Source organism: Leptodactylus fuscus, chromosome 6, assembly GCF_031893055.1.
Source record: "Leptodactylus fuscus isolate aLepFus1 chromosome 6, aLepFus1.hap2, whole genome shotgun sequence".
Classification (NCBI taxonomy): domain Eukaryota; kingdom Metazoa; phylum Chordata; class Amphibia; order Anura; family Leptodactylidae; genus Leptodactylus; species Leptodactylus fuscus.
Window position 1 is genome coordinate 131,926,469 of NC_134270.1, and position 144,179 is coordinate 132,070,647.

Genomic DNA, 144,179 nt, shown 5'->3' on the forward strand with positions numbered 1-144,179 from the left:
GGCACCCGCAGCACCCCCCCACAGCATATAGCAATAAAGAGAGTTTTTCCATACCGATGTAAAAAGTCCATAGTCCATAAATCCATGATCAGATAGGCGTTACATCATAGTCCTCATAATTCCATAAGTCCATTAGCGTTAAAGGAGTACATGGCTCTCTTTCAAAGTCCCTTGGCCGCATGGCATTCTTTGTCCCTCAGCACATGGCCTCTTTGCCCCGCCCTTCCCCCCAGCAAGGGGGGAGGGGGCCACACACAGAGCCAACTTGCTCACATGTGTCCAGATGAGAAGAACAAGAACAAGAAAAAAAAACAAGACCCGCCCCAGGTCAATCTTATATTGACCCTGGGCTCCACCCTGAAATGACATCATCAGGGCTTTCGGACCACCCTCTAGCTTGGCAATCAAATAACTATAAATGGTCATAATTCCTCATCACATGAATATACGGTCAAACAAGTGGCATGTCTTTGCTCACCGCAAGTTTCCCAGCATATTGACACCAAACATGATAACTCAATTACCCATGAGTAACGAGAACTGGGCCTGGGCTCTTCCCAGGCCCGTAGGCTTAAAGTTTTTGGGTTGAAAACGTGCGTCTCACTACTACGCACCGGAAGATATAATTGTCATAATGGTAGCATCTTTCCCTGGCGCAATATCATCATAAAACCATAACTGTTTGAAGTTTTTACGGAGTCAAGCAGTCTACTACTAGGTGTTAGAACTTTCAGAGCCAGGATGGCCCCCTGCTAAGAATCAAGGGAGTTAGCACAGATATGTTAATGCCATGCCTAGGGTGAGACAATGGCTTTTGATCTTGGCAACTGGCCACAGATAATCAGATTCACCCATTTGGGTCACTAGCCTTCACATCCTACTGAGATAACAAGATTCCTTAGCAGGATGGTGACTTAAAAATGGCAAATACAGACCAGATAAGTCATTCTCCAAGATATACAGCTGAGGGTCAGTCAACACAATACAATACATAGGTAGTTATAAATATAGCTGAGAATCATGATTGGGGTCCGATTCATCACAATAGGAAGTCCAGGACCTGCCTCAGACTTGACTGGCACAAAGGTTGTCAGTCCCACAGGTAAGCTAAGATTAACTATGTGAGGATCAGAGGGAAACAAAGGTGTAAGAGCTGGGTGGAAAATCAATTACAGAGAAGATGTAATAGAGAAGTTTCAGACAGAGCAACAAGAACCCTAAACAAGGAATCAAACTGAACACCCCTCCTGTACCGCAGCATGCGAGCAGAGGGTGGTGCAGAGACCCAAACAGGCAGAGACGTTACATGCATACAGCCCTTTAGTACCTGGAACAAATAAGTACAAGAGCTTGGCGGTACTAACTGAGCTCCCATCATGACTTATGCTAGTATATATTAACCCCTTCCCGACATGCGCCGTAATAGTACGGCGCGTGTTGGGTCTGTAACTATGGAGACCGCCCGGGAGCCGGGCGGCCGTTATAGCCGCCGGGTGTCTACTGCTTTAAGCAGTAGACAACCGGCTCTAATGCCTCCGATCGGTCCCCGGACCGATCGGAGGCATTAACCCCTCCGGCGCTGCTGTCAAAGGCGCCGGAGGCGCCATCTTCCCGGCGGCGCATGGGCGCCGCCATTTTGGCAAGGATCGCCGGCTCCTGGAGCATGCTCCAGGGCCGACCCCCCGTTGCCATGACAGCTGGGAGCCTTGTTAAGGGCTCCCAGCCAGTCTGCAAATTCTCTCTTTTGCAGGCTGGTGTATACAGCCTGCAAAAGAGATGATGATTTTTTGCAATGCATTAGCATTGTAATGCATTGCATTAGTGATCAGACCCCCTGGGGTTCAACACCCCTAGGGGGTTTAATAAATGCAAAAAATAAATAAAAAAAAAAGTAAAAAAAAATATATAAAAAATATAAAAAGTATTAAAAGTTCAAATCACCCCCCTTTCCCTAGAACACATATAAAAGTAGTTAAAAACTGTGAAACATATACATGTTAGGTATCCCCGCGTCCAAAATCGCCCGCTCTACAAATCTATAAAAATATTTTTCCTGTTCGGTAAACGCCGTAGCAGGAAAAATAGTCAAAAGTTTTTTCACTGTTTTAATTCTGATAAAAATTTGAATAAAAAGTGATCAAAGCAATAACATTTCCCGAAAATGGTAGAACTAAAAAGTACACCCGGCCCCGCAAAAAAAGACGCCCTATGCATCCCCGTACACCTATGTATAAAAAAGTTACGGCCGTCGGAATATGGCGACTTTTAGAAAAAAAATTTTTTAACACCGTTTTGGAATTTTTTTTAGGGGTCAAAATGTAAATAAAACCATATAAATTTGGTATCCCTGGAACCGTACCGAAACACAGAATATAGGGGACATGTCATTTTGGCTGCACAGTGAACGCCGTAAAACCAAAGCCCGTAAGAAAGTCGCAGAAATGCATTTTTTCTTCAAATCCACCCCATTCTGAATTTTTTCCTGCTTCCCAGTACATTATATAGAATAATTAATGGTGGCATCATGAAGAAAAAATTGTCCCGCAAAAATTAAGACCTCATATGACTCTGGGAGCGGAGAAATAAAAAAGTTATGGGGTTTAGAAGGAGGGGAGTCAAAAACGAAAAACGAAAATCAAAAAATGCCATCGGCGGGAAGGGGTTAAAGGGATCCTATCATTAAAATCACATTTTTTTTCTCGATCACACACAGGAATAGCCTTAAGAAAGGCTATTCTTCTACCTTTAGATGTCTTTTCCCCCCCGGGTTTTCATCTGTATGCAAATGAGTTCTCTCACAGCACTGGGGGCAGTCCCCAGCGCACAAACAGTACTGAGGGCGTCCCCAATGCTGCGAGAGAGATTGCCAGCGCCGCCTCCATCTTCTTCAGGAACGGCCTCTCTACGCGTTTTCTTCCGGAGCTTGGTTCAAACTTCTACGCATGCGCAATCGGCTCTGCCGTTGGGCCTCAGGCAGCGCCGACCGCGCATGCCCGCCTGGTGTAAGCGGCCGTTTTCTTGTGGTTGTTTACACAGTAAGTTGGTGTTAGCGGCCACAAAAAAATTGCCGTGCACATGTGCAGTGGGCTCTGCCCGAGCCCGACGACAGAGCCGACTGCGCATGCGTAGAAATTTGAAGTCAGCTCCAGAAGAAGACACGCAGAGAGGCCGTTCTTGAAGAAGTTGGAGGATGGATTTTAATGATAGAAACCCTTTACTATTCTCTCCCTGGGTTTATCTGATGAACCAGAACTGTGGAAGAGGGGAATTAAAGTTTACTTTAAGAATTTTAGAATAAATTCACTAAATTGACAATGCATAGTTTAGATACTTGGTCTCCTCCGTTTACATATTTTTGCTGCAATTCTTCCAATTTCTAGCCCTTTCTCTGTTCATCAGCTTCTCAGACTAATTTACACACACTGAGACGGATTCATCAAGACGTATTAAATGCCTTTCAATGCAATGGCAGAAGGTTGGACTAAATCATGATGAGACTCGGCCTCTTTCATGATTAAAACACGTTCTCTGCTGCGCTGTGCACCTGCAAAGAAGGCTATGCCAGTCAGAGGTGTAGCTGGAAACGTGTGGGTCCGATGCAAAATCTTTAATGGTGTCCCTCTTTACCCTGTTCCATTTGGTGAGTGGTATATTTTATGTCTCATGTGGCCCCTTCAGGGTCTGGAGACAGGTAGCGATTGCTACTGCTGTACCCAATACTAGGAATGGCAGGGTCCCAAGGTGAACATTTGACATGCCCCCCCTTCCCGAAGACCCCGACTGACCCCCGCCGCAGAAGTAGAAGCGCTGGTGGCCATGAGCAGGAGTGAGGATAGGTAAGTAAATAGGGCCCGTTACTTGCTGGAGTTACTCCAGCAGGTAATGGCCTATTAAAAAAAAAACATCAGGGGCTCGTCAAACCTCCTAATGTCCCTGGGTCCTTCCGCAGATGCTAACGCAGCTACCCCGATAGTTATGCCCCTGACTATACCCTGCAAGCAGCGCTTTTCTCTCTGCATGTTTCGTGTGGAAACCGAAAGGAAACCACACAGACCCCATTATCGTCTATGGGGTCCGCAGGTTATCTGAAAGTAACCGCTTTTTAATGCGTATAGGGTTCCGTTTGGGGGTCCCCAACCGGACTCCGCGAAAGGAAACCCATGCGCAGATGTGAACTGGGCCTAAGGTATAAAAAAAATAGTAGATACAATATAATCAGTTCTAGAGCTCAACCAAGACAAAGAACTGCACAATAAACTCTAGTAATCCTATGCAGTATGTAGAAGAAATGTGTGACATTCCACTCCAGGGATTGAAGACTGCACTAAACAAGTAATACCAGCTTCTACAGATCACCAGGTAATGTCCTACAGTGCCATTATTGCTGCACAAACGTAAACCTGGGATGCACATTCTGGAGCTGCAATTGCTTCATATATTCCTGGTATCAGAATAAAGAGCTGTTATATATATTGTATATGTTTTTGTTGCATCATTGTATATCCTTCTATCAAATTGCTTCCAATAGGCCGCCATCCAGAATGTTCATGAACACTGTGTGTAATATACAGAAACTGCCTAGAACAGTATAACAGAATATGGAGCCTGCACTTGTAGCATCTTCCTACATATCTGCTGGTGTAGAATATGTGACTAGCACATGCACTAGAGGTGGCCCGCCAGCAGGGGAGACTAAAGAGACACCATAAAAGAAGAAAATGCCCAATTCTATCAGAAATACAGTTTTTGTTTTTTTAAAAACATTTTATTTACTTCATATTTTTCATACAGTATTTTAAAGGTAAATTTTGGTTTAGCTGCTGTATTGTATTTTATTAGACAATTGATATTATTTTTGGGTGTATATAAATATCAGCAACATTGTGCACAGCGACCCAGCAGTGTTCTGGTATTTCTTGGCCAGAGACCTATGTAGGTCCTGTAGTTACTTGGGTGGTGCCTCATCATTCCCTTTGGTGCGGTGCTATAGTTGGAGATGTCCCAGCCTAACTTCAGCTTGATGATATGCACTGTGTCTGGTAATCTAGGGTTCATTCCATTAAAAATGTATCTTCTAGACACCACTGAGACCCCAAGAATGGGGATCCTTTCCCCTTGCTGCACATTCAGCTTAACTGCAGACTGGTGGTGGACGGTGCTTCCATTCACTTGATTGCTGTACTTCATCTATCTCTGTCGCACCCACACTAAGCCTGGCATTAATGTGGTAGGACCCCACGTTGTGGTCCCCAGTGCAAACTTTTGTCCTGGGCTCCCTACAGCAAATTCTAAATAGTAACAAGGCCCCACACAGTATAATATGCTCCACAGTGGCCCCCGGATAGTATTATACGATCGACAGTGGCCCCCACACAGTATTATATGCTCCATTGTGCACCCCCACCCAACACAGTATATATTCCATTGTGGCAGCACACACAGTATAATAAGCTCCACACAGTGGACCCCACCCAGTATTATATGCTCCCATGATGGAAGAGTGTTGGAAAGGATTCTAAGCCCAGGAGAGGTAAGTATACTGTATGTATTTATTATTTGCGGTCACCTCCCCTGGGCTGCCATCTATTGAAAAGGGGCCAGGGCACCTTTCCAATAACAGTATGTATAGTGGTCAGGGAACCAGGCTTTCCTCACCCGCTGTCATAGTGGTCCAGGGCCCCGGCCATCTCCAGCTGACCACGGGCCCCATAGCCTGCCAGGCCCAGTCGCACCTCCTGCGACCGCGATCGTTATTCCACTGCTTCTGACGATGAAGGGATGTCAGTGCCAAAGCTAACGGCATCAGTATCTCCAGCACCTGGGAGTGTACTGTCAAAGCTGACTGTGCACTGAATTCAACACATGTTTAGCTTTCTAGTGGTATGTAATACCGTCGGTGCCAAAGGATGTGAACGATCCTCTTTAAGTAAAAACCGCAGGGTTCTTCTGTCCGCTTGAGAAGTCGGACATCTTCACTTGCGGACAGGGAAGGACGGGCACGGAGTGCAAAAGAACGCACCCGATGCCCATTGAAATGAATGACAGGTGTCACGGACACAGCTAGTGTCCGCTCCTAGTGTCTGTGACAGATTTTGAGCGGACACTACCTGTCGGACACCGACAGTAGTGTGAACGCTCCCTTATTGTTGTATGCTGCAAACTGTGTTCAAAAGCAAATAATAATAATTTAATTTATAAAGTAAATCACAGATTTTTGTATTACTAATCATCTGTTATCTATAGCAACTGCTAGCCATGACCACACAATACTGGTCTCCTGACACACCCATGTGTATCATAGGAGCGACAGCTGTAGCAAGAAGCTATCTAATGCATATGCACAGCCTTAGTGCTTCTTATGGTCCAGTTCAATGTCACAGTCATTTCCAAAGTTCACCATCATCTCAAAGATTCTATCTAACCTGCTAGCTTATGTAAATTCAAGAATTTTAATAAATGCATTTCTTTAGCAATCCTTTTGCTGCTGTGAAAGATTATTCCTACCATTGTTTACACATTGTTGTCAAGGAACCTGGCCTGTTATCTGATTCAGGACAGATGTGACTCATTGCTCTCTGGAGCGGAGGGGGGCTCAGTTCTTTGGATTACATTTGCTCTCAGAACTGTTCTCTTCTGCTAATTCCAGTTTGCTGATACAGGTTCAGACAGATATATTGGCGTACTTAATGGATTTAGAGAATAACATGTCACACAATGGAGCCGAAGACCGCGTGAAATGCATCAGTTTTGTTTCTATAATCTCAAAATGTTACAAACTAGATTTACACTAGCATGTCAATAATGTAGTCTGCGAACTGCAAATTTTGCTAAATCTCTCAAAATGGTGCTCACGACAGGGCTGATGTCATTTGCTAGTCAGGTCACCTTTTTTTTTTTTTATCAATGACTGGCATACTAACAACAGTGCTCATTGTAATACATGTGGTGCATTGTGTGACTCCTCGTAGCCTTGTCACATCTCACTTAGGGAGCGTTCACACTACCGTCAGTGTCTGACAGGTAGTGTCCGCTGCTGATGTCCGTTCAAAATCTTGCACGGACATTAGCAGTGGACACTAGCTGTGTCTGTGACATTTTTAATTTAAATGGAGATTGGGTGCGTTGTTTTACACTCCGTGCCTGTCCTTAAGTGTCCGTTCCTAAAGATGTCCGACTTTTCAAGCGGACAGCAAAACCTGTCATTTAGGTTTTTTCTGTCCGCTTTAAAAGTCGGACATCTTTAGGAACGGACACTTAAGGACAGGCATGGAGTGTAAAACAACGCACCCAATCTCCATTTAAATGAATGAAAAATGTCACGGACACAGCTAGTGTCCACTGCTAATGTCCACACAAGATTTTGAACGGACATTAGAAGCGGACACTGCCTGTCGGACACTGACGGTAGTGTGATCGCCCCCTTAGTAGGCATAAAGTGTGTAAAACACATAATAAATTTGGTGCAGCCCATGGCGTCCATTTTTGGAGCCATTTGTGACTAATCTGTGACACATTGATCGTAGAGCTTTAAGCTTCTGGGCCCAAAAGCAACATTTATAATGGGGCCATAGAATTGCAGTATATTCTATGTAGCCGAGGGACCTTTGGGGTCTCCTCAGGGTCCAGGGTGGGCTAACAATGGCTACTTCTCCATACCATATAGCTATGCCTCATAGTAGGTTGCAGTTGCTACCAAGTTCCCTCTATTACCACTATTCTAAATAGCACACTGTAGATAGGGGCCACAAATTTTGCATTGAGGCCCAGGAGCTTAAAGTTGTGCCTCTGGTGGAATAATATTGTACTTGTGTGTAGTGACAGGACACCACAGTTATAGATGTGACATGGCCAGGGACCCTCATTCTCATTACTACTACAGCTCCTCCCAGGCCTCATGAACAATACAGAAGACATGGCGTCACACAGCTCTCCTCATAAACCTTCATCATGAGGCTTTTAATTACAACACCCGTCTACACGTCTGACGAGACGCCGTCATGAGCGCAATGTGAGTCATGTGACCCCGCCCTCCTCACTGCGGCATATTCCCTTCCCCCATTCCATCGGGATAAGGTGTCACGTGATAAAGAGAAGGCTGTCACCGGCGGCCATGTTATTTGTGGGCAGCGCGGTCTTCATTGCTACACACAAGTACAGTCAGCATAATGGCGGCGTAGACGTATGGGAAATAGAATCGCGTTCTTCTGTCACTGATGTAAACTTGAAGTTAGTGTGAGGAGACGCTACAGAAGCGCCATATTCCCCGAGCAGTCCGGGCGGTGACGTATAGGTGACGTCACGGGGCTGAGCTTTAGGCTGAAGGAGGAGGAAGAGGCAGTGGATGCTGAGCCCTCATCTACAAGGTACGGGAATTATGGGGGGACACAGGGGGAGGTGTGAAGAGACTGATATGGGGGTGCTGTGCTTGTGTCTGTATATGAGGGGTGTCCTAGTCTATAGCTATATATATACAGTATATAGAATAGGGGCACACCTTCACTGCTGGGAGCCTGGAGTGTATGGTGACAGATAACAATGGCTACATAGAAGCATCATACAGCTACACACTATACATTTAATGAGATAATACATTTTATTTATATTCTGCAACATTGTACAATTTGTAGGGGTCATGTACAGACATTACAGAGTAATTCACACACTGGGACTGAGGGCGCTGCTCACAAGAGCTTACAATCTATGAGGTAGAGGGGGTGACACAAGAGGTGGCAGGGGCGGCATTGCTTATACACTGGGATAAAGGATATTTCCATTACACATATAAAGATGTATGAGCCGTCACCAGTCAGTGTCCTTCTAGATACAGATCCGAGATGCCTGTATATGTATATATATATATATATATATATATATATATATATATATATGCACTGCTGTAGTAGGATATGTCATTTTCATGAACATGCGTCTTTTTATTATTTTCTCTAGAATTGAGTAGCACATCTGTTCTGATTGATAGAGCAGATCTCTATATGTAGGGGCTGCTATAGGGGATGTGGATATACATAGTAGAGCTCCCTGTATTCGGCTATCTCCATCCCGTAGAAATTACTGGTAGTGTGAATGCTTCACCGCTGCTCCCTACAAACAGAAATATGAATTTTTGTGGTTAGTGGGGATCCCAGCATTGAGATCTCCCCTGTGATAATACATATATTATCTATCTTATTATCTATTTTGAAGGTCAGGCTTTAAGAAATTGCAGCTCTGGCAGACCCGTCTATGTGATGTATAGTTGTGTATACATTTACATGGCTGCCATGTACCATGATCATCTGATCGTTGCGTCGCCTTTATTGAAATAGTAAATATATTATTGAGACGCCTTTAATGGTGGAAATTTTGACTTTTCTATATAAAACAAACGTTGCGGATCATCTGCCACGCTACAGCAATGGTTGGTTACTCTGCATGGCAGAGGTCGCGCTACATTTTTTCCAGAGGAGTATTTTTCGCCAAGGAGGACAAAATTCACAGTAATGGAAAAGAATTGACATGTTGATGTAATAATGCCAAGAAGTCATTTATTTTACTTTAAGTAGGGAAACCATTACTGGAACTGTCTTCCATGTTTAAATAGCAAATTTAGGGTTTCGTCTTTCTCTGCGTTTACTGTGTGGTAAAAACAACATCTACCTTATGTTCTTTGGGTTGGTACGATCATAGTGATACCGAATTTATTTAGTTTTAATACCTTTATAAAAATCCAAATCTTTGAAAAATGCCCCAAATTGTTATTCTAGTTGCCTTATTCTGACATCTGTGATCTTAGGCCTGCACATGACTTAATGCTTGATCTGCAGTTGTATGGACTAGATGTATGTTCTACAGGCCCAGACACACAGTTGTTGTTTTTGTGGCTGTGTGTCCAGGCTGTAGTGAAGAGCAGGTCCTTCACCTGCCCTTATTTGCCGCTCAGTCCATTCATTTCAATGTACAGGTCAGTGAAATCCATGGATGACACATTGGATACCAATCCATGTGGTATTCATGTTGTTTTTACTGACTCGGACATTGCACACCATCGTGTGCAGGAGGCTTGACTGCTTTGAGTCCACAAATTACAATGTAGGGCTAGCCTCATTGATGCTACTGGAGCAATAGGGGACGTCTCTATTATCTAGGTCTTAGGATCTAAGATAGTATGTATAGAGTGGATCCTCATACAGCGTATCATCTCATTACAAAGTTCAAGGGCTTTCTCTAAGTCTTGAGGTTAGGTCATTGATATTGGATTGTGGGATACAATTGATCCCCCATTAACCAGTTGTTTTTGCACAGTATACAGAGCTGCATACTATGTAGTGGTCACGCTGACCTATTGCAGCTCTGATTCAAGTGTTTGACAATCCCTTTAATGTGGTTATGCCATGAACAATATTTATTTGTCATCTATCCATAGGATCAGTGGAGGTCTAAGAGCTTAGGCCCATGCTGATCCTAATAATGGGGTGTGAATAAAACCACAAAAAAAGTGGCTGAACCATTTACTTCAATGGCAGTACCAGAGATTGCTGAAGTACAACACTCAGGTTACCCAAACATCACATTGCAGACTAGAGATGAGCAAGTAGGTATTTGATCGAATACTACGGTATTCAAAATACTCCTACTTGGTCGAATACCACGAGGTAAATGTGAAGGTGTTACTGCGTGGTATTCGACTGAGTACAAGTATTTCGAATGCCGTAGTATTTGATCGAATACCTACTCGATCGAGTACTACTCTCTCATCCCTATTGCAGACTGTTTTTTATTTTTTTGCACACAAAGTGAATAGACTGCTGCTGCCAAATAATGGGATCATCAGTCTTTCAATAAACACAGTAGAAGTACGGTATATACTTGTGTATTTGAGTCCTATATTGGCTATGCTAGTTTATTATTATTTATTATGCTTACCACTAGCGCCATCATATTCCGCAGCGCTTTACAGACATTGACAGTCACTGTCCCATATAGGGCTCACAATCTACATTCCCTATCAGTATGTCTTTAGTGTGTGGGAGGAAACCTGAGCACCCAGAGGAAACCCACGCAAACACGGGGAGAACATACAAACTCCTTGCAGATGTTGCCCTTGGCAGGATTCGAACCCGGGACTCCAGCGCTGCAAGGCTGTAGTGCTAACCACTGAGCCACTGTGCTGCCCTGCCATGCTAGTCTATGTATATAATGCTATATCATATGTCCTCTGCAGAGCATTAGGCTGCAGTTCTGTGGAGTTGATAGATGACAGAGCCCATGAATAATTTGTGAGCCGGGTACAGTGACAGTGGATCTAGGACACGTCTCCTGCTATTGTACTTTTTGCAGGTTTGTAAATCATTGGAGAATGGCTTGCTTTAGCTGAACCAAGTACTAACTCTCCTGTACTCGGGTCAAAGTGTACTGATATGGAAGCCATTTTTTTCTGGTTTCAGTGTGAGAAACCTCTCGTGATATTGTATTTAATAGGAAGAATGATAACCAACATTTTTCAGTTTAAGTAAAAAAAAAAAAAAAAAAAAAAAAAACCAAGCCACGTAAGCATACATTGTAGGCATTCACATCCGAGGGTCGTGTCCATTTCATTACTCATGTGCCATCTGCAGTTACTGATTTCTTGATGTGATGTCAGACGGGAAGATGTTGTATATCAGATCTTTTATCAGATCTCCAGTGTTTTTACTTAGTTTACATGCTATTTGCTGTCTGCTTTTTATTGTGGCAGTGTTGTTTGATGCCATAATATACTATATTATATTGTGTGCTGACTACCTAAATACTGTATATAGCCTCTGTTGGAAAATGTCAGGTTTTATTATTCTTCTAGAATACAAATGAAGCAGAAAAAAAATCTTCCATGTACATGTAACCTTGGGGTAGATGGCTGTACAGTATAAGCGCACAACTGTCTCCATATTATGGGTCTATGGCATGTTCTCATACCGTAGTCAGGTGTAGTATCTCTAAGGCTGGGTTTACAAATGATGACTGAGGTGAACCCACCATTCATCTAAAAATCTGCCAATTCATCTGTGCTTGGAGATCCCCATAATAGTGCAGCTTTAGCGGGTTAACTCATTGGGGGTGTATTGCAACCGAAAACCACCCCAGCTTGGGAACCCTCTAAAGTGCCTTCATTTCTAATGGCTGACCAGTGGACTGCCCCTTCACGGTGTAACTACATGGTCTTAAAATAATGGAAGTGCTTTTAGGGGCAGTCGTCTGAAACCACTCCAATCTCCATCAGTTTCCCAATGCAGCTTGGGATCCCCAATGAAGTCATGTGATGATCATGATGTTCAAGTACAGATGAATCTCAGTTGGAATTTACAAAGAGTGACTATTTGCTTCACTTTTTACCCTTGGTATGTCCTAGGCACTTGGACTTAAAGGCCTGTCAAAGAAGAATTGTAATTTTTTAAAAATATTATGTAAAATATATAAAATAAACCGCCGAGCCCAACTCCTCTATTTTTCCTCAGCCCAAATCCGACTCCAACTCCTTCAAAAATAGCTGATGGCCATGGTCAGACGGAAAAAGTAAAACTCTTCTCATTCACATAGAAAGCCAGTGATTGTCTTCTTATGAAAGTAAATATGCAGCAAACTATATATCTTACTAAGTAATTTTTGCATGTAATGCGCATGGTCTCTGATTTCCTGGGGTAGGAGACCTTGACGTTATTTGTAGCAGAGATATTGGGGTCTCCAGTGTCATTGTTGCCTTGAGTCTGTGGGCCGTCTACATGAGGTCCCATTGTTGGGCAGCTCAGCTGTCCACCGTGTACAACTAGTCAACAGCAATGCCATAAGCCACCAGGGAACATGTATTAGAAATACTCCCTGGAGTATTTCTAATATATGTTCCCTGGTGGCTTATAGCATTGCTGTTGACTAGTTGTACACGGAGCTTATCATGGGCTCTCTTTTCACCAGGGTGGGACAAAAAATGGTGGACATCTGGTGACCCGCAGCATAAAAAATAAATGTATTCTAAAGCTTTCTTTATGAGGATTAGGAGTGTATTCTTAAGGGTCAGGAACCCATTTTAAAAGCTAATCTTTTAGCAAATGCTGCACTACAGTCGGTGGCAACAGCTAAGACATGGCCTAGGTTATAAGGAAGTGGTATGTCTATAATGGTCGTATTGTTTCCTGAGGTAGCGGCTGTCTGCTGTCAGGTGCTGTCTGCAATTTTGGAGAAGTCATGAGGTTAGTAAATGACACCTATTTCTCTGAAGACTAATCCTCTATAATAACAGGTCTCATACCCTTTCCCCATGAACGCCAGATTACCTTTATATAAAATCTCTTCACAATGAATAGGACTCTGTTGACTGTATCTGACTCTTATGTATAGGATTACTTATAAGAAATTACAGTTACAATTCCCCTAGATGTTGTCTTTAATGGCTTTTGTTGCAGTTTTGCAGTTGTATTATATGGTAATGGTAACAAGGACATACGTTAAATGAAAATGTAATTTTTATAAAATATGTAAAAACAACACTACATAACAATTGGCTACTGGATGTGCTTAGATCATAGCCAACAAAAGACTGCATAAAAAATAATCATTAGAACGGTCTCACTAGGGTGAAGGATATCGCCAGGAGGTATAACCAAAGTTGGATGTCACAAGAGGCAGATGTAACTACAATCGGAGCAGTGGTTAGCACTACAGCCATGCAGCGTTGGAGTCTTGGGTTTGAATCCTGCCAAGGATAACATCTGTAAGGAGTTTGTATGTTCTCCCCGTGTTTGCGTGGCTTTCCTCCCATACTCCAAAGACATACTGATAGGGGGAAAATGTACATTGTGAGTGACTCCTCAGGGGACTATGGTATTACTGTGGATTTCACCCTTTTGTGTTCTATGTCGAATCCACAGCTAAACACATGTAAATACGGATTTTGCTGTGGATTTGTAAATGGCGTAAAATTATGCCACTTGTGAATTCACGAGTCTAACTCCCAGCGTAAATGGCAGAAAATGAGTAATTTAATGCATATTATTTCATTTACTTGTCCTCATTCACTGGAAAACTAGATTGTGTAGAAAAAAAACAAAGTTCCTGTAAAACTGCCTTGAAATCCTCATTTACATGGCTGTCCTTTATGTCTTAATGAATGGGAGCTGATCTGCATTAGCCCTACACAGCCGCTACACAGTAGATGGAGCCATTTGCTTCCGGATCTGGCCCATGTTTAATTCCGGCACCATCAGCTGCTGAGAACAGCTGGTTGTCGGGCTGGTGGTTGTCGGACCCCCATTGATCTGATATTCATGACATAGCCTAAGAATAGGACAACAATAATGAAAGCCTGGAAAACTTGTTTAACGTGGTGTGTACAGAGCCTAGGAGGCCATTGCAGTATTTGGCAGGTTATTTAGGCAGTAATAGTCTGTCAGACTATAAACCTCAGGAGCAGTGAATCGTATAATGCCTTTCCGTTTGTCTTCGAGATCAGCTGCTTACCATGTGACGTCTCCATCAGCCCAGGAGCCATCTGACTTACTCTGTTATATCCATTTTCGGTAGTCACATTATTCTCAGCTGATCCTTCTAGAGACTTGTAGAATAAACTTTCCTATTGTATTCAAACAGCCAGAACGGCTTGGGCCGTGTAGTATTTGCACAGCTGTAATAGTGTCATTGCCAGTAGTGCTGTAACACCCATGTCATAGACAGTATATGGAATATGAAATCATTTAATATAATTCAATAACAGTCCTTTTAGTCTTGCTCCTTATCATCCTAAGATACTGCCTGTCAAAGATGGAAAATAGTCTGAAACTTATTTTTAGAGGTAATGCAAGTAGCAGTTGTACAGAGCAATAAATACTATACCTATAGAAGTGGTAAAACTACTGTATGTCACTGTGCCACTGGTTCTATATACAGACATGCTGGTGATTCCTGTCCGCCCGTTTGATGACAGAGGGAGAGAAGCTGAGCTGTGAGAATATATATATATATATATATATATATATATATATATATATATATATATATATATTATAATATATGTTTATGTAATAGAGGGAGATAAGCTGAGCTCTGTGGTATATAGGTTTGTATGATTTGGAACAGGACTCCTTGGAGAGACAATGAGAGTCCTGATTCCCCCGCCCACACACAGTGAATGACAGCTCTCCCTGTACTAGCAGTGTACACAGAGGGCTGTTAATCATCCTATGTGGTCAGGGTAGTCAGGACTCCTGTCCCATTATAATCAATGTTGTTGTTGTTGTGTCCTCCATACTACAGTTTTGCTTGTTTACATCACTTCATTGTAAGCATACGCAAAATTCAGTGCATGTACAGTAGATTTATTTTACAGAAAGGAAGGATTGTAGACCTTCTGTTTTCCATTTACCTTGCAGAGTCCCTGGTATTTCTGCCCATTGGACTTGTAGCTTTTCATGTGATTTGGAAAACATAGTGCAAAATGTGATTTGCCAGCTATGGCTTAGCTTGCATTTACATTGGAGGCTATGCATCACTGTTTTTTGTCTTAGTTTGATGGACACCATAACAGAAACCCCGCAGACTAGATCTGTTGGACATTTGAGGGATCTTCTCTTCATTTTTGTCTGCATATGTTAGCCTAGACCAGTGTTTGTGAACGTTTTAGAGACCAAGTGCCCAAACTGCAACCCAAAACCCACTAAATTATTGCAAAGTGCCAACACGGCAATTTATCTTTAACACTCTGCAGATCCACAATTGTGGACAGTTACGGACCCACAAAATATAGTTGTCTGAATGTGGCTTTACAGAGCTTTCAATAATACAAACAACTTTGTTCTGCGAGGTAATAGTCTTTGCATTTGGTACTTTTGAACAATTAATGTTCACTATTTACATTGCACAGGATCTGTTTTAAAGTGATTGTGCAATGTTATTACAGCTTGTACTTTTTTCAAGTATACTATAAAACAGATAGTATGGGATATAAATAGTGAAGGCACCTCCATGCAATACAGTCTGCCCCACAGTGGCCCAAAAACTGCACCATGTGCTCCACATTGGACCCCATGCTGTACAATTTTCTGTGCAGTGTGCTTCACAGTGGCCTCCATGCAGTGTTATATGCTCCTCGGTGGCCCCCAGACAGTACAATGTGCTCAACAGAGGCCCCTATACATTATTCTATGCTCCTCAGTGGCCCCCAGACATTATTCTATGCTCCTCAGTGGCCCCCAGACATTATTCTATGCTCCACAGTGGCCCCCATGCAGTATTCTATGCTCCACAGTGGCCCCCACGCAGTATTCTATGCTCCACAGTGGCCCACACACAGTATTAGATGCTTCACAATGGCCCCACAGAGTATTAGATGCTCCACAGTGGCCCACACACAGTATTAGATGCTCCACAGTGGCCCCAACACAGTATTAGATGCTCCACAGTGGCCCACACACAGTATTAGATGCTCCACAATGGCCCCACGCAGTATTCTATGCTCCTTAATGGCACCACGCAGTATTCTATGCACCTTAATGGCACCACGCAGTATTCTATGCACCTTAATGGCACCACGCAGTATTCTATGCACCACAGTGGCCCCCACGCAGTATTAGATGCTCCGCTTTGGGCCCCTACACAGTATTATATTTACCTGCAGTCTCACAAAGAGCAGCCAGGTGTCGTCCGTCTTCTGACTCCAGGCTCTCATGACTTGCTTGCATTAGGGCAGAGGTCACGGTTTGCAGTGAGTGTAAGCCATGGACCTGTGGCCTACAATAACAGTTTTCAGTTGTGTGTGCATTTGCACATACAGCTGAGAGAAGCGCTCGTTCACCAACTAGGAATCCTGTACCAGATTCCCCCTTAGTGAGCAATCAGGGTGATGGCGTGCATGCCAACGAGTGCTGTGAGTGCCATAGGTTTGCCGACATGGGCCTAGACTACAATGGCTACAGCGCACTGTGTATTTCTCTACCCAGACCATCTTTCATGTCTATTCAGATTTCTTAGTGTTTATTTTGAGTAATACAACCCCTAGACAAGGCTGACCTAATAAACTAGTGTGAGATGGGCTTGAGGGATGTAGTCAGGTCGTGTCCTACATGGGGAGATTGTGAAATAACATCCATTGCCATCAGAAGTGTAATATTACTGATGTGAGCAGATGTTAGTAGAATTCTGTGTTAGATCTGCAGGGAATCATTTACATTAGAAAGAGTTGCTCTCTGACACATATCCAATGTATGGGTGAGGACCCCGGGTAAGGACAGTTTGTTTATGGGGCATGATATCTGATATCTAATATCAGAACATTAGTCTCACAGGGCCACGGGACAGTGTATTGTCTTCAGAGCAGTGGTACTTAACCTTGTTTGAGGTACCGAACCCACCAGTTTCATATGCACATTCACCGAACCCTTCTTTAGTGATAAATCAAATATGATTTATTTCCAAATTGAAGACATAGGTATATGTTTTTTTTACTGGTACACAAAATGAACCGTGCATAGGGCCTAGGGTTCGATCGAACCCCGGTTAAGAACCACTGCATTAGTCTATTGAGGAATCCATGAAAGTGAAAGTTAGTCGTCCTATTTTGCATGTTAAAATGAACCATCATAAAAAAGTTGTGTGAATAGTGCTATTGAAATCCATTGTATTCAAATGCAGATGTGACAGCGATTTGTCTGGTTTCGTTAACACGTGTACCCAGATTCTAAGAAGTTCTAAAAGTGCTTGATGATGATGATGATCCTATTTATATGTATTGTAAGTTGTAGGATTCTAACCTGTCTTTTTCTTTTGTCTATGTAGTTTTATTAGGATAATCATCCGTCACATCCACAAAGATGGGGGAGCTCTTCCGCAGTGAAGAGATGACTTTGGCGCAGCTCTTCCTCCAGTCTGAGGCTGCTTACTGCTGTGTCAGTGAACTGGGAGAATTGGGGAAAGTACAGTTCCGTGATGTAAGTCTACAACCACAGCGGTATATTATGTCTTTTTAAGTTCTGTATTTTATCATGAAAGCACATTTTAATGTTAAAGAGGACCTGAACAATAGTAATTGTGGAGCGTCTGAACTGTGCGGTTCCTCTGTTATATTCATTTCTCAATATACTGACAGCTGGTGGTATCAGTTGGGTGTATACCGCTAAACCCTGCTATTGTCCTAGCAGACTGTGAAGGGCACATCCTTGTGACAAGGGGAATGATATACCTTGGCATCAATTTATTCAGAAATGTTCAGGAGGAATAACAGAGGATCTGAACAACACAGAGAGTTATAAAGATGCTCCAGAATGGTTATTACATTGCCAGGAGAGATGACAGGTCCTCCTTATAGTGCTATGTAATATATCTTTATACTTTATTGCATATGGGGAAGGTAGCTTGGTAGCAGCAATGGTGCGGACCCGACCAGTCAGAGGCGGGAACACAATGTCTGGCACAAAAAGGTTTATTTGGAAAAACAGCAAAACAAATAAACCTTCACTTCAGGTACATAATAAACAAAATACAATACAGCCTTAACTTCAGGCAAAACATCACAGAAAACGCTGCTCATCTGAGCACTAACTATAAGTGTGGCTTACTACCAACCACACGAACAAACAAAATAGCACAGTATGGTCTCACCAGACTCTCTGTATTTCAGGAAAGACCCAGGCACCTTCTGTCGCTCCCAGAATCTGCCCTGAAGTGTAGATTCTGCAGCCTTTTATGGCCCAGTAACAAGTCTAGGACCCCACACCTGTGCTGAGGCCTACACAAGACACTCCCTGGACGATACATATGTCAGAAACTTTGGGGAGATATACTGTGATTCCAGCACTCTGCCTGTCCGCTTCTCACATACTGTATTACTGCATGGAGCCGGTAGCAGTCGACTCCGTGCCCTGTATAGTGACCGGACGGTGCTACTGCAGCTCAGCTCCCATTGAACTCAATAGACGCTTAAGTGCAATATCGGCGCCCGATGCAGCGTATAGTATGGACGGCTGAAGTGGCCCCATACAGCTGGCTGCAGGAAATACATTCTAAGGGTTTTAGATGTTTGTTTCTCTCTAGTCTTTCCATTGAGTGCACATTTCTCCTTGCAGAACTACCACTCTTCAGTTATGTTAGACCAGATAAGGGGTGTTTTATAGGTCACTTTAAGCTTGTATGTATTGTGAATAACTTTGTGTGGGTGTCTTTTTATAAAATATATTGAGATCTGTTTTTCGGCACTTCTAAAGAATGAGAAATGTTTGCTGAGTTGCAGCTTCAGTTCTTCAGAATAGACAATATGAGGAAATTACAAAGGGAAACTGTTTCCTGTTACTGTATTTTGCTCGGTATCATCGGGACAACCTGTCTGAATATATGTATGCGATTGAAGTTCCAATGCGGATGGACTTACATGAAAGGGAGACAGTCCAGCCTCCGATATGCAGTTATATATTGAAATATTAATGCATGTATTATCTTTCTGGGATCATGTTACATGTATTATCCTTCTGGAATTTCAGGGTATTTTCTAATTCAACGGCAGGGTTAGCTTGGGACATCTGGACCACAGATCCACTGCAATGTGGTCTAATACTTACTCTAATAAACTAGGTGAGGTTGTATATGAGGATTGTGTAGAAGGATATAGTAAAATTCTTGTAACTGTGTAACATATTTGAATGGATTCTGGAATAGATATTGCACATACACACTTAGATATATATGCCAGTCAGTCGTAATATTAATGGGTAGTCCACATGTAGTGTCCACAGCCGAGAACCCATTATCAATCTGGTATAAAACTGCATCCTCTTCTAGTGAATACAGCACACCGTTGTGGTTGTCGGCTACGTTGTAGCTGCTCTGTGTACTCGCCCTTAGGCTGCTTGAATGAGGGCTATAAAAGAACAGACCATGTCCGTCCTGGTGTTGATTCATGTCTGTTCCATATGTCACCTGCATCACTGAACAATCACTCTATGAAAAAATAGCTCTTACACAAACAATGTATTTGAATGACCAAGGCTAGTAAAAAAAAAAGGAAAAAGAATAGTCCATGAAGTAATTTTTTTCTTTATTTTCCTGACCCTTGGTTTATAAAAAAAAAAAATTAGATGTGTGAATGACTTGTGGCAGATTCTGTCCCAAAATCTGCCTAAGGGTGCATTCACACTACGGAACGCCAGCGTGTATCACAGCCGTACACGCCGGCATTACAGCAGGGCTGCCGGACACTTCCCATTCATTTCTATGGGAGCCGGCATGCGAGCGCTCCCCATAGAAATGAATGGACTGCTTTTTTCCATTCATTTTTATGGGGAGCGCTCGCATGCTGGCTCCCATAGAAATGAATGGGAAGTGTCCGGCAGCCCTGCTGTAACGCCGGCGTGTACGGCTGTGATACACGTTGGCGTTCCGTAGTGTGAATGCACCCTAAGGGTGAATTCACACTGAGTAAATGCTAGCTTATTCTGAACGTAAAACACGTTCAGAATAAGCGGCGTCTAAAGCAGCTCCATTCATTTCTATGGGAGCGGGGATACGAGCGCTCCCCATAGAAATGAATGGGCTGCTTCTTTCACTCCGTGCAGTCCCATTGAAGTGAATGGGGAGTGCCGGCGTGTACGCTCCGGCATGAGCAGAGCTTGCCGTATACGCCGGCACTCCCCATTCACTTCAATGGGACTGCACGGAGTGAAAGAAGCAGACCATTCATTTCTATGGGGAGCGCTCGTATCCCCGCTCCCATAGAAATGAATGGAGCTGCTTTAGACGCCGCTTATTCTGAACGTGTTTTACGTTCAGAATAAGCTAGCGTTTACTCAGTGTGAATGCACCCTAACATTGTTTTCATTGGGAAGAAGAGATTGGACCTGAAAAAATAAGTGTCCTGCTCGATCTTGCTGCGGATCTAGGCTCCCCACTGATTCAGATCCTGTCATCCGGGACTAGTCAGCGACAGAAAGCCGTAACGTACATCTACATCGCCATTCCACTGCGTGGAGCTGGGGTCTGTAAAATGAAGAGGAATCTGAGGTGCATGTCTGCCTCAAATGAAATTCCTCTTCATTTCCCTATGTCTGAACCAATAACTCTGATGAGGTCTTTTTCGTATGAATGTGTTAACCCTTTCATGACAACAGTATTCCCTAATACTTGTGGTCTTTCTCAGCAGAACACTGCAAAAATCAGTAATACCCTGAGGAACATAACAGAGCGTTCAGGGTGCGGTCCTGGCCTCACAATTCCTGAGATCTCACTCCAATCCAGCAAGTCTGATCTATGGAGCTCCTACCTCATAACTTACAGAACTAAAATGACCTACTGCTAACATCTTGCTGTCCTCAAATGTTTTGTCCATGGCTCAAAAAGTCCGATCTGTTTTTGGCAACATGAGGGACACCTGCACAGTATTAGGGAGATGGTTGTAAGGCCGATCACTTTGGTTACTGACTTTCTTACTTGGGCCTCACTTTTTGATTATTGATGTGTGTGAAAGTTTGTAGAGAAAGAAAAAAAAAAAAACGTCCCCTGGCTTCTAAAGTCCTAGGAGTTGTCAATCAGCGACGTACTTGTTCATTGTTCATTCATTTATTTACTTATTTTTATTTCTTTTCAGTTAAATCCTGATGTCAACGTATTCCAGAGGAAGTTTGTCAATGAGGTCAGAAGATGTGAGGAGATGGACCGTAAACTACGTAAGTATATTTTTACTATAGTTTTTGGGAACCTCATTGGTTTGACTGAGCAAGAACCATAGTAATTATAATGGGATTGGGATCAGATCAGACCTCTACAGGCCTCTTCTAATGTCAAGTTAGATTATTTTTTTATTTTTGAAAAAAATTTTTTAAGACATCTGTGGTATCATGAGCCAAAAGGCTTACTAGAAGTCTCTTGCCTTTTATCTAATGTGGCCGTACAAAGATGAAAGAATGTGATGAAAGACTTCATTTGTGTGGCCGCTGTTAATAAGCTTGTTGTATAACTTGCTTATGCTTGTACACAATAACTTACATAGAGTCTTGTAAAGGTTTTTCTTTCACTTACAGGATTTGTGGAGAAGGAGATTAAAAAAGCAAGCATCCCAATTCTTGACACAGGGGAGAACCCGGAGGTCCCTTTCCCTAGAGACATGATTGACCTGGAGGTAAAACTGGACACTGCATTTAATTTTTTGTCCTTAAGGCTATGTTCACACTTGCACCATGCGCTCACACTCACAGACCTCATATACTATAAGTTCCTTATTCAGGACTTTTCTCGCCACCGCTTTTCGGCAGAGTCTGCGACTCAGACACAAATATGAACGATGTCTTATCTGTCCATTTTCTCCTGTGTTTTGAGGTTTTCCCCCTTACACAGGATACAGTAGGCGTAGGCAACCTTCAGCACTCCATCTGTTGTAAAACTACAACTCCCAGCATGCATACTTGCTCCGCTGTTCTTGGAACTCCCATGGAAGTGAATGGAGCATGCTGGGAGTTGTAGTTTCACAGCAGCTGGAGAGCCGAAGTTTGCTGACCACTGGGATAGAGGATAGGTGTGATATCACTGGGAACTCACAAGCAATCACAAGATTGGGAGTGTTAGTTGTTGGAAAACCCTTTAATTCCACCCTACAGATAGGATTTGTTCTAGTTGGGACCTTAGGATTTTCCAGCATTGGGATTTCCCATTGTTCACTAGTGCTTTGGATAAGTGGGTTACGGGTCTGTAGGAACGCTATACAGCTGTATAGTGTGGAATTAAGGCTAGGTTCGCATGGAATATTCTGCCACTGATTTGGGAGCGGATGGCTTGTTCTTTTACTAATCATATAATGTCTCTTATTTACAGGCCAATTTTGAGAAGATTGAGAATGAATTGAAAGAGATTAATACCAACCAAGAAGCTTTAAAGAGGAACTTTCTGGAGCTGACAGAATTAAAATATATCCTGCGCAAAACCCAACAATTTTTTGATGAGGTCAGCGTTTCTTTGTCTCCTGATTTTTCAGATTTTTTTACCCTACTGGGTAATACTAGGTTTGGGGGTGTAGTTATTAGACTACTATACCTATAGTCACTTCCTGCAGTTTGTTTCCTGTTAGCCCATCATCTTCTATATATTCATTTTTATAAAGTATTATATACTACTGTGTGTGTTTTCAGATAAGGTGAATGATAGGGTATTGGATACTAGGTTGTTATTCATATGTTCTCTGTAATCTGCTCTTTATTTCTGCTGCTATATTTCTGCTTGCACATTTAACTCCGTTATTGCCGCTTTTTGCGTCATCTCACATACCTGATATACAACTTTCCATGTCTTGTCTCCTGTCTAGTTTATAATTCTCTCTTCCGGACCCCCTTCTTTGATATTTATGCCACTATTTACCATTTTCTTCTTTTCCCCACTATACAGTAAAAAAAAAAAAAATCCCCTTTTCTGTTGCCTGCTTACGCTATTTGTCCTCTTCCTGCTTCCAGCATTTTTGCCCCTTTCTTGCCATCTGTTTAACAATAGTGCTCATACCTGGTATTTGCCTGCAATGTTTGTCCCTTTCCTGCTGCCTATTTTCACTATTTCTTCTCGTCATATCTCCTGCTTACACAGTTGCACACACACTCCAATTTACCAGACTTTGCCCCTTCCTGACTCTCTTTTATGGTTGCTCCTCTTCCTGTCTCCTACTAATGCAGCTTTTCCCTTTCCTAACTACTGTTTCCACAACTAGTACCCTTCCTGAATACTGCTTAGGGCTAGTTCACACGTTGGGGGGTCCGCGCGGGTTTTGACACAGAGAGAGACGCAGTGAGCCGTGTCTATCTCTGGTCAAAACCTGCCTGCCGCGACTATCTCGGTCACGACTTTCCCCTCCTATGTCGGCTCAAATGAATGAGCCGACACAGGAGGGTGCTGCCGCTAGGTGGAAGCCGCAGCCGCACCCTCCGCCTGAAGAAAGGACATGTCGCTTCTTTTCTCTGCTAGCAGCAGCCTGCCGCTAGCGGAAAAAAGAAGCCCGGCGGTCTGCATAGACCACCATTGTAAAGGGGCGGATTTTGAAGCAAAATCCGCTGTCAAAATCCACCCCTTGGTTCACGTGTGAACTAGCCCTTACAGTCGTGTTTCCTTCTTGCTCCACTTACACAACTGTGCTTCTTCTTGACTCCTGCCTATGAGTGTGCCTATTCTTGACTCCCACTTACATGACTGTGCCTATTCTTGATTCCCACTTACACAACTGTGCCTATTCTTGACTCCCACTTACATGACTGTGCCTATTCTTGATTCCCACTTACACAACTGTGCCTATTCTTGACTCCCACTTACACGACTGTGCCTCTTCCTGACTCCTACTTATGAGTGTGCCTCTCCTTGCCTTCTGCCTATGCGTGTGCCTATTCTTGACTCCCACTTACATGACTGCCTCTTCCAGCAATGACCCTACCTGTTTCTCTCTTACATGACTGCTTCCCTTCCTAACTCCTATCAGTGTCCTTTCCCTTCCTGACTACTGTTTACACAACTGTTCCCCTTGTTGACTACCGCTTACATATCAGTGCACCCTCTTGATTTCCGCTCGCAAAGCTGCGTGCCCTTCTGACTCCCACTTTTATAGCTGTGTCCCTTCCTTTTTCATTCTTTTGCTGCATATCATAGGCAAATAACTACCAACCACCTGGAAACAACATAGAATAATTTCTGAGGCTCGTACACCCCAAATACAAACCAGAATCTCAACTTTGATGCATATAATAGTAGCGGTCAGGCTATTTTTGTAATGTGTACAGGCGGCCTCAGGCTCTCTTTTGTTTCCTGCTCGCTTCTTGTATTCTCCATCTGTTCTTGCTATCCAAGGACCTCGCCATGCTTTCCATTCTTGTACCTCTGCTTGCATTAATCACTTTATAGCTTTCACCTTGGGTTTGCTTGTCATTGACCGGTTTTACGTTTAATGCTTAATATAAGCTGCAGTTTCATGTCCAGCGCTACAGATCAGTGCAGGGCTTTAACACTTTTTTGCTTTGACGTAACAGGGAGTAACCAATTTCTGAGCAGCAGTTGCTATTAGTTGTGTTATGGGGAGGTTAAAACATAGTGGGTGTATATGTAAGGTAAGTGCAGAATGGACACCCACCCCCGTACCCCCATCTTTTGGCTTATCTGAATGCTGCTTGATGCTAGGGTAATGCTTAATTTATTTGTAACAGGTAACTCCTAGTAGGCAATGGTAAGACTGGCAACAGGCAGATGGCTATTATGATTGGTGCTCGGTCTATACCAATCAAAATAGGTTTTGTTGCTTTTAAGGAAAAGGTTATTGGCATGCAGGTGGTATCCTGGCTTCACCCTCCTTTCCACTGCCTCATCTGTCTTCTGTGTTTTGTGCCTAAATTGCCAAACCTAATAGGGAGGCTGCATCCTAACTGCACATTGACTTGCATAGCTCCTTTTATATAAAGATCTTCCTTAAGTTAGGAAAGATGGCTTTATGTCTCCATGTGGATGTAAGTGAAGCCCCTGCATTAGTAAAGTGCATCATGGTTACATGCACCTAGTTCCTGGGCTATGAGATTGTGGCTGATCTTGGTGCAGCCAGAAGCCTCTAGGACGCAGCCTTCTCATAGGATACATCCTATTTTATAGTTTGATTTTTAATTTGCTTAAAAGTAGTCATCCCTCTATTCCTTAGACTGTATCCCTTCATTGGTGATTAGAATGTATCCAAAAATCCATAAAAAAAACCACCTCTGGATTTCTCCTCCTATAATGACAGAATTTAATGGGACATTTGCAGATGGATTTTATAAACTAGACAACCCCTCTAACATAGCCCATGCCTCCATGATACTGGTTACCTATTCCAGTTGCATAGAGATTTGGACCTCTTAGGTTTTTACAGAAATTCAGCAAATTATAGACAGTTTTTGCCGCCATCACCAACTCCAACTTTTGGCGTCATTCAGTGGACCACTGCTCCACTGACTCTGACACAGTTTGTAGTCTTTTCTCTAGATCCCACCATTCCTGAGCAATCATTGCTGGTAGTTTCAGTAACCAGTATTCTAATTAGGCTCTGTACTGTCAGGTGGGCGGTACTGGGCCTTCTGCTTTGACACCAGACTCCGCCCACCTGACAGTAGAGAGCCTAATTAGCGTATCTGGTGCTGAATTGAACTGCACTGATTACTTAGGGGGCTATAGCAAAAATTCCAACTGTGCCAGAAATAAGAAGGCAACACCTCCTGAAGGATGCAAAGAGTTGGAAATGGCAGACAAGATGAAAGATCCTCTGTAAGGTGGCCATACACTTTTGGTAGTTGTCAACTCTACAACTACAGACTATTTCTCATTACTAAATGGTAAAATGATCTTGTTTCAAGTCCTAATCCGAAAGGTTAAGCCATACACATTAGATTGCCATTGGCTACGCACTTGTTTAGCAGACATCTACTTCCAGATACGTCCATACACTTGCACATGATGACGTCTGTTGAGAGTCGTGACTACCACCATAAAGATAGTAAAGCTGACTAGCCCTGACAGGATTTGGGGGCTTCGGCTAATTTCATATTTGTGCGTATTAGCCCTAGTGCACCTCTACATGTGTACCGCACCTTATACACCTGATGCCAGACATGTCTTATACGCCCATAGCCTGTAAAACGTAAAGGAGGAAAATCTGTGCCAGGTTGAGTGGCGACCTCTCTTGTTGTCTACCATCCTGCAGATGGCACAAGTTGGGATACAGCTCTAAGATATCATTTGTGGTTTCATAAGGTGGTGTTCGCCATTGATGACATTGTTGCTGTAGCGCCTTTATGTTCACTTTCTCTTCCCACTTTGCCCCCTTATGCCCTCCAAGCATTTAATATTAAGGTTTCCAGGCACATTATTTTATCCAACTTTTTCAAAATCCATTTCATGCAGATTCATAATTTTACTCCTACAGCAAGATCAGCAGCCATGCACCTTATCCCTCTATACTTATAGGCAAGCAAAGACTAAATTCTGGGCCTAGTTTTCCATTCTCGCCACCATCTTGCTTTCAGCGTGATGCTTATTTGCACTGGGCTTTGTACCTGAAGCTGAAGAGATGCTGTTCTTCTATAGATAGACACTTTACTGGAATGTGGACAGTTACATCCTGGATCCCTTAATAATTTTTTGCTTTATTGTTGTTACGTGTGCTCATTTTTGTCTTCTCCATTCTGTATTATTCAGTGTTTTTGCCCCCTCCTCCCCCCCTTTCCCAGTAATGCTTATTTTCCTTGTTTTTGCATTCAGTCTGGGTTTATGATATATTTGTGTCTTTGTTATTTTACCCCACCCTTTCTGCCCCAGAAAACTACCTTCTTCAGTGTCGTGTTGATGTTGCTTTGTGAAAATTTTTGCTTCCTTTGAAAATGCCAGTTGCTAATGCAAGATGGGTATTTACTGCCTACAGGATTCAGGGGTGCACTGGGCCTCAGAGGTGCAGCAGATAATTAGGCCTTGTTGTCCTTGGCAATTGATTCCTATTAATCTTTAGAGGGATTTCTCCGTTTGTTCCATTTTTCAGTCCACGCAGTGGACTTGCAGATCCCCATTCTCTTGCTCCCCCTATCCTGTGAAAGGGCAATAAATGTCACAATGGAACAAAGGGGTTGTCCGGGAATTGGACAAACACCTGAGGACGTTGTGGGAGGTGTAACCTAAAAAAAAAAATCAAATAAAAAATCATGCAGTCTGCTGCTGGTATTTGTTAGGTCTCACGCCATGTCCCCATCGCTGGAAGTTCTGCACCCCACCCTGCTGAGATTGCTGGAGAGGGACTGGTGACCTCTCTCACTTTTGACACCGGTCCCTTACCAATGATGGGTCTCAATGGTTATATGGGGCTTGCGATTTGTAGCTATGAGGGCATGGCACAAGATCGAACAGACACTGCGTGAGTTTTGTTTGTTCTTTGGTCATCTTATACCTCTCCCAGCCTCACCAGAGGTTTATCCAATTCCTGGACAACCCCTTTAACAAATAGGAGATGACTTCTCCTTAGTTGCTTTGGACAACAAGGCTAGATTTTCACTTTGTTAGTTTCAATAAATGAGGTCCAGTGTCTGATAGAAAAGTATACCCGAAATGTAAGCTGAACTAAAAGGGCAGATTTTTGCCTTGTACTCCAGTTTTCTGGCCTACAAGGCATAAAAAAAATTTACAATTTTATGCGAATAATTTTTTCAATCCAAGTTTTGCGATGTCTTTGGCACTTATTGTAGACAGTGATGTGACATGGGTCAGTCCACCAGCCATGCCAGGTTTATAAAGATTTTATACCAGCTTAAAGGCGTAAATGATTTGTGACATTTCAATATATAGGCGCATAGCCCAGTCTAGGGAACGCCTGATTTATGTGGAGACATACCCTCTGCCGAGGCAGGGGATACAAAGACTGGTGTTGGAAAGCGGACACAGACATGTGCCATTTACTGCTTATACGGGGCTATTATCAAATGGGTCAAAATAGCATTTACTGGATGGCTTTGGAATTCCTAATAAGGGGGCCGTCCAGAAGAAAGTCTGGCATGTAAAACATCTGACTCTCACCATTTGATCTAGTGTTCTATGCATTCACATTCGGCACTTATTTCTCCTCCTTCCCTGCCTGATTTATGAAGAGGTGTGAACCTCGCCAGGGCCACCGATAGGCCAGTACTACTGCTACTGGCGTCAGGGGCCCGGCCAAATTTTAAAATGGGGGGGGGGGGCCCGGGCCCCCTGGCGCCGGCAGCAGTCATTATATGTCCTGTTTCCTGTTTCTGAGTTGACGCGGCTGAAGCGAGGAGCTGACACAGGTCAGCTCCTCGCTTCGCCGCTGCCGCCTGTCTCGCTGACACATATGCGGCTGAAGCGAGGAGCTGACCTCTGTCAGCTCCTCACTTCGCCGCTGCCGCCTCTCTCGGTGACACATATGAGGCTGAGCCGGAACCCGGGTTCCGGCTCAGCCTCCTATATGTCACCGAGAGAGGCGGCGAAGTGAGGAGCTGACACAGGTCAGCTCCTCGCTTCAGCCGCATACATGTCAGGGAGAGAGGCGGCAGCGGCGAGGCGAGGAGCTGACCCGTGTCAGCTCCTTCCTTCAGCCGCATGTGTCAGCGAGAGAGACGCGCAGAGAGCGGCGAGGGAGCGGAGGAGAAGGTAAGTTTAATGGGGAGGTGGAACGTGAATCTGGGGGCAGATGAAAGAGAGGACGACATGACACTGTGGGGACATGAATCTGGGGGCAGATGAAAGAGAGGACGGAATGACACTGGGGCAGATGAAGGAGGGGACGGCATGACACTGTGGGGACATGAATCTGGGGGCAGAGATGGAGAGGACATGAATCTGGGGGCAGAGATGGAGGGACATGAATCTGGGGGCAGAGATGGAGCGGACATGAATCTGGGGGCAGAGATGTAGGGGGGACATGAATCTGGGGGCAGAGATGGAGGGAACATGAAACTGGGGGCAGAGATGTGGGGACATGAATCTAGGGGCAGAGATGGAAGGGGGACATGAAACTGGGGACAGATGAAGGGTGTATATGAAACTGGGGGAGAGATAGAGGGGGGACATATAATTTACGGGTGACTGTAGGAGGATTATACTGTGTGCGGGCACATGAAAAATTAACGAGTGGGCGGAGTCAACACAAAAGTGGGCGGGGCTAAATTTGCTGCGGCGCGCTAAGCGCGCCACACATTTTGTCCCTCTTTTAGTTCTTCAAAAGTTGGGAGGTATGGAGATGGGGGGACATGAATCTGGGGGCAGAGATGGAGGGACATGAATCTGTGGGCAGAAATGTGGGGACATGAATCTGGGGGCAGAGATGGAGGGGACATGAATCTGGGGGCAGATGAAGCTAGGGGAGAGACGGAGGGGGACATATAATTTACGGGTGACTGTAGGAGGATTACAGTGTGCGGGCAAATGGAAAATTAATGAGTGGGCGGAGTCAACATAACAGTGGGTGGGGCTAAATTTCCCGCGGCGCGCAAAGCAAAAATGGGAGGGGGGGGGGCCCAGACACTTAGGCTGTATGGGGCCCCAAAATTCCTGATGGCGGCCCTGAACCTCGCTGTAAATGAAGCACTACCTCAGGGGTTATGAAGACTGGTGTTTTAAAAAAACAAAATAAAAAATCTCCCCCAAAGACTTTAGAAGTAAAGAGAATTGCAAACTTCCGTACTCAACTATGTCCATCAGTCCAATGGAGAGTGAATGGAGTGGCAAAGCGCATGCCCATCACCTCTCTCAAGCAGGATGTAAGACCCAGTTTCCTGTGATCGTTGGACATGTTTTGCCTTATTTATGGATGGGTGATAGAATCCCTTTAACATCCTATAAGAACTTCCTATATATTTCTGATTCCTTTTGTAGCCATTCTTGGCTTTGGCTCAAAAGACCGCAACAAAATCTGCAACAAAAAAAGCAGCGTTTCTGCAACGTGGGGCCTCAGCCTAAAAGGGACTTTTTAGTTACTTTTCTTGCCTGATATGCTAACTAGAGTCTCTGTCAGGTGGGCCGTGTCCAGCAGGAGCAGACATGGGGTGGGATTCTGAGCTCTGGCTGCCTCTGATCATGTCCATCGCCTTTTCCTACCTGACTCCATCCATTTGACATTAGAGAATCTAGCATATCAGGCACCAAAACTAACTGCACTGACTTCACAGGAATGGTGGGAACTAGAGAGAGAATTCCATCTGTGCTGGAATCGGTGGAGCAAAACAGATTTTAAGACGTGGAGGTGGTGAAAGGTCCTCTTAAAGTAAATTATTATTTTACATTGTTTGTTCCCTGATTAAAGTCTAGCAGAATCCGCTGTCAACCATTGTAGAATACTAGAGTAAATGACTGACTGGTTTTACGTCAGCATAATAAAATCTGCCTTACATTAATGGGTATAGTTTTCACTTCACCCTAAATCCTTTGCTTACATTTATTCCTATTCTGCAACCCTTAACTTCTAACTGTCTATAAAGAGTTCCCCTTCTGAGGTCTATGTATTAATGCAAACTCTAACCTTAATTTGGTTTGACCAATAAAATATAGCCCCTAAAGGTTTTGTGGAGGAAAAGTCCAACCCTCCCCACCTTTATAGTATGCACTGTGAACGCATTTGTCGTAAGATCACTATAAAGCATTGAAATCTCCATCAATGAATGGAGCCGCTGCCTTGATACATAGACATCCGCCTTGATCTGTGTACCCCTCCCACCTGGCTCTCATGCCCCACATGGCCCCTGCATGCCACTAACTGGTTTGATTAGTTATTAATTGGTTTGTGAATTCAGGCTCAATTGCATCATCATCAGCAGATGGCGGATCCCGATCTACTGGAGGAATCCTCTTCACTGCTGGAGCCAAGCGAGATGGGGAGAGGAGCTCCACTGAGACTTGGGTAGGTTCCGTATTTGCACCTTCTTTGTATTTAATGTAGTCATTTTGTATAAACTGATGTGGAATTTTCCCATGTATGTAAGTGCTGGTATAACTTCTGCCTGGGCACGAATACTCCTTTACCAGTGGAGACTCTTGCACCTGGTAGCTAGGGTACATTCACACTACCATTATGGGCATCCATTGCTCTCAACAGTCATTGGACATTATGAAAGACGGAGCCCCTTCAGGTTGCGTCTGTGCCCATTGACTATAATGTAAACAACAATATGTACGCTTTCTTCCATCATGTTTATTTAATTCTGTAAGGGAAGAAAAGTCTTGTATGCACAACTTTCGTCAAAACATGATGGACGAAAGCTTCCATCTGCACCAGTAACTTAAAGAGGTTGTCCAGGAATTTTTTATTTTTTTGCCTGGGCAACCAAGGGATGTTAAAAGAATAAATAAAAAATAAAATAAATCATACTCTCCTGTCCGTGGTTCTCCGGTGTCCTCCCGGCGTGATCTGGTCCTTCTGCACCAGCGGCTTCCTACAGATCTCTTCCTGAGTTCCGCTGATTAGCCTCGGCAGTCATATGACCACCAAAGCCAATCAGCGGCCTCAACAGACCTCAGGAAGAAACCCATGACATCACAGATGGTGACATTGCAGACACTTCGCTGCGGCCGCTGATTGGCCTCAGCGGTCATGTGTGGCTGGGACTTCCACCACACGCCAAGAAGGCCCGGACCACGCTGGGAGGCACCAGAGCACCGTGGAAAGGCGAGTATGAATTTGTTTTATTTATTTATTTTTTTCAGTGCCCCCGTTCGATTTAAAACGTTAATCGGTTGTCTGGACATCCCCTTTAATGTCTGTCGTTCTCATCCCATGACACATGAAAGCTATAGATATTAATAACAGTAGTGTGAATCTACCCTTATTCTTGATTGAGAAATAGACTGGACCAGAGAGAGACTGTCAGTAGCAGAAGACTGGCTGCTCTTTTCCAGGATGACGGAGTGTCTTTCTATGTGATATGAAAAAACTCCTTCAACTTTGTTACATTATTAGTGTATCATTCCTGCAACTTTAGTGTTTTCCTTTTGGATAAAAAAAAATAGCAAGGAACTTTTCAGCTTCATAGGCTTGGCCATTTTCACAAGGTAGCCTGGAGCTTTCATCTCCATTGATCTAGCTGTATGGATCCAGATTTACTTCAGATTCTCAGCTATTCCAGCGAGCTTTAATGGTTGTGCATTATAACAATTATCTGGCCCTTGTTCTTGGTGTACAGACAACATGACTTTTGTCTCCATTTTTCTCTAAATGCATAGACTTTGTCATACTTATGTTAACACTCCAGTTCCCAATGGATTAGGAAATTGTCTCTAAACTCTGTATTCTACTGCTTATACTTTCAGGTTTGTGGCTGGTGTCATCAACCGTGAGAGGATTCCCACCTTTGAGAGGATGTTGTGGCGCGTTTGCCGTGGCAATGTGTTCCTACGACAGGCGGAAATTGAAAACCCCTTGGAAGATCCAGTGACGGTAAAAACACTTGTCTAGCTGTTTTTTTTTTGCTATGGTTTTTACAGGTTTAAGATGAAAGATGTATGTAGGGGGTTGTTTCAAGTTTACAAACTAGGTGATAAGTGTTTGAATAATGGGGAGCCAACCACTTGGGCCCCCACTGATCTTGAGAATGGGAGTGTCTTGTACTTCCGTCTGAACAAAGCAGTAGTGCAACTCTATTTATCTCTATGGGAGTACAGTGCTCAGATTGCTCCAGTTGTCCCAGAGAGTTAAAGGGGTTTTCTGGGCCGGTGGCTGTATTTGTACTTTTTTATTTATTTTTTTAAATTTTTCTGTAGATTGAGCCCCATAAAGGGCTCACAATTAGAGATGAGCGAACACTGTTCGGATCAGCCGATCCAAAGAGCACGCTCCCATAGAAATGAATGGAAGCACCTGGCACGCCGGCCAGTGTTCGCTCATCTCTACTCACAATGTATTTTTTTTAATTTTTTCATATCCATATGTCTTTGTAGAATGGGAGGAAATCCACGCAAACACGGGGAGAACATACAAACTCCTTGCAGATGTTGTTCCTGGCGGGATGCGAACCCAGGACTCCAGTGCTGCAAGGCTGCAGTGCTAACCACTGAGCCACCGTGTTGCCCCTCTGTATTTATACTTTTGACCTAGCTTTTCATCCTCTCGTTCAACAGTTCCTGAGAGCAGCTCTTCTTGGCTGCCTCTGATGCTGGAAACCATATATGTGGACAGAGCCCAGAAGCAGAAGGCTCCATCCACTGTATAGTGGCCATGCCATAGTACTGCACCTCTACTCCCATTTAAGTGAATAGGAGCAGAGCTGTAGTACACTGAGACGGCCGCTTTACGGTGGACTGGACTTTCTGCTTTTGGCAATAGAACCGCCTTTGAACCACTGATCAGTGTGGCATTTAGGTGTTGGACCCCAGCCGTTCTGCTACTGTACTGAGTCTGAAAAACCCCTTTTAAATAGAGCAGCTGAGTGTTTGGTGGGGGTCCCAGTGGTTGTGGGCACAATACCTTTAAAGGCTGAAACCAAGGCAGGTATGTCTAATGAAGTACAGTTCTATGTTACAAGCCTACTTTGGGCAGCAGCAAAAAGCTAGGCCGCATTACTTCTACGCTATAGTGTGAAGGTAAGGCTTCTCTCCAGTAAAGCGCGCCCCTGCTGTTTATATTCTGCATAGAAAGTGCTGGTTAAGTTTTTCTCTTGTATCTGCCTTATTAGGACAGATTGGCAAAGCTATAACATGGGTCCTCCGTGCACGTGCCCACTTTTCCAACAGAGGAGCCCTTTCTTGATTTAACCTACTAGAATTTACTTGACATAAATCTGACAGTGTTCAGCTATCGGTTGATTATTATACCAGCCTAGTCCTTTGTGTACAGTAGGTTTGTAGCTTGGCAGCTTTTCTCTGTCTTTTTCATACTCTGCATTGTACTGCCAAGGAAGTGCCTTGAGAATGAGCTCAGTCCCTACAGATTAACAGATTGACTTCCTTACCCATATCTCGATATCCAGTATACAAATACAGGAAGGTCTCCAGTCTATCTGCACTAAGACAGCTGTTCTGGAGTGTCCCCTACTTGCCTGTACTCTCCATTCTATGGCCCGTCCAGTCAACTTGTTGTTCGCTCTGATTTCAAAGCGGAAGTGTCCGTCATTGTTTTGCATGTTCTCTATATACTGCATAGTAGATGTGGATTATACTTGCTCTGTGCCCCCTCTACTGGGGAAACAAGTCATACATTAAATCTTGGAGAAACTTAAAGGGATTCTACCATTGAAATTAATTTTTTTGGCAATCACACGTCGGAATAACCTTTAGAAAGGCTATTCGTCTCTTACCTTTAGACCTGGTATCCGCCGCGCCGTTCCTTAGAAATATCGTTTTTTTACCGGTATGCAAATTAGTTCTCTTGCAGCGATGGGGGCGCCCCCACTGCTGCTCGAGAACACGCTCCAGCGACGCCTCTATCTTCGGCTGGATCCTCCCCTTCTTTCGTCGTCCTCGTTTGCGTCACATTTGACGCCTGCGCAGTTGGCTCTGCCAGTGAGACACCTGCAGAGTCGAGTGCGCATGTCGGCCGGCGACCATTTTTTGGATGCCGCTCCTGTATTGAACTACAAGAGCAAGAGCAGCCTCCCAAAAATGGCCACCGGCTGGCGTGCGCACTCGGCTCTGCGGGTGTCTCACTGGCAGAGCCAACTGCGCAGGCGTCAAAGGTGACGCAAAGGAAGACGACGAAAGAAGGGGAGGATCCAGCTGAAGATAGAGGCGTCGCTGGAACATGTTTTCGAGCAGCAGTGGGGACGCCCTCATCGCATTTTCAGCGCTGGGGCCCGCCTCCATCGCTGCAAGAGAACCAATTTGCATACCGATAACAGGTATTTCTAAGGAACGGCACAGCGGAGACCACGTCTAAAGGTAAGAGATCAATAGACTTTCTAAAGGCTATTCCGACATGTGATTGCCAAAAAAATTAATTTCAATGGTAGAATCCCTTTAAGTATTCGACGGCAAGATATTTGGATTTTCAGAATTGATACGGTGTTGGGTTTTAAGGTGTTCGTGTATGTAACAACAACATCTAAACCCACCTATTACATGCGCGTAAACGTGAGAAATTGGCACCAACAGCATTGTTCTTGAGCAATGATTTCTGTTAGTTGTAGTACCCAATATAATAAGTATGCTCTCTATTGTTAGATGAGCGGTCCTTGGATGAAGCAGATGCCGGGGGGGTAGCAGGGGTAGCAGAGCAGGGGTAGGGAACCTTCGGCTCTCCAGCTGCTGTGAAACTACAACTCCCAGCATGCTCCATTCACTTCCATGGGAGTTCCAAGAACAGCAGAGCAAGTATGCATTCTGGGAGTTGTAGTTTTTTAACAGCTGGAGAGCAAAGGTTCCCTACCCCTGGTATAGAGACTAGTTACCATATTGGCACTGAAAATAACACAAATAATGTTCGGGAATGGTGTGTGCTGGAGAAGCAATTCCAAAAGGTGGAGGTGGGTAAAGGTTCTCTTTAATAAATGCCATCCTAGATCTGCCAGGAGGCCCCTGTACAAAACCATAGGGTTCAGATGTTCAGCTTTAAGCCTTCCAGCTCACCCCTTATTGCAGACATTGATAGAAATATAGAAGATCCGACTACATCCACCACTAAGCCAAGTTGAATGTGTATCGTCGGTGTAAGTGGGCAAGATGACTGTATATAACAGGTTTAGTTTTGCAGATCGGAGCTAGCTCTCATAGCAGTATAGTCAGTATTAAGCAGTGAACCTCTTGGCCTGGCAAGGAAGACGAATGTTCTGTGCATGAGTCATTGTAATTAGACTTATCTGCACAGAACATTGGATGGGCAGTGCCCCTTAGCCAGTGCCAGATCAAAGCTCTCTGCTACGTCCTGCCACAGAAGATAAGATGGTTAGTGGCAGTATGCCAGGGTACCTTGCTTAGCTAGTTCATACATATGCATGCTGATGTCATCTAACGGTCTCCATTAGGTCATTTTGGGGAGCAATGTGATGTGGAAACACAGTCCAGCCAGGAGAACGTCCTGGTAGAGTTTTTGCAGGAGCTGTTTCACACACTTCTCAGGAGATCTACTGAAAGTTCAGAACGTGAGGAAATGACAGTCACAGATGTTGTTACAATGAGAGCCGAGTACAAAGTGTCATTGTGATTTTAGCCTCATAGCATCTTAGAGAAGTCAATTTCCTATTGGACTGCTAAGCGAGAAGACTGTGGTTAGCACAAACATTACAAAAAAACCACTCTGCATTTTGCACTAATGTTAGTAAAACCATTGACACAGATCTAATCTCATAGAACCACTATCCTAAAACTAGCACTATAGGTCATTTTAGAGCAATACTGACTTGTACTGATGTGAATGAAGCCCTAAGTAGAATCTTCCCATTTAGCTATTTACAGTCTTTTCTGTGTCTTGGTCTGTCCTCTCACAGTGGTCCTGCTCACCCCTACCCTACCTTCCCTATTGTGAGCTGCAGTATTATACCTCTGAGGGGACGTTCACACCTGCGCTGGGGGGGGGGTTAAATAGGAGTAATAGGAGTTACGGAAACAGCATAGCTTGGAGGTCACAGCGAGTTAAGTAGCTAGGTATGGAGGTTAGGGGGCTTATTTTAGAGATGGAGGTGGTCCTGCAACTCTCAGTCATTTATGGCATTTCCGTAGGAAATTACTTCTAAGTTTCTTTTGTTTGTTTGTTTTTTGTAAATAATAATAATAAAAAAATCCTACTCCTCTGTCCCCGGTGCTCCGGTGTCCTCCCGATGTGGTTCGGTACTTCTGCACCCGGCGTCTTTTTACGGGTCTCTTCCCAAGTTCCACTGAAGCCGCTGATTGGCCTTAGCAGTCAGGTGACCACTGAGACCAGTTAGAGGCTCAGGAAGAGACCCATGATATCAAAGGTAATGACAATCAGCGGTCACATGTGGCTGGGACTTCTGCCGCACATCAGCAGGGGGGCCAACAAGATCGTAAAGGTGCCTGGATAACCCCTTTTAACCTTTCCCTACCATTCACTTATGTGTTTGTACTTTGCAGGGTGACAGTGTTCACAAGTCTGTGTTCATCATATTCTTCCAAGGAGACCAGTTGAAGAACAGAGTGAAGAAAATCTGTGAGGGGTAGGAGAGAATTATTAAATAAAAAATAAGAATTTTGTCATTCTGGTCCAACTAGTAGACCATTACATTTTGTGTTTTTGTGATGTTCAATGCACAAAATGATTTTAACAAACCAAGAATAGAATTTTTTTTTTTTTTTTTTTTTTTTGGGGGGGGGGGGTGTTAAAAAAAAGAATAGCAAAAAAGGCTCTGTTCTTTTTCTAAGATCCTCGTGCTTGAGCTGCATCTGGTATTGATCCATTATGATTAAATGGTCACCAGGCCAGCTTCATTTGAACAAGGGGATGTGATGCCGATACAATTTCTGGCTTCATTCTCTCTTTACACTCTTTGCAGCTTCCATTAGACAAATGAATCCAGACTAGCGCCTGGGCTGTCACTGCTATGCAGATACTGCCCAACTATACATATCTTTCAAGCTCAGAGTCAGTGACCCATCTCTAGTCATAGGTTTATGCTAAAACTGATCTACAAGACTGGATGAATGCCAGCTGGCTACAAGGGAACCTGGACAAAACTGGTTCTCATGGTTGATAGCAAATTGGCAACCTGAGCAGTCACCACCACTATCCATAGGAAACCCAACCCTTCAAGTTCAGACCATGTTCAAAATTTGGGTGTATTCGTTGATGGGAAACCAGATACCTTCCATTAACAAATCTTTGTTCTTCCACCTGAGAAATATTACACAATTATTTACCTTATTCCATCAGAAGATCTGTCCACACTGGTCCGTGGCTTGATAACTTCACCTCTGGACTACTGTATTGTCCTATGTATAGGCCTTTCTGATAAAGAAATACATCACCCTCACCTAGTCCAAAATGTCCAAGCGAGGTTAATAACTAAACAACCCCGACATGCTCCCATAACCCCCTTCCCCCCCTCCTCCTCTGCTCACTGCACTGGCTGCCTGTAAAGTGGAGAATAACTGTTCAATTTTGCTTTATGACCTTAAAGGAGCTTCTGCAGTCCCATAATCCTTGTCGACCCCTAGGATCGGCAGAGAGAAATAAACTGTCCACCCTCAGGATCCACCTTAAACAAATTGGAGCCAGAGCCTTCCATGCAGCCCCCACTCGCTAGAATACATTGCCCCAACAGATCAGAGATCTCATCCTCGGACACTTTCTGATAAACACATAAACGGCATCTCTTCAGCTTAGCAATTGAAGACAACTGCTGTACAAATGATATCGCAATATACTGTATAGGTAACCATTGAACTGGTCTTTGAGTCCTTTGGGAGACAAGCATATTACAATTGTTTGCTATTGTTCCTTGCTTTACAGTTAATGGACGTATCTTACACGTCCTAATTGATTTTTCTTTTGCATCATAGATTTCGAGCTTCTCTTTACCCTTGTCCAGAAACTCCACAGGAACGCAAAGAGATGGCTGCTGGAGTAAACACAAGAATAGATGATCTGCAGATGGTAATACCTTAAAGGGGATGTCCATCCTGTCTGTCTTTGGAGTAAATATTGCATAATGAAAACTACCATAAAAAATTCTAATCTTGCGTTGTAACTTTCTTATTTTCAGGTTCTTAACCAAACCGAAGACCATCGCCAGCGCGTCCTGCAGGCTGCTGCCAAAACAATCCGAGTCTGGTTCATTAAGGTCAGAAAAATGAAGGCCATTTACCATACACTCAACCTGTGCAATATTGATGTCACCCAGAAGTGTCTCATTGCTGAGGTCTGGTGCCCAGTGGCTGATCTGGATTCCATCCAGTTTGCTCTCAGAAGGGGCACGGTGAGTATTATAGCTTCAGTATCTTCCCAGAGGTTTACATCCATATCCTCTATACTTTAGTGCTAGACATTCACAAAATTGACTTGTACGTATGTTTATATCTCTTTTCAGGAGCACAGCGGATCTACTGTCCCTTCCATCCTGAACCGGATGCAGACCAACCAGACGCCGCCAACTTACAACAAGACCAACAAATTCACATATGGTTTCCAGAATCTTGTTGATGCCTATGGTATTGGCAGTTACCGAGAAATAAATCCAGGTAATCCCAGATTTTTTTCTGAAACCAGCTGTAAAAAAAAGGTTGTTCAGTGCGTTTTCTCAAATATCCAAAATTTAGCAAATGCTCAATTTTTCAATTTCCTATTACTCCAGCGCTGCCACTCCGGTGCTGGTCCCCCATTGGCCTCTGTTTACCTACTGCAGCATTTATGTTCCATATGTTATTTATGTGGCCCCTGCAGCTGATCACTTGCTTCAGCAGTGATGTTGGCATGTGCAGCATGCGACATTTGATGACGGTGACCGGCTGCAGCTGCCATTTGAATGGTTTATATAACACCATTTCTACAAAAACTGGGGACCAGAGAGGTGCGGCTGTGCTGGAACGGTTGGGATGGAAGAGGCGAGTATATGGTTGCTTTTTTTTGTTTTGTTTTAATCACAGTCTACTCTGGAATCCATTTTTGTGAATCCCAGAATAAAGCGTGTATATAAAAGATGACTGACTAGTGTTTCTTTATTTTTCACTTTATAGCTCCATATACGATCATCACCTTTCCTTTCTTGTTTGCCGTGATGTTTGGTGATTTTGGCCATGGAATCCTGATGACACTGTTTGCAGTTTGGATGGTTGTAAGGGAAAGCCGAATCCTGTCACAAAAAACTGAGAACGAGGTACAAAGTCTGCTATCTCTCTCATTAATAAAGGATGTGCTTAGTTAAAAATGACTTATCCCAATGTTAGAGCCCCTTTAATTGTAAGCAGTTAATAAAAATAGTGGGGTTGGACTACTCCTTAAAGAGACATGGGAATACACAGTAATTTAATGCAGACCATTATAACAGTGTATTTTTTTCATAGCTCTTCAACATGGTGTTTAGTGGTCGATACATCATTCTTCTGATGGGCGTCTTCTCCGTCTACACCGGCCTCATTTACAATGATTGCTTTTCAAAGGCTCTTAACCTCTTTGGTTCCTCCTGGAGTGTTAGGCCAATGTTTACCCATCCAAATGGCACCTGGACGTGAGTATCAGGCAGTATTCAGAAAATATATGTTTATTTGATCGCATTAACTTATGCTTTTAAGCTCAATTCTCTGTCCACATAGGCATCAGCATTGCCAGTAAGTTAAAGGAGTTTCCCTCATCTAAGCAAGTTTATCACCTATTCATAGGCTAAAGGATAACTTACAGATCAGGGAGGGGGGTCAAAACACTAAGACCCTCCCACTGATCAGGAGAACGAGGGGTTTTTGCTCCCCTTTCCGGATGGAGTGAGAGTCAGGCAGCATGAGTACCGCTTCAGTCATTTCAGTGAGTGTAGCGAAGATAACGGAGTGCGGTACTTCAAACTGCTTCCACCATTCCCATTGAAACAAATGGAGCAGTGTATGTTGATGCCCGGCCACCACTCAATTTACAAAGAAGGAGAGAAAATTACTCCGCTCTAAAATTTAGGTGTAGACTAGCTGCTATGATGTCTCCCATACACAACAAGGAGACTCTTCACTATTTATCTGACGTACATAAAGTACCAGCATCACTATTTAGGACATTACAAAGAAGTCCAGTATCAATCTGAATCCTGTAACTGTGAGATAGTAAGTGTTTTACTATTAGCAGCTTTAGGACATGCTTCTCGCCCATGGCTGCTCCTCCTCCCCATCCCTCTCCATAGATTTTTATGGAGATCTTTAATTTGACACCACAATGCAGTCTGTCTTGGAAGACCAAGATGAAACTTGAGCACAGATTTCAGAATGAATGTCCGTTTAGCAGTGCGGAACAGAGAAGGAATAGTCTTGGTAATAATAAGTGGAGAAAGATTCATTTTTCTCTGATAAGATAAAGTAATACGTACTGTTGATTAAAATGCTTAGGATTTTTTGTGATAAGTTTCTTGAAGCCTTATTGACTTTAATGGCATTTTATGACCATCCATCTACAATGGTGGTGATTGTATATCTGTTTTAATATCTATTTTGATAAAAATATAACCTTTTGCTGAACAGAGACCGTCTTTCTCAGCCTCGTTTGTCTAGTCTGTCATCCATTTACTGTTTACATGTGTTTATCCAGTACAATATTTAGCAGAATTCAAGGGAAACTTCGCCATCAAATAGCACGAAGTTTAGAATGCATTCCCTTTATTCTAGTAACTGATAAGGATCACAGGGAAGAGACTTGTAGCAAAGATGTCAGAAGACCTCTTCTTCACTAATGTCATTTCATTTATATTTGTAGGGAAGAACTTCTTAAGAATGTGCCTGTCCTGCAGATGGATCCGGCTATCCCTGGAGTGTTCAATGGACCTTATCCCTTTGGGATTGATCCAGTAAGTGTCTCTCTGCTAACTTAAAGAGAACCTTCCATGTCCTCGGGCATATGTCGTTTTATATACTGCTAGAAAGCAGGCAGTGCGTTGAATTCAGAGCACTGTCATCTTTCCCGTTATGTGCGCCGGTGCAAGAGATATTGGTACCGTTACAGATATCTCTTCACTGTCAGAAGGGCGTTTCTGACTGTCTAGCTGGGCTGTGACGAACGCCCCTCCTGACCATACTCATCCATGAATACAGCGCACTGTCTGCTTTCTAGCAGTATATAAACACACGTGCCCGAGGACATGAAAGGTCCTCTTCAATGAATAATCTATTTAATAGTTGTAGTCTCTTGAATGGTTGCTGTTAACCTCTTCATTTCTTCTCTACAGATTTGGAACATAGCGACTAACAAACTGACCTTTCTGAATTCCTTCAAGATGAAGATGTCCGTTATTCTTGGCATCATACATATGATTTTTGGTGTCACACTCAGTTTATTAAACCACATGTAAGTACAAACTTTGAAAGGGCTTGCCTCACTATGAAACACCTTATTTATATTCCCTATTACAGCAAGTTGGTACCATGTTCTTGATTTATCATTATTTATTTCTGTTACTTGTGTAGTGCCAACATATTCTTCAGCGCTTTGCAAACACTATTAGTCATTGTTCTCATATAGGGCTTGCAACCTCTGTTTCCTATTAGTATGTCTTTGGAGTGTGGGAGGAAACCTCAATACCTGGAGGGAACTTTTAGCAGATCTTGGTCTGATTTGGCCATTTTTGACCATACTGCATATTTTTTTGCTAAGCTAGATCTACAAATATGTGTGTCTTGCCTGTTATTAACTTTTTTCGTGCTAAATATAAGATCTAATCAGCTCTTTAATTTTTTTTTCTAGATATTTCAAGAAGCCTTTGAACATTTACCTTGGATTTATACCAGAAATGATCTTTATGTCATCCCTGTTTGGTTACTTGGTTATTCTTATACTTTTCAAGTGGTGTGCCTATGATGCCTCCATGTCAAAGGGTGCACCGAGCCTCCTCATTCACTTCATTAACATGTTCCTCTTCAACTACACTGATCCAACTTTTCCGATGCTTTATAGTGGACAGGTAGGAGAATTGCAGTGGATATGGTGCTTGATTTAAAATAAGCCAGTCACGGAGATATGAGTATGTGTATGTGCTTATAGAGGTGTGTGTGGTCACCATAACACTATTTATACAAGGTAATCACAAGGTATAATAAATGAGTTAATCCCAGCCCATTAAACAGTAATAAATAATAGACTCCATATACTACTGCTTAGTACAATCCCATTAATACAATAACCACGTTGTAATAAAAATTTAATAGCAGTAAATACCTATGTATGAATACAACATGATGTGTCCGGTGTTTCGATCTCTGGTGTATGGGAAAGTCAAGTGTTCAGCATTAGCCGCTCTTCATAGACTAAATCCCAAGCATATCAGGAGATACCATAGAGCTATCTAAAGCTCATTCTAACCCATAAACCAACAGTATTTCAGATGAATAAGAAGAGCTGTGACTAGTACTCTTACATATTAGCAATATATTGATGTGCTTATCTAAATGTCGCATTCCCACATTTATTATACGTAATAAAATACAATATAATAAAGTGCATTTGTAGCCCTTTAAAAATCCCACAATGTACTCAATTACACAGGTCGAATCTATCACATCTATATTAATATAGTGTCAATATATAGAAAAACTGACCCAGGTCACATCTATATTAATATAGTGTCAGAATATAGAGAAAACTGACCCAGGTCACATCTATATTAATATAGTGTCAGAATATAGAGAAAACTGACCCAGGTCACATCTATTTTAATATAGTGTCAGAATATAGAGAAAACTGACCCAGGTCACATCTATTTTAATATAGTGTCAGAATATAGAGAAAACTGACATACTGAGATGGACATATATTTAATATGCTATTGCATCGGGCATTGTCCCAAGCAGGAGGAAGTTTAGATCACATTAGTAACCCCTACAACCTCATGCTCAAGGACCGCTCTAGGTCAATGTCATCCTGTCCATGCCAAGACAGACCCGTGTGTTTTAAAATAACACCCATTAAGATGTACAAAGACGTCCAAACGCATACTTCAAGATGACTCTAATAACATTTTTTAAGAGTACAGTGTGTGAGATTATTAGCAATTCTAACCAAAAGATGAGATATGGACAAAGTATCAGAGTCAAAAATATATAACATAGATCTCCAAAATGTCTTTATAGTATGTGGTGTCGAACATGAACATAAAGTATTGACATGTCTTGTACTTTAAAGTCGACATCTAGCCCCATATGTCGTGGTGTATTTAATGTAGAGATCCATTTAAAACTCTCTATTGAAGCATAGCCAATGGCAGAAATTCAGGTTACCCTGATACATCAGTATATAGCTATCTAATATCAAACAGGCACATCGTGTTGTGTTCATACGTAGGTATTGTCTAGTGTTACAGTTATATTCAGCATGGTTATTATATTAATGGGATCGTAACTTATTAAGCAGTATTATATGGAGTCTACTATTTATTACTATTTTATCGGCTGGGATTAACTCATTTATTAGACACTGTGATTGGTGGTCTAGTGTAATGGTGAATGTGGTCAAATGCACTTGAAAAAGTGTCTGATCACTGGGGGCCTGACCTAGGGGGTCCCATGCTGATCAGGAGGATAAGATTGACAGTACAGTGTGAATAACAGGAAAGCATGCTCAAAGTTCAATCCGGATTTGCACTTATTATTGTAAACTTGTGTCTTCCAGAAAGGGCTGCAGTGTTTCCTGGTCGTATGTGCTATCCTCTGTGTGCCTTGGATGCTGGTCCTTAAACCTTTCATGCTTCGCCAACAGTACCTCAGGAGGAAACACTTGGTGAGTACCAGGCACAATAAATCCTTTTTTGCTGTGCCAATACCTTACCTCTGCCCTGTCACATGGGGTCTGCTTCTTTGCAACTATAGAGTGACTCTGCAGACGGCAAGGACTTTCGTCTTTCAAAATATATACGTGCACGTACACATCTGGCACCTTATCCGATTTATCATGGTCACTTACCGACTCTGAAGAAAACAGGGAGACTTTTTCTGTGATTGGGCCTAAATGTGATATACTAAGATTTTGGTCAAGATGTGTGTGTATGGATATAATATATATCTATACCTTCTCTTCATGTAACTTATCAGTTTAAAACAGAGGTTACAATGTATGTATTATGTCTGAGTAGTGACCGTGCTTGCTTCACTGCTAGTGTAATACTGGGTTGGGGACTTAAAGGGTTATTCCCATCTTAAAAAGTTATCTGCTATAAATACACCAAAAGCTACAGAGAAAACCAAGTAAAACAAATCCAATGCATCTTTATTAATCAATTGATGAAATAAATGTTACACATATTCAAAATCGTGAAGAAATACACAAAAGGTTGCCAAGAATGGCCAAAACATAATGATATAACCAAGCGAATGGCAAATACATAGCAACACATAATGTATAAACACTGCATATAAGACACAATCAAAAAAGCCAATAGTATGGTGAGATATACAAATTACAATCTCCATATACTTTCCACTGCCCTCCGATGCACGTTTCCTATCACACTTCATTTGGGGGTAGGATAGGGGATAACTTGCAGATCAGTGGGGAGCCAACCACTTAGACCGCCATTGATCAGGAAAAAATAATTTTTGTTCTATTGTTTTATTCTGAATGGATCAGCTGGCACATGTACCTCTCCTTTTATTTTAATGGGAGTGTTAGAGATATTTGAGTTCTGTACATCAGCTATCTCAAGAATTTCCATTCAAATAAATGGAGCAGTGTGCGCACACTATCCTGACCTATCAGAATGGGGTACAAAAGTCTCTAGTTCTCCTGATCGGTTGAGTTCTGAAACATCAGGTTCCCTGAACATTTTAAAGTTTTAAAAGGCAGATCCAGTTTAATGGTTGTCCACCTCTTTAAGGGAGACCATCATTTGAAAAACTCATTTTCAGCTAAAGGCACATTGGAATAGCCTTTAAAAAGGCTATTCTACTCCTACCTTCACCTCTTTGATTCTCCCCACCGTTTCTTCAAAATTTGGTTTCTTTTGGTATTCTAATGAGGATCGCAGAACACCATCGTCGTTCCCCCAGTGCTCCGAACACCCCCCACTTCATACCTGTCCACTGCCTCTTTCATGCTAATACGCTGTCCCCTCCTCCTCTTCTCCAGAAGTTGTGCCTTGCACAGGCCTCTGACGCCTCTCTGTACCTATCTAAAATCTTGGGCATGTGCATTTGGCTTTGCCACTCTGGGTTCGGGCAGAGCCGACTGCGCATGTCCGAGTGGCCGTGTTGTGATGGTCTGCTACATGAACGTACTGCGCTCGTATGCTCAGTATATTCAGTTCTCCAGACCACCACAAAATGGCTGCTTGGGCATGTGCAATTGGCCCTGCCCAAACCTGCGGTGGCAGAGTGGATTGCTCATGCCCGAAATTTTCTGTAGGTACACTGCACAGGCTTCGGACCCTGTGCAAGGCACAAGTTACGGAAAAGAGGAGGAGGGGACAGAGCACAAGCATGAAAGGGGAGGTGGAGAGGTATGATGCGGGGGTGCTCAGAATGCTGGGGGAATGCCCCTGGTGCTCCGTGATCCTCATTAGTATACCAGAAGAAAATGAATTTTGAGGAAATGGCAAGGAGAATCAATGAAGTAAAGGTAGGTGTAGAATAGCCTTTTTAAAGGCTATTCCAACTTGCCTTTAGTTGAAAATGAGTTTTCAAATGATAGACTCCCTTTAAGCTACAAGTCCTAATATGAGACTCAGCTGGGAGAGCTCAGCACAGACAACAGTATGATGCCAGAAGGCTCTCTTGCAATGTGCCTCAAAACACATTGTGTATTGGGTTATTCCCATCTGGGACGTCAGAGCATCACCAAGTTAGGCTAGCAAAAAAAAGGGAGGCGAAACCTTCCCACCAAACCTCTTTAGTTTTTCCTAAATTTTGAGCCCATATTCCACTTAGTTAATCAAACTATTGGTGTAAACCTCTTCCAGGACTTGTATCGGTGAAGCTGGCAGTCTCAGTTACACATAACCAATGTTTTTTGTTTGTTTTTTTTTCTCCTGGACTATACTATAAACCCCATTGTGGCTTAGAACTAGTCATTGAGATCTGACAATTACTAAACCTGCACATAAATGGTGCTCGGTTGTGTAAATCTGCAAATTCCATTACAGCATTCTGGTAATAATCCAGACAGTCATCAAATTGGTGGAATACAATCAACGCCATTGACACAAAGCAAAATATAGATATTGGACGATAGGGTAGGCTAGATCAATTGAGATTTGACGTTTCGGTCATCAGACCTTCCTCAGAAGTGATCTAGTGTGGATACAGAAGCAGTAGGGTGTCAAAGCGTGAAGAGCGGGACCGCTAGGTCCCACAAAACCCAGATACAGTTATAGAAGATGGCTGCCACTCTTGGACTAAGTTTAGAGCTTTCAGACTTGACTTAAGAAATTATATAGATAAATGAGGAAAAAAAGATTGCCTCTTAGCTTGGTAAAAAGGAGTGATTGGCCATTAAAGACCTGTCTCCGCTCCTGACATTTGTATATACTTAATACTATAGTAGCCATGTTAGGAGAGGTGGCAGGTCTTCTCCAAACCTACCATTATGCATAAAGGGCTCATTGTCCCCAAGTCGGATATTACCTGTAAACCTATGTGACATCTGTTTTAAACTCCTCTGTCCTAAATACTAGCTGTACTGTCTCTATACGTTCCAGCATGTTCTCTTTCCTAGTGGGTGGGTTAGCTTTTCCTGGTGTGTTTTATAAGTTAATAAGGTTAATGCTACCACCATATTACGGGATAAGAGATGCAGCAGTGCCTTGTTATTGTGCGTGTGGCAGACCCCCTCTTATAACGGAAGTGGCAAGTAGCATTAACGCTATTAAATTATAAATCAGGGTTTCTCTTTCTAAAACTGCTATTAATCTGGGATCTGACTACTCGCAACCTTCTTAATAGAGATGTGTAGAATAGCCAGTTATTGGGAACGTATTTGGGAGCTGACTAAACTAATCCAAGCTAATAGATGGGGTAAAGAGCTGATGATACATACTGGGGTTGGGATTTTTTTTGCGGTGAGGAAATAGAGCATGCTGATTGGCCGAGAGCCCTGACCCTGATTTATAAATACCCCTCCCCGCACCCACTAATCCAGGGTACGCATAACTTCGGAGGTATCCGCGTTGGTAACGGTCCCATGGAAGAAGATGCCGAAATTATTCAGCACGATCAGCTGTCCATGCACTCGGAGGAAGGTGAAGAGGTAATGCATTTTATATTGTCTTTTTTTTCTCCTTCACCGCTAGTGGAGCCTGCAATGCTTCAGTGTGCTAAGTGTTGCAAGCAGAGCTGGCACTGAAGGGTTAATTAGTGTTCTCGCACGTAGATGTCATCCTCAGAACATTGCTTTGAAATGTCAGTCCCTCGTATACTGTACAGCCATCTGATGTTCGTACATAGGACCCCACCACTAAGTGAATGTACGGGACAGTTTTCATCCTTTTTCAAACAATTTTCAAAGCGCATCTTAATTTTATGTTCTCACCTATAAGAATGTTTGATTGAGTTGGTTCATGGAAAAAAAACAGTGTAAGAAAGAGGCCACATTAGCAAAAATATTTTTACAAAATTTCCTAAACTTGCATCTGAGCTCCTTTCAAGACCTGAGCAATGCACAGTACACTTAGTATAACCCACGGTGTAGGGCTCATACCTCATATAGTTGAACTGACGTATCTATAGGAAGGTTTGGGTATGCTAAGGGGAATAACGGCCTTTAAAGAGGACCTTTCACCTCCTGGGGCACATGCAGTGTGATACACCGCTAGAAAGCCGACAGTGCACTGAATTCAGCGCAGTATTGGCTTTCCCTTTCTGTGCCCCCAGTGATGAGCTATCGGTGCTGATACCGTAGCTCTTCACCATCAGATGGGCGTTTCTGACAATCAGGAACATCCTTCTTCACAGTAGTGTCTATAGCGTTGTACTGTGAGAGGGGGCGTTACTTACCGCCCAGTACTTGTCTATGGACGAGTACTATCAGGAGGGGAGGAGGCGTTCCTCACCGCTCTCTCAGTACAGCGCTATAGGCACTACTGTGAGGAAGGGCGTTCCTGACTGACTGTCAGAAACGCCCCTTTGATGGTGAAGAGCTACAGTACCGGCACCGATAGCTCTTCAGCCGGGGCACAGAACGTGAACGTCAATAGTGCGCTGAATTCAGTGCACTGTCGGCTTTCTAGCGGTGTATAACACCGCATGTGCCCCAGGAGGTGAAAGGTCCTCTTTAATGTACTTTGCAATAGCTGTTATTACTTAGGAAGCCACAACTGGCCATATACATCTGTTGCAGGAGAAATGTAGTGCTATATATGTGAGCCAGTCTTGTCCATGTAATACATAGATGGATGCACCAAATTGACAAGAGCTCTTTGTGATCCATAGAAGGGATCTAGATCATCACAATACAGATCAGTTCCATACTTGTTAGTGGTACTAAACAAGATCAATTCCAATTGGAAGAAGAAAACACACTTTGAGTAATGCAGATGCAAAATATTTCCTATAATCCAGTATAACTGACTTTCCATTTACCTATATTGTACTCCTGGACTGTGTGTACTTACACAATGAGTAACCCTTTCAAGCACTGCTTCTTTTCCATTCTATAAACCATCAGCGAATAGTTGCTGTTCACATGCCTGACATTCTCCCTGTATTCTCCCTGTATTCTCATGGCTAGTCTTAATATTGCCTTTTGATTCCACTCTAGGGCGTTTCTTTTTTAGAGGGACTGAAGTTTTAAAGTGATATTTATGGCTAACCTGTATTTCTTTCTCTTTTAACCCTGTATTAAATCTGGATTTATATTATTCCAAGCCTGCCGTGGAGGAAGTGGTAAGACTGACGTCCATTGTGCATGCCCTCAATCAGCCAAGGAGACCTGGAATTCTCATTCTATTTCATCGTCATATTAATTTATCCATTACAGGGCTGATGCTTTAATTGGGAATTCTTTTATGTGTTTGGTGGGCTTTGCAAGGGGCTCAGGAATTATCCATACGCTCTTAGAACAGATCCATCTTCATATACCCATCTTGCCATTCAGTTGCTTCGCTTTCTCTGGTGAACTTAAAAGTGCCGTTTCCTCCCTAAAATCTTAGAACTTCATGGCTTTATTACATTTTAGCGTTTAGTGCTGTATTATATTCTACTCTTTCACTTATTCTGCATTGCATTACTACAGGTCCACATTTCCTATAGTCTGTACAGAAAAAAAAAATACTAACGAAACTGCACTTTTAACACAACCGTGTCCAGTATAAAATATATATAAAATAATATATAATTATATTTAGAATATATGCTTTATATATGTATAGGTAATCATATACATATATCTAAGTGATCGCGTTCTATAGTTTATGTTGGCTTTAAGTGTGTGTAGTTAGTCCTGAATTATTTGCTGCTATGTGTGGCATACACGCCGTGAATGTGTGGATTGATATGTAGTGAATCTGTGTCGTACTGTCTAGTTATGTCTTTGTTACAAGTCTGCATCCTCTTGGCATGGGATATCTGTAATTTAATATAATACTGTTTTATTACAGAGACCTGGGGTCACCAACTTATTAATGTTGGGGTCATGTATGGATCTTATCTCCTCTACAATGGCCACCAATAGCTTATATGTTAACAGGGTTCTCCTAAAGGAAATAATGATTTCTGTTCCGTGTGATGTGAAATAATTGAACTTGTATAACGTATTGGAAATCCCTGTGTCTCCACATGTCCTATGCTGTGTTTGAAGACAGCTGGTTGGCTTTTAGCATAGTTACATAGTAGATGAGGTTGGATGAAGACATCAGTCCATCAAGTCCAACCTATAACCCTACAATCCCTACAGTGTTGATCTAGGGGAAGGCAAAAAAAAACCCAATGAGGCTTATGCCAATTGCCCCATTTCAGGGGGAAAAATTCTTCCCGACTCCAATCTGGCAGTCAGTATAAAACCCTGGATCAACATGGCGTCATAGCTATAACATTCTGGTCACAACCGATGTCAAGATAAAGCCAACCAGCCAAACACAGTACTGGTCATGTGTCGACACTGGAAACTCTGGTGTCGGAAGCGGAGGTATCGGGACCCTGGACCGGGATCTACTCTGCGAGTTCAGTGGTTCTTTGGACAATAGAGTATAATAGTCCAATAATTTTACATTACAGGATGGAAATCATTTCACCCTTTTAGACACCCCCTATAGTTAATAAATCATATTTTTAAAGAGATCAAATCTTAGGTTTTAACACCCGTCTCGAGGAGTGAACTATTCCATCAGTAGTGTCATGGTAGCACCGCAGTGCTACTCCTATAGGAATACAGGTTGTGTATCATTGTCTCACTATTGCCCTATTTCTGTCTGTGTAGCTGGAGTATAAAATATTTGTGGAGTATTTCTTATCTATATAAAAGGAATATGATGGTCATGTATTGCATAAACTACAACTTACAGGGGCTTTCTAGAAGTTGGAGATATCGGATTGGCAGGGGGCTGGATACCAGGACCATCACAGATGCAAACACTAGCTAGAACCCCTTTAAGTAAATTAGTTGACTTGATAGACTGTTCGTTCGGTGCCGTTTATGAAATCCAGCCCAGTCGTTAAAGGTTTTTCTAACACAAGTTGTTCTGTCCTTAAGGATAGGTTATCAGTACCAGATCAGTGGGGGTCTGACAGCTGGCACCCCCACCAATCGGCAGCTGACACACAGAGAATGGAGCAGGAAGCAGATAGTTCTGTGTAGTGGCCAGACAATGTTACTCTAGATCAGCCACCATTCACTTGAATGAGAGCTAAGCTGCTGTGACTTGGATCAGCCACTACACAGAGAACAGAACTATTTTCTTCCAGTGTATCAGCTACTGATCAGTAGGGGTGCTAAATGTTTGACCCCCACAGATTTCACGTTGAGGGCATGACTATACACTGTACTATTTCTTGTTTAGCTGATTATACATAGGAGTGAGAGGTCGGATGGAGTACGGTTAATTGATTGTCTTTGTACAAACAATCCCACCAGAAACATGGCAGATCAAACAAAAAATAAATGGTGCAATACTCATAGTGCCAAATGATGGCTCCAGTTGCACGTTCATGTCAATCAAATGTGGCTTAGACTGGTTTTTAGACCAAAATTGCCAGTTCAGCCCACGTTTATCTTATATGCAAGGACAGCTTCAGGGGATTGTATTTCATCCATCTTTCTTAGTAGATTTGCCTGTTCTATAGTTCTACAGTCAGATCAGTGATACTTAGAGTTCATATGTAGCTGAAGAGTAGGGTGGCTAATATGGAAATACTCATTCAAGTGTTACAACTTGCAAGTTTCCATCAGAATTGGACACAGCAGGGAACATGTATAGGCTGCAAAAAAAAAGCTGAAATAGTCTGCCACCTACGTACCCACCGTATATTTACCTACCACATACCGTCCTGATTCTGGTCCTGGATTGTCACCCAGTGTTCCCATCTGTCTCTGATGTCACACCTCCATTTCCCAGCTTTCTTCCCAATTCTCCTATGAACAAGACTCTGCAGTGGTTACTTCTGCGGAATTAGATAAAGAGGAGATTGAAGTTCCTATTGTAGCAGTGGAGCCTGTAAGTACAATGGTATTTTGCACAATAACCACGGGTGATGTGTTCTCACGGGTGAGTGCTTAGTCACTATAATAACATACAGACCAGCTTTTTGTCACCGTATGGCATTACCACCTATTCCTTGATCAGGCCCATCATCCATCCATCCACCCTGGCGTTGGGTTATGCGGTTTTGATGACTTCTGTCACTGGTGAACACGCAGCTTCTGGGGCATCCTTCACAGCATCTTCTCATGAAGCCATGTCCCCTTACCTCCTTGTAACCGGCTGCTCTGTGTTCTTATGTTTGCAGTTTAATTTTGGAGATGTTGTGGTCCACCAAGCCATTCATACAATTGAGTACTGCTTGGGGTGCATTTCTAATACAGCCTCATATCTCCGACTCTGGGCCCTGAGTCTGGCACATGCCCGTAAGTATCTGCCTGTTTCTGGTTTAACATTATTCTAGAAAAGTACAATAGGTTAGCTTAACATATGATAACTTAAAGGTGCACTCTGATCCAATGTGTTATGCCTAGTGCAGGGCCTCAGGGGGGGCGAGGCATTCTCTACTCGCATGTATTCGTGCACTACCGCTTAGGACCTTCACTAAACATGACATGGTGTATTACTTTTGATTGAGTGTTCCTTTAAAGGTTGGGTATCCAACCTTCACACTGATGGGGGATTAGGCACATCGGTGTTCGGCTTCTCCATTCACATGAGCCACTAGAGATGTCCAGGAATCAGACACTTCTTCCCCTTCCTGATGGTTTTCAGTCTGGACTGAGGCCTGCAAATGCCCCAAGTGAATAGAGCGGTGGTGCACATGTGACCATCACCCAATCTGGAAGAAAAAAAAAACACACACACACACAAAAAAAAAACCTTCATGAAGCTTTCCATTTGCTAATCTACTGATGGACAGATCAGGTGCAACAAGTAAAAGGGGTCTCCTAACCATCTGGAATTGGAGGAATACATAAGTGAGGTTGGGGGAAACATAACTATGAACTTGAATATGGAAACCATAATAAATGCTGATCTTCCGTTTGCACTTGTGTAGTATGAGATAATAATTTTGGTCTTTATTGTCCTGCAGAACTCTCAGAGGTCCTGTGGACGATGGTGATGCATTTAGGTCTGAATGTGAGGAGCCTAGGAGGTGGAATTCTCCTGGTCTTCGTGTTTGCCGCATTCTCCACACTCACCATTGCCATCCTGCTTATCATGGAGGGTTTATCTGCTTTCTTGCATGCCCTCCGTCTGCACTGGTGAGTAGTAAAACCCAGTCACAAGGTCTCCTCTTTCTTTTTTTTCTTTTTAAACTAATTTTTATTGAAATTTTCATGAAATACACAATCGCAATAAAAAAAAACAAAAGAATTCTGCCACAACAAGAGGATAGGTAGCTCAACAATAGCTAAAATAATATGGATGTGCATACATAAAGGAAAAATTAATAAGTAATGCAGAGAGTATAGGGAAGACGACAAGGGAAAGAAGAGGAAGGGTAGTGGTTAGACACCTTGCAGGGTACAATGGGCATCCCAGAAAGACCATATGGCATTGAAGGCCTCCATCATACGGTTAAGGGAGGCGGTCAGGTACTCCAAACTACGGACATCTGTCATATGATCAGTGGTCAAGCATGTCACCACTCCATTCACTGGGACCATATTGTACAGGGCTCAGCTGTCTTTAGCAATTTTATAGACTTTCAGTAGCATGGTAGTGCACATGCTTAAAGGGATACTATCACTAGAATCCCTCCTTAAACTAAATACACGTAGGAGTAGTCTTAAGAAAGGCTATTCTTCTCTTACCTTTATTATTCTGATCTGCGCTGCCGTTCCTTAGAAATATCTTCTTTCTTCCTTATGTAAATGAGTTTTCTCGCAGCACTGGGGGCGTTCCCCAGCGTTCAAACAGCACTGAGGGATGTCCCCAGTGCTGCTTGAAAACTCTCCAGCTACGGCCTCTTCTTCTCTGCCTTCTTATCGGGCGATCCCCTTCTCTTCATTCCAAAGTGCCGACTGCACATGTCATGAACGGGAGAGGGCACACGAAAATGGCTGACTGCGTTTGTCCGCCGACCATATTCCTGTGGCCTCTCCCATACAGCCACAGGAAAATGGCCAACTGACTTGCACATTTGGCGCTTTTGGACCCAAAGAAGAGGAGCACGAGAGAAGAAGGTGCAGGCGGTGAAGAAGGTGGAGGCCATCGCTGGAGAGTTTTCAAGCAGCTCTGGGGACGACCCCAGTGCTGCGAGAAAACTCATTTACATAAGGCAAAAAGAAGATATTCCTAAGAAACAGTGGCGCGGATCAGAGTAATAAAGATAAGAGAAGAATAGCCTTAAGAAAGGGGGCCTCATTCTCATGTATGATGAAGGTTTGCGTGGTCTGACCCCAATCTATCAGTACTTGCCCCCTATTCAGTAGAGCTACAGGTTGGAGATTACTAGTCTAAAAAGTGAAGTAATAATTCAGTCAGAGCTTTCTATCTACAACAAAGAAACAAATGATCTACTAGGCGGCTCACATGGAGGGGATCAATATTGCATGCTCGCGGTGGCGTGAGTGCTCAGCTATACAGCTGCTCTAATTTAAGCTTGGAATCTCAATGAAACCTGAGACTTTGTCACTTCTGTACATGCGGGACATACCTGTCATACCCCTACCACATGGAAGAAACAAGCCTGCTGTGCCCTCGGTGCGCCCCTGCCTCGTATAATAATTATCACACCTGCCCGCTCTCTCCTGGGGTGGTGAATGGGCACGCACATAATTTACTGTTAGGACTCGCTGCTGCATTTTTAAGGAGTCACTTGCTCCAAGGATGGAACTCTTAGCTGACAGATGGTTCTAGTCCATATCATGTGGTGATGGGTTCAGCAGCAGAAGGGTTACGGTATACATCATGCAGTATAACATTGTACTGGTGCTAGGCAGCAATAACCGTGCAGGCAAGAGTTTCTATTGGGTTGGAGGCATGGGGGTCAGTGCATGAAATGTCAACAACAACTCCTCGGTATGGATCTTACAAAATTATTGAAGCTTGATGGTCCTTAAGGGGTTACTATAAAGGCATACTCTAACCCGTTGCTTGTTGGCAGATGTCAGGAACGCTCTGGGTGATGCATGTGACATCTGACTAGTCTTGTACCCAGGTCCTCTTGTAGTAAATAAGATCTAGGCACATGGGACGTTTGGCTTATTATGGCTGCATCTGTAATTCTACTGCCTAGTGTAATATCTTACACTTGATCGGTCTCCTAGCACAGTGGTAGTGATAGATGGTACTGACGTTATTTTCCTGTGGGGGTACACTTGCTGCCATCTTACATCAGAGCATGGTGCCCATACTGCGTAATAGAGCATTAAAGTCAGAGAAGTATTCTCCTGTTCTCCGTTATACGAGAGACATGTCCATCTTTGGTGTATGTTGAACTTCCACAGTGGAGGGCATTAAAATGGTGGTTTTTATGGAGGGTTACGCATTGTCTATATTCTAGCAGTGAAATTTCCCACAGACTACAGATTCTTTATCTAGACATAAAAAAGGAATAGATGATACTGATCAGATGTTGGCACGCAGCCTACTGTTACAACATATGATAGTCATGAAGACAGCAGGACCACGTACAGGGTCCCAGTGAGTATAGGGGGTACTGTACGCTATACATGACCCCTCACTGTGAGCAGTTCCTTATACGGGACTCTCTTCAGCTCTTCCTAACCAGAGGCAAATAGTTTTTTTCCCTTATTTGGGTTGAGCCTGTGGAAGCCATGGCAGACCTCCAGCATTCCTGCCGCTGTCCTCCCCGCTCTGCACAGAAACTAGTAGTCTCCTCAGCCTTCTCCAGGCACAACCTTAGGTCTGTGGATGTATTCTGCACAGATTTGGCTGCAAAATCCGTTATGTCTATTGATATCATAAGCCGGAAGCTGTTCTCACACCTCTCCTAGACATTCGCCGGAAAATAGACAAGCGGTCGTACGATAGCTTGTGTATGTCAGTGACTACTCTAATAATGTCTCCTATACTGTTATCTATTGTTGTCAGACTGTGAGCTCGTGAATACGCAATACATGCACGCCGCAGTGTCCTAATGTGCTGTTATTTGTCATGGACTACTAGGACCATACTGAGAGCAATATCACAAGCCATGACTTGCGCTGGGCCTAACACAGTTAAAGTAGATGTTTCAACTTCTATATTGTCCTATGGTTAGGATAGACTATTACAACTGCAGTCCATTCTCCTAGTAGCCAGAATGGCTTTAAGAAATGTTGGCCACTAGGAGGGCTGAAAGAGTCTCACAAAATGGTCATATTGGACCATGGGCCTTCTCATGAAGACTAGATGCAAACATGCCAGGCTTTACTGCTGACCAAGAGGGACGTCATCTCCTTAGAGTTGGATCAGTTGTACTATAGAGAAGCAGCTTATATACTTATGCCATGTTCACATTTGTGCCGTTATGTCCATTTTTCTGATCTGATCGGGCAACCAGAACAACGGACACATGGACTGCTAAAATAGTTGATGCCAATGGTGCCCAATGAACGCCATTGACTATAATATGATACATTAGATGTCCGTTCTTTTAAACCAAAACCACCGGATGATAAAGTCAGACTTGCAGTACTTTGTCATCTGGAGATTTTCATTAAATATTGCGACCGAGTCTTCAAACGGAGACTTGAAGTCAGGTGTGAATGTAGCCTTATACTGCAAGGAACGAAACTGTAACTGTTTCATAATCCAACATGGTGGGTGACATTTGTCCTGCAAAGAAGACACCACAGCGGGTTTTAGTGACATCTGTGCTTTGTCCACTGTAGATTCATCTGTATAAGGGTTAAAGTATCTTGGCCCTCACATGACAAAAATTACTAATAAAGTCAGTGTATGGAGATGCTTCAGCAACGTGACACTATGGGGTTAACTCTGCCCTGACAGTCTAAAAGTTCAGTGTTTGTAGTGAATGTTTAGGCCAATGCTTATCCCGAGAGACTCATTACCAGCCCTGTGTGAAAAGTGTCATAGCCATGAGGGCAGAGTAACAGCTGGGTGCAATTGTATATTGCTATGGTGCAACTCTACCACATAACCCGTATAATACAATATTTTACTATAAGATATTGTCATCTAAAGCTGCATTATGCCTAATAAAACTCATCTCAGAAATGGGAACTTTCTGACAGTCACTGAGAACAGGGAGTAATGCTTATTAACTAGAGCTCAAAGAGGTTCTGAAGCAGCACATGTTGTCCTTGGATGACTTTGACGCCACTGCTAACCCATTTGCCCCAGGTGCAGCAACAGCAATATAATAAAAAAGGTATATAGAGGATTTCATGTCGATCACATTGCTTTAATATTGACTCTGAATCTCTTTCTCCACCAGGGTGGAATTCCAGAACAAGTTCTACGTGGGAACAGGGTTTAAGTTCATGCCCTTCTCATTTGAGACCATCAGAGAGGGCAGATTCGATGAGTGAATTCATCCATCCAGATTGTGCTCCTCTGCCTCCCCATCATCCTATCCTGCCGTGGTGCATTGATGTGAAACCTTACCTGTTCTTCACGCTTTATAGGTCCGCAGTAGTCTTACGATGGTCCATATTTGTTGTGTTGCACAGGAGCCTCAACATCCAGTTAGTAGCCTTCCAGAAGTGGAGAATTAACAAGCCTTGGCCACTAGGGGTCACCCAAGTCAGTCAGTGAACATAATGTAGCTTGAAAGTACCATTGATCTGAATGTACAGACAGCAGGGTTCTTTATGTGCACACATCCCGGTTCTCCTCTCCATCCTCTACCTCGTTATTTTGCTTAGTATGTAATGATATTGTATATTATATGGTAATTATCAGTCACAGTCAGTAATAGATCTGTATTACCTCGGTTCCTACAAGACGCGGTCCTTGTTGGGATTCAATTTGGAGCTCCATCCATCTCATTTTTGGAGCCTTCTAGTGGACACCACAATGTTGGCAGTAGGTACCTTATGTTAATTGCAAGGATTCTTGAAACTTTTAACCCCTAGATCACCACAGAGGACTTATGCTAAATTCTTCCAAATGCTTTTGTGATCATTACTATAAGCTATCTTAAACCATTTGCAGCAACGTCATCAATCTGCAGGGTGTGGGGGTCAACACCATATTACTAAAACGTTCCCGAAGCAGAATTGTTAATACCAGTGCACATATAAGGACAGCAATGAAAGATCCAATGTTGAGCACTGACCTGCAGTACGGTGTTGTAGTAGAGATTGTATTATGACAGACCTAAATTGAGCAGTACCCCTTATTAATGGGCTACGAGAACATCTCTCCCCCTTTATAAGGCAAGTAAAAGACCCTATTCCACATTTAGAGGAGGCTGTAAAAAGGGTTTACAGTGTATACACCTTTTTACACAGTCTGGAGGTAGGCATTTTGCAGGCCAAGCTTGTACCAAGTATCCCCCCTTACCAGGACCTGGTAACACTACAGACGTGTTGTGCACTTCATGTCCAGTAAGTGAATTGGTTGCATTTATGTCGTACTGGCTTAGCCTGTAAGAACTCTATCGCCACCTAGTGGACATTGTGCGCACTTTTGCCTTTCAAGTACTAAGATCCATCGTTGCCGACAACGCTCACTGTCTCGTATATGTTTACATTAGTGATTCCGCCATTTGCTGTCAGATTCCAATGATGTGACCCTGTTGTTGCTGCTGTGAATCGGTAAATGAAGTCTCCTTACTTGTGATAATAAACCTTTAATTTATGACAACCTGGAAATGGTCTCTTGTCCTCCTGTTTGTCGTGTTACTTCTCTCTTCTGCGCAATCCACTCCTAGCTGTACTGACACAGCACGGCTGCAGGTAATAACAATGCCATGCTGCTCACCTGCCAGACAATGTGCACCACTTCACTACCTAAACCCACCTCTTCATCAAGCATCGGGGCTTTTGGAGTTGTTAACATTAACATGGCCCATACAATTCTAGTACCCACAACTGCGTATATCAAGAATATGGTGAATGAACAGTGCCCAGCATGGAAGCAATACTGGGAGCTGCAAGTTTTGGTAAAAATCTGATCTGTGGGGTCCTAACAACCTAAGAGATGAGTGGGGTTTGGACCACTTCTGATCAACTGTTTCAAGGAACCATGGTGCTTCTGTGAGCGTCCTCACCGTTTTGCTATTTCCATTCCACAGATTGTGCAATGTAATTACAGCCTATGATAATATCACGTCTGCTATAAAATAGATGGAGTTTGATGTAAATAATGTAGGGACCCCACAGAGTATAATATGCTCCATCCCCACAAAATATAATAAGTCTTCAGCATCCTCTTCTTCCTGCAACTGAGGTCACGCACCTCTGACGTCACTGATTGGTCCTCAGCTGTCACAAGGGGTTTGCTGACGTCATTATGCTGGCATGCCCTACGTGTCTGTTGGGGCCCAATCAGTCTAAGGCGTGTAGCCTCAATCACAGGCTGGAAAAGCCCTGAAGAAGATGCCGGGTGTTGTCAGAGTTCCAAAAGAGGTGACTTTAAGTATTCGTTATATTTAATCACCTTCCCTGGACCTCTGATATTATATTCTGGGATCTGTGGTGACCCCAGTGTATAATAATAATAGCAATACTGGAAGAGGGCATAACGCCAGGCCCCTTTCCATTAACAACATGTATAGTGGTTGGGGAAGCAAGCTCTCTGGTCGCTGTCATGGTGATGCAGGGCCCCAGCAATCTCTAGCGGGCCCAGTACCCCCTGTGACCACGATTGTTACCAGCCCTTCACTGATTTTTAAGTAAAGCAGTGAAGGTCCAGTAGTGCCCACTAAAGACAGTTCACCAGTTCCCCATGGGCCAGTACAACCTTTGACATCAAAAGAAAAATGCAGTAAGTTGAAACAGCAAGCCATCCACACTAATAGACATATACACTACTCTCCACTGAAATTACAATACCAAGTATTATCAGAATTATGGGAATGACCGGATCCATAGACATATTAATGATATGCAAATGATTTAAAAAATGCAATAAAAATATCTTGGTTTATTATTGGGTATGAGGTTCATGCATAGAAATGGTATGTTATGCCACGCTGTATGTACTTGGGCACACAAATCATCAAGATAGGCCGTGGGCAGCTCCTTTTCCAATTCCCGACCAATGATGCCCTAGATTTGCTCGATGGGAGACAAGTCCAGAGACTCTGCAGGCCATGGTAGCATGCTCATACTAGCAAAAGCAACATGTGTCTAGTGGTGTCCTCTTGTGCAACGGATTCCGGGATACTTTGGAGAAACTGCCATACTGTTGGTTTCATGATGAAATCCATGTAACGCAGAGCTGTGAGTATACCTAGAATGAAGAATGGAGGGTTCTGTCTACCTTACATTATGCCACCAATGCCACAATCCTGGGAGTGGGACATACCCTGTGAGGCCTCTTCATGGCTATTTTTGCATTCGAGACAAAAGCGGGATTCAATGCTAGAGGATAGACCTCCATTCCGGCCTCCATTACCATCTTGCTGTGCACCATGATAGCCTTTGAGCGTAGTGGTATAAGATCAATGGACCACCTGTAGCTGGATGTCTTTTTCATAGGCCGATGTCCTGCAAACACCTGATGGTTTGTTTTGCACCCTAGGTTTTGGATGCGACACCCAATTTGATGTGCAGTACAGAAAGCATCACTTCCAGTCGTTCCATTTGTGTAGCGTCGTCTCTGCGCACCTCTTGTTATTCTAGTTTGTTTTTGTTCTCCCAACCACTGAGACATGCAGCGTGGAACAGCTCTGACATCTAGGCCTGGCCGCGCCGTGATCTGCTGGAGGTGAAAGATATCTAAAAATCCTTAGTCGCCTGTTCCTTGTGTTCCAATGTCTATCACCATGGCCTGGTTCTGCTGCTCTGGTGTTTCCCTGCCGCACATGACCACTGAGGCCATAGACACGTGACGTTCTAGTGCTGTGGGGACTGCACTGGGAGACAACACAGCACCCTCCTGGGCCTCATATTAAAAACGTGGTTATCCTTGACAACCCCTTTAAGGTGGCATTTGGGCTTTATTAAAGGGGTTTTAGCCTTAATTAGGAAACACCTGGGGCATTATTAATAAGGGGCGGTGTTTAAACTGTGTACACAGGGACATTATTAATATAAAGATGCACTTGAGGGTATTATTCATTCTAGGGGGGGTTATATTGTATATTTTATAATGGGGTAGCAGCAGGATGGGGGCTTTGGGTAGTTGAGGACAAGGTGAGTGCCTGGAAAGGTGAAGAGTCAAAGATGTCTGTGTTGCAAACTTTACAGAGACAAGTCACAGCTGGAAGAAGTGGTCATGGCGGTCCAAAGGGAAGAGTCTCCAGTAAGTAACAAAATGTAACTGCACTGTATTCACCTCAGTGGTCTGCAGAGCCCTGTGTAGAGCCGATATCTACCACTATAAGGTCACCGTATAGTGATAATATGGGTATACCTAAGTTGGGGGCTCACTTGGACGTGTTTGCCCCCTGTGCTGAGCCCCTAGCTACACCTCTGACCACTGGATCACATCTGCATTCAGGTCATTCCGTTTCCGTTTTTCTCTCCGCATTTTTCGTGCAGAAATCGAGCAGAAACCACATGAATCCCATGATAGTCTATGGTGTCTGTGGGTTTCCTAAGGTAACCACTTTTTTATGTGGATTAGGTTTCCATTCAGGGTAACCCAAATGGAAACTAATGCACAGATGTGAACCAGGCCTTACACTATGTGGGGCTTTAGCCTTGAAGCTTTCACCTGTTTTTCATGGTTAGCCCTCTTACTCATATATGGAGTGATGCGTCCAGTACACAACTCAGGGTAGGTCCTATTCCTGTCTGTTTTACGGCCCAGATTTATGTCATTCATGTATGATTTTACCATGGAGCATACAAAGCATTAGACTGGCCCGCTAGCAGACCGCAGCGTACAATATTAGCACCAAAAGAGACCGGAGGGAATATTATACTATGGGGGGAAGGGGATGTTCTTTGGAGCATATTATACTGGGGGGAGGGGGACTCTGGGGGGTATATTATCCTGTATCTGGCCACTGTGGAGTATTATACTAAGGGGGGGCCTCTTAGGAGCATTTTACATTTTGTGGATTCACTGTGGAGCAATGTCCTGGTGGGCTCTGTGGAGCATTATATGGAGGGCGGCTAGGTAACATTATTTATACTGTGTCTATATGATAGTAAACTGTAAGATACATCGGGGAGAGCGCCTTCAAATTCCTGATGGCAGCCCTGTGTGCAATGCCAGTGTTACAGCTTTCTCACTACAATCTTGCGCATGCGTGCAGTGCTCTATGGCTATAGCACACCCCATACAGCACTGTGCATGAACCAGACATGGAGGTATTGGGGAATCTCACAGTACAATAGGGGATGACAATTCAGTGCGCAGTGCTGGTTGCTGGATAGTCAGCACACATTCAAGATCTCAGTGTAGGCTATTAGCAGGAAGATGTTGGCTGGGCCCCCAGAACAAGTTTCTCTGGTGGGCCCTAGGCCCTTCAGCATACCTCCCAACCGTCCCGATTTCCGCGGGACAGTCACGATTTGGGTGACATGTCCCGCGGTCCCGGTTGGAGGGAGGTATGTCCCGATTTCAACTCAGATCTGCGTCCAGAGGACGCAGATCTGAGTTGAACACATATGCGGCTGAAGGAAGGAGCTGACACAGGTCAGCTCCTCGCTTCGCCGCTGCGCGCCTCTCTCCCTGACACATATGCGGCTGAAGCGAGGAGCTGACCTGTGTCAGCTCCTCGCTTCGCCGCTGCCGCCGGTCTCGCTGACACATATGCAGCTGAAGCCAGGAGCTGACAGGTCAGCTCCTCGCTTCAGCCGCATATGTGTCAGCGAGAGCGGTGGCAGCGGCGAAGCGAGGAGCTGACACAGGTCAGCTCCTCGCTTCACTTGCATATGGGTCAGCGAGAGAGGCGCGCAGAGAGCAGCGAGGGAGCGGAGGAGAAGGTAAGTTTAATGTGGAGGTGGAACATGACACTGGGGGCAGATGAAGGAGAGGACGGCATGACACTGGGGGCAGAGATGGAGAGGACAGCATGACTCTGGGGCCAGAGATGGAGGGGACATGAATCTGGGGCCAGAGATGGAGGGAACATGAATCTGGGGGCAGAGATGGAGGGGACATGAATCTGGGGGCAGAGATGGAGGGGACATGAATCTAGGGGCAGAGATGGAGGGGGGGCATGAATCTGGGGGCAGAGATGGAGGGGACATGAATCTGGGGGCAGAGATGGAAGGGGGACATGAAACTGGGGGCAGATGAAGGGTGTATATGAAACTGGGGGAGAGATAGAGGGGGGACATATAATTTACGGGTGACTGTAGGAGGATTATACTGTGTGCGGGCACATGAAAAATTAACGAGTGGGCAGAGTCAACACAAAAGTGGGCGGGGCTAAATTTGCCGCAACACGCTGCACATTTTGTTCCTCTTTCCGTTCTTCAAAAGTTGGGAGGTATGCCTTCAGTCTCTGACCGTACTATGTTTGTATGGCATTTTTAAAAATTGAAGCAAATATGCATTCCAGTCCAGTCCCATAGATGGCGCTGTTTGCCTACACGTGGCCATATTACAAGGTTCATGCAGGTGAGAGCAGGAATATTCAGGGTTCATGACATATAAGCCCTCCAGGGACTGCTGCTGTGCTGGCAGTGTGACACAAAAATATCAGTAAATTAAGATCCGTCCACAATGTGACTCCTCCAGCGCTCCCCATATTCACAATTATTGCTTCCTGGCGGATGTAATTACATGATGACCCCCCCAGGATTTATATGTTGTTCAGACATGACCGGCTCCTAGCTGATTCACCTCCTAGGTAAATGTACAGTATGGTGCACTGCACGCAGCATTAATAATACACGTGTGACATATGTGACGTATGCCATCATATGCCTCATGTTTGACAGGTCAAAGTCCGGATACCATTGTTTTCAAGTTACTGGATAGTGGTATTGATGACACTAATGTGTTACTAATTCAATGTAATGTGGCCACAAGGGGCGCTGTTGCACGGTCTATGAATGTTCCCTACATTCCCATATGTGAGTAATGAGTGTGAATTCCTGCAGTCCACGCTACCCGCAGACTCCTTGTTCCCACAGTCATCTTCCCAGGCCGGACACTATAATTATCACACGGATACTACAAACACCCGCACGTTTTAAGACTTCCATTTGCAATAAAAGACACCTTTCTTTCTACATAAAAGGCCTAATGAGGACGGGGGCACTCGGGGCAGCCATGTGACCTTTAAGGTTTTAGCAGAAATGGATGAAATTACTTTCACGCTGGATATTAAAGTAGCACTCCGGCAGAAAGATGTGATAGAGGTACATGATGTAAATGATAGTAAAGGTAATCTTACTGGAGGCTGTGTTTGTGAGTTATCCACCTCCTTCTGGTCCTCAGCAGGGTCATGTGATCAGCAATAAGACTCTCCAAGTGACACAGCATCTTATGTGTGGACCTTAAAGGAATGAATGGAGACGCTGACTTCCTCTTCACACATAAGATGCTGAGTTACTTGAAGAATTGGAGTGTTGGCCACATGACAGAGCTGAGACCCATAATGGAGTGTTTAATTCACAAATACAGCCACTATTAAGAAAAGTAGCACAATTTCTACTACAGTTAAAGGGGTTGTCCCATCTTAAGGATCCTATCTATACTGGTAGATTAATTGAAGACCTTCCCTAAAAATATATCTTTAGAAATGCTGCTTTGTTTGCCTGCTATGTGAACTTATTCCTCCCATTGTTTACACAGCGCTGCTATAACCACGGACCTGTAGGACAAGTGGCATCACTTACTCAGTGCTGGCAGGAAAATCAGTTCAGCTCATTGCAGTTTGCTGATAAAGCTTGGTCTGTTATCTCTCTATGTAAACACCCAGATAACACGGAGTCCCTTCTGTACAAGCATGTGCATATTATCTGATCTGCACAAGTATTATGCTACCTCAGAATGTCCCGTTCAGCAAGGGGGGGAGAAATACAGGAATTGAGAAGAGACTGCTGAAAGAGTGAGATGGGACAACCCCTTTAAGGTGTGTTCAAGTGACAGATATCTTTCGTAACATCTCTGTACATGCACACATAGGGGGCATTCACACTACGTAACGCCAGCGTGTATCACAGCCGTACACGCCGGCGTTACAGCAGGGCTGCCGTACACTTCCCATTCATTTCTATGGGAGCCGGCATACGAGCGCTCCCCATAGAAATGAATGGGCTGCTTCTTTCACTGCGAGCAGTCCCATTGAAGTGAATGGGAAGTGCCGGCGTGTACGGCTCGGCATGAGCAGAGCTTGCCGTATACGCCGGCACTTCCCATTCACTTCAATGGGACTGCTCGCAGTGAAAGAAGCAGCCCATTCATTTCTATGGGGAGCGCTCGTATACCGGCTCCCATAGAAATGAATGGGAAGTGTTCGGCAGCCCTGCTGTAACGCCGGCGTGTACGGCTGTGATACACGCTGGCGTTACGTAGTGTGAATGCAGCCTTAGCTAAGCTGAGAATGCATGTGTTTTGTGTGCAAGAAGGGATCAAACTGAATTCACCATTAATCACTTAATATGTATGGCCAGCAAAGTTCTCATGATCGGCAAGTTTCCCAAGCGTCCATGTGGCTGTGGCTGGTACTGCAGCTCAGCTCTTTGGTTCTCATGGTCGGTGACGGTCCATGGGGTCATATCCCTAATCACACATTGATGGACTGTCCTAAGAACAGGCTCCGGTCCCTGAATTCCCTTCAGTACCAGAATACATAACCGAATACCTCGGGGACTGAAAGCTAGTTGACATTTCTAAGCATCAGCAATAGCCTGGCAGGAAATTGCCTTGGTTCTGACCCGTCACAGTAGCTACCCAGGAATTCAGTTCTGTTATTTTTCCAAACAAGGTCGTGCTGAGAATTTGAGATTTCAGCCCACGAGGCCGACGATTAAAATAGAAACTTCAGATTTGTGTCGAGCTCATGAAGTGTGGGAAGTTTATCTATTGTGAGTCGCACGCCACTTCCTCCAACCTCTAACCCTGGCGGGAATGATCACAAGACCCCATGTAAAATATTTCTATCTTTATTTACAAAAAAATTCATATTAACAAAGTGACAATGACAAAATAGAATATTCCTAGTATACAGTATAAGGGACAAGCAGATCATTTCATGTATGGCAGAAGCACAGGACACAGGGAAGGTACCAGCCAAAAAGTGCATCGTAGGTTGGGGCAAGGTGGGTGATATTGGCACTGGCAACATGAATGAGAAATTTAATGATTAAAGGGGTTATCCATGTTAGATCTGTGAGGGTGTGACAGCCAGGACCCCTGTAGATCAGCCGCTCTGGGACAGTAATGTGTACACTCATTGAACGATATGTAGTGGAGGTTTTAGACACTGCAGCATTGCCTTGTAGACTGTTTTGGTGATGCTGCAACACTTTGTATGGACAGTGGGTGATGCAACACCTGACACATTAATATTAAAGGATGCCGCGCTGTCCTGGAGCTGCTGAGCTGCACAGGTCCCGGATGTCAGTCCCTCACAGATCTAATATTGACAACCTATCTTAAGGATAGGACATCACAATATTAAAAAGTGGAAAACCCCCTTTAATGAACACGTGTACTGTAGGACACTTGACCCTGTAATGCCAAAGTAAAGTTGTGATTTTAATGTGTAACTCCACTGTATGTACACAGACATATATACAGTTACTGTGCACTTGGGAAGCAGGTTCTCCACAATGGATCTACACCTTATATTTGCAGTATGGATGGAAGACCCCTACTCAATTTGTCCCAGACAACCTCAACCTTTAGATGGGAGAGCCAGGAATGATAAAAACCTAAGGCAGCCATAGATATTAAGGAGGACCTGCCGGCTATCCTGACATGTCTGTTATAATACATCATCAGCATCTTTTCATAGAAGTCTATGTTGTGCTGTTCCTGTTATTCCTCCTGGAAATGTAGAAATAAATTGCCATTCCTATTGTCACGCGTTTCCATATGCAGCGTCAGCGCTGACTGGACACCAGGTGGCATCATTTCTTTGTTATTAAAGGGATTGTCCAGGAATGATAGGAACTCAGGAGGAGCCGACGTTGCTTATACCCGGTGCTTAGCTGTATAGTTCCAGTTACCTTTCCATCCTGTGCAAGGATTGGTCAAACTTAGAGGTCACTGGTATGGAACTGATCCCTCACCAGAAACCGCTGAGGCCAATGAGTGGTTATCCAAGACTCTGGAGGGAAAGGGGACTGAGACTGTATCAGGGAGCACCAAAGATATGTGACTAATACTTACATTTTTTAACTATTAATAACTAATAGAGATGAGCAAGTAGTACTCGATCGAGTAGGTATTCGATCAAATACTACGGTATTCGAAATACTCGTACTCGATCGAGTACCACTCGCTATTCGAATGGAAAAGTTCGATGCAGAACCAGCATTGATTGGCCGAATGCTATACAGTTGGCCAATCAATGCTTTTTCTTCTCCTATATTCTCTGAAGAGATTGATCAAATCTCAAAAATAGGATAAAAAAGATAAAATATAACTTTTATTTACCTATGCTATTAAAACTTTAGCACAAACAACACACACCTTTTCGTGAGAAACAACTTGGTGCCAGGGAGAGAGTATGACACATGTGTCCAATCACACTAACTCCCTGTCATGTATAGCCGGACTAACTCTCAGTATAGTTCCTGCAAGGGACTCTCAATACTTCTCAGCATATCATTCCCAGGAGGAGTGGGAGGGACCCCGGGCACGATAAAGAGGTGCCTGTCAGCCGGGCAATTTACCGCTGACAAAGGGAGCGGCGGTCCTGCTGGCGGTCAGAATATCAACCGCACTTTCTTCACAATAATGACAGCAGTTTCTACTGCTAATAGACAGAGGGAGAACTATTATTATTGACCCCTGATGAGTCAAACGAAACGCGTTGGGTCAAAGAAAATACGCATTTTTTACTATAGTCGGCGTTAACTAATCTGTACTGGGACTTAACCAGCATTTAACCCTTCCCCCCTGGTTGGCGCGGCATGTAGCCGGCACTCCAGAAGGCTGGGGAACGATATGCTAAGCACTATTGAGAGTCCCTTGCAGGATTTATACTAAGAGTTAGTCCGGCTGTATAGGGTCAAAGAAAATACGCATTTTTTATTATAGTCAGCGTTAGCTTATCTGTACTGGGTCTTAACTAGCATTTAACCCTTCCCCCCCTGGTTGGCGCGGCATGAAGCCGGCACTCCAGAAGGCTGGGGAATGATATGCTGAGAATTATTGAGAGTCCCTTGCAGGAACTATACTGAGAGTTAGTCCGGCTATACATGACAGGGAGTTAGTGTGATTGGACACATGTGTCATACTCTCTCCCTGGCACCAAGTTGTTTCTCACGAAAAGGTGTGTGTTGTTTGTGCTAAAGTTTTAATAGCATAGGTAAATAAAAGTTATATTTTATCTTTTTTATCCTATTTTTGAGATTTGATCAATCTCTTCAGAGAATATATTTAAATAATAGGACATTAGTGAAAACTACAAAGCACTGTGAACTTTTTCTTCTCCTACCTTTAAAAGACTTCTATGTGCAGCTTCTCCGTGGCGTCTTCTGGCTCTGAATTCACTCTGCCAAGCATCGGGCCTGGGCAGAGCCGACTACGCATGCCTGCTTGTAGTGCGGGCATACGCAGTCGGCTCTGCCCAGGCCCGATGCCTGGCAGAGTGAATTCAGAGCCGGAAGACGCCGCGGGGACGCTGCACGGAGAAGACTTCTCAGAGGATCCAGCCCGACCCTCGCTCGTGGACTTGGTAAGTATAATTTGATCGAATGTTGCCTACCCCTGAAACGAGCATTTTCCCCCCATAGACTATAATGGGGTTCGATATTCGATTTGAGTAGTCGAATATTGAGGGGCTACTCGAAACGAATATCGAATATTTTACTGTTCGCTCATCTTTAAATAACTAGTAATTTTGTTTGTACCCCCACCCCAGCTTCCCCTGAGTGTTCTACAAGTCCTAGAAAAACCCTCTATGGCCTAGACCCCATGTTGTGAAAATGCGGCGTTTTAGAGTACCTGTAAAGTAGATGGGATTCTGGCTAGTCCTATCCACACATTGCAGAACAATATCCGCAGCGGAAATGGTGAAAATTCAAAAACAGACACTTTTTTGTAAATCACAGCTTGTCAATTTTTGGCTGTGGCTCACTGTGTGGGACCTTAGTCTCAAATGGTTTATCCAATTCATTGTGAAGAAAGTTTATTGAAACAAATAGGGGGATTTGTCAATGTTATCACACCAGTTTTCTGGTGCACAAGTAGCGATGGAGGAGGAGGAGGAGGGCAGTGGTGAAGGTGCAAGACAGGTTGACTATCATTTGTGCTAGAAAACTGGTGTGAATCATAGTCGAAATCTATGCCTGACTGGTGAGGGCGTCACTTGTGGTGCACAGGACCTCCCGCGAGGCTCCACAATTATGAAGGAGCCGGAGCTTGTCACTAATTCTGACAAATCTTCTACTTGTGCTCACAGCATTACACCTAGTGCATGGTGCGCCGGCCCTAATCTATCTCCCCATAGTCTAGGTGCTCTTTGAATACAGTATCCTCTGCTGTCAGTCACGTAGACACCTATATATAGTCCTGATGTGCTGACAGTACAGAGGAGACATGACATTTTAGGAGCCCATATAGAACTTATTTCAATGCATTTCATGTAACTTTTATCAGACAGTTGTGTCTATTATTTCTTTAGAAAAATAAAATAACCACATTTATAAATAGATCATATTTTACACAAGTAAGAATTTTCCAAATAGGGAATATTTACATCTTAAGTGAGTAGGTTACATGATGAATATATTCAGTGTCTAGTGGGTACTGTGTAATAGCGCCACGTTCACACAGTTATTATATCGGTGCATTCTAGCATCCCTATCACAATACTCGAACCTCCTATGGTTAATCCTAACTGAACAAAGATCACATCACGACCTCAGCACGGCTCAGATGGTTCATTCAGCTGTAATATGGGCAGTAGAATGTGTCGGCATTACAACCATGTGAAAGAAGCCGTATTCTTACATGTGCCTTTTTAGGCACAAATGTAACCAACAGCCAAAAAAAGTTTTAGATGACTATTGCCCAACCCACAAATTGGCTGCAAAAATGGTGAATGGGCAATGACTAAATTTTCTAGTAATCTGTACAATATGGCGCCCAATAGCAAAGCAGAGTGTCAGTACCTAGGAATAGCAGACTACAGCCTGTGTGCTCATGCGGCTGCCTCTGCTTCATCCACCAAATAGTTACTGACCTCCATGGGGAGCAAGCATCCATCACAAAGCAGACACATGAATGTGCGACACCCATGCTGTAAGTAAGGCATAGTGATGTGGACACCCGGCACCAGTGCGCCTACTGGTGCCAACCATCTACCGCCTGCCCGTAATATTCACCAGATCACAATTACCGCTGCAATGTATGAAAATAGAATGATCTATATCTAACCCAAAATGAACATTTTCTGCATAAAATACAACTTCATCATAGAGAATAAAAGGCTAGATCTTCCGATGGGTCAAATGGATGGTTTGATCTTCAAGAGGTGGAGATAATGTGAATGTAAATGTGCCCTGGACATTAATGGGAGGCTTTGTGGGCACTACTGGTTGGTATGGTTGTAGGGCTTAAAATGTCCCACAAATGTAGATACAAATGCTGGGTAGGTTTGGTTTCTGTAGATATCTGCAAGCAAAGTCAATGTTTTAGCCAGAGGCATAACTTCAAGCTCCTAGGTCCAATCCAAAATCTGCGATATGGTTCCCACATATCATGTGCTAACTAAAATATTGATGTCTTCTTATTTTGTGGAGAGGCTTCTGAGCCCCCTCACACTCCAGGGCCTGATAGTGACTGCCACCTCTGCACCACCTATAGCTGCGCCCCTGTTTGTAGCCGTGAGATATAAGCTAGGATTCTGGATGAAAATGGCCAATGCAGATACCAAGCGTAAAAGCTTAGTTTTTAGCGCCATCGGCTTGGACTAAAACATCAATTGTCAGAGATCAAGTACAACCCCAGATCTTCTAGATGCCACAAAGTGCTCTTCATAGTCATGCTTTAAAGGGGTCAAAATTGTGGCTATATGGCCATAGCAGGACTGAAGCCTTATATATGGATAACGTCTAAGATTCAGATATATTCCACAGGCAATAAGGCACCAATAAAAAACACAGTAATGCCTACAGTTCAAAAAGTCAAAGAAAAAACTAAGCCTAGTTCGAAAGGACCCGTTTCATTCCCGCCATGTAAGACAACTGGTACAAGATGTAAACCTCCATATCCAGTCTTCAAGGACAGAACCTGCTTTGGTTTGAAACAAAGATCATCCAGATGTTAACACACCACCTCAGGCTGAATTTCCTTTAGGGCTGTAAATTGGTTCCTAACGCCATTGAGGTCAGTCTCTATGGTTTCTCGGCACGGACAGTGAACAGTATATGATGCCAGAAGCACAATTTCTTCTGGAGCTTCAGGCGACTCCAGTTCATCACTTTCGTTCGGCTCAAACGTAATGGCCTTCAAGGGTTCGGGCTCTTGGTATGATGCAAGCCAAGCATGTTTAAGGCACTGGTCAGCTCGAGCTCGCTTCCTGTTGAGAAATAGTAGAGAAGGGTTATTGAGTTATCTTACATTCCTATATAGCGCCAGCAGGTTCTGGAGAATTTACATATATTGTCATCGCTCACTGTCCCAAATAGTGCTCGCAACTAGAGATGAGCGAACACTAAAATGTTCGAGGTTCGAAATTCGATTCGAACAGCCGCTCAATGTTCGTGTGTTCGAACGGGTTTCGAACCCCATTATAGTCTATGGGGAACAGATACTCGTTAAGGGGGAAACCCAAATCCGTGTCTGGAGGGTCACCAAGTCCACTATGACACCCCAGGAAATGATGCCAACACCTCTGGAATGACACTGGGACAGCAGGGGAAGCATGTCTGGGGGCATCTAACACACCAAAGACCCTCTATTACCCCAACATCACAGCCTAACAACTACACACTTTACACACTCAATACCACCTCTCTGACAGTAGGAAAACACCTTGAAACATGTGTATTTGGCACTTGCAGTGAGGAGAGCTTGTCACCAGCAGTGAATTTGGCCCTTGTAGTAAGTTGAGGTTGGCACCAACATTTGTTTTGAAAATCAGGGTGGATTGAGCCTCTAACCAGCAGAGTTTGGGCAAATTCATGGTGGAGGGAGCCTCTAAAAACCCCAGTTTGGACCAATTCATGGTGGAGGGAGCCTCTAACCAGCCCAGTTTGGGCAAATTCATGGTGGAGGGAGCCTCTAAAAAACCCAGTTTGGACCAATTCATGGTGGAGGGAGCCTCTAACCAGCCCAGTTTGGGCAAATTCATGGTGGAGGGAGCCTCTAACCACCCCAGTTTGGACCAATTCATGGTGGAGGGAGCCTCTAAACAGCCCAGTTTGGGCAAATTCATGGTGGAGGGAGCCTCTAAAAAACCCAGTTTGGACCAATTCATGGTGGAGGGAGCCTCTAACCAGCCCAGTTTGGACCAATTAATGGTGGAGGGAGCCTCTAAACAGCCAAGTTTGGACCAATTCATGGTGGAGGGAGCCTCTAAAAACCCCAGTTTGGACCAATTCATGGTGGAGGGAGCCTCTAACCAGCCCAGTTTGGGCAAATTCATGGTGGAGGGAGCCTCTAAACAGCCCAGTTTGGGCAAATTCATGGTGGAGGGAGCCTCTAACCAGCCCAGTTTGGACCAATTAATGGTGGAGGGAGCCTCTAACCAGCCCAGTTTGGACCAATTAATGGTGGAGGGAGCCTCTAACCACCCCAGTTTGGACCAATTCATGGTGGAGGGAGCCTCTAACCAGCCCAGTTTGGACCAATTCATGGTGGAGGGAGCCTCTAAAAAACCCAGTTTGGACCAATTCATGGTGGAGGGAGCCTCTAAACAGCCCAGTTTGGGCAAATTCATGGTGGAGGGAGCCTCTAAAAACCCCAGTTTGGACCAATTCATGGTGGAGGGAGCCTCTAACCAGCCCAGTTTGGGCAAATTCATGGTGGAGGGAGCCTCTAAAAAACCCAGTTTGGACCAATTCATGGTGGAGGGAGCCTCTAACCAGCCCAGTTTGGGCAAATTCATGGTGGAGGGAGCCTCTAACCAGCCCAGTTTGGACCAATTAATGGTGGAGGGAGCCTCTAACCAGCCCAGTTTGGACCAATTAATGGTGGAGGGAGCCTCTAACCACCCCAGTTTGGACCAATTCATGGTGGAGGGAGCCTCTAAACAGCCCAGTTTGGGCAAATTCATGGTGGAGGGAGCCTCTAAAAAACCCAGTTTGGACCAATTCATGGTGGAGGGAGCCTCTAACCAGCCCAGTTTGGACCAATTAATGGTGGAGGGAGCCTCTAAACAGCCAAGTTTGGACCAATTCATGGTGGAGGGAGCCTCTAAAAACCCCAGTTTGGACCAATTCATGGTGGAGGGAGCCTCTAACCAGCCCAGTTTGGACCAATTAATGGTGGAGGGAGCCTCTAACCAGCCCAGTTTGGACCAATTAATGGTGGAGGGAGCCTCTAACCACCCCAGTTTGGACCAATTCATGGTGGAGGGAGCCTCTAAACAGCCCAGTTTGGGCAAATTCATGGTGGAGGGAGCCTCTAAAAAACCCAGTTTGGACCAATTCATGGTGGAGGGAGCCTCTAACCAGCCCAGTTTGGACCAATTAATGGTGGAGGGAGCCTCTAAACAGCCAAGTTTGGACCAATTCATGGTGGAGGGAGCCTCTAAAAACCCCAGTTTGGACCAATTCATGGTGGAGGGAGCCTCTAAACAGCCCAGTTTGGGCAAATTCATGGTGGAGGGAGCCTCTAAAAAACCCAGTTTGGACCAATTCATGGTGGAGGGAGCCTCTAACCAGCCCAGTTTGGACCAATTAATGGTGGAGGGAGCCTCTAAACAGCCAAGTTTGGACCAATTCATGGTGGAGGGAGCCTCTAAAAACCCCAGTTTGGACCAATTCATGGTGGAGGGAGCCTCTAACCAGCCCAGTTTGGGCAAATTCATGGTGGAGGGAGCCTCTAAACAGCCCAGTTTGGGCAAATTCATGGTGGAGGGAGCCTCTAACCAGCCCAGTTTGGACCAATTAATGGTGGAGGGAGCCTCTAACCAGCCCAGTTTGGACCAATTAATGGTGGAGGGAGCCTCTAACCACCCCAGTTTGGACCAATTCATGGTGGAGGGAGCCTCTAACCAGCCCAGTTTGGACCAATTCATGGTGGAGGGAGCCTCTAAAAAACCCAGTTTGGACCAATTCATGGTGGAGGGAGCCTCTAAACAGCCCAGTTTGGGCAAATTCATGGTGGAGGGAGCCTCTAAAAACCCCAGTTTGGACCAATTCATGGTGGAGGGAGCCTCTAACCAGCCCAGTTTGGGCAAATTCATGGTGGAGGGAGCCTCTAAAAAACCCAGTTTGGACCAATTCATGGTGGAGGGAGCCTCTAACCAGCCCAGTTTGGGCAAATTCATGGTGGAGGGAGCCTCTAACCAGCCCAGTTTGGACCAATTAATGGTGGAGGGAGCCTCTAACCAGCCCAGTTTGGACCAATTAATGGTGGAGGGAGCCTCTAACCACCCCAGTTTGGACCAATTCATGGTGGAGGGAGCCTCTAAACAGCCCAGTTTGGGCAAATTCATGGTGGAGGGAGCCTCTAAAAAACCCAGTTTGGACCAATTCATGGTGGAGGGAGCCTCTAACCAGCCCAGTTTGGACCAATTAATGGTGGAGGGAGCCTCTAAACAGCCAAGTTTGGACCAATTCATGGTGGAGGGAGCCTCTAAAAACCCCAGTTTGGACCAATTCATGGTGGAGGGAGCCTCTAACCAGCCCAGTTTGGACCAATTAATGGTGGAGGGAGCCTCTAACCAGCCCAGTTTGGACCAATTAATGGTGGAGGGAGCCTCTAACCACCCCAGTTTGGACCAATTCATGGTGGAGGGAGCCTCTAAACAGCCCAGTTTGGGCAAATTCATGGTGGAGGGAGCCTCTAAAAAACCCAGTTTGGACCAATTCATGGTGGAGGGAGCCTCTAACCAGCCCAGTTTGGACCAATTAATGGTGGAGGGAGCCTCTAAACAGCCAAGTTTGGACCAATTCATGGTGGAGGGAGCCTCTAAAAACCCCAGTTTGGACCAATTCATGGTGGAGGGAGCCTCTAACCAGCCCAGTTTGGACCAATTAATGGTGGAGGGAGCCTCTAACCAGCCCAGTTTGGACCAATTAATGGTGGAGGGAGCCTCTAACCACCCCAGTTTGGACCAATTCATGGTGGAGGGAGCCTCTAAACAGCCAAGTTTGGACCAATTCATGGTGAAGGGAGCCTCTAAAAACCCGTTTGGACCAATTCATGGTGGAGGGAGCCTCTAACCAGCCCAGTTTGGGCAAATTCATGGTGGAGGGAGCCTCTAAACAGCCAAGTTTGGGCAAATTCATGGTGGAGGGAGCCTCTAACCAGCCCAGTTTGGACCAATTAATGGTGGAGGGAGCCTCTAACCAGCCCAGTTTGGACCAATTAATGGTGGAGGGAGCCTCTAACCACCCCAGTTTGGACCAATTCATGGTGGAGGGAGCCTCTAACCAGCCCAGTTTGGACCAATTCATGGTGGAGGGAGCCTCTAAAAAACCCAGTTTGGACCAATTCATGGTGGAGGGAGCCTCTAAACAGCCCAGTTTGGGCAAATTCATGGTGGAGGGAGCCTCTAAAAACCCCAGTTTGGACCAATTCATGGTGGAGGGAGCCTCTAACCAGCCCAGTTTGGGCAAATTCATGGTGGAGGGAGCCTCTAAAAAACCCAGTTTGGACCAATTCATGGTGGAGGGAGCCTCTAACCAGCCCAGTTTGGGCAAATTCATGGTGGAGGGAGCCTCTAACCAGCCCAGTTTGGACCAATTAATGGTGGAGGGAGCCTCTAACCAGCCCAGTTTGGACCAATTAATGGTGGAGGGAGCCTCTAACCACCCCAGTTTGGACCAATTCATGGTGGAGGGAGCCTCTAAACAGCCCAGTTTGGGCAAATTCATGGTGGAGGGAGCCTCTAAAAACCCCAGTTTGGACCAATTCATGGTGGAGGGAGCCTCTAACCAGCCCAGTTTGGACCAATTAATGGTGGAGGGAGCCTCTAAACAGCCAAGTTTTGGGAAATTCATGGTGGAGGGAGCCTCTAACCAGCCCAGTTTGGACCAATTCATGGTGGAGGGAGCCTCTAAACAGCCCAGTTTGGGCAAATTCATGGTGGAGGGAGCCTCTAAAAAACCCAGTTTGGACCAATTCATGGTGGAGGGAGCCTCTAACCAGCCCAGTTTGGACCAATTAATGGTGGAGGGAGCCTCTAACCAGCCCAGTTTGGACCAATTAATGGTGGAGGGAGCCTCTAACCACCCCAGTTTGGACCAATTCATGGTGGAGGGAGCCTCTAAACAGCCAAGTTTGGACCAATTCATGGTGGAGGGAGCCTCTAAAAACCCCAGTTTGGACCAATTCATGGTGGAGGGAGCCTCTAACCAGCCCAGTTTGGACCAATTAATGGTGGAGGGAGCCTCTAAACAGCCAAGTTTGGGCAAATTCATGGTGGAGGGAGCCTCTAACCAGCCCAGTTTGGACCAATTCATGGTGGAGGGAGCCTCTAAACAGCCCAGTTTGGGCAAATTCATGGTGGAGGGAGCCTCTAAAAAACCCAGTTTGGACCAATTCATGGTGGAGGGAGCCTCTAACCAGCCCAGTTTGGACCAATTAATGGTGGAGGGAGCCTCTAACCAGCCCAGTTTGGACCAATTAATGGTGGAGGGAGCCTCTAACCACCCCAGTTTGGACCAATTCATGGTGGAGGGAGCCTCTAAACAGCCAAGTTTGGACCAATTCATGGTGGAGGGAGCCTCTAAAAACCCCAGTTTGGACCAATTCATGGTGGAGGGAGCCTCTAACCAGCCCAGTTTGGGCAAATTCATGGTGGAGGGAGCCTCTAAACAGCCCAGTTTGGGCAAATTCATGGTGGAGGGAGCCTCTAAAAAACCCAGTTTGGACCAATTCATGGTGGAGGGAGCCTCTAAACAGCCAAGTTTGGACCAATTCATGGTGAAGGGAGCCTCTAAAAACCCGTTTGGACCAATTCATGGTGGAGGGAGCCTCTAACCAGCCCAGTTTGGGCAAATTCATGGTGGAGGGAGCCTCTAAACAGCCCAGTTTGGGCAAATTCATGGTGGAGGGAGCCTCTAACCAGCCCAGTTTGGACCAATTAATGGTGGAGGGAGCCTCTAACCAGCCCAGTTTGGACCAATTAATGGTGGAGGGAGCCTCTAACCACCCCAGTTTGGACCAATTCATGGTGGAGGGAGCCTCTAAACAGCCAAGTTTGGACCAATTCATGGTGGAGGGAGCCTCTAAAAACCCCAGTTTGGACCAATTCATGGTGGAGGGAGCCTCTAACCAGCCCAGTTTGGACCAATTAATGGTGGAGGGAGCCTCTAAACAGCCAAGTTTTGGGAAATTCATGGTGGAGGGAGCCTCTAACCAGCCCAGTTTGGACCAATTCATGGTGGAGGGAGCCTCTAAACAGCCCAGATTGGGCAAATTCATGGTGGAGGGAGCCTCTAAAAAACCCAGTTTGGACCAATTCATGGTGGAGGGAGCCTCTAACCAGCCCAGTTTGGACCAATTAATGGTGGAGGGAGCCTCTAACCAGCCCAGTTTGGACCAATTAATGGTGGAGGGAGCCTCTAACCACCCCAGTTTGGACCAATTCATGGTGGAGGGAGCCTCTAAACAGCCAAGTTTGGACCAATTCATGGTGGAGGGAGCCTCTAAAAACCCCAGTTTGGACCAATTCATGGTGGAGGGAGCCTCTAACCAGCCCAGTTTGGGCAAATTCATGGTGGAGGGAGCCTCTAAACAGCCCAGTTTGGGCAAATTCATGGTGGAGGGAGCCTCTAACCAGCCCAGTTTGGACCAATTAATGGTGGAGGGAGCCTCTAACCAGCCCAGTTTGGACCAATTAATGGTGGAGGGAGCCTCTAACCAGCCCAGTTTGGACCAATTAATGGTGGAGGGAGCCTCTAACCACCCCAGTTTGGATCAATTCATGGTGGAGGGAGCCTCTAACCAGCCCAGTTTGGACCAATTCATGGTGGAGGGAGCCTCTAAAAAACCCAGTTTGGACCAATTCATGGTGGAGGGAGCCTCTAAACAGCCCAGTTTGGGCAAATTCATGGTGGAGGGAGCCTCTAAACAGCCCAGTTTGGGCAAATTCATGGTGGAGGGAGCCTCTAACCAGCCCAGTTTGGACCAATTAATGGTGGAGGGAGCCTCTAACCAGCCCAGTTTGGACCAATTCATGGTGGAGGGAGCCTCTAAACAGCCCAGTTTTGGCAAATTCATGGTGGAAGGAGCCTCTAACCAGCAGAGTTGTGGGAAAGCAGGGTGGAGGGAGCCTCTAACCAGCAGAGTTGGTGGAAATCAGGGTGGAGGGAGCCTCTAACCAGCAGAGTTGGGGGAAATCATGTTGGAGGGAGCCTAGTATTAGCAGAATTGTGCAACGCTTATGGTGGATGAGTATGAGGATGCAGAGGAATTGGAGAGGTTGAGTACAGACATGGAGTTTCATGTTGGGGTGCTTTACACAGGTGGGCACAAAAATGAAGGCTCTATCCAGTGGTGGTTCATTTTTATCAAAGTGAGCCGGTCGGCACTCTCAGCTGACAGACGGGTGCGCTTGTCAGTGATGATGCCACCGGCTGCACTGAACACCCTCTCAGATAGGACGCTGGCGGCAGGACAGGACAGCACCTCCAAGGCATATAGGGCAAGTTCAAGCCACAGGTCCAACTTCGACACCCAATACGTGTAGGGCGCAGAGGGGTCGGAGAGGACAGGGCTGTGGTCGGAAAGGTATTCCCGCAACATGCGCCTATACTTCTCACGCCTGGTGACACTAGGACCCTCCGTGGCGGCACTTTGGCGAGGGGGTGCCATCAAGGTGTCCCAGACCTTAGACAGTGTGCCCCTCGTTTGTGTGGACCGGTGAGAACTTGGTTGCCTACTGGAGGAACTGCCCTCCCTGCCGCCAACGTCACATGCTGGAAACATCTCCATCATATTCTGCACCAATTGCCTGTGGCAAGCATTGATGCGATTGGCCCTCCCCTCTACCGGAATAAAAGACGAGATGTTGTTTTTATACCGGGGGTCAAGGATAGCAAAGATCCAGTACTGGTTGTCCTCCATGATTTTGACAATACGCTTGTCGGTTGTAAAGCACCCCAACATGAACTCAGCCATGTCTGCCACAGTGTTAGTTGGCATGACTCCTCTGGCCCCACCGGAAAGTTCAATCTCCATTTCCTCCTCATCCTCCATGTCTACCCATCCGCGCTGCAACAATGGGACGATTCGAAGTTGCCCGGAAGCCTCCTGTATCACCATCACATCATCGGACAACTCTTCTTCCTCCTCCTCCTCCTCCTCCTCCTCCTCCATTAAACGCAGTGAAGCGGACAGATGTGTGGACCTACTCTCCAGCTGTGACGGATCGGATGCTATCCCTAACTCCTCTGTGTGATCTGAGTTATCCCTGATGTCAATCAGGGATTCTCTCAGAACACACAAGAGCGGGATTGTAAGGCTCACCATCGCATCCTCAGAGCTCACCCTCCTTGTGGACTCCTCAAAGACCCGTAGGATGTCACAAAGGTCTCTCATCCATGGCCACTCATGGATGTGAAACTGAGGCAGCTGACTTTGTGGCACCCTAGGGTTTTGTAGCTGGTATTCCATCAAAGGTCTCTGCTGCTCAACCACTCTATTCAACATCTGAAACGTTGAGTTCCAGCGTGTGGGGACGTCGCACAAAAGCCGGTGTTGTGGCACATGCAGGCGTTGCTGGAGAGATTTTAAGCTAGCAGCGGCTACTGTCGACTTGCGAAAGTGGGCGCACATGCGCCGCACTTTCACCAGTAGCTCTGGAACATTGGGGTAGCTCTTTAGGAAACGTTGCACCACTAGGTTGAAGACGTGGGCCAGGCATGGAACATGTTGGAGTCCGGCAAGCTCCAGAGCTGCTACCAGGTTCCGGCCGTTATCACAAACGACCATGCCTGGGCCCAGGTGCAGCGGCTCAAACCATATTGCCGTCTCATCGAGGAGGGCATCCCTCACCTCGGAGGCAGTGTGCTGTCTGTCCCCCAAGCTGATCAGCTTCAGCACAGCCTGCTGACGTCTACCAACGCCAGTGCTGCAACGTTTCCAACTCGTAGCTGGGGTCAATCTAACAGCGGAGGAGGAGGCGGTGGCGGAGGAGGAGGCGGTGGCGGAGGAGGAGGCGGTAGAGGAGGAGGAGGAGGGGGGTGTTCTTCTCGTGTCCCTGCCAGGAATGTTAGGCGGGGAGACGAGGTACACCGGGCCAGTTTGGGAAGCAGTCCCAGCCTCAACTACATTCACCCAGTGTGCCGTCAGTGAAATGTAGCGTCCCTGTCCGCATGCACTTGTCCACGCGTCGGTGGTCAAGTGGACCTTTGTGCAAAGCGCGGAACTAAGGGCCCGCCTGATGTTGAGTGACACGTGCTGGTGCAAGGCGGGGACGGCACACCGGGAGAAGTAGTGACGGCTAGGGACGGCATAGCGAGGTGCCGCAGTTGCCATCAGGTCCAGGAAGGCGGGAGTTTCAACAAGCCGGAACGCCAACATCTCCTGGGCCAGCAGTTTAGCGATGTTGGCGTTCAAGGCTTGCGCGTGTGGGTGGTTAGCAGTGTATTTCTGCCGCCGCTCCAATGTCTGAGAGATGGTGGGTTGTTGTAAAGAAACGCCTGATGGTGCCTTTGATGGTGCAGGAGAAGGAGATAAGACAGGACCAGGGGAGGATGAGGTAGAAGTCAACAAAGTGGCGGAGGCAGATGAAGTGGTGTCCTGGCTCGTCCTCTGGAGTGCATCGCCAGCACAGTCAGCAGTGGCAGTGGCAGAGGCAGAGGCAGTGGCAGAGGCAGTGGCAGTGGCGTGAACGGCAGGCGGCCTTTGTCCTGCCGTTGCTGCCTGCCACTGATTCCAGTGCTTGGATTCCAAATGACGGCGCATTGAAGTGGTGGACAGGTTGCTCTTCTCAGAGCCCCTAATCAATTTCGAGAGGCAAATTGTGCAGACAACACTATATCTGTCCTCGGCGCATTCCTTGAAAAAACTCCACACCTTCGAGAAACGTGCCCTCGAGGTGGGAGTTTTTCGGGGCTGGGTACGAACTGGAACATCTTGGGAGATTCCGGGTGTGGCCTGGCTTCGCCTAAGCTGCTGACCTCTGCCTCTGCCTCTAGCTACCCTTTTTGGTGCTGCACCTGCCTCAACATCCACACTACTTTCCCCGCTTGACATCCCCCCTGTCCAGGTCGGGTCAGTGTCCTCATCATCCACCACTTCCTCTTCCAACTCCTGTCTCATCTCCTCCTCCCGCACAATGCGCCGGTCAACTGGATGCCCTGACGGCAACTGCGTCACATCATCGTCGATGAGGGTGGGTTGCTGGTCATCCACCACCAAATCGAACGGAGATGGAGGAGACTCTAGTGTTTGAGCATCTGGACACAGATGCTCCTCTGTTAGGTTCGTGGAATCGTGACGTGGAGAGGCAGGTTGAGGGACAATGAAAGGAGCGGAGAACAGCTCTGGGGAGCAGGGACAGTTTGGGTTATTGTTCTGTAAAGCTTCGGAATTTTGGGAGGAAGGAAGACAAGACTGTTGGGTAATAGGAGGAGAGGAGGCAGAGTCTGACTGGCTGCTGGACAATGTGCTGTAAGCGTTCTCTGACAGCCATTGCAAGACCTGTTCCTGGTTCTCGGGCCTACTAAGGTTTGTACCCTGCAGTTTAGTTAATGTGGCAAGCAACCCTGGCACTGTGGAGTGGCGCAATGCTTGCTGCCCCACAGGAGTAGGCACGGGACGCCCTGTGGCTTCACTGCTACCTTGCTCCCCAGAACCATTCCCCCGACCTCGCCCACGGCCTCGTCCACGTCCCTTTCCGGGAGCCTTGCGCATTTTGAATTCCTAGTTAGAAATTGGCACTGTATACCAGTAGTAAAAATTGTGGGTGCACGTAACCCCAATATATTCTTTGAATTCCCAGTCAGACACTGGCACTATATGGCAGTAGCAAGAAATGAGGGTATTTGTATTCCCAATATACTCTTTAAATTCCCAGTCAGACAATGGCACTGTATACCAGTAGTAAAAATTGTGGGTGCACGTAACCCCAATATATTCTTTGAATTCCCAGTCAGAAACTGGCACTATATGGCAGTAGCAAGAAATGAGGGTATTTGTATTCCCAATATACTCTTTGAATTCCCAGTCAGACAATGGCACTGTATACCAGTAGTAAAAATTGTGGGTGCACGTAACCCCAATATATTCTTTGAATTACCAGTCAGAAACTGGCACTATATGGCAGTAGCAAGAAATGAGGGTATTTATAACCCCAATATATTCTTTGAATTCCCAGTCAGACAATGGCACTGTATACCAGTAGTAAAAATTGTGGGTGCACGTAACCCCAATATATTCTTTGAATTCCCAGTCAGAAACTGGCACTATATGGCAGTAGCAAGAAATGAGGGTATTTGTATTCCCAATATACTCTTTGAATTCCCAGTCAGACAATGGCACTGTATACCAGTAGTAAAAATTGTGGGTGCACGTAACCCCAATATATTCTTTGAATTACCAGTCAGAAACTGGCACTATATGGCAGTAGCAAGAAATGAGGGTATTTATAACCCCAATATATTCTTTGAATTCCCAGTCAGACAATGGCACTGTATACCAGTAGTAAAAATTGTGGGTGCACGTAACCCCAATATATTCTTTGAATTCCCAGTCAGAAACTGGCACTATATGGCAGTAGCAAGAAATGAGGGTATTTATAACCCCAATATATTCTTTGAATTCCCAGTCAGACAATGGCACTGTATACCAGTAGTAAAAATTGTGGGTGCACGTAACCCCAATATATTCTTTGAATTACCAGTCAGAAACTGGCACTATATGGCAGTAGCAAGAAATGAGGGTATTTATAACCCCAATATATTCTTTGAATTCCCAGTCAGACAATGGCACTGTATACCAGTAGTAAAAATTGTGGGTGCACGTAACCCCAATATATTCTTTGAATTACCAGTCAGAAACTGGCACTATATGGCAGTAGCAAGAAATGAGGGTATTTGTATTCCCAATATACTCTTTGAATTCCCAGTCAGACAATGGCACTGTATACCAGTAGTAAAAATTGTGGGTGCACGTAACCCCAATATATTCTTTGAATTACCAGTCAGAAACTGGCACTATATGGCAGTAGCAAGAAATGAGGGTATTTATAACCCCAATATATTCTTTGAATTCCCAGTCAGACAATGGCACTGTATACCAGTAGTAAAAATTGTGGGTGCACGTAACCCCAATATATTCTTTGAATTCCCAGTCAGAAACTGGCACTATATGGCAGTAGCAAGAAATGAGGGTATTTGTATTCCCAATATACTCTTTGAATTCCCAGTCAGACAATGGCACTGTATACCAGTAGTAAAAATTGTGGGTGCACGTAACCCCAATATATTCTTTGAATTACCAGTCAGAAACTGGCACTATATGGCAGTAGCAAGAAATGAGGGTATTTATAACCCCAATATATTCTTTGAATTCCCAGTCAGACAATGGCACTGTATACCAGTAGTAAAAATTGTGGGTGCACGTAACCCCAATATATTCTTTGAATTACCAGTCAGAAACTGGCACTATATGGCAGTAGCAAGAAATGAGGGTATTTGTATTCCCAATATACTCTTTGAATTCCCAGTCAGACAATGGCACTGTATACCAGTAGTAAAAATTGTGGGTGCACGTAACCCCAATATATTCTTTGAATTACCAGTCAGAAACTGGCACTATATGGCAGTAGCAAGAAATGAGGGTATTTGTATTCCCAATATACTCTTTGAATTCCCAGTCAAACAATGGCACTGTATACCAGTAGTAAAAATTGTGGGTGCACGTAACCCCAATATATTCTTTGAATTACCAGTCAGAAACTGGCACTATATGGCAGTAGCAAGAAATGAAGGTATTTATAACCCCAATATATTCTTTGAATTCCCAGTCAGACACTGGCACTATATGGCAGTAGCAAGAAATGAAGGTATTTATAACCCCAATATATTCTTTGAATTCCCAGTCAGACAATGGCACTGTATACCAGTAGTAAAAATTGTGGGTGCACGTAACCCCAATATATTCTTTGAATTACCAGTCAGAAACTGGCACTATATGGCAGTAGCAAGAAATGAGGGTATTTGTATTCCCAATATACTCTTTGAATTCCCAGTCAGACAATGGCACTGTATACCAGTAGTAAAAATTGTGGGTGCACGTAACCCCAATATATTCTTTGAATTACCAGTCAGAAACTGGCACTATATGGCAGTAGCAAGAAATGAGGGTATTTATAACCCCAATATATTCTTTGAATTCCCAGTCAGACAATGGCACTGTATACCAGTAGTAAAAATTGTGGGTGCACGTAACCCCAATATATTCTTTGAATTCCCAGTCAGACACTGGCACTATATGGCAGTAGCAAGAAATGAGGGTATTTGTATTCCCAATATATTCTTTGAATTCCCAGTCAGACAATGGCACTGTATACCAGTAGTAAAAATTGTGGGTGCACGTAACCCCAATATATTCTTTGAATTCCCAGTCAGACACTGGCACTATATGGCAGTAGCAAGAAATGAGGGTATTTGTATTCCCAATATATTCTTTGAATTCCCAGTCAGACAATGGCACTGTATACCAGTAGTAAAAATTGTGGGTGTATATAGCCCCAATTCTATTGCTAGGGGACTTGCAGGGTATTTCTGGGGTGAAGGTGGGGGGGCACACCGTTGGAACGGGTATCGGGGTATATATCGGGTATACGGGAATACACTGACAGTGTATTCCATTCAGGATCCTGGGAAAGCTGGGTTGCGGCGATTGAGCCCGTCAGTGCCACGTTACACTGACAAGCTTCTCCCTGGAATTTAGCTCTTACAAGAGCTGTTGGTTGTCTTCTCCTTCCTATCCTAGCCTGTCCCTGCCTACCCAGAATCTAAGCCCTAGCTAGCTGGACGGAAACCTCCGTCCTCGGTGAATTGCAAGCTCAGAATGACGCGAACCTGGGCGGCGCTGTTCTTTTAAATTAGAGGTCACATGTATTCGGCAGCCAATGGGTTTTGCCTACTTTTTTCAACGTCACCGGTGTCGTAGTTCCTGTCCCACCTACCCTGCGCTGTTATTGGAGCAAAAAAGGCGCCAGGGAAGGTGGGAGGGGAATCGAGTAATGGCGCACTTTACCACGCGGTGTTCGATTCGATTCGAACATGCCGAACAGCCTAATATCCGATCGAACATGAGTTCGATAGAACACTGTTCGCTCATCTCTACTCGCAACCAAAACTTTCTATCAGTATAGCCTCGGCGTGTTGGAATAAACCCACCCAAACACGGGGCAAACACACAAACTCCAGATATTGTCCTTGGCAAGACAACAATGCTAACCACTAATACCCCATTACCCAGAGATAAGCTCTGTAGGCCTGGATGCACAAAAGCACCTTCAACAGTTGTTTGCTCAATGCTTATTGCCAACACCTATTCCTCCCAAGACCTCTTATATACTTGCACGTCCAGTTCGACCAAAAGTGTATGTGTTTATAATGGATAGAGTAGAGTTAAGCTTATCTCCAGGGAGAGCAAAAGAATTGGACACTGAAATTCAACATGGCTGATCCTTCTTTTCCCCAACACCACCTAATGGAAGAGAGTTGTGATGTCCACAATAGATAGTCATCCCAAAATCAGCGGGTTTGGCCAACTTTCCTTTAATGAGTATGGGGTCCTTTAGTTTCTATGTACAGTAACACAATCACTTATGAGATAAGATAAGGATCTATACTCTTCTATGCCACACATATTTTTTGTATAACCCTACCAGTCAACTATTTTTGGGACATAAGAGGATGGTCAATGCTTGAGGTTTTTTTGGCCTGATGTCTTTTGTTCTCCACATTGTTGAAGACTGTCGAAGATGACAGCGATCCATCGGACAACCACTTATCTGACAGCCATCCTATATGAATGGCCACCTTTGGCAGGCACAAAATGTTCTGATGGAAAGTGATGGCTTTTAGACCTGACAATACAGTAAAATCATCAGATTCGTACATGTATTTAGCTACTCAGTCTGGTACCTGGGATTTTTAATGAGAAGAGACTTGATGAAGTTGATGGCCTCGTCCGATATTCCCTCAAACTCGTCCTGTGTGTACTGGATGTCCACTTGTGAGATGTTCAGGAACGTCTCCTGTTTGGTGTCACCCAAGAACGGAGATATTCCAGTAAGCATGACATAGGTAAGCACCCCAATACTCCTGTGGAAAAAAACATAAGAAATCGCACCATGTAGACAACATATCTGCTTCTGAGCAGCTATAGTAGTAATATACGGTATATATAATTTTGGGATAAAAGTAATGAGAGGGTATACTGCTAACGTGATGTTATGAGAAGTACGGGAGTGTATACCAAGATGGACAGTCACCTATATTTATACACTATAGACTCTCACTATGGAGACGGATTGTACTTACCACATATCTGTCGCCGTGCTGATTGGTTCATAACTCAACACCTCAGGAGCTGAAATCAAGAAGAAACCCTATTTTAGTATTCTTCAGAAGTGAAATTTGATTTTACATTTATTGCATTGTTTAATATGTTGTTACCTATAATGGAGTGTGTCTTATTCCACTTTACTACTCACATCAGTAGTGCAACAATAACTAGGCCTTATAGCAACAGATCAACTTAAAGAGATTTTCCTGCTCATGACAGTGATGACAAGAATGGGGACCCCTAAGTTCCATAAGTAGAGTGGTGATACATGATCCGCCACCACTATTCACCATTCCAAAAGACCCATAGAAGTAAAGGGTGCAGAGTCTGGCCATGTGCACTTTAGTTTCATTCACATGGGACACTTAGAGACCCCATTCTCATGGCCATGACTTCCCAGTGGTCTGACTCTAGCAGCAGACATTTATCTCCTATCTTGTGGACTGGATATAAATATCATTCGTTGGAAACTCCTTTACCTTAAGCAGCACGTGACTTCAGATCATAAAAAGCTTATGATTATTTTATCTCAATGTCAAGGGTCTTCCTCTAATATACAGGGATAATGCAGAAAGTGATGTCACAGCACACACACAGTGTAACCATGTCTGGGGCACTCATGTACATGAAGCAGTGTTCTCCATTGAAGTCTTCAAGAAACAACCAAGTACCCTTTACACAGACACTATGGTAGGTGTGCCTAGGTGAATTGGGTAATGATCCCATATGCCGATATTTATGACGTATACTCTATAAGTGTTTCAGACAGAAAGACGTTATAGTTTGGAGAACACAAGCTTGGGTCTCGGGTCGTCTATGTGCACCAGTTACTGGTCCATCTAAATGCCCTAAATGGGTGCCCATTATATCATTTTACATTGCTTCTACTTACCCACATACTCTGGGGTCCCAAGTATCTCTCGCACCTCTTTAATGCTGTCCACCTGCCGGGACAGGCCAAAGTCTACAATACGAATGTCCCCCAGTGGTTTACTGCTAGTAAGTAAGATATTCTGTGGCTGAAATAGAAGAAATTGAGAAAAGAAGATTACCGAGAATGCTACTACATACAGGATAGGGTAGATTATGACATTCAGTCCTATGTGGAATAAGTTATCAGGAATACAGTCACAATGATCTTCTGATCTGTCATAGACACACATGGAGGGTCACATTAGGGAAGTCTGTGATCTTGGACTGCCACTGACTTTCAGAATGACAGGCCTCTACTCAGTAAATCTGACATATTCGCACCAATCTACTTTGGCTTGGATTGTTTTGTCAGATGACTTACAGTACAGAGACCTTCTGAATATCAGTAGTGGGCTAAGATCCCCAATGTGACCTTCTCACGTGTATCTATAGCAGGTCACAAGATCATTAGGACTGATCTTCCCCTTTAAGGCCATAATGTGTTATCCTGTAATCCCACTTCACATGTCAGGCCAAGGTAGGGGTCAGTGACCCCCCCCCCCCCCCCCGTTTCGCCAGAGGCAGGACCCACATCTATTGGACAGAAAATGCAATAAATGTCTGAGATGTGAATCCCCTTTCATGCTGCCTTGTAAAATCCTTGTAAACTGCAGAGAATAAGTCTATGGTGTCCTTACTTTTAGGTCCAGATGGACAACATTATTTCTGTGTAGGTACAAGACCCCCTGCAGGATCTGCCGTATGAGCCGCACAACATCCTTCTCTGTGAAAGCTTCGTCTTGGTCGGCCACACACTGATTGAAGATTTCGCCACCAGCCGCACTAGAAAAGGAGGATTATATATATTAGAATTATATAGATACCAAAAAGATTTCAGTTGTGCAGACTTATAACCCATCTGGCTATATAATGGGGTCTTTCTACTGTAGTACGTCAAGTGGACAGGATCTGGAATCTGATACTGAGCCGGCACATTTATAGGGACGTCAGGGGAGACTTCCTATTTTTCTGTTTGTATAATATTTTAAAAAGCCTGTGATTTTTTTCCAGTTATAGCGCCCCTCTTGTGTTGTGGCCATATGTGGTATTACAACATAGCCCCATTTACTTGGCCTGAGGTGCAACAAGACTAGGCACATCCTATGGACAAGAGTGATGCCGTTTTAGAAAAAAAAAGCCATAGTCATACAATTTCTTTAATAACTGTAGCACCCAACATGCGTCTTCCTAGGGTGCAATCCCATGATTGTTAGCGGTCACCCCTAAGGCTCATGACGGCACCTGGATTTGTAACCTAGAACAATGGCAGGCCCTGTTATCGGGTAGTAATAACACCCTTAGAAACTGTAAAAAGTTTATGATGTGTGCCATCCATATAACAGCAGCAAAACTTGTTTGGCAACTAGGAAATTATCTTCACAAATTGAAGCTCTTATAATAAACCCATTCATAGGAAACCTTACAGAGAATCTTACAAAATAACCTCTGGGAAGCATTCAGATAAAAGCCGCCATGACATCTTCATGGGAGTTGGGTATTTGCAGTCAGGTAAATCGCATTACTTTTCATACACAAGTCACTTATGGCTCCTGAAATCATCTGGCCCCCGGCTATAGAAATCATTTGCTCACCTTCCTGAATGACATTGTACACATGCGATTATTCACGGCAAGTACAGAACAATCCGTACCAACACAAATATACAAGTCAGATCTTGTCACTGGATTTTGCTATGGGCTGTGAGCAACTCTGTGCTTTCTGACAAATTTACAGCTAGCGTACAATATTTTGAGAAATCATAGTCGTCCTATCGTTGGGGTATGTTCCTATGCAAACCTATATGTCTACGTGGCTGACATGTTTATGGCCGGTGAGACAGACCAGTCCATATACCAGCTGAATAGATAAGACAGCTGATTTTTTTTTTTTTGCATTATAATTATTTGCAAAGTTGCTTTATCTTAGACACAATGAAACAATAAAATAGGATTGCAAAGAATAGAAAAGGAGCCAAGTTCATACAAGGCTCTGGATTCGGCCCTTTCTACCTTACCACTATAATATCAAAATAAGCCGTCGTCTTTTCAACAAGAATACCAATTTTTTGGTACAAATTATATTTTTATTCCTTTATCTGCCCCACATGTTAGATTAACACACTGCTCTTCTAACCTGCTGAATACCAGCCATCTCCTTGTTGGGTACAATGGCATTCCTGCACTTTTTACTTGCAGATTTTCTATATGTCTCCCATACGGTATTCTGTGCCGTTACGACTGGAGCTTCCTGCCATGTAAATATTGTAGTGATCACTCTGCAAAGTTACACATCAACCAGGGGTTTCCACGCTCCGAGTCACAAATGTCAAACAAAGGGCTTTCACGTAGTCAGATTCTAGGTGCGATTCAAGGGCAATATAGCCAGAGGACTATAGAACTACTTAACATGCCAGTGTCACCATGGAAAACTGTAATTACCGCTGGAGGAAAGGTGCTGCAAATATTAGCCCTCAATATCCTTCAAAGCCGCTGAACTGTCAGGTCCAAGCCTTTGTAGTTTGCTATTTTGTCTTATACATTGCTGTAAGGAAGAACTTTAGGTCCGCGCCCTCCTGCCTACATACAAAAGGTTCTCGTTGACCAGTTTTTTGATGGTATTTTGATTTTTGACTTATCCTGAAGAATAAGTTATAGACATCATCTAGCAGAGCTATAGAGCTTCATTTCTCTGCCCTTATTCTGTATTGTTGTAAGGATTGTTGGCACCGCGACATCAGCATTGGAAAAGACGCCATGTTTCCTCCCCACTAGCTACGCCCCTGCCCCTATGCCTCTTCATTCATCTTATGTATCTGTTACTAGAATTACCAAGAATTCTGCCCTAAACCTACAAACCAATAAATAAAAATTGCAATAATGTATAAGGGGTCTACATATGTTAGACTGGGGGAGAAAGCAAAGTTATCCAATTAGGGTCAACTAATCCGTATGAGGCCTGACTGTTCTCCGCAGGTTTGGATGGGTGTCCTATAGGTTCTAGTTTTATTACACACAACAAATACATACTGATAGGCTAACAATTACTTTTAATCGATGAAGACCATTGATCAAAGATCGGTTTCTTCTCCTCCATTCTCCATAGACTATTGTCTTTTTGATTGCTCGTAAACCTACAAATTTGATGACAATTGATCCGTGTAATTCTGCCCATTCGTACAGAAGTCCATGGCACGTGTCTGAGAATGGAGCAGCAAAAACTGTATGTGGATTCTCAAAGTTTTGCAGTTTTTGACCACAAAACTACAAAAGTCACAGTCAAACCACTTGTGGCTCTCAGTCGCGCAGAACAAACGTCTACGTGTATGGAAACCCTACACTAGATTAATGCTACACAACCAACATGTAGCATCTTCTGACCCTTCTACAGCATAGTCCTTATCTCATTAGAACCAGTCCATTCTGCATATGGGGTGGGGGCAGACATAGCACTGACTTCTATGCATTGCATATATTTTGATATAAAATGTACTTGACTTTGACAGTCTTTCGAGCATAATCTTCTAAAATGGCAAGGGCTGAATAGGTTAATCTCCTGGCTGGCTGCGATAAGATGCCTTTATGAGAATTTATTGTCTCAGCGCATTCCATGGCCAGAAGCCTACAAGTCCCATTTACTGTCTACACGAGCGGCTAATGAGATCTCAAGCACAAGGACAACGGACAAAGTAAAATCATTATTTCCTGATAGTCGTCTCATCTCCAGCTGCTGGATAGACGTCATGGAAAAAGAAAAATGATGAAATAATAGGCCATTAATACAGTGTGAAGTTAATCTGCGTAAAATGTACACAGCACCTGGCCCTCCATTTATAACATTTAGTCAACTGTGCAGGATACACTAAAAGTCCATTCTGTGGTTTGTGGAAGGAATGTCATAATCCTATTTGCCTCCAAGATAAGTCTGGCTTTTTGTTTCCTGTTGGCGTCAGTTTCCGCACAACTTACTTTACTACTGTATCTTTATTAAAGATCTTCTTTTCGAGGCCCTTAAGCTGTCCCCATTTTTGATTCTTGTTAAAATCAGCTTCTGTGAAATCTAGATGATAACCAATGTGACATCCAATACATCGGCCACATGGTCATAGCGGCCAACTGCCTGAATTTTCAACAACGGTCATGGAAAATTTTGTCGGTCCCGACTCCAAAAATTAGAGTGGCCGAAGCGATCCCATACAAAAGTAAGTCCTACGTGTGAAATGATGCATGAGCTGAGGATGTATCATTGCTATACTGGCCGAAGACCACAAAAATTGCAAAATTGCAAAAATTGCAATTGCAAAAATTGGTACAACAAGGAAGGTTTTCCACCACTTGTTGATAGAGATAACAATTTTAAGGGGCTCTCTGCTCTAGACGACCCAAATGCCCTATATAGATGCAAAGTGGTTCTCGCCCTGTGGCGAATCTCATTTGTCAGGCCACAGATTTATTAGTCAACCCCTTCTTCTGTTTTGATTCATTTCACAGAATCTAATTATAATGCAAAATACTGACGGCAGCCATGTTGTAAAATTAGAATCTAACATGATCAGTGAGGCATTGGTGTACCCCATAACCCATATAGCATTCATAAAGATGCAGCACTTGTGTTGATTCACCAAGAACAAGGGTATTTAAACGGTTTCTACTCCTATATTTACTGATATTTGCTGACAGTGACTTGTCATAGACTGGATGCTGTGGGGTACACCGCAGTCATTTGTATATGGTGGTAACATACAGGGGCAGGTACCCTGGTGACAACTGGATTGACTGGTATGAGTAAATTTCTGATGAAGTAAGGTAAATGAACCCACAACAAAATGTCAATGTCTCTTATTTGTGTTCTTTGGCCACCTGGCCTCTGCAAGGTGAATATCATTCTCTCCCTCACATGGGGCTTGTTGTACTGCTACTGTGACTGTCTCCTCTTCATCTTTGTTGCTATCGATTTTCGGGGTGCCAAGTTGCCGGAGCACACTCCTCCTAGCTCATGCCCATTTTTCAGGGCTCTCTGGTCACCGGTATATGGTCTTCTCTAAGTATACCTTCAGAACCCCATGGCCTTGCCCTACTCTCAGACCCCACATGTATCAACTGACCACTGTGCACCAAAGTTCAGGCCGAATACGTCCTCCCACTAATCCAACCCTCCTAGATTTCTGCATTTAGCAGACTGGCTGGACCTCTGGGGCCATTGCTGTGTCCTGGAAGTTGTTCCTACACCATGTAGTCACGTGGGACATCCTAAGAAGTACTCTGTCTCCACCTGACAAATCTGAAGTGAATCAAAGTCTTTGAAATACTAAATCTGGAAAAAGTTTAGAAGAATTTGTGCAAATGTTCTTGATGATAGAAAAGAAACACGCAAAATAAAAATGGGGTCAGAAGAGGTGATATATTCTGCAACATTGGAACTAGTTTTTCACGGTGCGACCACAACATTTTCATAGACACTTTCATAAGCTCCATATAAGGTTCCACATCTCAGCCGTAAGCGACTTCATAGACGTTGCTGGGCAGGATGTGGTCGCCTGACTACACCTGATACAGACATGAACGTACGGTTCTCAGAAAGATCCGACATGGTTTTAGAGAAATGTGGTAAAGATTTCCAGTATGAGTGTTATATGTCTTTAAGATTATCATCATTACATTTTAGAGACACTTTAGCTCCATCAATTCTTAACACAAGGGGAAAATACAATGAAAAATGACATTTCTATTACCCCGAATCACTCATGACAGACTCAGATTAAGTCAATACTTACTATTCCATGACAAGGATGATCTCGCTGTTTGTCTCAAAGACTTCATGTAGATCTACCACGTAGGGTGAGAACCGAGCCATTTCCAAAATGGCGATCTCATTGATGATATCACTGCGGCAGTCTTCCCCCTTTCGCCGTTTTCTTAGAAACTTTGCTGCGTATTCCTTGCCGGTCAATAGTTCTACACATTTCTTCACCACTGCAAACTTCCCCCTAAGGTAAAAGAAAAGAAATGGTTAACAATGTCGATCTCTGTACCTGGAGGGGAATCTAGATTTATTCCTGCCCTATACTAACTCTAGCGCCAACAAATGCATGAATGTAGTGACTCCATTACACTCGGATCTTGTGTTCCCTTATCCCAAAAGGAGTAGAAATAGAAGGTAACTAAGCTTATTTCTTGACCACGTCTTCTACTTTTGAGGTTCATGGGTGACAATTTTATTTGACTCAAGAGTGCTAGGAAGTCGATGTTTCACATCACTTTATATATCGAGCTGACTTCCTCTCTTATACTGTAGCATCTATGGACGCTATGTGTTTATATCAATGTAAAGCGCCATGTGCATGTTCACATGAGAAACTGTGGGCCGAAAATATTGGTAAACAATCTCACATGTCATATTCTACAATGCAGTGTCACATAGAAGATATCATGTGCTGCAGCTCATAATATGAACCCTTAGGGATCCCATGTCTGGCAGGGACAGGTGCCAAGTGCTAATAGTGAAGATGGCAGCAGTTTGCAAGTCATGTCAAAGAGCCACCTATAGCTCACAAACCACTAGATTAGACATATATGACGGTGTGTATTCCTTGCGGCTGCTATGGGGCTGAGAGAATGAAGAGGGGTGGTGGTAAAAACCTATCTATGACTCTCTTGTTAGTATACAAAGGGTTAATAGTGGCTTAGGGGTCACGATAGGAGCAAGGACTCAGAACAAAACTCCAGACTCTTACATCCTGGATGGCAATGACCTTTGCTACAGGGCGCCCTATCTTCTATGTACGCCATTGGACATACCCATGTTGTCCAGCTCTGTGGAATAAACTATAGATGAATCTGTAGGGGAACCATCAGGAGTCCTAATAATAATAACCACAGTAAAATACGAGTATTTCCCATCATGCTCAGTGACGTAAACTAGACGCTTCCTACAAACTTCTCCTTATTTCTATCATTGGTTATATGAATGCTGGAAGCCATTATACAAGTCCATATACATTCACAGAGGAAGTCAGATTGCCTTCAGTGAAGCGTATACATCCCACGCATGCTACACGACATACATCTGCTGCTACAGCGTTATTCTACAATTCTCAGTAAACAGGAAACTCAAGATTAAAGGTATTGTAGAACGTATAAAGTGTTCATGATATAGCGGCATGAGCCCCAAGTAAGCTTCACAGCCTCCTAACATCCATCTACAGGAAGTGCGTGCTCGCCGAGTAGTTTATTATAAGCCAGACGGTGATATTATGTGCGATTTCATAAATGGTAGTCTGTATTCTGCACTGCAGATGAGTGACAGAGAAAGTGAAAAATGTCTCTGTGAAGGAGAAAGGTCCACATCAGATCTTTCGTTTTTTTCACATGATAGTTAATGTATAATCCATTTGTATCCATTCTCAACAAAAAAAAAAAATAGGACTAGAATGAAATATCACGGGCGCTCACAGTAATACCTCCCTATCTGTAAGTCTCTCTGTAATATATCATACCCAATGAAGGGAATAACTCAATTCTCTAGGAGCGCTATGTGGTTCTAACCAACTCTACAACCTCTGAAATTAACACAGACATGTCAATAATCCCTAAAAGTCTTATCACTTTATTCTAGTAATCATTAGGGGTCATCCTTGTTAGACCCCTTCCCCAAATAGGTTATCAATGGCATATTCTAATGATTTTCCACCAATGTCCGTGATAAGATAACTTTAGGGATCATCATTAGTGGTCATCCTTGTTAGACCCCCTCCCCAATAGGTTATCAATGGCATATTCTAATGATCTTCCACCAATGTCTGTGATAAGACAACCCCTGTAATATATATTAAGTTACCCTGACTTTGATGTTACGTCATAACCAGGATGTCATCTATCAGGACATGCTGAGAGTTGTAATTTCCTATTAGCAGTAAAGCTACATTTTGCAGAATGCTGCATTGTAATGACATATATTCTCCGACATGGTGATAGAAAATACAGGACTAGACTGGATGTAATGATTTTTAGTTACTTAATACTTCACCTGTAATCCTCCACTTCAAAGTGATTATCTTGGTTACCTGGCTGTTGGCTACAGATCAGGCGCTGTACTTACAGATAACCTTGAGATGTCCAGGCACGCTGCAGACTGACTCCACAACTGAGAGCCATAGTCCTTATCTCTAAGTGGAGCCAGTGGGATTTCGGAGTATTTACTATAATCGCTAAAAAGATACGGGTGCCGAAGAGGTATAACATGGGGCCTGCGGTAACCCTATAAACCAAATATTTACAGACATGCTAATATAAGGCCATAGGCACACAATCATAAGAACAATGAAGGACTAACGGTCTATTCACATGTCCGCATTTCTAATGGAACATGAAAACTGTCTGTCTAAAATTAGGAAATGTCCTATTCTCTGTTCCCGTACATACCTGAATAGGGGTAAGTCTATTAGGGATCAAAAAAATTGGGTGAGGCCCAGATGCAAACCATTTCATCTGTTTTTGACTGCCTGTTTTTATAATCGCACAACTGTCTCTACGGACAAATTGCTCCATTTTACATCTGTTTGTCCGTTTTTGACTTCCATCACTGTCTCTGGTCTTTTCTTTTTTACCGCACACGTACAAGTACCCACAGCGATATTTGTCAGTCCCCTTCTTGGCATCATGTTGCCTACATGTATATGTATATAAAAGTCGTGTGTATATGTGATCTGCACATTTCTATATGTGCCGCCATGGATAGCTCCAGTCTAGCAATCTGCAGAGTCCCATTGTCCTCATGTAGAACTGTCAGCAGGCTGAGGTTGTTGTATATGTAGCCAAGAGGATAACAGTAGGGGGCGCAGCAGCCCGCAGTCAAAATTGGGCCAATGGACCCATTGCCATATAAGAAAACAGTAGTAACTTATGAGGAGCCCTGTATGGATTCTGCAACGGGGAGCAGGAACTTTAAAAGGGTTGTCCAGCTTCAGAAAACTGATGATCTATTCTTAGGTCCCATCAAACAGAGGATCAGCTGATCTGACATTGTGACCTGTTCTAATGTGGACAACCCTTTTAGGTTATGCCTTTTACCACAGTCCTGCCTGCCTGACTGCATTGTATGACTGACCGAGTACCCTATACAAAATTCTGCAAGAAAGTCATGGATTCTGGATGCTGTTCCACTGTCCTTGTAGCAGGAGGTATGTTCTGGCTTCTACCCTCTCTGTGGCCATAGAAGTGAGACATTATGGTAGAGGCCACAATGAGTGGGACACTATAATGTAGAGACTGCAATGAGGGAGAGGTTATATTATGGGGCCACAATAAAGGGACACGTTATCATGGGGACCACAATGAGCAATTACATTCTATACTGTGAGTGCAACAATATGGGAAACTTCATACTGTAGAGGCTACAATTAGCATATACAGTATATATATACACAGTCCAGTCATATTAATGTGACCTCCGCCTACTTTTGACGTCAACGTTAAACAACCAATCGCAGAAGGCACGTGTCATCAGCTATCTAGATGCACTCATCATTGTGGAAGGCACGATGGATCAACACAAGTATGCATCTATCCTTGTGGACCATGTTCACCCCTACAGGATGATGGCATCTACCAGCAGGACAATGCGACGTGTCATAAAGCTCGCAGTGTACGTGCGTGGTTGGAGAAGCACCGGGATGAGTTTACTGTACTCCCTTGGCCAGCAAATTCCCTGGACATGAACCCAATCGAGAATCTGTGGGACCACCTTGATTGGGTTGTTTGCGCCATGGATGCTCAACTGTGTAACCTAGCACAGCTGGCCACGGCACTGGAATCGGCATGGCTCAACATCCCAGTGACATCATCACAACATCCCCTCTCTTCCTGCACGTCTCGCAGCGGTCCGCTCTGCCAAAGGTGGTTATTCTGGATTTTGACAGGTTATTATATTGTATGGAGGATACAGAGGAGCATGATACTGTGTGAAGGCCACAAAGGGGCAATATAACACATCGGTGCCACTAAAGGGGCATTATCCTGCATAGGAGCACACTGTGTGCACTAAAAATTTTGTCCTTCTTTCAGTCTCTTAATATATAGTAGGTATATGAATATTACTATACGGATCAATGGTGATCTAAGTAGAGTTCACAGAACTTCAGGAGATCGCACTAATGTGGTTATAATACACTTGTCTGGAGGGGATAACAATGATTCTACTGTGTAATGTCCAACCTGTGACTGTCCCACCTCAAACCTTATACCATGACAGATGTCTTTCCCCAATTTTATTGTATACAAAAGGGAAAGAAAACTGTTTGCTTGGAGAGGGGCAGTTAGCTAAACAAATTAACCTCACGGGTTAACAGGAGCGGCGCGCAGACCAACAGATGGCCCTCAAACACTAACAGGAACCGCATGGAATTCTAACACATGCTAATGTTTTCCACCTGTGCCCCGTAGGTGCCCACTCCGAGACCTTCAACTTCAAGGTCACATACACAAGAATGCAGGAGAGCAGATTAATTCCTGACTTTGTTATACTTATCCCCGAGAGGTGCGCGGCCTAATACCGCCACTGTAATTGAATTACATTTCTCTCGGGGCTATGTTAATACCATTTTATATTAGCCTGAATTATTCTATTCTTCTGCCATTTCCAGCAGGTCATTCACAAAGAAATGGTCATTGTTAAGACAAGAATTAATAAGAGATGGAATATCTGGTTGGTCTTAATGTTATGTGACTACATTTACAATGAGGCATATGGTAATATAGTGTTACCGTAATGAACTCTTTATTACAAATGTACTTTGATTTTGCATCAGATTCACGCAGTGCAGTTTTAGGTATGTAGGATAATTCTTTTCTTCACACTTTCCCTATGATCAGGAGCCACTCTTGTCCTTAATAAAGTAAAAATTGTATGTGCATGAACCCATGGTCCATGGTCCAGTGGTGTAGTTATAGGGGGTACAGAGGACATAAGAAGACATCATTATGATAGATAGCACATGGTGAGTGGGGTCCAAGTGCTTCACGTTACACCTCAGCCGGGTTCTGCAATAACTGGCCACCTTGAAGAACCAGGCTCCATGGTGAAGAAAGGTTTGATAAAGATAGCAGTCTGACCAACAGTTTTATGCCTACAGTAACCTTAGGGGTTGTCAAATACATTGAATACAGTGGTGTAACTAAAGTCTTGTGGACACCGGTGCAATCTTTTGTCCGGGACCCCACTACCTCATCCCTATAGTGAATTCTTGATAGTGATGGTTACAGGTGCTAAGGAGTTTAATCCACCTTAGTTTGTTAGGGGGATCTAGGGGTCTCCTTGGTTTAAGGGCCAGATGGAAGCTGCAATTTCAATACTGATGCCAGTGCTTATGGGCCTCCTAAGGCTCCTGGGCGCTGGCGTGACTGCACCCCTAAAGTTACGCCCCTGATTGAATAGCTGTCTACAAAATGGTCATATGACAGCAATTCCTCCTGACCTCCCCGTATACTTGCATACTTGGTGTTCTGAATAAGGAGAGTGGAATAAAAGCTGCCACACATCTCTGGTAAAGGCGTATCTCTTAGAAGAACAAAGGGTGGGACTTGTTGAAATGATATTTTTTCCTAACATAGGGCATTAGATATTTGGACGACCTTAGCCTAATGTGTATGGCCACTCATGCCTTAGCCTAATGTGTATGGCAACCAACCCAATGGTTTACCAACCCTTACATAAAATGAAACTATTCGGATATCACAACTGATTTAGTTATGTAACCTCTAGTGATCGGCTACCATCAATGTGGTAACCACTCCAGGGAAACTTACAGTATTACATGGCACCTGCTCATCTAATGTGGCAACTACTGCGGGACATGCCTTATTCTGTGGTTCTCAACTCTGACTCATGGAGGGGGATCCTGTGGACGTCTGGACTGGGGTTATCTTTTAAGGTATTTCTCAGTCACGTTCCCATGTCATGCTTTTTACCTTCTTAGGAAACCAGACTTTCTTCTTTTGTGGATGAGAAGCCAGGCGGTGTTAGCATTGGTTTGGCATGTTATCGTCAGGCTTTCCGCAGGTTAACAGGTCATAATTTAGGTGATATTAGTAAATGTTTGCTCCCTCTAATGCATCAGAGGAGATAAGGAGCATTTTAATGTGTCATTTGTCTATTGACCAAACAAAAGACTTTGCCCTCACATTCACTAAATGGATTAGCAGCGTGGATATCTTATTTAACGTCTGCTCATGGGGATAAACACAGACACATTTATTTCTCTTTTCTCTTTGGCTTCAAAGTAACCTGACACAAGTCTGATTATGAGACAAGGACACAGTTCCACGATGGTGACTACCTGAACTAATCCCATGATGTCTGCCATGTTTGTCTATTGGCTGTATGATGTGGTGGCGGAGGGGGGGGGGGTACATTTTCCTATAGATCCCATGTTCTTTACTTTATAGCAGCTATCCTGTTTCAACAAATAGAAGAAAATGTCATTTAAATTTTCAGTAAAACTTCAGCCAAGGTGATGTTCTGAGCATGGACCTATACGAACAGAACATACAAGATGGCGTCTAGAAAAAAATGGATTTGGTTGGTAATCAGTCAGTTTCAACACTTCTAGACACCATTGGTACCCATTCTTTCAGAAGGGAGACACTGTGGTGCGGCCATAAGACTCAAGTGTAGTCTAAAGTTAACACTCAAGGATGTCCGACAGTCATTAAAACAACAGATGTCTGTAATCAAATATACGAAGAAAAATCCAGCAATTTCCGGATGTAATAAAAATTCCAACTTTATTGTGTCATATTAAAATCTTCAGTCTGTATGCATGAAGTGGCCGCAACAGATGACTTGGCGTATCGTAGATGACAAAAAAAGCCTACGCGTTTCGGATATAATCCTTCATCATGGCATGCCATGATGAAGGATTATATCCGAAACGCGTAGGCTTTCTTTGTCATCTACGATACGCCAAGTCATCTGTTGCGGCCACTTCATGCATACAGACTGAAGATTTTAATATGACACAATAAAGTTGGAATTTTTATTACATCCGGAAATTGCTGGATTTTTCTTCGTATATTTGATTCAAGCTGCCGAGTGGAGTCCATCGGTATCCGAGCAATCTGGACTAAGAAATATATATCACAAGTGGGTGAGCCGGTTTTTTCTATATTTCGCTAGATGTCTGTAATGTGGCTGTATTTGAGATTGGTCGAACATCTAATGTGTATTACATATTTGGCTAATAATAATTTGGTAGAGAAAAAAAGGGGCATGTGAAATTCTAGCATGTTCAGTCCTTCTGTTAAAGAACAGGCTTCTTACAAGCCTGGCCATGGAGATTGGCAGAAGAATTGGACAGATCTACAGACTGGGCGACCTCATCATGTAGGCATGATATGCCTGGCATACCAAATGAAATACAATGTAAGTCCAGACATAGTGAACACTAAGATTAAATCGCACTCCCAAAGATTTGTATGGGTTCACCAATTATATTTCTATACACAAATGGTTATAAAACACGAATTATGACACCCATGCCTTTGATCTAATAGTTCCCCTTTGCTCCTTACCCGTAGTTTTAGACTGAAAAGGTAGCTATGATATCTGGTCTACAAGCCACATACAAAGAAGCTTGGCTCTCAACTATGGTTGGCTCTCTGCACTGGATTAATATCTTGCCTAATTGAACACCTGTATCCTGAGCTGGGGAATGAGAATTGGAATTAATAGATACATTAGACACACAACAACACATAACTTCCTACAATCATTAAAACCATAACCAGACACCACAATGAACTATAATCATAACTACCCACATTATGATTTATACACAATTCATCACAATGACCATATTAAAATGAGTAAAGGATGGAAATTGTATCACCGTATTTACATCACAGAGAATATTACAATACAAGATAACACCACTGATCCATCATTGCACCGGCTTCTGACAATAGATGATGTCATTACTTATTTAATCCTCTTCTTCCACATAGTGGTGTGCATACTTGAGGCACTGACATCCTAATTACATCATGGAAGTCAGATTTGCATATTCTTCCCACAATGATATATTAACATTGTATTCAGATACAAGGTTTGTGCTGAACTACCGGAGTCACTGAACAGTTAACTCTAAAGACATGTTCGGGTACACATAGTTAAAGAACAAGATCTAATGTTTCCAGAAGGGGCACAGCGCTATCACGCAACCCTTGCATCCATTTAGGAATTTCGCAATGTTGGAGAGAGAAGCAAATTTCAAACAAAGAAAAGTCTTAAGACAAGAGGTCCATTGTTAGAAAGTGGAAGGTGGTCAGCCAGGGGGACAGCGAAGACGTGTGCTACAAATAGGGTGGGATTCTTGGAATTCCATCCCAGCAGAGGTGGTGAGCCCAGAAAAATGCCTCAGACTTAGGGAATGACTAGTATCTGAATCGAAGCCAAGAATCTAACAGAACATTTTTATAACATGTATGGAAAGGTCAGTGGTGCCCACGAAAGCCGCTCTTCATGTTAGCAGAATAGCAAATGAAAAGAGACTTCACCTGCTGTGGCCTTGTTCTGGAACACTATGGACTATGGCACATTCCCACCTCTGTTTGTACCTGGAACTGGAGTTACATAAGTGTCGTAATTCAGGCAAGCGAAGCTTCAGGTTCTTCCCAGTTTGACAGATTTATTGGCGAGTGATGTCAACTCCGTTTCTGACACTGTCAGGGTAGTTGCTTTCTAACCACAAAATACACGCCAGGATTTATAGAGAGATTCACTACTTCACAGTGGATGATAATAATTAACTGTACCCATAACTTCTGCCAGCCTTGAAATGGAGCCAAACTACAGAAACGTGTTTTAATATGATACAATGAGGGACAAATACTAACCACCACCCCCCTCCGAAAAAAACAACAGCTCCGCATTGGCTACTGTTAAGCCAGAGACAGATATTTAATCTAATTTTTATGGGGATTTTGGTGGAGATGAGAATACGAGAGATTGGACTGCTATGTAATAATGTCTATTCTTATGATGTGATCTACGAGCCTTAATTCCGTACCCTTTGCAAGAATGGCAAATGGGTTGAACCTGAACTGTAGTTTACTCCACAAGACGTAACAGGTATAGCAGTTACAGTCTCTCTTACAGGGTCCATCTTGGTGGTTACACTTCACCATAGAGGCACACAGTTTGGCATTTGCAAATGGCAACAGGAAGAGTCCTGAACCACACTGCCAGATGTTAGGGTTACTTCTCATCCTCGGTAGCCCCAGCTCCGACCCCAGAATCTTCTCACTGTTGCTAAAGCTCAACAGGTACGCTATGGTTTGCCGACCTCTATGTTCACCAATATATAGTAAAATATATCCTTAAAGACACAACATAACACAGCATTACAAGACATAACATTGTCCAACAAGGCAATGGTCAGCAGCTACTTCACAGTTGAAAGATACATTTTGTAAAGGAGGTAGATATGTGATAGGATCTGTGGGATATTCCCATATAGTGATATGTCCAATCATTGCCACGGCCGTATCTTCTGGTGGCAAAAAAGTCAAACACTGCTCGACATTTGTGCTACAATCGCGGCACCCTCGGGGTTACAATGCAACTCCATTCACTAACATTATTGAAGAATTCACAGGTCATGTGACAGGAGTACCGGCCGGTCACCATGTAGCCTTAACCTTACCAGAAATCTACATGCCATAAGTCTCCTATAGAGGGTAATATATACATAGCACTGATATTATTTCTACTGTGCTGCAAACTATTTTCCAAAGGAAAAATCTTTTTGACAATGGCAAAGTCATTTTGGAAGAATGATATTGGAGCGTTTATGTGACTTTGTCCATAAACAGTGAAGAACAATGGACATAAAAGCATTCACGATGAAGATAGACTAACCAAATCCAAACGGACTGGCTCAATAATCAGCACTAACCCAAAAGAGAATAGTAGAGTTTTCTTTACTGATAGAGCAGGTACACACAACGCGTTTCGGTTATAACCATTGACAAGTGCAATGCTTGAGAGCGAGAAGCGTGTGTTCTATAGATGGTCAGAGGATGTAACCAGTGCGGATACAGAAATGGACGTGTATTTATACGCCATACATTTCAGATTTCGTACTATAAAAGCCACTCGTTCCGTACGGGGTTTCATATTTGTGCTTTTATGAAATTTGCCCTAGTGTGCATGTGAGAGGATAATATGGAGGGAATAGACTGTGGACTCTTAAACTGGTGTTATAAGACAACTAAAAAGTTGCCCAAGACCATGAATTGTGCTAAAATGAAAAAAACAGGAGCTATACGTGCCCATTTTATCCTCTGTCCTTCATGTTTTGGTCCTGACTGCAGCACTGACATGCCCTTACACCTCAGTAGCCTATTACAGGCCATAGCTTTCTATATACCTTCGAGGCCAGCAATGTATTGGGGTATATCGGCTCATCATCACTGTAACCAAGCTAAGTATGGAAGTGATTCGTAGCAGTAGTGCTGGAGCACCAGCAGAGTGAAGGAGTGGGTATACATTTTTCCCATTTTTTATCACAATTCCTGGCATTTGGCAAATTTGAAGTTATCTCGGAAACCCCTTTAGGTACTTACAGTTCAGGCCATATCAGCGCACTATGAGCTTATTTCATTAAGTATGGATTGCAGAGGAGAACCTACATAAACCGCTGGAATGTATATACATATCTGCAAATACTTTGTACTTTATGGTCTGATATATTTATGAAGTGTCACTGAGGGAGGATGTCCTGTTACAGATATAACCTTGAAGCTTTTATGCATGCAGGGTCCATTTTATTACTGCCTGCCTCTGTAAGAGCTTGTCCATACACAGGGCATCATGGGTATATGGGCACAGTGAGGAGCCGTTAGGAGGGAGACCAGAGATACGGCTAGGTAAAGATTCAGTTTGCCCCCATACCTGGCCAAGGCAGAATGTCTTGTTTGCAGCCCCTCCATGATATCAAACACCCAGAGCACATGCCCAGCCCGGCCCCCTGACTTGGTCTTGGTGACTATTCAGGTGCGTCTTACTTTTTAATTCTGGAGATATCCTATTACCTGATCAGCAAGTGCAGTGCTCTGAGTACTGAAGGCCCCGCCCCCTGTGCACCAACTGCCTAATTTGCATAAAATATCATAGTAGTTTTTCTACAAATCTACAAAAGAGACATACATAATGTGCACTGAAAAATGGAGATAACAGTTGAACATGCTTGGGGCAGGTGCTAGACTCTTTATAAGGAAAAACAGCTTTAAGGCACCACATAGCGAGATGTGGTGAAAAACAAGGCAGAAACACATTAAATTTCTTTCTGCAGCGTTTTTCATTGCATTGAAAACACAGCTTTCCTGCTGCAGAAATTCTCTGCAGTATGTGGATGGGATTGGCCAGAATCCCATCCACTTTGCAGGTAAAGTAAAACACAACGCAACATTTTTGCAACGTGGGAGCCCCAGCTTATAAAGAGTGTTTTTGAGCAGGATGACTTAAAAAATTATTGACACCATGACTGCCATTCTGACACTTAATGGTGGCTCCCATGTGCAACCAGCCAATCACTAGCTGAGGCAGGTCACCACTGCGGCCAGTGATTGGCTGAGCAGGCGCTTCCTGCTATTCCCTGTGACATGAGCAGGGGTCTGGTTAGAGAAGTTTTAACACATTTGCGGGCTCCATTCAAAGGTTTTAAAAGTGGGCCCCCATATCGTGCCTCCCATCATAAGCTGAAGCCTATATGCTAGAGCAGGATGCTGATAGCTCTCTGCTCCACCACTCCAACTTTCTCTGTTTCCTACCTGCCACCCAGAAAAGCAGGGTGACACCTGAAATGCAATACCGTACCGATCGATCTTGATCGCTGAGGGGCCCCCACTACCCCATTTACTCTATAGTTAATGCGGCCCTGGGTCTGGTACTCTGCAAATAATATCTATTTAACCCATTGTAAAACATTTTATCCTGCTAGACACCCCCTTTAAGCCTGTGCTAAGCAGTAATTTCAGCTTAATGATTATGGGCATGAGGGAACAGTCACATAGCTTTTTTTCCGTTGAGTTGCTCATTACGGTCGTGCAACATTCACCATTCATTTCTATAGGAGCACAACAATCGCTACACTGTGCCAAGTAAATAGTTGACATAAACTGCAAATTTTGCATGACCCGGTGTTTCACTTCCATAGAGTCTCATAAATTCCCAGCATTTCTAGGGACACAGAAGGCCTCAGAGCAGCCCATGTCCTAGTGCCAGGATAATAATGAGTTTATTCAATGTTTTTTTACTACTACTACTACAGAATACTGTTTATTGTAGCTTCTTGTAAGTAACCCAGGACCGTGCGGAGGGCTGATGCTCCCCATGCCCATCACTCCGTCTTTGATGCCTTGCTACATGACACGCAATGTGTATACAGATGTTCCTATTTCATGATAAAGTAGATACTTTTCTGGGTCATGAAAGGTTTAGCCTTCATATCTGTATCCCCCACCATGCCCTGTTCTGATAATGGCCGGCTGATCAGTCACAGCATTGCAGCTTCTTTTATCTCTCCTACTCTCTGATTCATTTTTTTAGGTTTTTTAGGCTTGTTTTATAGTAATATGGTAGAGAGGAAATCAGTGAATTATGAATGTGCATGTGTTATTAGCAAAATGACTCACTGACCTCCGAGACACAGTCAGCAGTCCCATACAAGTATAGCCTTGTACTAAAGACAGTACAGCCCTTACATGCGGCTAACTTAGAGAATGGCGTACATTCAAAATAGAAAATATGGCTTGTATTACTCTCCAGAATCGCCATTCACTGATCTAACGCCGACCATAACGTAAGTCACTGATTATATATAGAAGAGGCATCGGATATCTGTATAGAATACATACAATACTGCGGAGCCTTCCCTGAATAAAGAGGGATTCCGGGAAGATATAAATATAGCAAGCGCTGATGTAATGTACTCTGTGAAACTGCAGACCCTAAGCCCTGTATTACTGCAGGAAGGGGAGAGGGGTGACCTACATCTAGATGTGGTGGGAGGTGTCCAAAGCCATACTGTAGGACATGAAATAGATGATAGGAGACAGTTTGAGCTATACATTATGTCGGGTCTTTTTATATACTAGTGACAGGCTCTTTAGGCTAAGACTATGCAGTAGGATTCCCTGCAAAATGTCTGCGGGAAACGTCTGCCGTGTGGTCTCCTGCAAGCTGCCGATGCAAGAACCCCTCAAAATCAGGTGGGTTGTATTGCAGCTCACCTGCAGGTGCAACCCCCACCCCCGTGGCTGTCAATCTCTGCATTGCAGAAAACTGTAGCCATAAATGACAAGAGCCAAGAGTAGCTACAGAAGGAATGTGAAATATATAAAGCTGAGATCACACAGGGTTTTTTGGACCGGATTTTGACGCGGAGGCCACCTCAGAATCCAAAAAACCCTGTGTGAACTCAGCTTAAGAAGTTCTTATACTTCTACCTTCTGCTCAATTTACTTCTGGCTTTGGTTTTAAAAAAAAGCAGCAAAATCTGCAACAACAAAAAAGTTGCGTTTCCGCAACAGGAAACGCCACGATTTGCCCATGGTGGAAACACTGTGGGAAAAATCGCGGCGTTTTACAGTAGGGGTAAAGTGGATGGGATTCTAGCATTTTCCAAAACCGCCGCAGTTTTGGAAATCGCAGCATGTCAATTATACCTCCAAAAATGCCAGTGGTTTCCCCATACGTATAATTGTAACAGAAAGTTCTCACCTCCATGAACCTTCTGTCTAAAGGGCTGGGGGAATAACTGTGTTGCGTTGCCGCTGTGGTTTTTACCGCAGAGATTTTTGGCTGCAGGACGTCCCATGGGTCCTTAGTAGAGATGAGTGAGTACTGTTCGGATCAGCCGATCCGAACAGCACGCTCCATAGAAATGAATGGATGCACCTGGTACTTCCGCTTTGACGGCGGCCGGCCGCTTAACCCCCCGCGTGCTGGCTACGTCCATTCATTTCTATGCGAGCGTGCTGTTCGGATCGGCTGATCCCAACAGTACTCGCTCATCTCTAGTCCTTAGCCTAAGGATGCTACATCTTAGGTGGTTAAAGGACGAGCTCCTTCTGAGAACTAGAACAATGTTTATCGACTTTCCACACAAAGTTTCAATCAACCATCCCCCAAGGATTAGTAGGTGTAGATGGGACTGCATGTTGAAGGTGGCTGAAGGAGGGGGGTAATGCTTTTTACATGGGACTGCACATTGGGTGGAGCTGAAGCAGGGAGAGAGGATAATGCTGTCTACATGGGACTGGGGGCATATAAGGGGGACATTAAACTGTCGGTGCACCAGAAGAGAGACTTTATACTGTGATGTCAATTTGAAGACATTATAATGTGGAGGCATATAATATTAGGATGACTGTAAGAGCATTATACTGTGTGGGGAGCACAAAGAGAAATGGATGGGAATGGGCGGAGTCAACTTAGGAGTGGGTGGGGCTAAATTCGCCGCAGCACACACATTTTGTCCCTCTTCCTGTCCTTTAAAACTTGGGCGGTATGTCTATAGGATAGACAGGATCACCACCAATTCTGTAATGATGGCACACAGATGCGCCATTACTAGCCCTGATCCACCTCTACCCTATAAGTATAGTAAAGTGAGCAGGTTAGTCAGAATCCCACATGTAGTACGGTTTAAAGGCAGTGAGTTTCTATCTTTCGAGCCTGAGAATTCTCCTATGTAAAAAATTTTTCCGATACTGTAAATTACAGAGTTTCCTAACAAAAAAACTAATTATTTTTGCAATACTAGCGAAAAAAACCAAACAAATAAAACAGAGAAGTGGCATATACTACATATATCACTAAAGGGGAACTCCAGTTTTTGCAATCTGAGATCACTTCAGTCTAACTTATGAATATTTTTTATCATGTGTACTTTTTTGGGAAGATGGGATGCTGGGAGATATGGATATGCAATATTAGTCTGATGCTGGAATGTAGATCGTAACTGCAAACAAAATTCTGGGAGATTTTAGACCCCACCCACAACCCACCTAGCAACACCCATTTGACACCCAGAAAGCCCTCAATCCATCCACTTTGGGGGTTCATTTTATCCAAGCCCCCTTTGTGGTTGCCAATGACCCCTTTTTTGGGAGTATTGGTCCCTCTTTAACATATTTCTTTGTACAGTATTAGTAAGGAATATAAGGGTTCTCATTTTAAAGGGGTTATGCACGTTCTAATATTAATGGACTATCTTTGAGAGAGATCACCAATATTACATAAGGGTCCAACATGCAAGACCTCTGCAGATCAGCCGGTCCGGGACAGCACTGCTCCGTTCATGTTTACATGCCAGGAGTTGCACTGCTAACTCACCATACAATGTATAGCAGCAACTTTATATACTGCAGTATTGTCCCAATGAAGACTTACAATGTGCGTCCTTGCTTACCCAGCGGCATATTCCTATTGACTCACCTGCCGTTCCATATGAGAAACATCTGACGAATGGACCATTCTTCATAAGTTCTTCTCACCCAGCGACTACATACTTATTGATCCACTTGCCAAGTCGTGTGGACTTCAACTGTCTATTGGGACTGCATTACAAAATCCTGTATCATATGCGCCTCATGTGCCTGATGAAGGGTTTCATCCGAAATGTTGTAATGTACTAATAAAGAAATATATTATTGAAGCATAACCACGGTCTGGAGTGCGGTTCTATATTGTATAAACTGGACCTCCACACTTTGCACCGCGAGTGAAAAACATGGCTCCCAGCATGCAAACATTACTGGGAGCAGTGCTGTCCTGGGACAGCTGATCTGCAGGGGTGCTGGGTTTTTGGCTCTCACAGATCTAATATTGATCTAAGGATAAGGAGAGAGTCTGGATGCCCTCAAATACATGGCCAGGTTTGACCAACACACATCTGATATGGCCATCTGTATTTAGTCTCCAGCAGTAAATCTGTGATCTGTCCTGCTCTCTTTTGGATCATATTGTATATCTTGATCAGGGTTAAAGCTAATCATCACCAAATATAAAGACATCTACATGAAACCAGCTAAAGATAAGATGTCAGTGGAGAGAGATCTTATTTTTTTCCAACAAATCCTTAGAGAGTTAAAAAATGTTAAACAAGTAAAAGCGGCCCCAGGTTGAGAGAGTCTGTCAATGTAATTGTGTCAGGATAAGATTCTACATCTCCATAGGGAGATAAAGAGCTGGACACGGTCAGTGAGATAGATCATTATCCAGAATCCCAAGACAATTGTATGTAACAAGAAACAGAAGGTCCATGCAACGTATTACCATGGCCAGACAGACACATGTCCAGTGGTACATGCAACATATAACCATGGCCAGACAGACACATGTCCAGTGGTACATGCAACATATAACCATGGCCAGACAGACACATGTCCAGTGGTACATGCAACATATAACCATGGCCAGACAGACACATGTCCAGTGGTACATGCAACATATAACCATGGACAGACAGACACATGTCCAGTGGTTTTGTCCACCAAATCATTGGGTTTAATGTGAACCTGTCTGGTTATTTCTTTTTATATTGTAAATTGTCTTAGTTATATAATACTTTACATATAGTCAGGGCTCACAATCTAAATCTGTTTGCTTATTCCAGCCCTATACGATACTATACAGGAAGAGAAGCTGAGCTCTATGATATATAGGTTTTCATTAGTTTGGAACAGAATTTCTGAGCAAAAAGCAAAGTACATCCAGTCAGGACTCCTAGGAGAGACTGAGAGAGTCCGGCTCACCCCACCCACACAGTGACTGACAACTTTCTAATGATAGTGTAACCTAAAACCTACCGTATATAGTAACAGCAGAGACATCATTTGTTTTGGTTTATAAGGACTTACTAACTACTTACGCAGTTGACCAGAACCTAAAAACAAGAAGGGGAAGCATGACCTTATAGTCAATAAGAAGGGAGGTCATGTAATCATTGACTTCTGCCCTGGCCGCCTGCTCAGAATTCCAATGTGTCAGCTCATAGCTCTCATATAAACAGGCCAGGGGATGGTCTCTCCTGTAAATGTATAGCTAGCTTCAGTCCTAGCAGAACACCTGACCATCCTCACATCCCGTGTTAACATTCTCAGACGGACAGTCACATTTCTCATTGTGTGGTGTAGTAATAAATTCAATGTGGCTCCAGCAAAACCGCAGAGACCATAAAAGAGGAAGTTCCCATCTGACTTTCAGCATAATACTGTACAATAGTTACCAAACAAATATCATAATTTACATATTGTATAGAATTATTACAACCATCATCACGCTCAAGCCACTTCTTCCCACAACATAATTCCCTGCCATATAAATATCACATAACATATTTCATGGCATTATGTAGAGGATTCCCATAAGGTCCTGTCCCTATAGGACTGCCATTCTATTCTATTCTAAAAGTCCATGGAAAAATAGATGGGTCGAAGTCAATGGTTGGCCTACAGATCCCATAGTCCTACATGCCACAGACGTCACCTATATGTATATGGTTGGTGTGGATTAGCTCCATTGAATCAGATAGGGGTTATCCATATGTGGATATTTTGGCCAAACCACAACAGAAATTGAAGATTCAACTGACAACATTCTAACAAGTAGATACAGTCCAGCTTGTTACTATATGTTAGTAAGCCATTACCTGTAGACATTCTCCTCTTGTAAGAAATAATAAGGTATTATCAAACAGGTGCAAACCCTTGAAGGAACATTTATAGGTTGGTACTTGTGCTCCAAGTGGTTTTTCCACCACCGTCTCCTCAGGATTTATGTCTGGAGAACCTTCAACCTGCCATGAACCACCTCCAACTCGTTGATGAGAGTATTGTTAGTGACACAATTAGATTTACACACCTTGAGCCATAAAACACAGTGTAAGGACATCCTAGTCCCTTCAAGAACACCAAATATCGATCTTCTCTAATACACATTGCAATATATTTAAGCCATTAAACAATATATACTTGGATTTGAATGTATATACAACCTCAGAAGTCCTTACTGGTCACTGCAATGCTTTTACATTTATGGACTTTCAGGTAGGACCACAATGTATCACAATGGAGGTGACAATGACACTTATCTCTTGGAGGAAGTCTTGAGTACTATCCACAAATCCTCAAAGCTGTGGTAAGCAGGCCGCCTTCTTCTTCCTTGTGTTCTTTATCTTAGAGTTTAAGTTCTAATGCACAAATATTAGAATGTAATAAAGCTTCTTATTAATATGGTCACCTAAGACGTCTTGTGTGGTCTCGGGTGGACAGATGCCTATTAACAGTGCCTCATTCTGTAACTGAAGCCAAGGAGTGAATTTGTAGGGTTGGTGTTACTCATAAAGTCACTGTCTACTTTGGGAATAGCGCAGTGGTGTGAATGGCCCATAATCTGAGTAATTAACCCATTGTGTCTTATCTCTTTATTGCAGAGTCCTTGGAGTGGCCTGGTTGTGCACCACTGGTCAGCACAGCCATATCATAGCAGCTTTACAGGTTGTCACATGGAAGGCAGGAAGCATTTAGTTTTTGACTTAATAGTCTATTATGATAATGACACATTTGTAGAAATTTGCAATTGTATTTCTGTTGGACATATAATGAAATATCTGAATATACATGCATGCAAATATCCCATAGCTGTCATCACATGCTAAGGGGCAAGAAAGGGGGCAAGGTCATGTCCATGGGGATGTTGTCTTGTTTGGAAATTTTTCTCTTGCACACTCGTTCACAAAAGTTGGCAAGTATGATATACACTGATCAGTCATAGCATTAAAACCTCAGAAGGTGAACTGATTAACATTCATTTTCACGTGACTGGCTTTTGTCAATGGGCTGGATATACTAAGCAGCAGTTTTTTAAAGGGAGTCTGTCATCAGAACCAAGACCTGCAAATAGAAAGAGTCATCTGTTAATACGGAAATGGGATATTTGGAGCAATGAAGGCGTTGCCACTTCTCACTTTGACCGATTGACAAGTCCCTCATTGCTCTAAAGAGGTCATTTGCATTGCTGTATCTCAGCAATGGAGGCTCGGATTCACAAGAGGAATCACTGTTTGAATTAGGTAACTAATCTGTCTATTTCGGAGCTCAGTTGGTATGCTAGGTTCTGGAGACAGACTTAATGGATGTGTTGGAAACAAGAAAAATTGGCTCGTGTAAAGACGTTTTCAGACAACCAAGTTCAAGTCAAGAAACTCGGTCTATGTATTGACCGCACTGACCTAATGCAGTTCAACTGAACTGAACCCATCATGTCAGTACGCTGTAGCTGAGCCAGGTTTGGGCTAGTAAACCGATGAATGGATCAAGTTTCCCAGCTTTATCTCAGCGGTGTGATGGCTATACGAGTCAGGACATCTTGGAAACGACAAGCCTTACAGAAGTTTTCCAGTATGTAAAGGCTACTACCTAGCAAAAGTGGACCAAGAGAGGCTAGCCTACCTGGTGGGGTCAGACTATCCTTTATCTTCACAAGTGTTGTCTCATAGAGATAACCCCTCTCCGTATACTCTTCTACAGCATAGGAACATCATCAAATGTATCCCCTGATCTGGACCCTCCCTATGGGCTAGAGTGAATCCATGCTCTTAGACCCTGCACCAGACATAACATAGGGTATCAGTTTTCCCTGTAATGCTCCTTTTAGGAAATGAATAAAGTAAAAATAACAAAATATCTGGTTTTTGACACTGCATTGAAAATGACTGCAGAGAAAATGGGGTTGGATGTGTTCGGTAATGAGCAGGTTTGTCTACATAGGTAGTAATTATTGTAGATGTTCTAGGTTACGATAGCATTATTACAGCATTGTGCACACAGGCATCTCTGTATATCTGTCTTATCTACCAATGTAAAAGAATGCATGGGAAGAGGGTGGCATATTGTCTTAACCCATTTGAGTAGCGGGCATAATTGGGCAGAGTGCTTATATCAACACCTGGGAATGACTACTAATGAGGTGTTGGCAACTAATTCACACTGGGTATTCGATACCTTCATAGTAAGCCTCTATGCAGCAGCGTTTTTGTAACTTGGGTGACTGGGGTTGTTTGATGTCAGTATAAACCTCTAATACAAGGTGCAGAGTAGTGATGCTCTGCAGAGTCAATGTTCCCAACATGTATAAGTATTATTAAATTATATTATATTATACTGAAGAAGAACAGATTTCTCAGTAAAAATACTTCTTGCAAATGATGCCTTTAAAGTGGACCTTTCATCACCTCTCCCTAAACCATGCCTTGGCATTATTTTATAGGCACTGCTTTACTGTTTTCAGCATAGTTGGAATTTTTTTGGAACGAGTGCTTAGTTTTGATGCCTGATATGATATTTAGGCTCTGAACTGTCAGATACTGTCTGATTCTGATCTCTGACACTGTCCGCTTCTGATTGTAGCTCTGAATCACACCCCCGCCTAACTAGCTCATCAGACACCAAAACTAACAGCACTGATTGCTCAGGAATGGTGGGGGCTAGAGAAAGAATTCCAACTGTGCAGGGATTAGAGGAGCTATCAACAGATGCTATGAATTGGAGTTGGTGGAGGTGGTGAAAGGTCCTATTTAAGAGGAGCACCTCCTAAATATGTGTTCTGGCAAGTCACCAAATAATGGGGCCATGGAGCAAACACATCCCTTTAATAATGCTAAGAGATTTTTAGTGCCTCTCCTCCCTCTGGCTCTGACCTTGTAGCCCCAGTTAAGGATGTCCGTAGTATGGAGAACATGACAGCCACACTTAGCCATACTGTTGAGGCGTTCCAGGCTATATGGTCATCTTGGGACGCATACTGTATTTTGAATGGTCTCTGACTCCTTCCCCTTCCCTTCCTCCCCCACCCGCCTCATTTCCACTCTCAGGTTTTTGTGATGTGTATACATTACCAGTCTACTTGACGGTATATGCATTGCTTCACGTTCATGTTTTTTATGTTTTCAACTCTTGTGTTGTATTGTATTTTACAAAAATCCTTTCAATAAAAATTACAGTTTAAAAATAAATAAAAATAATGCTAAGAGGTTTTTGAGGGTGTCTCCTAAATCTCACCGGTGAACAACTTTTTACATGATGGAAACCTCTAAGACTACATTGACATCTGCGCCAGGTGTCCGTCAGTGTCTGATATACCAGAAGCAAAAGTCCCACCAGCGAGACTTTGTGGTCTAAGGACATCCGGCAAAAGAAAGCAGACACCCAGCGGGCCTCATTATAGTCAATAGGGTTTCCCTGAATCCATTGTAGTATCCATAGTAATCATTAGATGGACCAGAACCCAAGGAGATGAAACTGTGACTCATCTCCAGTAAGTTATATAATAAATTTTCTGAAGATTGAAGGGAAGGTCCGGCCTCAGCTATATAACAACATCCTTCTGGTTTAGTGGCCCCAAACACGAAGACAAGTTCACTTTAAAGGCGGAATCTCCCTAATGATATTTATGGTATACCGTAGCCGTACAATATGCTATACATATCTGAATCGTGAGTTTCCCACTTCTGGGACCACCACCTAGAGAGTCAGCAGTATAAGGTTGGACTATGAAAAGAGCCAGATGTGGATTTGGCCAGTTCTCTCTATCAATGGCCACAGACACCATAGACGCTGCCAGATGCCCCAGGAATCAGATATTTTGGCAGATGTAACACAAATAACAGCCTAGTGATGTCAGGTTGGTTTTGGCTGGCATATCTGGCGTCAATGTTGTCAGATTATATCAAATAGTCAGTCGATACAATACTCTGGGGATACTGAATAGACTTAAATGCGTCTTATCTTCAGCGAAGTCTTGTTATAGAGGAATGTTACCTTCAGTATTCATATCATTATATAGCCATAAATACAAGCGTTAACAATGTGGGGACTCACATCACAATATAACACTATTGGGGGACATTTGCTTGGACTCCCCAGATTCCAGGATCGTGAAGGATAGCAATATACTGTATAGTATAAGCCATACCAATGCACCAGAGATCACAAGTGGCCAATGTCTGACCAGCATCAATTTTGGGAATTAGTGGGCATCTCTGTGCCAGCACCTTTACAAATGTCAGATGCATGGAAATGGAATCCCCTTTATTTGTGTAGGAGATATAAATCACCCCATGTCAGCATGAAAAATCCTAAATCCACCACGATCACCGTACGATGAAAGATCATACCCCTGACCAGCCTGCGCTAATTCTATTTCAATAGGGGGAAATCTACTGCTGCACCCCGACTACGTAACAATAGGGTTCTTCATTGACATTAGACCCCAGAGACATTGGAATGACAACATATCCCTATGAAAGAAACAGAAATCCAATCTGCAGATAGCTTTGTATGTAAAATATGTGCTGGGACTTATAGTTCTACAACTTCTAGCAAGTATCTTACAGTTATTGCAATTGGCAGAGATATTATGGGATGCTCTAGGTAACTATAATACCCGTGCCCCTGATGCCCCCTTACCTGCCCAGCTCCTTGCCCACAACACTATAGTGGTCAGTGAAGGGCTCAGTCCTCAGGACAGTCTGAGTGTGAGTGACCAGGCTGCTTTTATCCATCATTGCAATCGCAGATGTCCCTCAGTAGTGTGAACTGGCGCAGAACAAGTCACTGTCTGTACACAATCCAATGTCTGAGCGGTATAAAGCTGCGGAGGCTTCGTCCATAGACAGTCCTCACTATGTCCTGCCGGCGGGGGCTGGCCAGGTCACGGACATGATGCTGCAGACGTCTTGAGGGTTTCCTGTGAGAAGACTTGTGCTGAGCTCAGACTCCGGCCAGACTGTCCTCTTCCACAGCTGCTGCTGCTCTATAGAGAACGTGCAGTGTGCACAGACACATACACATCTGCCCGAGCCCCGGCCGGCCAATCACAAGGACGCACACCGCCCCCAGTGGCCGCTTCTGCAAATTGCATCCTCGTGTGAAGTTCATTTCCAACGAAGGCATCAAAGAAACAGTAACAATATTACAGATATCTATTATTATTATTATTATTATTATTATTATTATTATTATTATTATTATTATTATTATTATTATTATTATTGCAAAACAATTATGTAATATTGATACTGAATACTTATGAAACACTCTATATAAATCCTGAAAGTGCCTTTAAGTTCTGGAGAAATGATTATATCCTTATTCACAATCCTTATACTGTATTGTAAGGATGGTATATTGCAATAATATCCTAGTATTATGTCAATTTGGGAGGATAAGTGGCTGCCAGACTCCCCTAGAGCTGCTTATCTTCATGAAAACTAAAACTAACTTAGGCTCTGTTCACATCTGCATCCGGCATTTTGCTATTTCATAGTAGCAGGGATGGATCCATCAACAATGCCACCTGGTGGATTCCATTGACTATCATTTTTTTCCAGCATTTTTGATGGAGTCTGTGACTTCTAACTACTACAGTTCATGTGCGAACAGAGCCTATTTCTCTTAAGAAGATGGTTTTTAAGAACGCAGAATTTACTGTAGTGATGGGGTATTAGGAAAATCACAGCACCGTCACTGACCATGATGCAGTGCGTTCTATGCACACGGAGTCTGGGACATATGGACAGGACCTTGGAATTAGGCCGGGGCCCCATGGGCTGGAAATGCTGCGATTTGCCCGTCGTGGAAATATGTCAGATATACCTATGGAAACGTTTGCAGTTTCCGTATCGGTATAATAGAACCAGAAAATCAATTTCTGTGAAAAACGCTGCGGGATAAGCCACAATGCATTTCTGCCGTGGTTTTTCTCGCAGCGGTTGTGGCTACCATTTCGCTCCATGGGGTCTTAACCTAAATGGGTTTTTTACTGGATAACTTTTTTACCATTGCACACAGATTGTGTGAACTATTGCAACGCTGCAAATGCAGATACAGCCTGTGGACAGGTATGGAGATGTTTCTGGAAGACAACAGTCACGTTTTTCTATACGTGTACAGTCCCTTTAAGACAAAATGTTCTTGTAAAAAATGATATAAAGATGTTTTTTCAGCAGAGTAACATGTAGTGAGAGCACTGTTACACAATCGCCACCTTACCAAAGTTCTGGATGACAAATGATATACTCAGTGATAGAGGTGAATAATTGCAGATTAATAGGACATATAAAAATATCATAAACCTTTATCTGTCCCACCTCTCAATCATCTCCAAATCGGGAGCCAACTTTTTGGCAGTTTTTACGAGCCACTCTTCCTTTCAGTAAAGCACATGCCAGTTTTTTGCTGAACATGTTTTATAAAATTTAAGACATTCCTGAGAAACATGGGCCAGTTGGCAACTATGTTTGTCCAGTCCAAGAAAAATAACTACAAATACAATAAATGAACATTAACCAATAATAGTTATTATTTACATAAAATTCCCCAATCCCTGGAATGGAATAACATACAAGTGATACATAATATTTCAAGTAGTCTTAATCTAAGGCCCGGTTCACATTTGCTTTGGGTGTTCCGTTCGGGTAGGCCCGAACAGAATACAAATGCATTAAAAAGCAGTGAGCAATGAAAGCACATGGACCCCATAGACTGTAATGGGGTGCGTGTGGTTTCCGCTCGGTGTCTGCACAAATCAAGCAGAGAGAAAAGTGTTGCTTGCAGTACTTTTCTCTCTCTGCATGATTCATGCGGACTTCGCACGAAAACACACAGACCCCCATTATAGTCTATGGGGTCCGTGTGGTTTCTTAGCTAACCGCTTTTGAATTCACTCGGTATTCCATTAGGGGGTCCCCAAGCGGAATCCCTGAACGGAGTACCGGACACAGATGTGAACTAGGTCTAAGAAGTGAATAACCAGGTCAATGTGAAAGATAAGATAAGATAATCCTCTAATAGTCGCACAATGGGGAAATTTCAGTGATACAGTGTCATAGATGGTACAGTAGTACAGTCCTATGAAAAAGTTTGGGCACCCCTATTAATCTTAATCATTTTTAGTTCTAAATATTTTGGTGTTTATAACAGCCATTTCAGTTTGATATATCTAATAACTGATGGACACAGTAATATTTCAGGATTGAAATGAGGTTTATTGTACTAACAGAAAATGTGCAATATGCATTAAACCAAAATATGACCGGTGCAAAAGTATGGGCACCTCAACAGAAAAGTGACATTAATATTTAGTAGATCCTCCTTTTGCAAAGATAACAGCCTCTAGTCGCTTCCTGTAGCTTTTAATCAGTTCCTGGATCCTGGATAAAGGTATTTTGGACAAACAATTCAAGTTCAGTTAAGTTAGATGGTCGCCGAGCATGGACAGCCCGCTTCAAATCATCCCACAGATGTTCAATGATATTCAGGTCTGGGGACTGGGATAGCCATTCCAGAACATTGTAATTGTTCCTCTGCATGAATGCCTGAGGATTTGGAGCGGTGTTTTGGATCATTGTCTTGCTGAAATATCCATCCCCGGCGTAACTTCAACTTCGTCACTGATTCTTGAACATTATTCTCAAGAATCTGCTGATACTGAGTGGAATCCATGCGACTCTCAACTTTAACAAGATTCCCGGTGCCGGCATTGGCCACACAGCCCCAAAGCATGATGGAACCTCCACCAAATTTTACAGTGGGTAGCATGTGTTTTTCCTGGAATGCTGTTTCTTTTTGGACGCCATGCATAACGCCTTTTTTTTATAACCAAACAACTCAATTTTTGTTTCCAAAATGAAGCTGCCTTGTCCAAATGTGCTTTTTCATACCTCAGGCAACTCTATTTGTGGCGTACGTGCAGAAACGGCTTCTTTCTCATCACTCTCCCATACAGCTTCTATTTGTGCAAAGTGCGCTGTATAGTTGACCGATGCACAGTGACACCATCTGCAGCAAGATGATGCTGCAGCTCTTTGGAGGTGGTCTGTGGATTGTCCTTGACTGTTCTCACCATTCTTCTTCTCTGCCTTTCTGATATTTTTCTTGGCCTGCCACTTCTGGGCTTAACAAGAACTGTCCCTGTGGTCTTCCATTTCCTTACTATGTTCCTCACAGTGGAAACTGACAGGTTAAATCTCTGAGACAACTTTTTGTATCCTTCCCCTGAACAACTATGTTGAACAATCTTTGTTTTCAGATCATTTGAGAGTTGTTTTGAGTAGCCCATGATGCCACTCTTCAGAGGAGATTCAAATAGGAGATCAACTTGCAATTGGCCACCTTCAATACCTTTTCTTATGATTGGATACATCTGGCTATGAAGTTCAAAGCTCACTGAGGTTACAAAACCAATTTTGTGCTTCAGTAAGTCAGTAAAAAGTAGTTAGGGGAATTCAAATCAATAAAATGATAAGGGTGCCCATACTTTTGCACCGGTCAAATTTTGGTTTAATGCATATTGCACATTTTCTGTTAGTACAATAAACCTCATTTCAATCCTGAAATATTACTGTGTCCATCAGTTATTAGATATATCAAACTGAAATGGCTGTTGCAAACACCAAAATATTTAGAACAAAAAATGATTAAGATTAATAGGGGTGCCCAAACTTTTTCATAGGACTGTATATAACAAGAGAGAAACACATACAAGCTCATGGCAGATAGAGAAATCCTAGGAATCATAGCAACTAAAAAGAAAGAAACAGACACACTGCAGGATCATTTAGTTCTCTGTGTGGAGTGATGTTAATAATACAGCCGAATGTGGTTGGAGGACATGAGGAGGGGGGTCACAGCATGTAGATAGAACAGGCAAAAAAACGTTTTTTGCAGAGGTGGGGGACATATGCAGCTATCATGATAACATGTGGCAGTTCCTTTGGTAGGTAGTGAGATCTCCTGCTCACAGCTGATAGTTTGGTATCTTACATCAGCGCTATTGTCCATTAACCACAACAACAAAAATGCCCCAAATGTCCTTCATCACAAGCCCTCCTCCTCCTTTCTTCTTACCACTGTGTTCTGCTGCCCAGAGAAGTGTGAAGAAATCAATTATTGCTTAATAAAGCAAATAACCACAGCCCATCCCAATACTGCACAATGCCCACAGACGTGTAAATATCACATGCATATGAGGGCCAGTCATTGTGGAACATACAGTACTGAACAATCACAGGGATCCCGTTTCTACCATGTATATATGTGTAAAGCAGCTCTTGCTCTTCCCCGATGACCAGCGGCCACAATGACCTCTACCTTACACTCCCAATGGCCAAGTGCAATGCATTTCTTTGCTGAGTTAATTGATTCCAGTCTGTGTCCCATAGTAAAGGGAAAAAAAATGTACGAGACAACAACGCGTTCATCTGCTGGGGTGAGAGACACAAGTGGCTGCTGGGTCTCTGCGTGTCTTCTCATTGTATACAGAATAGGGTCCAGACTGTGTCTATTCAGCACACTAGCCTGTGTACTGCCCTCATGGATTCTCCAGATTCCTCTGTATTTTCCATGGAAATTGCAGGAAACAATTAGGAAACAAAGGGAATCCTGCAGTCAGGGTAGCTCCTTACATGAAGACTCCAGAAAGATGATGGGTGATATGAATAATGGGCACCTATGGGGTTCCATATATGACATCATCAAAATTATAACATTTAGGGGCTTCATGGTAACTTTATGGAACCATGTCAATTCATTCATTGGGATATCAATTCCCATATACCAGTGACATCATTAGGCTGCTAATCTATCATCAGAATGTAGTTATGCTGGCCCCACATGCTGTAATAAAGGTAACAATGACAACCTACTTGTCCTAGTCCACCTGACCCCCGATAGCAATGATGATGGTGTTGAGAGAGTATGATTATTGAACATGGGAGGTAATGCACTTAGAAGGTGACTACTGACAGTCCATGTCATGAATCTGTGGGGCTTTCATCTGAACAGACTGGCCACTATGAAGACAGAACTGACAAATATTGTGTGTGGCCAAGCTGGGAGATGACCTCTTCTGAAGATCACATCCAGCATAAGGATCATGTTCTATGCAACTACTGGGCTCAGAATTCTATAGTATTTCACATATGTTCTCATATATAAGGTGCAGTGAACAGTGTTGTGATCTAGGGGAATGGAACCTACCGATTAGGATATAGGATATATATTGTGATATGATGATCAGTTGCGGTCTGACCAATAGGATCATAAGTGGTATGCTTGTAGAATTGCTGTGCCCTTCTTCCAGCGAAAATGAGTGAACTAAATGTGATTTGCAAATCACATAAAATGATCCATTGCCGGATTTGACCTGCGGACCCTGTTTTTGACGCCTGTCATATCAATATTCCGTCCACCAGAACTCCAAGGGTGGGATCCCATATCTTCTGACACCAAAAGTTTCATTACTAGATTATTATCTTCCTTTTTTGTTATTGGACTTTGGCGTGGCTGTGATAACAAAACTATAGATAGACAGATAACTGGATAGAGGTGACTTACATAACTAGCACAATAATAATAAACTTCCCATTCCTCTAGGCTGAGTGATCAGTATGTAAATGTAACCTCCATGTATCTGGTCACTAATATCACATGGATTCATAATGCTCTATAAAATATGGAAATTTCAGCAATTTTATATCAAAAACTGTAGTGTCTAAAGAGTATTGGAACAAAATCATAATCAAAATCATTATACTTCTCATTTTTGGATTTTTTCCCAGGTCGGGAAATGACCAGTAACCTAAACTATTTCCTCTCAAAAAGTCATCAGCTCCTTCAAAGGGTTCTTGGTCTCATTGACGGGCAGTTTTGATGTAATTTTATTGGCGAAGGCATTAGTATAGTCTTATTTCAGTGGAAATGACCAAGTCACGCTACCGTCATGGCTTCCGTTCTTACAACTTATAACGGTTTGACCCCTACCCCTCTCTTGGAAATCAGCTGGGGAAGCAATGGGCAGCCAACCGTACATTAACCTGTAACGTACCATTACATGCTGGCTATTGAAATAGAAGGATATACTGAACAAAGGACCCACCCCTCTATTATGTCCATAGTGTATGGCCTAATGAGACATTTGGACTGAGGTTGTCAGGTATGAAAGATGTGATGGATCCATTTTATATGGATCCCGTATGATCTTGATGGATTCCTTTAATTGAAGATGGGACCCATGAAGTTTCTGCCAGGTTTCCATGGTTTTGATAGAAAGAATGGTACAGATATTAGTAAAATATACTATTTCCTAGCATTGGAAGGGTTAATAGGATGATGACTTACTCCTAGTCACTTATTTTGGTCTAATGTCAGAGGCGGCCTGGCAGGGTGAAGTCACCGCTTGGCACATCATATCATTTATTTGGCATGTTAACGGTTGAGTCGGCTGGTCAGGTTGTAGCATGCAGGATCTGAGCTGAGGTGACTTTCCCATTTTTCTTCTATGATACAACCGTGTGTCAGTGAGGGATGAAGCAAATGTCTGATCTGGGCAGCTGTTATTCCATTTAGCATTCAGGTTTCCTCTACATATAAAGCCCCATATACAGTATAAAAAGGAAAAGTCAACCAAGGCTACCAATTTAGGCAAGACCAGTTGACTATCCGACTCTTCCCTGATGTAGACAAGCAGGGAGCAGACATTTAATTATGCCCGATCCTCTGTTCCCACTAAAGATAAGCAGTCGTATAAGATGTTTGACAGCAGCTTACGCTGGGTTCACACCAGCGTTCGGAGTCCGTACTCAGGTTTCCGTCTTCTGCAGAAGATGGAAACCTGTCAGACCGCGCCTGGCTGTGAGCGCTGGTGAGCGTTTTATGCTCTCCGCGGCGAAACCGTTTTTTTAAAACCGGACACAAAGTCCTGCATGTCCGACTCTGTTCCCGGTTAAGAAAAAAACGGTTTCGCCGCGGAGAGCATAAAACGCTGTCCGGTGCTCACAGACAGACACTTTTCAAACCCATTCAAATGAATGGGTTTGAAAAACGCCCGGAGGTTTCCGTTTCCTGCCCAGTTTTGGGCAGGAAACGGAAACTTGTATAAATGGAGACCGGGCGCAGATGTGAACAAGCCCTTATTCCTCTCTCCATTGAAAACATGCACCATAGTCGCAAGCAGGGAGTTGGGATGAATAGATGTTGGCTGAACTAATATTCCCTTCCAGCTATTGAAGGTGTATGGACAGCTTTACTGTCAGGACCATGAGCTATGAACCTGGCATAGCAAGCATTGTTGTAGCCGTAGAAAACCATTTTGGTGATGATGCAATAAGGTCGCCTACAATAGCGTAGCGGGATTGTAATAGACTAAAGCCAGAAGTATGTAGACAGAGATGAGTTACGTCACAGCCATAACAGAACAACAACGTCTCATGTCTAGCCAAGAACAGTATGTGATCAATATAGTAACTAGACATGGATGAACCTCGGGTTCCCTTGTTTTGGTTCGAACGGTTCGGCCCAACGATTTTGGTAAGTATAACTGTTTGTTATTTTTTTACACCTCCCCTGGGCCTCCACCTATTATGTGCTGCAGTCTGAAGAGACCCCAAAGTATAATAATTTCACTTACAGGTCACAAGTGAAAAGCCCCCATAGTTTTGGGTTCTCAATCTTAGATTTGCAGGAGGCCAACAGTTGGCTAGATAGCTAGTCCGAGACAGCTCAGCTCCTGGTAATGTATATATGCCTGGAGTCGCATTGCTCAGCTGCCATACTAACTGTAGTGGGGGCTTTAGCTACTGCAGAGCTGTCTCGTTGAAATCTATGGGGCAGTCCATCAAGGAGTGGCCATCTATCAAGATAGTCTTGACCATGAAGATTCCATAATACCCTGTGGCCAGAAATGCTGGATGTTTGAGATTTCACCTATTATAAGAATGGTCTATGTCCTACCAGCACATGGTCTTCTATGGGATGGATCTTCTGGTATCCTGACCATGTAAAGTCGTTCTATTGAGGGTTCTGGCACTGCAGAGTATTCTCAGCAGCAGCCTGACTATTTGGGATGGTATTTCTAGCTTGTGATCACTCCTTATAGGTACATACTCAGAGATGATTTATGTTTTCAGATGACATTTTGACATCACCAGTAGAAAAGTCTCAACGTCAGAGGAACTAAAATAGTCACACATCAGAGATAGACAAAAGGTATATATAATATCTATCTATCTATCTATCTATCTATCTATCATCTATCTATCTATCTCCTATCTATCTATCTATCTATCTATCTATCTATCTATCTATCTCCTATCACCTATCTATCTCTATCTATCTATCTATCTATCTATCTATCTATCTATCTATCTATCTATCACCTATCTCCTATCTCTATCTATCTATCTATCTATCTATCTATCTCCCTATCTATCTATCTATCTATCTATCTATCTCCTATCTATCTATCTATCTATCTATCTATCTATCTATCAATCTATCATCTATCTATCTATCTATCTATATATCATCTATCTATCTATCTATCTATCTATCTCCCTATCTATCTATCTATCTCCTATCTATCTATCTATATATCTATCTATCTCCTATCTATCTATCTATCTATCTATCTATCTATCTATCAATCTATCTATCTCCTATCTATCTATCTATCTATCTATCTATCTATCTATCGTATCTATCTATCTATCTATCTATCTATCTATCTATCTATCTATCTATCTATCACCTATCTCCTATCTATCTATCTATCTATCTATCTATCTATCTATCTATCTATCATCTATCTATCTATCTCCTATCTATCTATCTATCTATCTATCTATCTATCTATCTCCTATCACCTATCTATCTCTATCTATCTATCTATCTATCTATCTATCTATCTATCTATCTATCTATCTATCTATCTATCTATCTATCACCTATCTCCTATCTCTATCTATCTATCTATCTATCTCCCTATCTATCTATCTATCTATCTATCTATCTCCTATCTATCTATCTATCTATCTATCTATCTATCTATCAATCTATCATCTATCTATCTATATATCTATATATCATCTATCTATCTATCTATCTATCTATCTATCTCCCTATCTATCTATCTATCTCCTATCTATCTATCTATATATCTATCTATCTCCTATCTATCTATCTATCTATCTATCTATCAATCTATCTATCTCCTATCTATCTATCTATCTATCTATCTATCTATCTATCTATCTATCTATCTATCTATCGTATCTATCTATCTATCTATCTATCTATCTATCTATCTATCTATCTATCTATCTATCACCTATCTCCTATCTATCTATCTATCTATCTATCTATCTATCTATCTATCTATCTATCTATCTATCTATCTATCTAGACACACATACTTTCTCATTTTGTCAGCCCTGGTCAGATCTTCCGGCTCTGACTTCCCAAGGTGAATATAACAGCGCTGATATCTTTGGAACGGAGAGGAGCGGGAGAATAAAATAACAGCAGGGGATTCAGTGGACTGGATATGTACAAATGAACATGTCCTGACAGATCCTCTTTGAAAGTGGATTTTTTTTTTTTGTAACGGTAAGGCGCACACCTCAAACACTTATAATATACAAGTATAGCTTTCACAAAAAGCAAATAAAAACAACTACCACAATCACTTCTTAAGTATCTGTACAATAGATGTAGTGCAGACATGGGCCGCAGGTGACAACACCAGATGTGCACAGGATTGTGTATATCTTCACTTCATGCCGATATGAGCATCTCCAGCATTCTCCTTACCAGCACTGATGAAGAGGAAGATGGCAGTCTAAGTGCACATGAGCATGTACTTGTGCACCGTATGGTTTGCGGAAAAACATCACAGAAGGCACATGCATGTTATTTGTGTGCCATCCGTACCCTCCATGGACCCATTCATTTCATGGGCTGGAATTGGACCTGTCCTAAGTGTTGCCCTGGGCTCACAGCCCCCTATGATAATACATGAGCAAACGTATGAGGCCATTGAGAGTAATGGGTCAGTGTGCTTGGTGTTAAAAATATGACTAGTACACTGACAAAGCACGGAGTTTATTGTTATCACACTCTACCCATTATTTTCTATGGCCCCATACACACACCTATGTATTATCACAGGTAGGGGGCTGTGAGTGCAGGGTAAGACGCATAACAGGTCCTATTCCTGTCTATTTTGAAGTCCAGGTTCAATGAATGGGTCTGCAGGTGTCATGGACGGCACAAGGATATCATCCATGTGCCCAACTGTGCCAGTATCCCACGGACCTTACTATGCACACATTCGTGCACATGGAGCCTTACATTGTGTATTGCCAATTTCAATGTTTTAATAAGGTCATGGTTTGTGAGAGGGGAACCAGGAGGGGAACACAAGTTTACCTTCATTTGTACTACCAAAATTGCTCAAGAATTGTCAACCGTCTTTGAACAGAAGTTTACAAATGCTCATATAACCTACGCCTTGTTGGTATTGCCATATACATACATAGCATGAGACACATACAATCCATTTTATCCTAGACATTCTCGGTTTCCTTGAGCAGAAGTAAAGCATGTCTGTAGGAGCCGTCAGCTCTAGTATGTATGCCTCCGTGTGAGTGACAAATTCCTCCTGCAGCTGTTTACGTTGATGGACAAGTCCTCATGCCACCGCATTATCTGTATTAACAGCTCAGAAGTGAGATTTCATCAGCTCCTTTCTAACCCAGGACTGTGCATAGCAATAAACATGTAACTTGACTGATAAGGTTATGAACTCGTATTCCGTGTACTTACAACTTGGAAATTGTAACCTTTCCATGACTTTTGGGTCCTTTGTAGAGTTGTGTATAGAGTTCAAGGTACTTTATGGCACATTATAGAAGTCGGTCTACAATTACGTCTTATAACAGAGTTATATCCTGCAGTCTTATGTTTCATTACTTAGGGTTAGGGAGGATATTTTAATGTTAGGGCAAATGGGCTCATACTGAATGGATTTTTTTGTCTTCTTCAGGATCAGTACGGGAAACAGATTTCTAAGGTTTACCCCATCTCTATTACTTTTCTTTCTCATCTTCCCAATTAAAGGGGGTTTCCTTAGGATAGGCCATCAATTAAAAAGTCCTGAATAACCCCTTTAACTTGATACATTTTTTTTCTAAAATATGTCTTTTTTCAACCATTCCAGCAATGTACAAGTAATATGTTCTGGGCAACAACAGTGCTGGTATACAGTTACCTGTTATATTTTATCTGATTATAGATGGTCATGCGGACTATAACCCTGAAAATCAAGCAAGTACATTTCCCAGCGCACGTGGGCTCATTTGTCTATGACACATTAGTAATGGGCCATTCACATCACGTTTTGATCATCTGCTTAACTGATCAGTTTTATGGATAGAAAAGACTGATGCCAAAAAGGATGGAAACAGATGACTATCTATTTACATAGAGTCAATGTTAAATAAAAATCGATCGGTTTCTGTAGGACATAACAGACTTTCGAGTCCCACAAAGAAACGGACAGAAACTGATCTGTTTATATTTAACAATGACTGTGCGTTATCAGATGGTCATCCATTTCCATTTGATACCATCCATTTCCATTTGATACCATCCGTTTCCATCCATTTACCAAAAGTGTTATTATTATACTCTGGGGTCTCCTTATACCAGAGTATAATAAGTGGAGGTCCAGGGAAGGTGAGTGAAAATAACAAATGACTATACTCAGCTTGCCTCACCTCTCCTGGGCATCTGGTGGTCTCCAGGCATCTTCTGACCTATTCCGGTCCCTGCGGACCTCATGCGCCCCAGTTCACTGCTAAGGCATAGTATTGGACTTTAGTGGTCATGTGGGCTGTGAGCTGATGTCATGTTGCTGGGTCAAAGTGCCGTGACATCTTCACATTCCACATGACTGCTGAGGTCCAATCATAGGCCTCAGCGGTGAGACAATTGTGCATGACGTCATCCAGGAGCCGGAAGAAGATGCCAGGAGACCTCCAGACGAGGTGAGCATAGCCATTTGATATTTTCACCCAACTCTTCGAGGTCATCACTTATTGTATTTCTGTCCATGAAATACAATGAATAATGGGGGCAACACGGTGGCTCGGTGATTAGCACTGCAGCCCTGCAGTGCTGGAGTCCTGGGTTCGAATCCTGCCAAGGACAAACAAGGAGTTTGTGTGTTAGCGTGGATTTCCTCCCATTCTACAAAGACATACTGATAAAAAATACAATGGATAATGATGTATTGAACGTAAAACAGAGTCAAAAGGTTTACTCTCATCTTGACAAATCACTGCTGAGATGGGAATAGCTGCTGCCTTTCTTGATACCTACAGCTGGAACCTACGGGAACAGTTAGGCTGTACTGCTCTACATTGTTCCCATAACTTCCATAGAGAAGAATGGGAACTGTGAAACCAACATAGTAGAGCTGAGCAGTGCTCTGTAACACGTTGGTGAAAGTCAAATAAGCTTAGGATAGACGGTAGACTCCCTTTAAAAGGTTTTTCTCATGACACTAGGTTCACACTAGGTTTAGGTCTCCATCGTTCGGGTCCGCAAAACAGAGAATCGCTATAACTAAAAAGTAGTTACCTGTGGAAACCTACAAACCACATAGATTACAATGGGGTCCACTATCTAATCTAACCTGTATCTGTACAACTGAGAGCTGTAATAATAATAAATTTTATTTATATAGCGCCAACATATTCCGCAGCGCTGTACAATTTGTAGGGTTGTACAATTTGTAGGGTATTTGTAGGTATTTGTAGGCAATGTGGCTATGACAAGCAATGTTCCTTTCCATATTTCTTTGCTATCATTTCTGTGCTCTTTAACCTCTATGCTTCTTAAAGGGGAGGATCTGACATGATCATTTTGACAACATAATGTTTACACCGACCTTTTGCTTTGATGGTTGCTCCTATGGTCAGTCTTGTTGGTATTTCACCTGGTGGCAGATAATAATTCTATTTTGTCTCAGTATGTAGCAGGGAAAGTATCACTAATATACCTATTTTCATCATAATTATCTTGTAACCCTGGAGGAATGTAACGACTACTAAGGTCTGACTAGTTTGGCCCCAGACTGGACTGTCCAGTTTGCAGAATGTGACCTCCGCAGAGCAGGGGATAAGGACAGTTTACTTAGCACTCTTTTGCAGATTCCTCCCCCTGGGCCTTCTGCCATTTGTTTACATTGTGCAGATCCATGAAAGATGACATTCCTACCAGGCCTGGGCGCTCCGCACACTTTAATGGACTTTAATGGCTTTACTGAGAAAATCAGACCTTCTGCATAGAAACAACAACACCAGGCAGCAGTGACATAAGAGCCCAACATTATAATGCAGCCACAATTCACATACTCTTACCTATTCAGATGACTGAAATAGTCACCGTGTGTCCAAAAGGTTCTTTTCCTGTATTTACTTTTTACAAAAATATTATTTATTTGTTAGTAATTGAGTTGAGTTCCAAAAATTGGGGGCCAAATTTCTTAGGATATAGTCAGAAGTGAAATACTCTCAGGCCCAGAGTATAATAAGTGGAGGCCGGAGGCGTAACTAATGTCTTGTGGGCCCCGGTGCAATCTTTTGTCTGGGCCCCCCTACCTCATCGCTACAGTGAATTCTTGATAGTGATGGTTACGGGTGCTAAGGAGTTTAATCATCCTTAGTGTGGTTAAGGTAATATGTGGATCTCCTTGGCTTATGATATTGGTGTGCCCAATGTGATCAGCCCCATGACCTCACCCAGGAGGCCATAAGAGGACCCAGAAAGAGTACTGAAAGCCACGAGGAGGCCCAGATGATAAGGTGGTAGGTATAACTGGATTTATTTTTATATTATTATAGAGAGTGAATTTCACTTCTGGTTCACAGGTTAAGGAGCACCCAAAGTTTGGGTCGAACCCAAAACATTTGGAAAAGTCCAGTTGAACGTGAAATGGTTCTCTCATCTCTAAATGGTAAGGCTCCGCTCACATGTCAACATATAAACCAACTGTATTTCTACGGTAGAAATCTGAGGCTGTGGATGTGCTACGGGTGTAAAGCAGATCTAGACATTATTACTGTCAATCATTGGGGCCAATTTACGTTTTTGCCCAAAATAGGTATCATTATACTTATTTCCATCACAGAGTTTTTTTCACAATGGAATGCAGAGAGAGCAAATGTTAATCTTATATTCTTCTGAATGGTCATGAGTATTCTAAGATAAGAATAAGAATATGCTGTTTTACCACCCCTGTGATTATTAGGTAATATATCCCTTGTACCTAGAATAAAAGCTCAATTAGAGAGTAAGGGTGAATTCACACTGAGTAAACGCTAGCTTATTCTGAACGTAAAACACGTTCAGAATAAGCGGCGTCTAAAGCAGCTCCATTCATTTCTATGGGAGCGGGGATACGAGCGCTCCCCATAGAAATGAATGGGCTGCTTCTTTCACTCCGTGCAGTCCCATTGAAGTGAATGGGGAGTGCCGGCGTATACGGCAAGCTCTGCTCATGCCGGAGCGTACACGCCGGCACTCCCCATTCACTTCAATGGGACTGCACGGAGTGAAAGAAGCAGCCCATTCATTTCTATGGGGAGCGCTCGTACCCCCGCTCCCATAGAAATGAATGGAGCTGCTTTAGACGCCGCTTATTCTGAACGTGTTTTACGTTCAGAATAAGCTAGCATTTACTCAGTGTGAATGCACCCTAAGGGGAAGCACCTGGACAAGAATCAATTATTTCAGTTTCCCGTCTCATTGTGAATTATTAACTTACATTATACATTTAAAGATAACCCCTATCAATATGAGCTGCTATGGATATCATAAAATGAAATGACCATGAATTACATAGTAAAATATTTATCTAAAAGGATACCCTGTAGTACTACATTTCCCCTGTAGTGGCCACTGCAACAGAAATAAGGGACAACCTACAACTTCCATAGCTGACTACCATCAGGTTTAGTTTTTGCATCAATTGATCTTTAGAAGGTCCTCCTGTACAGATGTGAATGTCAAATCCTTGAAAAAGTGTAAGATGTGCGGGATGTTTGTGCCCTCTGTTCATTTGTACATTTATTAAGTGGCGCTTTGCTACAGCCCAGGCTGCAGGAAAAAGGTAGATCATATGGAATTAAGTGTTATTATTGGGATCTAGAGTGGTGCAAACTAACATGTTACTGGAGATGGTCTTACCCCAGGTACCATGTTGGGAAGGGAGGAGTAGGTGCATCCGCACCAGCGCAGAAGTGCAATAAGCAAAAACCCTGTATGGTCCACAGGAGATAAAAAGTCCTAATTTCCCACCACAAGCTGTACCAGCTGGAGGGTGTGCAGTCGGATCCATGTCCAGAAATGTTAGTAGTCGGTTTGGTGGTGCTAGGGGAGACTACGCTGAAGAGTCATGTGAACTAGTGACAAGGGAAATGAAATACTCTGCGAGAACCGCAGCACAATTGTTAGGGATAACTGAACCAACCTTGATATTTTCTACAAATGTCTATAGTTATATGTAAAGAACTCTAGGATTAAACGTACTAATATTATATTAATATTCCATAACATATATAATGGAGTACCTTGAAATAGAAGATATATATCAGCAGAGTCATCCCCTGACTTAGAACATGATTCATGTCAATGTAACAGATGAGAACTAGGTGCGACTCCTGGAGCGCATCCAGCTTGGAGAAAGACAAAGTGAAAATAATGTCTCCACATGAGTAAGTGTTCTAGGGGCAAGGTAGTAAGTTTACATAAGGTTAATATGGTTGGTTGCAAGTCAAGACACCATCTAATAAATACAGTAGACGTCTCATATTTCTCTTATCGACTCCGGACTGCTCCTCTAAAATTACTTCTATGCTGAAATAGGCTTGTGGCAGCACAAAGAAAATACTTCACCTCTCGGGCCATGAAGGGCTCATGAAAACCGATAGCAAGAAATGTCTATCTATAATGGCACCATGGCAATGCTATCTGAAGTATGTGTGCTCCTAAAATATAAGAACTGGAGCCATTACCTCATAGAGGAAGCTTGGAGAATCGCGTGACTCATATACTTCACACACTTCATGAAGGACTCATCTTCACGAGCCGACATACCTGACCACACTTGGTCTTTGCCATCCACAAAGTGTATAATTCAATTAAAGAGTGAATGTAATAGAATCTCTGGAATACGGCATCCATACATTTCTATGGGCACTAGTGTACGGTGGGAGAGGACCACCAAGGGGGATAGGCACACACTCCCTTTCCACTATAGCTGCTTCCTGTAGGATGCCGTAATAGCTGATCTGCAGACACCCACATATCATATACTGATGATCTATATTGTGGATAGGTCATCAGTATGAAAAATCCTTTTGGGGCCGGTCAACCCCATTAACCTTGTAGTAATAAAGCCTTATTCAGCAAAAATGTCTGTCAATCCATTGTTAGGTTATATAAATGACATCAATGAGTTATTAACACATGGATTAAAGAACATCTAATAAGTAGTAGGTCCATCATAAAATGTATGTCACATCTGGCAACATATGCAAGGCGAAGGATGGGCTTGGCTCAGCTCCGAAATCTGGATTATCTCTGCTGGCAAGCCTTATAATGTTCGGTTCCAATAATTGTACATTACATGGCTGGAAATGTTCATAATTGTAACTAATTTCCTGTGAATTAAGTTTCTGTAGATACAGATCTACTTAAATTAAGGGATTGGCCCGGTCTGAGTCAGCTGGAGGAAAACATTCTGGAAGTAACTCTGTGACTCTTGGCTTGTGGGATCAGCAAACACGAAGCAGTGGAAAAGGAAGATACCCTCCCAGCTGACCCCATGGTGCTCAACCTCGCACATTACAAGAAGTTTCAACTTGGGAATTATTTCCTGTATTTCCGGGTCTTTCAAGGTTAAACGAACAAAAGATTAACTCTGGTTCCAACAGGGATTGCTATTTTCTTTGTGTAAGGTGTTTGATTTTAAAGAGGACCTTTCACCATTTTGGGCACATGCAGTTTAATACACTGCTAGAAAGCCGACAGTGCGCTTTCCCTTTCTGTGCCCCCGGAGGAGGCCCCCGGTGAAGAGCTATCGGTTCTGGTACTGTAGCTCTTCACTGTCCGAAGGGCGCACAGTCAGTCAGGAACGTCCTTCCTCACAGTCATCACTGTACCACACACTCTGTCCCTTCTTGTAACAGTGGACAGGGAGGGAATCCAGACAGTTGTGGGGATAGCTCAGTTGTAGGTGATGTCATCCTGTAGACACTCTGCACTTACACCACAAGGTCATCTATATTCCTCCACGTACTGCCCTTAGACTCGCATGGTGATAATTCTCTACTTGACCTGCTCAACTATGATTGATGATGATTCTATTGATGATGGAGGTTGTAGTTATTTCCTCAGAACACACTCTAGAGTGATGTATCCTGGCTAGGGTTGAGCCGATCTTGAGATTTCAAGATCGATTTTAAAATCCGATTTCCGATCATTTTCCAGCTGATCTCGATCCCGATCTCGATCGTGAAATTTGCTCGATCGCCGATCGGAATCCGATCTTTTCCGATCCCGATCTTCAGCCCTAGTCAATGTTTTTCTATGGGAAAAGTCACTTTTAGGGTTGAGCCGATCTTGAGATAACCTCCGATCTCGATCCCACTGGAAAAGATCGGGTCGGAATTCCGATCGCGATCGTGAAATTTACTCGATCGCCGATCGGAATCCGATCTTTTCCGATCCTGATCACTCAACCCTAATCCTGGCTGATGGTAGTTGGGGTGCCCTTGTGGGTGCAGTAACTGAGTGATTGTGCAGGAAAGAGGTTTAATGTGCAATAACTCTCTTGTTTTGGGCCAAGGGTTCAGAGATGTTCCTGTACAAGGCCAGTAATACTTGATCCCTGTCCTATTTAGTTTATGCCTTTTGTCTTCTCCACTTACAAGCTGCAAGGTGAAGATCTAGAAAATCAAGTGCCAGGTATGGCCAGGAGCTCTGAGAGGTCTAGTCAAACATTTTCTCCCAATGTCTAACCTTTCACACATAAACTGCCTCACTGACCAAGAGCAAGGGATGAGCGAAGTCTATAGACTTGCCCAGCCTGCTACTAGAACATTCGAACCAGGAGCATGGCTATAGTCACGTCTGGGCCCTGGGCACTGAGCGAGGGGGCCCCAAAGGTCCTTCTGCCACATAATATAAAAAGCTGTTCAAAGTGGCATATGCTATATAGGGGCTCTATTAAAGATTTTGCTTCAGGTGACACCTCTGATTCTAGGAATATATACCAGCGATTTCTCAAGTCACAATTGCCTCAACATACAATGATCTTTTCTGGACCATCATAACTTGATATACACACAATGCTTGTCTGTAGACCCAAACAAATCAGCATGGACATTTCACTGGTAAAAAGTACATGCACTGGTTGGCTGACTAGTAGCGCCTCTCTACACTATAGTGCAGTACTACATTTTCAGTAGTTCTCTTTAGGGCGGGTTCACATCTGCGCCCGGTCTCCTCTTTAGCCAGTCCGCAGCAAAACCGTTTTTTATAACCGGATACAAAGTCCTGCATGTCCAACTTTGTATCCGGCTTAAAAAAACAGTTTCGTCGCAGAGAGACAGAAGACGCACATGGGCAGTCACTTTGCAAACCCATTCAAGTGAATGGGTTTGAAAACTGACTGTCAGGTTTTGGTCTCCTGTCCAGTTTCTCAGGGCAGAAGATGGAAACCTGCAAAGCGGAGACCTGGCGCAGGTGTGAACCCGCCCTTACCTGTACCAGGATGGGGTTTTCATTTGGAGAAATTGGTTTAGCATCCAGCGGCTCTTTCCACCTTTTTATGTGCATGAATTTGCTTTATCTATATTATTTTGTATGTATATTAGTTATTTTTTTTTTTTTTTTTTTTAGACATTATTGGCGACATTTTGGGGTCTTCAAAACCAATTACTTGCGTTTCATAAATTTAGGGCCTCAAATTACATTGGTTTCATCTTGCATTGGTTATCCTGGAACCCATTGATATAGTAACTGTACTAAACTTGATGTTATGTTAGGTTCTCTGTTTCCTGCTCCAGCCGCCATATGATCCAATCCTACAATTACAGTAGAGTAAAGGCGAAATCCTATTAAATACCAAATACAATGTAATACATCAGTGCATACTAGGCTTACTGACTGATACGAAGACAAAAACATTTCAGCGATACAAAATATATAAAACATCATAACCTGTAGTTTCTTACTGGGACACTACAACAACATCTGGACCATAAAGGTAAATTTGAGCACCATCAATGGAAAAGTGGTACTGAAAGCCATGGGATTATATGAGCTGCCCTGGGCTAAAAGAATAGATGGAGGAAAGCAGCGGTTACAGAATACATAATAGTCTACCTTGTTAGATCGTCTGCACTTGGACCTTTGCTTCGCTTTCGTCTTATTTGCCTACTTTGATAGAAGATCAGACATTCAGCTGTTCTCCATCACAATCAGCTAATCACTTGAGTTGCCAGACACACAGATCCTACATCTCCTCCACATACGCGTCTGGTGCACCAAAGTCAATGAACTGCTTCAATGATTTAGCCAGCTGCCACTTACTGTATAAACCCTTAGGTCCTCCAACATGGCAGTAGATTGGTTTCACAGATCCAGCAGGTTTTCATTGTTCTGAACGTATTCGATGATAATCATTTGCTACACTTACAAAACTGCAAAGGTTTAAAACAGGTATGGAGAAAATGCTGCAAAGTAAGAATGCTTTCAAAAATAAAAGTGTTAATAGTATAGCATTGTCAATTAACAATATTAAATGGCCAAACCAAAGAGAAATCTAAAATCCATCAATATTTGGTGTGACTGCCCTTTGGAGGAGTTCTGGAAGTAATTATATAGCCCTCACTGAGCCCTGATGTCACCATCATCCAGTCTGTCTGGGATTATAGAAGACACAGAAGGTTTGGAGTAAACCTATATCCGGTGGACATTCGGGTGACAGGCATTGAGATAGTCAAGACCTTCCCATGTATGAGACCGTGATAGCACTGGGTAGTACTGTCAGTGACTGACTTCTTCAAGTGTGAGAAGGAGCTCTATCTATCTCTATCTCTCTCTATCTAGAGATCCTTCCTCCCCAATCTCAATCAGGCTGTATAATCAACATCAGGCTGAGCAGAGATCACTCCGCACAGAGAACTAAATGATCCTGAGTCTTCTTTTGTTTAGTTACTATGACTTCTAGTATATTTTCTAACTGCTATTCTGAGCTTGTATGTGTTCCTTCTTATAATATATTACTGTATTATCCATGCTGCCATAACACACTGAATTTCTCCATGGTGGGACTATTAAAGGATTATTTTATCTTATCTTTTCTTATCTTGTCAACAGATCTGTGCTTCTCCAAGTTCCCTGCTGAGTTCTTACAACAACTATCAGCAAGTGTACCAAGAAGAATTGATGCAAAGCAAAGGATGGTGACACCAACTTAACTTAGATTTGTCTTCATTCACTTAGCATTGTGTTAATTGACTATAATAAGGCAGCAACACTTTTTGGAAACTTTTTACTTTACAACATTTTTTCCATTGTTTCTAAAACTTTTGCACCGTACTATACATGCAGTTATTGTAACATAAACTGAGCATGATGCCCACATCAACCCAAGGTACCACCTTTGGACCAGTCCATTCATCTTAATATCTGTTCATAAAGCCAACATCTGCTTAGACGCATTCAATTAAGAGGTCACACCTTTCCCATTATCTTTAACTCTTTCGCTTACATGTTTCGGATTTGTCTACAGACATCCCATGCGTCTTTCCGTTTCCTTCCTCTAGTCTGCTATATCATGATTCCTTTGACTGAGCCTGTTCTTCAAAAGCCAGTATGGACAATTGGACCATTGAGCAGGCCTTATGGTTTGCAGAAAGCCTAGACATAATTTGACAGCATGTTACATGAAGGACACTGAATTAATTCAGTTTCCATTTGGCCTTCTGTTATAAATACATTATCTCAGGGAGGCATGAATAGAGCATTGTTGTAGTCAAGAGGAAATAAAATGATAAACCACTTGGTTGACCAATTAATTCTTGTCAAAACAGAAGAGCTGACGAAACTGAAAGGGTGTAGGAGAAAAACTGAGCTCCATCTCTTATATATATAAAAATTAATTAAAGAGGACCTTTCACCATATCTGGGCACAGGCAGTGTTATATACTGCCAGAAAGCTGACAGTGCGCTGAATTCAGCGCACTGTCGGCTTTCCCGATCCGTGCCCGGTGTAAAGCGCTATCAGTCCCGGTACCGTAGCGCTTTACAGTCAGAAGGGCGTTTCTGACCATTAGCCAGAGACGTCCTTCTGCCTCGCGGCGCCAATCGCGCTGTGCTGAGGAGCCGGGAGGAACGCCCCCTCCCTCTCCTGATAGTGCTAGTCTACGGACAAGCTGTGTGAGCCGAGGGAGGGGGCGTTCCTCCCGGCTCCACAGCACAGCGCGATAGGTGCCGCGAGGCAGAAGGACGTTCCTGGCTAATGGTCAGAAACGCCCTTCTGACCATAGAAGAGCTACGGTACCGGGCCGTAAGCTCTTCACACCGGGCACAGATCGGGAAAGCCGACAGTGCGCTGAATTCAGCGCACTGTCAGCTTTCTGGCAGTATATAAAACTGCCTGTGCCCAAAAGTGGTGAAAGGTCCTCTTTAATTTCTGCCCGTCTGTCTGTTCTCTATGCATGACCAAACGACTAGACCGATCTTCACTAAATTTGGCACAAAGATACATCAGGTGTCCGGGAAGGTTTTAGACTGAGTCTTAGCTCTCTCAGACGTACCGTTCCTGAGGTACAGTGTTCCAAAAACAATGACATGCTTTAGCCAATACAAACCTGCGTGTCTTTCACTCATATTCCAACTGCCATACACACGGTCACTCCAAATGCATACAGCATTACTCCAGGTGTATCCAACACTGATATCCTACCACTGATATTCAACCATCAGAGGATTAGATACACAGCTCAGCACACACACAGTATCACACGTGGGAGGATTAGATACACAGCTCATCACCCAGTATAACACGTTGGAGAAATAGATACACAGCTCAGCACACAGTATCACACGTTGGAAGATTAGATACACAGCTCAGCACACAGTATCACACATCAGGAGATTAGATACATGGCTCAGCATACACCATCACATATCAGGGGATTAGATACACAGCTCAGCACACAGTATTACACATTAGAGTTTTACTCCAGGTTTTCCTAACAACCCAGTCATTTTTCTTCACTGCTGTAGGTTTACTTTAAAGGGGCAGGGTGCTTTGGATGACACTGTTACACAAGGTCACATTCACACAGCTTTACTCCAGGCATCCATAACAACCGATTGCAGGTTTTTCACTGATATCTAAACTGAAATACATATGATGATATGACACTTCAGGACACACACAAATGACATACAAAGTACACCAGTGCAAAACTGAGCAATTCTTATGGGGCTACTACACAAACAAAACATGAAATATACCCGTGCGAAGCTGAATTCCTCCTGCCATTCCTACTATTATAAATGTGAAAGTTTGGATGTTTGTGTGCTTTCTCGATCCTCGTTCCTCGATCACGCAAAAACGGCTGAACGATTTTGGATGAAATTTGGCACATAGATAGCTTGTAACCTCGGTTGCACATAGGCTACTTTTTATCCTGATAAATGACATGCCTTCACGACTGTTATGAATTTATTTTCATACACTTTATTAAACTGCTCTAACCAGCAGCATTATCTCAGTTAATTGGAGATTGCTGATAAAGCCTGGTCTGTTATCTCTCTATGTAAACACACAGATAACACTGAGTCTATTGTATACAAGCATTTGCATATTATCTGTTCTGCTCCAGGCAGTGCTCACAAACCCCTTTAATACAAATTGGCTGTTTGCCAATTTTAAACAGGTCCAGAAAAAGAAAATCTAATTTGTTGGAAAATTCTAAAACAACGAGAGCTTTGAAGGTAGCCAGAAGTCAACAGATTTCTACTCAAGTGGAGCTGAGGGGGATCCTCGATGCCAACAACACGCTCATTATATGGCATCCGAGCAACCTTCTGAGATGCTGGAACAATCATAGACACTGCGCAAGGAACAAGTTCAACAGGACAGTTTGAGAGCTGCTGGAGCAGGCGAACCATTGATGGCAGAGGCTAGTCCTCTATAAAGATGGCTTAAGAAATAGAAGGAGTTGTCTCATCAGAGAGTGCGGCCACCTATAAGCTGATATAGCGATAGCTGTCACCCAGGCATCTCCCCTGAATTGTAGAATTACATGAAGGCCATTCAGATGAATGGTCATACAAAGATAGCTTTAGCCTGCACAGGTGTTTTCTTGCAACCTAATAAATAGTAAAAAGTGGTGGGTAAGGTAGGTCAGGACCCCCTGACCTACTGGGCGCCTGTTACAACCTGGATGCAACAAATGGTATGCCTGCCCCCTGTTACTGTTACAGGTATACAATAGGCACCTGATGGAGTGCCATCACAGCTTATTCAGGCAGCTGTTCAGCAAAGGCGCTCAAAATCGCACCCTACTGATCAGATGTTATAGTTCTATAAAACCCCTTTAAATATGTAATAAAGAAATTTAATGGGATCTAAAGTGGATAAATGTAAGTATTTCAGTATGTAACACACACTGAATGCAAATCCATGGTCGTCTCAAGTATTCATGACTGCATTGACTATACTTCCATAGGCAAGTGCAGTAGCCAAGAATAAAGTCAGCATAATACATGATACAAGAACACACACAAAAAACAAACCACATTGCCAACAAGGACTCAGGCAGAAGCTATCAGAGAATGATGGACTTGTTGAGCAGGTCTCATCTGTGGTCACATTATAGTCTCCATTCCATCTATAATATGCTGTTGTTTCTGGTTAATATCTGATGATCAGAAAGATGAAAGGCCATGCGGATGACTACGACCTTGTTGTAAACCTCAGGAATTCTGAAATCCTTATTTTTAAACACTGCCACGGCCCAGACAGCAGGCTCCCCAAACCACAGAGGGATAAACCTCATTCCTCTTTTGTTCCTGCGTTCCTTTTCTGCCCGGGCCGCATACTTTTCACAGAAGGATCAAATGACTGGAAGTGTTTTTTCCTGAGTTAGACAAGTATTTCTGGATCTGCGTTGTCTCTTCTTCATAACATCAAGGCACGTGGTCCCCCATCTCTCAGCTCAGTGTAAAAAGGAAATAAAATGTGATGGGGGAAACAGGACCCCATGTAAGTCCTTGGGGAAAAATGACTTTATGTAACAGGGATTCCATCAGTACAATTGCCTGGAATAACAACTTGGAGATTTATAGAAAAGGGTGAAGCCATAAAACTCACTTGGAAAGTTTTACTGAGGATCCGAATTACTGTAATGATATAGTATGTTATTTACAATGATAGAAAAGAGCGCTGCCAAATTTATCCTTAAGAGCACCCAACATGGACCGATGCTTTGTTCTGGAGCATCACCGGCAAGAACATGGTAATGCCTGGACCTCAACATTGGTCAAAGAATTTGACCAATAGCAATTTGCCATAATATTTTTATGGGTGTAGTTAAATGGGGTGTGGGGATAGCAGTTACACCCTGATACTAATGGCTGAGGGGGCATAAACCCCCCTGAAGACATCAGTATTACAAATGATACATGGTAGGTATGGGTTCTGTTGTAGAACTGCAGTGTTTTACAGGACCTGCAAAATAAATGAGATTCTGGCTAATCCCATCCACACACTGCAGAAAAAAATCTGCCGCGGAAAAGCTGCATTATTGAAAATCGCAACATGTCAATTATACTAGTGGGAAACCCATGAGGGGAAAAAAAATGCAAAAAAAATTTTTATGGAAAAAAAGTGATGCTTTTTTTCTTTTTAGTTGCGTTTCACTTTGTGTTGCTTTAGCCTTAGGGTCCATTCACATGGAGGAAAATGCGCTGAAAACAACCTCCCATTGACTTCAATGTCTTCCTATTTCTGCTAGCAAAAAAAGGAACCCATTGAAATCAATGGAAGGCTTTTTATTCAGCGCTGAAATTCCACACCAAATTCCTCACCATTTTCCTCCATGTGAATGGACCCTTACAGATTTTCCGTTGTAGCCCAGGAACTTCAAATTCCACCTGAATCCTGTACAACACTGAAACCAAAGAAGAGTGTAGTCAGAGACAGGATTGCGTGACTTTTGGTCACTTTTGTCTGCTAGGTCCAAATGCCTTCCAAACTAATAAAAGGACCATATAGGGGCCATTTATTGGAGCCAAAATATACCGTTGTGGCTGCAAACTGATCAAGCAATGTAGATATTATGGTCTTATTACTGATATTCCAATAAGCCTGCAAGTCCATCAGGGGCAGAACCAATTGGCAGTTTCCCTTTAAATGTGATCTCTGTGTAATGCAGATGTAAAAGTGTCAAATAAACTCAACTAAGCTATGCAACTAGGTTTGGTAAGTGACTTTAATGGGGCTCTATCAGCAAAATTATGCTGTATGAGCCCCACATATGCCCAAATAGCAGGTTTGTCTCAAATCCCGCGCATGCGCAGTATTGCTCCCTCTGGAGCACTACTGCACACGCTCCAGGGCCATTTTTGTAGTAGTCCTAAGTTCCCGGAAGAACAGAAGATCAAGGCGTGGAAGAGCCAGGACAGGAGGGCGTCGCTGGAAGAAGGCTATTCAGGCATATTTGGGGCTCATACAGCATATTTTTGCTGATAGTGCCCCTTTGACAAAATGCAACCAGTCTATGATCACTGTGTGTGTTATGCTGGAGTTGTGACTTCACTCTTTGTATTATTACCCTACTGTGACATCACTGTGCATTATTCCTGTGCTGTGACATCACTGTAACCATTTTCCAGTACTGTGACATCACTGTGTTTAATCTCCCTGTACTGTGTCATTGCTATGTGCTTTATCCTAGTACTGTGACATCACTGTTTATTTCCTCTGTACAATGACATTGCTGCGATATCCCTGTACTGTGACATCACTGTATTTATTATTACTGTACTATGACATCACTGTATTTATTATCCCTGTACTATGACATCACTGTATTTATTATTCCTGTCTGTGACATCACTGTGTTTATTATTTCTGTACTGTGACATCACTGTGTTTATTATTCCTGTCTGTGACATCACTGTGTTTATTATTCCTGTACTGTGACATCACTGTATTTATTATTCCTGTCTGTGACATCACTGTGTGCATTGTCTGTGTGAAATCACTATGGGTGGTATTACTGTGTGTAAAGGAGACCAAAATAACTGCACATTTTTCAAGTTCCAACCTTGCTGCTAAAGTGCTCATGGTAGAGAGGGGCCCCAATACAAGTTTTGCTAGAGAACCCCATGGTTACTTGTTACACCCCGTTGAGGTATATAATAATTTATAGGAAAATACCTTTAAATAAGAACAATGTAACAACGTTTTTAAGGATTAAAAGAATGAGGGAAAGGATGGATGTCACGACTAGAGAGTCCCCAAAGGGTTATGGAATGCCAGTCATGTGACCTCAGATCATTCTCTCGGCATGGTTGGTAAAAAGCTGGGTTCTGTGCAGTAACCTAACACTACAAAGGATACTGTAGTAACTGGAGAACCTTGATAGCCATAGCTGTCACTTACTGGGTAATGTGAGGTTCA

The 144,179-nt window shown here is 43.4% G+C and overlaps 2 protein-coding genes across 7 annotated transcripts; one reads left to right on the forward strand and one right to left on the reverse strand.

Moving 5' to 3' along the window:
• Positions 1-8,124: 8,124 nt before the first annotated feature.
• ATP6V0A1 (ATPase H+ transporting V0 subunit a1) lies at positions 8,125-59,455 on the forward strand. 6 transcript variants are annotated; one of them, XM_075277254.1, is made up of 22 exons: positions 8,125-8,363; positions 17,797-17,948; positions 21,593-21,671; positions 22,026-22,123; positions 22,813-22,941; positions 31,275-31,381; positions 32,788-32,914; positions 37,498-37,580; positions 38,923-39,016; positions 39,126-39,338; positions 39,450-39,600; positions 40,096-40,235; positions 40,423-40,586; positions 41,807-41,897; positions 42,276-42,394; positions 42,791-43,007; positions 44,711-44,818; positions 48,170-48,277; positions 52,578-52,676; positions 52,969-53,086; positions 53,758-53,929; positions 58,075-59,455. In XM_075277254.1, the coding sequence occupies exons 2-22, from the start codon at positions 17,832-17,834 to the stop codon at positions 58,166-58,168; spliced, it is 2,628 nt and encodes an 875-aa protein (XP_075133355.1). In that variant the 5' UTR covers positions 8,125-8,363; positions 17,797-17,831; the 3' UTR covers positions 58,169-59,455. The 6 variants fall into 6 exon arrangements, with proteins under 6 accessions (XP_075133355.1, XP_075133351.1, XP_075133354.1 ...); XM_075277249.1 differs by lacking the exon at positions 52,578-52,676 and adding an exon at positions 49,894-49,911 and having other exon boundaries at positions 8,127-8,363; XM_075277251.1 differs by lacking the exon at positions 52,578-52,676 and adding an exon at positions 49,894-49,911 and having other exon boundaries at positions 8,128-8,363; positions 31,299-31,381.
• Positions 59,456-69,638: 10,183 nt separating this feature from the next.
• On the reverse strand, positions 69,639-117,363 carry LOC142208639 (serine/threonine-protein kinase 17A-like). Its single transcript, XM_075277268.1, has 7 exons — positions 117,035-117,363; positions 94,282-94,494; positions 89,150-89,294; positions 88,432-88,558; positions 87,515-87,563; positions 87,116-87,295; positions 69,639-72,411 (listed from the first exon to the last, which is right to left on the reverse strand). Exons 1-7 carry the CDS (start codon positions 117,130-117,132, stop codon positions 72,156-72,158), a joined length of 1,068 nt encoding a protein of 355 aa, XP_075133369.1. The 5' UTR covers positions 117,133-117,363; the 3' UTR covers positions 69,639-72,155.
• Positions 117,364-144,179: the final 26,816 nt, after the last annotated feature.

What these genes read in the sequence shown, in the direction of transcription:
- ATP6V0A1 (XM_075277254.1), top strand. Translation starts at nt 17,832, where the DNA reads ATGGGGGAGCTCTTCCGCAGTGAAGAGATGACTTTGGCGCAGCTCTTC. An exon ending in TTGCTCTCAGAAGGGGCACG is followed by an intron (nt 39,339 to 39,449) that starts GTGAGTATTATA and finishes ATCTCTTTTCAG; the next exon opens with GAGCACAGCGGATCTACTGT. An exon ending in CGATGCTTTATAGTGGACAG is followed by an intron (nt 43,008 to 44,710) that starts GTAGGAGAATTG and finishes TGTGTCTTCCAG; the next exon opens with AAAGGGCTGCAGTGTTTCCT.
- LOC142208639 (XM_075277268.1), bottom strand. Translation starts at nt 117,132, where the DNA reads ATGATGGATAAAAGCAGCCTGGTCACTCACACTCAGACTGTCCTGAGG. An exon ending in GTGGGCAAGGAGCTGGGCAG is followed by an intron (nt 94,495 to 117,034) that starts GTAAGGGGGCAT and finishes CTTTTACCTTAG; the next exon opens with GGGGAAGTTTGCAGTGGTGA. An exon ending in ATCATCCTTGTCATGGAATA is followed by an intron (nt 89,295 to 94,281) that starts GTAAGTATTGAC and finishes CTCCTTTTCTAG; the next exon opens with TGCGGCTGGTGGCGAAATCT.